We start from the raw sequence: 121,384 nt of genomic DNA, 5'->3' as shown, positions 1-121,384 counted from the left end.
AGTATCGCTCTTTAGTGGCCGGCTCATCACCACTTGTTGTTATCACTCTGTGTTTTGTGAATCTGTCTTTACTTCCACAGCTGCAACCTGCCTTTCAGATGGCACTTTGTGTGAATGAATCCAGCCTTTCCCGAGGATCTGCCAGCAATCTGCCTCTGAAAGCCTGAAAATGGATCGCAACTCCTTCCTCTCAAACAACAACTGTACAAATTAATCACACAAAAAAACTATTGTTAAAGCCATTTTAACACTGCAGTCATCATACTTCCCTGTTTACATCTGGTAATCACATTTGGGCCCTGTCTGGTCTCTGGAATCATTACTAAAATGTAGAGTGCCAGCCTAAAATTTTGAGTCTATCAGCACTTTCCTCCCCCTCGCTGTAATGACAACTATTAAGCGAGGATGGATCCAGTCGCGGCCGTGTGTATCATTACTCTGTCTTAATCTTTGTTCCATAAATATTGATAACAAGAGCCCCACGTCATGTGTTACTAGCACCTGCTGTTAAAAATAGAAGGCCCGCTGATAGCAGGTTATCTCTTACTGTCAGATCCCAGTGTATCTCCCCCTCTCTACCTCTTGTATCTACAGGAAGTTGAGCTCTGGGACAAACAAAGAGCAGACAGAAAACAACAAATACTCCGATTACACACCAGTAAATCAAACCACTGTACCTCATGTCGCTTCAGTTTACCCCCAAACAAGGTGTAGGTTGTAAAAAAAAAAACCAAAAAAAAAAACCTTTGAAAGTCTTAAATCATTCACATAAAACATAATTTATTTCAAAAATCCAGTGTAATGAAGGAGGGACAATAGCTTAATCCAGTCACTCTGTTGACAATATGCTTCATGCTGTACATCTGTCATTCTGTCGTGCAGCTTCATAATATTTCTGTAGAGTGTGGAATTAATTATCAGGCTCGATCGGTGACTCAGAGCTCAGGTCTTCAGAAAGTAATGCAGCCCGTAAATAATCGCCCTACTGCCACCATACTTCACACTGATGGCGAGTGCTGCATTTGTGCTAATTTTGCTGTTCTATGTATAGCGTGACGGACAGTGTCAGGATGGATGATATTTGGGTTGCCCCAGTGGCTTTAGCAGGCTGAAATTGAACTGAATGTGTTGGTGTGATATTGAGGGTTTCTATCTGGCTTTGCTGCGTACAGCATCATCCGTCTTCTCCAGACCATCTTTTATCAGTTAAACACCAGGTGACTATGTAAACTCTGTCTTTAGAGCCTGAGGGGAGAAATCTAGAGCTCTGGGTGTGACATATAAGTGCATTGATCTCCTAACTCTGACTAACCTCCGTCTGCTCGACAGCCTGGAGTGGCGGATGCTGCCTGTCTGCCATTAGCTTTATGACTGCCTGGGTGAGATAGGTAATCTGGGCCTGCCACTGGACTGAGAGGATGCCAAACAACAATGGGCAACATGGTGGGTAAACGTCAAAATTTCAATTTTAATTATGTAGAATATCTTAGATAAGTTCCATTACTTGGACAAAAAGGAAAGGGAACACGGATATATGGATCCAGACTTGTCTCAGACCAAATATGGCCTAGGGACAGTGACTTATTCATGACTGAAATGAATGCAATGTATTTTAATTCTGCAGTGTGGCGCACTGAGATGAGATTGTTGTGTGAGTGTTTGTGTAAGCTTGAATGTGTATGGAGTGGTGGGAATTTGAATAGATGTATTTGCATCTTGTTGCTTAGCCAAAGGCATTATTGGTTCCCAGTGGTAGTGACCTGAAATTTTGCATGCACGGCAACTCTGCAAATGGTAGCCCCTTTATGATCAGCCAAATATTGCACAGAAGAAGTATGAGGCACTGACCTTCAATGCGGCACATATATGTAACACACGTTGACCAAGGTGTTTGCATTGCATGATTATGTCTCCTTCCCAGATTTTCTGCTGAACTCTATGAGGGAAAACAGGAGAAACAAAGAAAATGTATTTAAGCCTGTCTGCATTTGCAGTGATGGATTAGATTGATTTGGTGGCTTTGGTCATTAATATTTAGTCCTCTTTAGGCTTACCACCCTGCCTTCGAGTAACTAAGAAGTTAAACACAATGCAATGTAACAATAAAGTGACTGAAAAGACAACCACAACATTAAATACCATGTGTGTGGTTATTTTTATAGCTTGCAGATGTACAAAAGTCATTCCACAGCAATACTGCATGCATACCGAGGAGGTAGGTGGTAGATTGCGACTTTAGATATTCACTTTGTGTGATTCAGTCTGACACCAGTATGTGGACTGAAGCAGCACAGGATGCTGACCTTGTAGGCCTAGCGGATTTTTGAACTGGACACTGAGCCCACAAACATCTTCTTTTACTTTGCATAAGAAAACAGTTTGACAGAATATTTAGTCAGTGTGTACATTTCTAGCATAACCACCAGCCATGGTAAATACCATGCTGTAAAATCTAGTGTAAGCCAACTTATAATATTTAGACAGCCAAGGTCAAAAACCTTGCAAAACTCATATCAGCATTACTAAGGCTTTAAAACAAAACTGTTTTTTCAATGTTTTTATGTAAAAGCCCTATTTTCTGACCCCCATACTAAAATGCCTATGTGACGAATATAATCTTTATCTGCTTAAGCACTTGTGGGCGCCCAGGAATGGACGGGTCAAGAGTTTTAGCTCTTTTACTGGTCGTCTGATATAAAAGACAGCAGCAGGAGCAGCCTGCAGAGGAGGTGGAGGCTCGTGACTTGGAGGCTGGCAGTTCAAATCCCTGGACTGACTGACGAAAGCTGTGTAGGGAAGTAACACTGTGCTCTGCCTCAACAGCAACTGTCAAAGTGCTGTTGCACAGAGTCACCGAAGTCCCAACTGTTCAGTTACAACAGTGTAAACTGTGACAGTTTACTGGGCAAGTCCCAGGTGTGAGCGCGTGAACTTTCTCTTCACCTTGATTTTAATCATGTGGATTTTTGGCACGATGGTCAAAGCTGATAGTTTGCTAAACGAGCATGAAGCATTGTGTGTGCGTTCAGATGAAGATTTTAAACTTAATGAAACATCAACTTAAACACATTGTTATTCTGAAATTAAAACTCCCTATAATTTGATGGTCAAAGTCCAACCCCGACCTTGGAAACAGCAAGTGTGTTAACAATCTCAGCACAAGGTTAATTTAGTCACTGTTCTGGACCTTGTGATTATATCACAGGATCTTCATTGGCTGATGGAGTTTTCCAAGTGCTTAAAGTGTGCAGAAATGATTTTCAAAAGCACCAGCACAGCTGTTGAATTGACCTGTTGGTGACAGATTTTTTTCTCAACCCCCAATTATTTTGTATTTTAGATAATATAAATCAACCTCACTGTCCATCATTTTGGAAAAATAAAACAATCAAATTATTGTCCAATTTCTATTTTCTGACCATAGTGTGTACTTTAAAAGAGGGAGGCCTGATGGAGTCTTCCATTATTTTGATCACGACACAACAAACATCGTGATGGCAGCGCAGTATATTTATTTATATATATTTGTATAGGTGTATATGTCAGCTAATAAATAACAAGAAATTGGACTGAAGAAATGCAGACGTTTGATTGAGTTTTAATTAAAAACTGTCACCATTCTATAGTTTGTCCACAGGTGAGCAGTGACTTTTTTTTTCTTACTGTCAAATGTCCCACTTAAAAACAGAAATATACTGAAGAGGATTTTTGTGTTATTTAAAAGCTGAAAAATGAAATTATTTTGTCAACTATTGTTATGTTTTCGTGATTTTGCCACTCTTGACTGACTAAATGGTATCAGAATGCTATAACCATCTAACTTTGTCACATGGTCGGCTGATGTTTTTTCATATCTGAACTGCATGGCCCCAACTCCCTATCACCCCCCTCCACCCCCCTCCCATACAATAAAGTCAAACAAGATTCCCCATTACAGTTGACAGACAGACAGTAGGCACAAAGTTTAAAATAAAGGTCTTAAAGGGAATAAAAGGTTCGCAGTCAATGGTGAGGGAATTGTTAAGGATAATACAAAGGAGTGGGATTTCTGGTGCATTTGTCTGTGAGGGATATCCCAGCCAAAGTTTCTCTATACATCAAAGGCTTGCTGCAAATAAAAGCACACTTGTCAGGGGCGAACAAACTGCCTCCTTTGTGCCTTGTACCAGCCAAATTCAGACACACAAAGCCTTTGGATGTACAACACTGCAAAGAAGACATACTATTCACATGACATGCTTTGCTCTCTGGTGGTTTGCTGTGTGCTTTTGTCTGCCCTGACCAGAACAGATATATAATATCACTGGATCAAAATCCTTTCAGTCCCTTTTACTCCCTGTTAAAGACTCCCGTTACACTCCCTCCCCCCATACACTCTACTATTCTTTCTTTTCTTAAACAAAGTAAACTTGATGCAGCCAGATAACACTTGCAGCCCTCAGGCCTAATGCCCAAAAATGAGTCTCAGGTTCATTCAGGTTTTTTTTTTTTGTTTAGGAAAGAGCCTCATACAAACTGTGGTCAGACAGACTGGACACATTTCACTGTTGCCTCAGGAAATCTTTGTCTGTTTTGGTTTTCCGTTACTTTAACATCTGTCAGCTGCATCATTTACATGCCTGCGAAATAAATAACTCACTTAGAAAGTTCTTCCAAGCCAAGGAAAACAATAAGGAAAAAACTGTCTTGCCACCCGCGCACACTGACATGACTCACAATTACACACGCATACACACACACACACCTGAATCATATACACCTCTGCTGATTATTTTCTTCAACCAATTCCACCCAAGTACAAACTAAAATTTGAAACATCTCATTAGCTGTGTTTAGAGTGAATTTGAAGTTTGAACTTGTTAACTTTTGAAAAATTAAGCATGTTGCCATTAACTGGTAATACAATGGCAATGTTTGTGCTGCCTGGAGATGAAGACAAAGAAATGCACTTTATGGGAATATCTAGGAAGACACCAGAAACAGCTTCTTCTTCTTCTTCTCTAGAAGCGGAAATGTATGACTTAAATGTTTGCGATGTCAGAACTTAGTCGGAAAAAGTGTTTCCATCTTCCATTAAGTGCTTTAACTGTTTTTTGAAAAACAGACTAAAGGCAACAACCACCGCAAGTGAGAGAAAAAACTTTTTTGCAGAATTCAGGAAGTTTTTTCAAATTATGACGTATTCATCAACCTTTTCTAATGTGATACTTCAAACTGTGCATAAAAACATGCTGATGAAAACGCTATTGACAATGTGCAACATTTGGAAACATTGGGAAATCATTGCAGGTGCTAATCAATTGTTTACTGAGGAAATTCAGTTATTCATGAATCTTGCAAATAATACATTTGCTTTAGTTATTGAGAAATCCTGGTTGAGGAGAAGAAGAAATGCAGGAGAGCATTCACAATTATGGTTTCACTGTACATGCAATTAAAATGCATAACTAATAAAATACAGTTGACATTGACACAGGAGAAGCAAACATTTTTTAATTGTGTGTGTGGCTGCGAAATCATGGTCTGATCTCACTGGATTTTAATGACATTATGTGCTATTTTTGCTTGATTTTTTTAAAGGCAAGGCACACCTGAGCTCACTCAGAGACACCATGGTGCACCATGGCCACTGCTTTGCTCTGCCTTAAGAGATTTCAGTGTGTTGAATAAAGCAAGTCTCTGAGTGAATGCAATGACTCATCACCAGGGTCATTTGCCTTTCACTGCAAATGAGTGTGGGTGTCTGACTAACTTGCAGTTATAAGCTGGATATTGTTTTTTAATCATGGAGAGAGAGAGTAAGGGTGAGAGAGAGAGACCCAGTGTTTGTGTGTACAGTACGCATGAAAGGAAAAAGTGTGAGAGCATGTGTGTGTGTGTGAGTGTAGCTGTGCTACAGTTTACGCCAGAGAGACAAAGACTGAGGGCCACATTTTGAAGTTTGAGACGCATTGTATGCCCGGAGCCACGGGTGTTATTTATCAAACTGGTACTTGGCCTGGAAGTGCTGTTTCCTGTCATCTGACAGAGAAGCCCTCTGTGTGTCAGCAGTGAAGCATGCCTTGCTCCCACATGCATTTGAGGGAGAAGCGCACACAAAGTGGGAGGAGATATAAGTGTGGTTATTTGTGCATTCTGACTGATTTCTTAAAGTTCACACACTTTGAGAAGGTTGGTTTTACCTGGAAAATTTTTCATCCATAGAAAGCAGGTGCAGTTTTTTGCAGGTTAAAAGCTACGGTAGGCAGGAGGAAAATTTAATTAAGCTCCATCTGCAGAAATCCAGCCCACATATAGCTACTATAATATCCATGGTAACGCTATTTGAAAGGGTGTGCATGAGGCTGGCATTACACTACCATGAAAACTGACATTATCATTAATTAAACTTCACAGTTGTTAATGATTGTTGTGATTAAGTCATTTAATTGATAATCACCACCACCCAAAGGTGTTGTCAAATGCTTTAAAGGTGCTCTGTGTAAGTTTACTCTGCCGCTGAACGTGGTTTCTTGCTGGAAGCAGGTGGTGGTGATAATGTTTTCTTGCCAAGAGCTTCAGCCGTCGTTGACAAGGCAAGAGGTTACAATATGTCCTCTGAGCAGTGCTACTTCTTCATCCTCTCATGCTGAACTGAGGACAGACTGGATGCCACAGTGACTCTCTATAACAAAGAAGTATTACGAAAGGGAACAGGACAAGGCTAGTTAGTGGTTTTAATGCCGAACTTAATAGGGTTTAATGCTAATGCTGGTTCTGTAGCGATAACAAAAACCTCCCAGACCTCTGTAGCTTAGATATAAATTTAATTGTCCATCGTGAATCCAACAATGCTATAGGAATGCAATGCTAAATCGATTAAGTTTAGAGTTTACGTTAAACGAAAACTAGACTTGTGCAAAAGGGCTACAAATAAAGTGTTATAATTTAATATGCATCTCAACATTGAAGTGGCTTAAGCACTGACAATGTTGCCTTCAACATCATGTGCACAAACAAAACCAACAAAAAGTGATAAATAACTTAAATGGGCTCTAATCCTTTATGAAGTTATCATTTTCACGCACAATGTTATGAATTCCATATCATAGGGTCATTCAGATGGCTCTTCTAGTGAATGAGGCGAAAGTGATCCCACTTGAAGAGAGCATAAAAATAAGCAGGCACACACTTTACTACATCCTACGATACAATAACTTACTGCAAAACCAAACAACCAAAGAAAATCTACCAGCTTCAGCTCTGCCTCAACTGCTATAAAAGCAGCCAATTCTTTGCCTGAGATATCCAGTAAATTGTCTAAACTGTAAAGTGGAGAAGAGGAGAGACGCAAAACTAGTATCATAATGATGTATTGATCCCGAAATGCAATAAAAAAAAAAACTTGACAGTATTAACCATTTCAGCAAGCACAGTAAAACAACACTCGTTTACATTAGAGTGGCAAAGCCCTGTAGTGTCTGCAGTAATTATCTGAAGAGAAAAGGAAGATGTCAGGTGATATTGTGGATAGTTGGGTTAGCAAAACACTGGACATTAAAGCCTTGAAGACTTTACCCCAGTCACGTAGACACGCAGTACTAGTCATACTACAGTTGGTGTCCAACTGTGCATGCATTCAAATTTCCCAATTACACTCCATTCCACTCAGGGATGGTAATGCAACACAATGTTGTTTGTTGACCACTATACAAATCAAGAAGTAGAAGAAAACAAGAGGAAGGCAGAAAGACTAAATATATTGTGCAACAGCTTAAAGTGATAGTTTGGGTTATTTGATGTGGGGTTGTGTGAGGTACTTATCTGTAGTCGGTGTATTACCAGCAGTGAATTCAGATCAGTGTGCCGCCAGTTAAGAAAAGCAGCTAGGAGCACCAGTCAGAAGCTGAGAGATGTGCTGCTGTGAACAAGGCCAGCCACAAGAGGTGTTTTAGCTACTTCAAGAAAATGCAGACAGAAAAAAGCTAATATCATTTGAACTGTACATTTATTTTGAATATTTTCACCGCTTTATCTTGCCGTGAAACAGCCCTTTCCTTTGGTACAAAATATTTTCAACCGTTGAACTACTGTATCACCATGTATAAGTGCACCTACACTTAGCTCTGTCTGACTCAAACAGCTGATCTGCGGAGTAATGCGTTGTGCGCTGTAGTTGCGCTTGTGCGTAAGAATGCGGTAGTTCAATGGTTCACAAACTAGTTCCAAAGGAAAGGACTGTTTGGAAATACTCAAAACATAGCGTACACTTCAACTGATATTGGCTTTTTTTCTGTGGGTATTTTCTACAGTGATTAAAGCCCATCTCCTTGTACAACCTCTCTTCAAAACAAGTCTCCGATCTGTTTTCTGGAGCCATTTGGGTTGAATGTATACGCCTGCATGTGCCCTTGGGGCCATGGGCAGATGACGACATTTAAGTCACGCAGACCGAAGTGGACCTTTTCAGACACAGAAGGTATGGATTGGCCTAACATGGGAGACTGCTGTTAATTTTCTCTTTCCAGCTGCAATACAACATTGTTCTTTTAGAAGCATGATTAGAAACGTTACTGAACCTTGAGCTGTTTTTGTGCTTAAGCCATGCCAAACATTAAATATGCTGTTAGTGATTTGTAAGGCAGGTTTTGTATGGCAGGTGATAGGGTTATCAAATTTAAAAAATGCCTCTATGTGTTGCTCTATAGGGCATGGACAAAAAAAATGTATTTTGTTATTTACTTTGGACGACGTGTTGTTGCATGGAGCATTTTCGTAAGAAACATCCATTCAATGACCTTCAAATTATGTTGCATGAACTGCTAATATCGAGCTGAAGCTAAAGATTATGCTTTGTAGAAACCTGATCAAACTTTCATCAGTTTAAGTCAATTAACGCTGAGATTCTGGGCTAATTTTGGATTAATTTAAAACAACTATGTATTATTCTCCATACCAATGGTGGCTCAGACTCACAGGTGTCATATTTAGAACCATCAGTCATACTAAAGTGAGATGAGGGGCCATGACTCAGGTGATAGAGCAGGTCCTTTGCTGATCTCTGGGTGGCGGTTTGTGGGGATGTAGGTGGTGGTTTGTGAGGATGCACAAACCAGCGCATTTTAAGTACCGGGCCCAATCCTGGATAAATGGAAGGCTTGAGTCAGGAAGGGCATCTGGTGTAAAACCTATGCCAAATCAAATATGTGGCTCATGCAGCAGGATGATCCACTGTGGTAACCTCTAACAGGAGCAGCTGAAAGAGGAAGAAGTCATACTGAAGCAACAGAGAAACAAGTATTTCTCAGAAATGCAGATGAAATAATTTAAAACTGATGGTAGCAACATACACCTATTGATAAATTATCAAGGAGACTTGTGCTTCTGTGTTGAGAAACAAAGAGGGTTTTGTAAAAGAAAATGTGAAATTAATGGTGGGGGAGAATACCAATGGAGCTTCTCTCATGCAGTAACTCTGTTACCTGAGGTGACCAAACTATTTGCACATACTAATAAGGGCCATAAAGGCGTTAAGTTGTACTTCCAAAACAAAACAAACAGGAGAGTGATGCAGATGTGAATCAAGCTCAGTCTGTACACACCCACACAGTCCTAAGAGGTGGTCTTATCAGGCAAAACACGTGAAAACACCTGTGTGGGTGTAACATGGATGAGTTGTGACTCCAACTTTATTTGAAACAGGGCAGACCAGTTGCAGTCCAGTTGTAGAATTAAAAGGATGTCAGGATGGATAAAGGGTTTAAGGTGGTGTATTGAGGTTACACTTTTCCACACAAATCTACTTTCCTTCAACTAATATCCGCTTTTTATTGTAAATTACTGTATAATTTTAGCACTAAATAAAATAATCTGAGAAGGTTTAATCATCCTTTGGTTTCCATGGTCATTACCCTGTAGACATATCCAATCTATGACAAAGGGTTGCAAATGAATGTAACTTTGTTTTAATGAGTCACAAACCAAAAACACCGAAAACACAGCTCCTGCTCATATGATTTGTCCCTGAAGACATGCATGCTGGGTAAAAGGGGTAACGTGCCCACCATTTGCAGACGTACCCTCAAAATTAGGACTTGTTCCCAGTATTTAGAATAGGAGAAATACAAAGGACACATTTTTCCACACGGATGAGTAGTCAAATATAAATTAATGATATTTAGATAAAGCATTGATATAAGCATCACTTAGGCCACATTGTCATGGGATGAGAACCCTGCCGCTTTAATGACAAACTTAAGAATGAAAACAGCAGAAAGATGATAGAACAGCAGGATCCAGCAAACTGAATGAACAGCTCCCAAAAAAAAGAGATAATTTTAATGTCTGCATATTCCCACAACATTCATCCACTCAGTGTGCAGTGTAGCTGGAAAAAAAATACTCCGGTAGTCCTACACAGCCCAGGATCTGATAACAGGAAATAACCAAAAAAGCTCGCACCAAACCATTTCAGCCGATGAGCAACAGCATCTGTATGTGTGCAGAGGCTAAATCTGGCAGATGCTAACGGATAGTGCCAGTTTAAGGAATACCGGGGGAAGGAGAAGGAGTATTCTGCCCTTCTGTTGCTGTCAGACCGTGTTGAGTTTTGAATGGGACTGATTGGGAGACTGCAGAGACAGGAGGTGAAGGCGAAGAAGAACTTGGAAGGCATGGAAGAAATGTTTACAGGTGGTGGTGTGATAGCAGAATATACTCCACAACATGATTGCATTGTCAAGATGGAGAGATGGCCAAACAGCCAAAGAGGAGAAGGGTCAGAAGAGTAAAGATTTGAAAAAGAAGTGCTGTGATCAGGCAAGAGGGAAGAACTGTGTAAACATTGGTGAGGCTTTCCAGTGGTGGAGACTGCATGGTTGGACTGGAAAGAAATTCAGACCTGGACTTCTCTGCTGTGACTGGCCTGCACCCCAATTGACAGGCGCACAAAGATGTCTGGAACAGGGTCTGGTGGGACTGGTAAAAAGTTGTGTATGGCCAGTCCAACTTTGATGGAAAGACCTCCGAGAGACGAAAGGCATGAAGACAGATGCGCAGTTTGTTCTCGTTTCTGCTTGACAGGTGGGTAACATTAGCTTTGTCAAAAGGTCAGTATGATTTTGTCTTGTTTTCTGTTTGTAGTAGCTAACCCCAACTGGTTCGTTGGCAGGCCGGTCCTGGTGTCATATTTGTGTGTTCCGAAGTGTTGAATTACTTGCACATGGACATTCTGCTTGATTCTTATTTTGCCAATATATGCTGTTGATGTGATGTTGGCTATAGTAGCAGGAAAGTTGCGAGTATTGCTGTTTGCGGCTGGTCTGCTAGCTGTGGGAAACGGTCTCGTCCTCTCTGCATGTTTCATTGTTTGCTCTGTATCATGTTATTTAGCCGTACAATGTGCAAAAAGCTTTACAGTCACGAAGTTGTAAAGACGCAAGTTTGCTAGCACAGTAGATTTATCTGGTTGAATGCATAATTTGAAATGTTATGCCGGGTAATGTTACCTTCCTTGTTAGCTTAGCCAAAAACCTACGGTCCTCTCTTCTGTCTCTGTAGTTTTGAAAGAACGAATCTAAACAAGTAACTCTCTAGTTTTTACTTTTATGGTGCTGTTTGTGTGCATGTTATTTGTTTAATGATTTTTTAAAAAAATATTTTAAGGTTTGTTTTGCTTCATTTCTGGGAAAGAGTATCAACTTCCACACCATATAAGGTGCTCTGGATTCCACCACTGTGCCAGTGCTTTGGCAATGCACGTCCATGATTTTGAGAGGCGGAGCTTCTGAAAGAGCTCTGGAGGGAGGGTGTATTTGTTTTGCTGTTGAGTTCAAATATCAACTGTCTCTCTCCAGCACTGCTTACTCTACCTTTAACCCTGTCTCCATGGCAATTGCTGCAATGATGACAAATTCGCTTTTCAATAAACAAAATGGCTAAAAAAAAATTCTTTAGCCTCAACTGATGTCTCAGTGTTGTGTGTTTTAGTCATGTAGTCATTACATGTGCAACAAACACAGGAGGCTATTTCACACCATGTGTAATATAACATAATAGAATTGGTTTATCAGAGTTTGTGTTTGCTGTCTGTGGGTTCAGACTTTAAGTCAGCACAGGACTTCAGTAGACTCTGCAAATCGTGAAATGTTTATTTGCAAGGCTACCTGCACCGTACAGCTCATTCTCCTGAGGATGAGTCATCCACAGGCTACATACAGTACATTTGAGGTGGGCTTTGGATAAGCTCCTGGAGGAGAGTGTAGAGGGGCAAAGAACACTGCTGAGCCATCACAGCTGTACTGATTTTCTGTCACATTGTTTCACAACAGGAGACATTACCTGGTAAAGGAAACTGTAAATCTCACCCATCCCCCGCTATAACCACTGCACAAGGTCCTGTCAACAGTCAGCTGTGTATTGATAAAGGGAGCCAGGTATTCGCTGCCACATTGTTTCTGAGTTTGCTGAGTAAAATGTAAAGGGAGATTATTAAATGAAATGTATCTGGGGAAAAAAAAGAAAAAACTGCTGGGCAAGAAAAAAAAAAAGAGGATGGCCAACAAACATGTAAACAAACATATCTGAGAAATTTCTGTCGCAAGTATCATGAAAAATAATACACTGTTGGTAATATTCCACTCCACACACACACAAACCATCTGCTTTTCACTTTTTTCTTTCTTCCTTTCTGTATGTGACCGACAGTACACATATGGCGTCCTTGAGAAGTGATGTTTGTTGTTACCTCAGCTCGACCTCAACCAAGTCATCCAAACCACAACCAGGTTTTGACAGACAAAAGTGAGCACTCTTTTACAATATGGCATGTTTGTGTACAGTATCATTTAAGGTTACCAGTGCTTAAACAAAATCTGCACTGCAAATTTCCAACCAACAATTATTTTCAGAGCTGATCAATCTGTTGATCCAGTTTTCACTTAACTGATCAACTATTTAGTCCATAAAAGACTAACAACTGCCCATCACAATCACCTTTGACTCAAGAAGACTAAAGACTCAAATGTCCAGTTTTGTTCAAAAGAAGAAAAATTAGAGAAAAGCAGGAAATGCTCACATTATAGCAGTCATAATCAAGCTTTTCTGCCAGTTAAACAACTAAAATGAATGAATTATCAAACCTGTCGGCAAATTTTCTGATCACTGACTAATCAAATGATCGACTAATCATTTTAGCACTTGTTGAAATCTCTGTAAAGGTATCAATGCTTACCTTATCCAGAATCACTATATTTGACAGCCTCTTGAGCTGAAGTATCTCCCCAAATGTGCTCCAATGTTCTGATTTTATTTTATAGTTATGTGTCTATTCCTTTGCTTCCCACAGTAGGATTCACTGGACACAAATGTATGTGGTGTAAAAAGCAATCTTCTTGGCCCTGCTTTACATGCCAAATCCAGGGTGCATCCCAGGAATTTCCATAACCCCCATTTAAATATTTGCATTAAGCATCACGGGACGGGACAATGAGCAGAAGCAATGCTCTAGTGCTGTGCTTATGATGCTGTTTTTATGACTGAAAAATAAATACTAAATAAATAAATAAAATGTATTTAATTTTTCTACAACCAAATACTAACAGATTTTCCCTTTAGATCTTTCCCATGTTTTGTCTTCATTATCATTGAATTGAACTATCCACAAATGCACATGTCCCCCCCCAAAAAGGAAGTGTGGAGGCTCATAAAATAATGAATACCAAGGCTGTTCTTGACAAATATTTAAAGCACTATCTAAAACTGAAATATTAATCTTCATTTTTTAGTGTGTTCACATCAGCATGAGACACAGTAAGTGTAGCAAGCATTCATACCTATTTTCAGGTGACTTTTACACATCATTTTTAGGCTAACAGAGGTAAAACAAAAGCCAACAAACGACACTATTAGTGGTAAAGGGACAGACAGTGCTGGTTGTCAGCTCTCTACGAGTTATTCCACTGTGACATATTGCTTTAAGATATCAGGTCATCTAATTAGACAGGGGACGAAAAGTTCACAGCTGTGACGTGCTGCCTTGTGGGAGTCAGGAACATTGTAGGAGGGATCATATGCTTACATTTGTATGTGGTAGTCTGTGTCTCTCTCAAAGGCTATTTCCAAACACTGGATTTACCAGAAAAAACTCTGAGTTTCATTTAGAAACACTCAAGGTTTCTTGCATCAAAAAAAAAAAAAAAATCATAACTAATTGAAACAGTGCTGTTTGTGTGTGTGTGTTTTAGTGTGATGGCATCTGGGGGTGTGGCAGGTTAAATGTGGCACACACTGATATTTCATCTACATCTTTGTTTTTAGCAGCCTGTGTGTGTCTATGTTTATTACCACTCATATCACTCTCCAAGTGGTTCAGAAAAGGCTACTTTCCTATACTGCTGTAAATAGGAGCAAAAACATAAAACAATAAAATAAAAATTGCTTTGACATCTACATGTTGTAACATAATGACAAATTGAAAGTGCTCAGTCTTGAGGGTGAAATGCCATTAAAGTCATTGTGATCTTTGTTTAATTATACAAAAATAGAGTTAACAACTTTGTGACGCATTTGCACAGAGGTGTTTTTTTTACTAACAAATCACAACACATAGCATGTAATGTCTCTCATGGAGGCAAGATAAAACAATGGGTCCGACATGATCTGAGATTCTACCTGCAGTTGCTAAGCAACACCCACCTCCAACCTCTCAGTCTGTCCCATTGGTCAGCAGGAAAAACGCACAAGGCGCCCCATTGGCTAAGAGAAAGTTAATAAACTTTAGCCAAGACCTGCCTCCCTGTGTGCGCACACACACTCTCCCCCTCTCCCTCACACACACACAATGAAGAGATTCTTGTGAATGAGAGCATGAGAGGGTGTCAGTGCTTGCGCAGTACAGTGCTGATATATGCATTGAGCTACTGAGCTAAAAATAAAGATCACACCGAATGCTGTGCCACTGAAAGTTGCAAGACTGAATTCAAAGTGACAAGTCTAGTTCCCTCCAGACAGAGCAATGAGGTCCCACCCTCATCACAGACGGATCCAGGAGGTATTTTGTGACATTTGTTTTTAGTATAGAGTTCTAATAAAAGCTTGTTCCCAGCACTTCTGCACATTTGATCAAGCTAAAAATGCAACATAAAGCCTAAAATATCTTTGAAATACAGTTCAAAAATGGTATTTAGCAGTGGTTCCCTGTAACCCCATCAGATAAGCTCAAGTACCCCTCCATCGACAATACAATCATGCTTTTGAATGGATATCAAACTGGATGGTAATTAACAGTTTATTATATAAAAGTGGTTATTGATACATTTTCTCTTACAGTTGAAGTGTCAGTGCTTAGGTTGGTTTGCATTTATTCCACTATAACTTGGTGTGGCACAAGCTGGACAGTTCAATAATTCTTCTTACATTTAAAAAAAAAACAAAAAACATTTCAAATCATTTTTTCTATTACATTTAGCTAACTATTTCCAGAGTCTATCCACTACTTTAAGCCAATTTTATTGTTACACTTAGCTAACTTTTTCAACAATTGATTGATTACTGCTTTGATGAGCAGTTTGATTGATTGCTGCTGTAACACTGAATTTCCCCACTGTGGGACTCAAAGGCTATCTTATTTTATTACTTTACACTACTTATTATAACCATTTATCTGTTTTATCTGCTTTTTGTTAACTGTTTATACATTAATTGTAACTAATTTTACACAAGTATTCTTAGCTAACTATCTAAACATATTTCTGTAATTTGTGACCAACTCTCAAATGTATAGCCATTACTTTACACTAATTCTATTCATTAATCTGTATATTTTCTGCACTCTCAATCATTTCTGCCATCATGTTACAACAGACTCTGGTTCGTGGGAGGTGCATGTACTAGCTTATCATAGCAGGTACCTAACTTGTTATTGTTACTATGAAATATTCTATCTAAATAAGAAAAAATTACCAATAACAAGAAAAAGAAATTAGGAGAGGATATATTCATTTATAGCAGTTTTATTATGAAATTTCTATAACCACTTGCTATTAACTGTACAAAAGAAAAATAGATTAAAAAATTAAAACACAAACAGCTCAGTGTAAAGCAGATTCATTTTTGCAGCCGTTCCTTAATTTGAGATCATGCACTGTCTACCTCTGATAATAGCTGCCCCGGGAAATTTAGTCTAAACAGATGACCAATACAATCAAGTAGAAACTGTCAAGTAAAATTTCTATTTGCAGTGTGAGGCAGAATTAAAAACCATAAGATTACATTTTATCTCACTATATTAGCATTTGTGTTGGACAAACCTAAACAATATACTACTTTTTTTTAGGCTTTGAGAAAAATATTTTAAAAAGATGAATCTGGACGGAAAATGGTAGAGTGTGAAAATATCTACAAATGCAAAATGTCCTGCTGCTTTACATCCGCTTGGTCACTCGTTTGAACTGTTGGGATGTTTTATAGAAAATGGACTTGGATTTCTGAGGTTCGAGGACACTGAGATTTCCTTCAGAAATGCTCCTCACAACTCTCCGAGGCTTGTTCTCTGAACCTGAGTACAGACACCAAACAAGGATTAGTATCAAGAATGAACAAACTTTGACGGTGACATATTATATATATATTATATATATGTGTTATATGATCTATATATTAATGTGGCTTGGGAAAATATACAGACCACTTCTTGTACACTTTGTATTGTAGATTTAAGTTAATAAACCCTCTATCTTTGCTAATCAATCAAAATTCAACAATCCAAAACATGAACAACAATCCAGAAGTGAAAACATGTTTTTGACAATTTTGCAAATTTATGAAAAATCTGAAACTGAAATCCATCATTGACAAAAGCATTGAGACCCTTAATTCAATACTTTGTAGAAGCTTTACACACCAGGATTTGCGGAGTTTGTCCTGTTGTTGTCAGATCCTCTCAAGCTCTGTCAGATTAAAGGGACGCATCTGTAAACTTCTAAACTTTGTCTTCTTCAGGTCTCTCCACAGATGTTTTATGAGACTTGTCTTGAAGCCGCTCCTGCATTAGCTTGGCTATATGCTTCAGGTCATTCTCATGCTGAAAGGTGAATCGTCGTGTACACTCTGGAGCAGGTTTTCTTTCAGGACCCATCTTTCTTTGGCGTCTATCATCTAACCAATCTCCCTGTTCCTGCTGCTGAGAAGCACCCTATAGGTTGATGCTGTGATGACCATGCTCCACTGCAGGGATGATACTAGCCAGGTGATGAGCAGTGCAGGGTGCCCACACGATTAAATTTTGTTTCATTAAACTGGAGAATCTTTTTACTTATGTTGTCTGAGTCCTCTACATGCTGACTGGCAAAATCGAGCGGGCTGTCATATGCCTTTTACTCAAAGTGGTTTCTGTGTAGCCACTCTGCCATAAAGACTTGATTGATGGAGCGCTGCTGAGCTGGTTGTCCTTCTTGCAGGTTCTCCCATCTCTGCTTTCTGAGGACTTCTGAAGCTATGTTAGAGTCAGGGCTCCAGGCCTTTTTTTTTTTTTTGCCAGGAACACTTGTGCTCCTAAGTTGAAAATTTAGGAACACGCAAAGAACTTTAGGGGCTCAATTAAATTTGATCATATAAAGTGTTTTTCCTTAATAGAGGGATATGAGGAGAGATTAAAAAGCAAAATTATTTCTTTAAATACAAAAGGTACACCAACTTTTTACTTATTTTTTTCTGTATTTGTTTATAATAAATATGCAGTCATCATGACGTTGATATTGAACAAATACTGAAGGTGATGGTTCAGAAGTACAAAGTCTATAAGCCTAAATTACTAATTATCAAGTACTAACAGCGACGTGCAGTGAGCACACAAACTGACAACAGCCAACAACTTTAATTTAGGCCTGACATAAAGTTACTGCCTGTATTAATGATAATTAGTGAATAATTAGCTGATAGATGTACCACCACTGATGGTTTGTCATTAACCACCAAAAGTGACGGTCACAGTGATGTTGTCTGTGCTGCTTTGCTGATGATTATTATTGTAGCGTATTATTATAGTAGCTCAGTGAACTTTCTTTCCAACCGCAGTATCTGAACTCAGCCAGTCACCCAATGAATATTTCACTGGCACTTGCCAATTTTTACTGGTTTACGTGGTGGGATACTATTCTTGTAGGCAGGTCGTCTAGCCTGCTTTGAGCTCAGCCAACAGGAGTCAGGACTGCGCTGAGAGTGGATCACCTGATATTTTCAATGGACAACATTGGTTCAGCGCAGTGACTGCGTCATTGTCATTGTTGTTGTTTTATCAACCTAAGAGGGTGCTTGGGCTGAGTTATACTTTTTATTTGCACAGTGTGCTCCTAAATACATTTTACAGTTCTGACACATTTATTTTTAGTTGCATGTGCGATGTGTGTGAAATGCTCGCACTGTAAAGTCCTGAGATGGACTGATGAGTTCTTGGTCACCTCTCTGTCCGAGGCCCTTCTTGCCACGTTACTCAGTTTGCCTGGATGGCCAACTCTAGGATGACTCCCTGGGATTCAGAATCATTCCACAATTAGAGGCCACTGTGCTCCTGGGAACATTAGAAACCCTTACCTTGATCTATGTTTCAAGACAAAATTTAATCTCAGAGGTCTACAGAGAGTTCCTTGGACTTCTGAAATGCCAGGTGTGTGATTTTCTAAATGATGTACAGTCAATTCAGTTTTCCACAGGTAGACTCCAATCGAGTTCTAGAAACACATCTCAAGGATAATTAAAGCAAACAGGATGGGCCTGAGCACAATATGGAGTTCCACTGCAAAAGGTTGTAATACCTCTGTAAATAAGAGCTTTCAGTTTTTGGTTTTTAATAAATCTGCAAAAATTCCTGAAAACATGTTTTCACTTTCTCATTATGGATTATTAAGTGTAGATGAATGGACATTTTTATCTCCTGTACAGCACAAATGATACAACTATTCTTTGAAGATAGTTACTTGTTTTTCAGATTCTTGGGGAAAAAATGTGCCTTCAGAAAAATATATTCGGTGTATGTGTGTACTATTGATGATGATAGTCTGCAGTGTCAAATTTAATGATTGTGTAGGTATTTTGTCATTATTCCACACTCACCAGCAAACCGATGCACTCTGAGTGGTCTCTGGGCCACTGAGGGGTCTTTCTTTATACGCTTTGGCGCAGAGAGACCCTGTGTTAACTCTTCCCTGATGCTGCTACAGCGAAATGGAAACAGCGAAACAGACAGGGGAATAGAAAGAGTAATCAAAGATCAAACAATGCAAAACTTCCTCATCAAAGTGTTTAATCTACTGCAAGTATATTAAATGAGATGACTTGAATTGACTTGCATGAATATAAGAAAAAAGTCAGTGGCACATTACCTTTTAAATTTACGCTTTCCTTGTGCAGCCGATGTCATGTCCATGTAGGTTGGGTTGGCTCGCCTCACGTCTTGTAAAGACTGGATCTGTTGTCTACAGAGCAAAGTTCAAAGTTACCATAAAATCTTTGATGTTTTCACATCACATAAGAATTAGGAACATTTCCATTTCTATTCAAAATCAGATGATCAAAAAAGTAAAATGACTTATCACCAACTAATTAACTAACTTATTACTAACATTTTGTTTGTGTTGTATTGCAAAACCAAAGAGTACTTTTTATAATCGATGTTTCATTCCAATGCACATGCATTCAGAAATATATTGTTATGCTAATTTTGTTGCCTCTCAGATAATTTTGAAACCAGCACTTCCTGGCATAAAATGGGTAAATCAATGTTTTAGGGTTGGGTGTTCATGGTTTTGTTTCTCTAAATACACTTACATGTTTTCAGATTTTACCAATCCCAGCTCATGCAAGGATGGATTTAGTATTAAGTTAAATTAGACATCTTTTAAGCCTGTATAATCAGTGTGGAGCTTAAAATCCTCTAGCAGGTCTATACTTGTTGATCTGAGATTTAAATTAACAAGCACATAATTGTGGATAAGTTAAAGCACCAAAGCCAAATCCAAAATGAGCACATATTCCATTGCTTGACACGGCCACATAACACCAACATTTTGGAGACGGACAATATGACTGAGTGAGTCCTCAAAGTTGCAAGTGCCATCTAAAAACACAACATAATGGGTTGTTTAGAAAAGTCTATCTGAGGAAATCGGTATATCCTTTAATGTAATTAACCTAAAATTAGCCACATGTAATTAATCCTCCGAATTTATTACTTAGCCAGGTGTCATTTGTACTTTTTTTTTTCCTTTTTTCATTTCTCCTGGACACAACAGTTTAAATTCTTTCTCTCCCTAGTCTCCCTGTCTGCTACACTCCGCATGAACCCTGCCCAGGGAACTGCCACTGCCTTGCGGTCCCAAAAATGTCTTTTCTACAGTTGCCAGTGTAAAACTAATCCACCAAGTTTCTCGAAGTCATTGAGACTCTTTCTCTAAATTTGCCTAATATAGTCTAATAATAGTCTAAATATTTACAAAAGGTAGTGCTTTTTCTTGCTATCTAAATACAACAGTTTCCCTTTGAGATTTGGCTTGTCCGTTGCAGGCCAACTTAGTTACCAGGTGCTAAGTGCTTCTATAAAGGCTGGATTAGCTTTGAGCTTTACTGTTTGAGGAAAAATAACTCCTGCCTATTCGTGTGGTAGCACAGATGTTTTCAAGCAATTTGATTTGTCTGTGTTGCAATTTCAATGATTTTGAAGTTGGTTAATGACATATTTGTTACACTCAACATAATAATGTGAAAGATCCTCTGCTGGGAGGAGCTTTCTAACAAACCATTTCTGCTGCTATAGGTTGAAATGTTTCCTATTTTGTTGGCCACTTCCAGCTAAAGACACCAAGTCTGTACCAACTTCTCAAGAAACATCAAGAAAAATAAAATGCAGATGTGCCTAATTATTTGCCTAATTAAATTTTTTTTGCTTAATTATATTTCGCCCCAGATTTTCTTTAGATATCGCAATAATATTGTATAGTTCTGCATCTCTTTGATAAGGGAGCAGCTAAAACACTCCCCAACTAACTCTCAATTGTTGAAAAGTGAATGTTGAGATACATTTTTTGATAAACATGAGGCAAGAAAGTTAAACAAATGGTTCTGAAACATTGTGGAAGGTGTTGCCGATTTTCCCTCTGAATTTGACTGATAAAAATGTATGTCTGCAGTGAGTTTACATGAATTTTGGTTTCTAACCTTTTGGTAGATATCTGGTTCCCCTCATTGGCCTTGGGAGGTTGGAGTGGTTGGCTGTGACCCGAGAAGTCTTTGGACTTTGACGCTTGACAGGGACTACCAGTGCTTATTATGATGGTTGCATTACTTGCAGTTTGATCATCATGGTCCAGGACTTCAAAGGTCATGTTAGGATCCATGGCACTGGAGGAACTGGGCTGCAAGGCCTCAACAGTTTTTTGAGCAGGTTCTGGTGTGCACTGGAGTGGGAGTATGCCCTCCTCAAACACTTGGGCCCTGGCGACAGTCTGGGGGCTTTGCGGTGGCAGTGAGGCAGACAGATTTCTTCTGATGGGCATTCTGGGATGTGGTTCCTCTTTTATATCTGTCTGATTTCCTCTACCTGAAAATACAAACCATCAGTAACAGTTAATACAAAGCAGCAATGAAAATTAATTTAACCTAACTGACAATGCTCATTTATAAACTACAATTACTGCCTCGTGGTTGCATGCTTCCACCACTCATTCTAGTTTCAGATTACACCCTTGCTTGTATATAAAATATATAGAAAATAATTTGTGTGAAATTTTGTCATAATTGCTTTGTGAAGTCTTGAGTTATGGCTAAAAAGTGTCACAATCAAAGTCACCGTGACCTTGACCTTTGACCACCAAAATCTAATCAGTTTGACCTTGATTCCAGGTGAATGTTTGTACCAAATTTGAGGAAATTCCCTCAAGGCGTTACAGAGATATCATGTTCACAAGAATGGGATGTACAAACATACCTAAAGACTGATAACTCGAAAACATAATGCCTCCTGACCTGGCAATTTCCGGTGTGGAGGCATAAAAAGCCTATAAAGAATGACCGTGCAATTCCTCAATTAGCTTCTTACTATGAGGATGGGTTCATACATGAACATAAATAACATTCTTTCCTTTTTTGTTGTCAATTTACATGAGAGATTTCTGTTTTTGTTTTTTTTGTGCCTAGCACTGTCAATAATTAGTGAATAATTAGCTAATATGACGTACCACTACTGATGTTTGTCATTTAACCACCAAAAGCAACGGTCACGGTGATGTTGTCTGTACCGCTTTGTTGATTATTATTATTGTAGCTTATTATAGTATCTTAGTGAACCTGTGTGTCTTTCCAAATGCAGTATCTGAACTCAGTCAGTCACCCAATGAATATTTCACTGGCACTTGCCAATTTTCACTGGTTTATATAGTGGGATGCTACTTTTGTAGGCAGGTCGTCTGGCCCGCTTTGAGCTCAGGCAACAGTAGTCAGGACTGCACTACAACTGAATCACCTGATATTTTCAACTGAATAGCTTTAGATGACCTCTGGAAGTCATTTTCCAGTCATGCATACTGTAGTTAAGTAGCAGACGAATATCAACTAATGTATCAAGTGGTGACAGACAGCTAACGCTCGCAGATAGTAAAGAAATCGAAAATATATACGGCTTGGTCTAACTTACATTCGTTAGAGGTAACTATTTCAAGAAAGCTAATTCCTAAAAGGATTGATGTTTGATTTTTCTAAGACAGTTGTAATGCAAAGCCAAATTTGCACAGACAAGTGCTTGCATTTGGATGAATGTTGAAATTACACACACACACACACACACACACACTGAATAATATGTGAAATTTTATCCAGTAATTGTTTTTGTCAGTGGCTTTTCCTGCACAGGTATAGTGGGGTTATGGAGCTAGCTAAAAAGGAAAAATGCCAGCACATAAAGGACATTGAGAACACTATATATAAAAGTGAATGACTGATTTAACCATTACCCTAAATATCCAAATGCAATATTTAGAAAATGTGAGTCAGACTTCAGACAGCACATCGAGTGAGGAGATGGTGATAAATAGCCCTTTTCTGTGGCAGAGGAGTTGTCCCCAGCAATAAATGGCAGCAGAGTTCCTTCAATCACATATTTTTGGCTTGTAGGGGATTAATACATGCATGAGTTGCTATTTCTGGTAGAGGCTGCACTGAATTAGGGTCGCCTGGTTGCTGCTGCCTGTTTTTTATAGTGCGCCTTTTCTGGTTGGTGGAGCAGGGGAGTTTACGTCTGTTGACGTTTTTTCCTGCCCTGCTGTGGATCTGCATTTTCATGAATGAAGCTCAGGAGGGATTGGGAGGGTTAGATGCTAGACACAGAGAAAAACATTTGAGGATAGGAGGGAAAGAAAAGTAGAATGGAGGAAAAAACCAGACTAACAGACATTTGAAGTAAAAAAAGGACAGCAAAAATCCAGGGAGGAAAAAATAGAGAAGAGAGAAGTGAGGGGTGGAAGATCGAACAGGAATATAAAAAGAACAGCACAGAGGAGGCGGTGGGAGAAAGCTGAATGAAAAATCGTGAAGCTATTTATAAATGCATGTGTGGCCATGTTATAATCAATGCTGAGTTGTAGAATGGAGAAATGTTCCTTCAAAAGAGATTACCTTTGTGTGATCTGTTATTATTAAGCAGTGCACAAAGAGTTAATGCACTTTCAAAACCCCAACCCTTTCTAAAACCAATGAAATTTGATTGGCTTTGCAAGCTGCAGGGTGGAGCTATTTCTCATAACATGCTGCAGTGACTACCATTAAGAGCTGAGAAAGCAGTAAGGGACTGAAACAGTGCTACAAACCGCATCAGGATAAGATCAGAGCAGTTTGTCTGAATGCTAAATAAAAGCCTTATTAATTTAAACATCTGTGATATTTCAGCTCTATATGATTTAGAATTTGTCAGTAATTGACCACTCATTTAGCATAGCCAGTAGTGCTGCTCAACATGTACAAAGATGCACCTAAGACAGTAGCTCTAGACTGAAATTAAGATGGACAGGGTGGTTTTAAAAGGATGCAGGTGTGAGTCAGTGAAAGCTTACTGGAGAGAATGCACAGAGTTATTATTTTATTAGAGAGCTCTAACTGTGGCTGCATGTTCACAGTAATGGAAAAATAGTGATGCAAAGACAATTAAAGGCTGAATAAATTACACTGATCATCACTATATGGTAATTCAGTGTGAAGCTATTGTTAAGGCTCTGAAAGTCTTGCATGTATGGTGTACGGAAATGGGATGTTGTAAGCCTGGACAATTAATTATTTGATAAGGTGCTGCTGCAGGATGAGCTACGAAGATTTAACAATCACACTGCATTTTTATGTCAATATTATGGACATAATGTTTACATAAATCTTTTTGTATCAGGCACACTAAGATTCTTAGTTTAAGGAAGATTGTGGATTATTATAATATTTTTATGCCCTTGATTAATTTTGTTGTTAATAACAGGGATTAATATAAGTACTAGTCTGTTAGTGGAAGAAATTATTCATTTGCATTTTTCAAATACCAAATCCACCCAAAGTTTTATTTTGGGTATATCAAATGCTGCATTCAATTGAAAGGGAGGCATAGTCTGCCCATTAAAGTGTTTTTCTTTTTTTGTTTTTGTGTTAATATATAAACTTCACCATAGTATTACAGTTAGAGTGTGTGCAGGTGTTGGCATTTGTGGATACTTGACCATATATATATGTATTAGCAAAGAAAAGCACAGTCATGACTGAATAACAATAAATGACCATATGGGGAAAAAAAACTATAAAAACAATTGTAGGATATAAAGATGGGTCGGACGGACAGACCATACAGAAAGTAGGGCTTTTCATATCAGAAAAACTTACTAGAAGCTCACTTACTACAATAAGTTACTGGGAAATTTAATAGCAGTGGTGACAAACTCCCTGGTGCTTTCATATTTAATTTCCATTCAAGGAGCTCTGGTCATCTGGAACAAGTATTTTCTTCAAAAGTTAAATTTCCCACAATATGTTGCAATGGACTATACACCACCTGCAGTAAATATCATTACAGCCAATTTGAACTGTAATATTTCACGAAGGTTTTTGTGTTACATTTCCCCAAAGGTTCCTCATGTACAGTTTTCCCTCTATAAAACTGGTTGCAAGTATTCACGTCATTTCATTATTCAAGTTTTGGCTGGGATAGAATGTCTGCAGCACAACTATAAATCTAATTATATTACATGTCTGATTTTTATTGTGTATTTTACTACTCTGAACAAGCTCTTTCTCGCTAAAATGCTACAAACATGTTCAGCAAATAAAAAGCAACACAGCAAAGTGAAATTTTAGGCTTACACAGAACAATTTAAAATTTATATGGCACATCAAAAACAAATTTATGGCCTGTGTGTTCTGCTTCAATAAAACATAGCACTGTCTCTTGAAGTGTGTTTGCGTAAGTGTGATGGATTGAGTGAAAGGTGACAAGGAAAGAGCAAAAAAGGTGAATAACTGAGGGGTGGGAGGGATTATCAGGTATGCAGGGGTTTTAGATTAATGACTACAGTATGTCAGCAAGACGGGAGAGAGAGGAGAGCAGATTTACCTTTTGGTGATGGAACAGCTTTGCACAATGATGTTCTTTTTGTGTGTTTTTCTGCACCTGAGAATTAAAAAATTATTAAGACATTCAAGGAGAAGCAATATCAACACATTATCACAACACAACACAAAGCTAGAAAAGCTGCAGCCCTTATGTGGTTTCTTTCATTGTAAATTGTACATTATCACTAAATGTCTGAAAGTTGCTAGCTTACTTGTTTTGTTTTTTTCTTGTTGGATTGGAGATTTAAAGTCATTCAACAGTAGTTTTTGTAAAATGTTCAAGAAAATGAAATCTCAAGCAAAAGCCAAAGCATGATGCAAGGTGGCAGAGACATGAAGTCAGAAGAAACAGTTCACAGTTTCATTCATAATGAATTCCCCAAACACTTAGTCAGCCTGGGGTGTTTTGGTTCTTATAAAAACATCTTGCAATCTCTTGAACTTTGACCTGCAGGAGGCTGACACTAATATCTGCATTCTGGGGTCATCAATTTTTTTGTAACACTGACAATGAATTTAATTGAAATTCAACAAAAAACCCTTTCAAAGAACTACTAATTGACGTATAATTCGAAACAAAACAGCTGTGTAAGGGAGGGACGGTTCAAGTTTACTGACAAATGACAGACACCATCATAGTAAATGAGTATTGCTGGCCAGCTTTAGTTTATGCTCCACTGTCTGTCATGGCTTACATGTCATGAGGGACTGGTGCTGCTAGGTCATGCAGAGATGACAGTTAAAAATCAACTGTGCAATCTCGTGGGTCCCACAATACATACCAAACCTGGAGTAATGTCAAATACACTGGGCCTTCATAAACTACTTGACTAACACTTTTCAAACTATTGTAAAATTTATTTTACATTCAGGTGTGACATCCGTATACTTGTCTTTAATGTCACATGTTAACCTGCCACAATACAGAACAATGGAATGAAAGAAATATGGAAAGCCTAATCTAAATTGTAACAAAATTACACACTCGCACACCTTTTATAATTTTAGATGCTGTAAGGGTGTCATTTTCATTTTACATATGTCAAAAACATTTGAGTCCCAAAGAAATCATCTAAATGTATGCTAAATAAACAACAACAGAAGAATAAATAGGATGATAAGAGTATGATGACTTACTGCAGGGGCTACTCTGGTGATATAGTAAATGTGAGAAAGACAGGACAGGTGCCAACTCGCTGTGGAGCTCAATGTTTCCTTGTTCATTTGTCTTCTGTGATTCCACATTAGTCCCATCACCTTTCAGCTGCTGCCCCACCTCCTCCTGGTCTGCCCAGACCACGCCTCTCTCCCTCAACACAAGGTGCTCTAGTTCATGGTTCTCCATCTCATCAGCTGCTGTGACCAGCCCAGCCCCACACAATGCTGCGTAATGCCGACTATATGCTGGCAACAAGATATTCACCATTCTGAAAGGTAACAGAAGAATAATTTTGAGATATTTCTCTGGGTTAGAGTGAGGTGAAGTGCAGTTTCTTCAGCTGCAATGAGTAATAATTTACTTAATTCAATAAGAATCAATCTAGGTATTGTCAACCTACTTCTGCATGCGCTTGTTCTCCTGATCCTGCAGTGTAGTAAGCTTGACCATCTGATTAATGTGTTGTTGGAGATCATTCACCTGCAGCTCCAGTCTGTGGCAATATAGGTTCTTCTCTAACACCTGAACAAGTGGGAGAAGTAAGGTCAGAAACCAGAAATGACTGCCTTTAACATATCAGCATATTAAATTAGCACTGCGGTGGGCAGAATTCAAGAAACAAAAGGTGGTTAGGGGTCAGGATAGTAGAGATGCAAAGTTCTGTTTTCATCACTGTTTCATCAGACAAGCAGTCTGCTCAGGGTAAGGGAGGGGAGAAAAAAAAAAAAACACTCTGACGTAAAGAAACTATGAAACAACAGCAGAGAGAACATTTGACCGGTGGGTGCGTCATAGTTCTGGGTCAGTTCCTGGAAGAAAGGATAAAGAAGAAAAAAATAACATGGACATGGTTTTAGGTAACTGGCTGCTGTGTGAGGGATGAGTAAAGGGTATTGATTTATTCTCTTCACTGATCCACGAGTGAGCTGGAGAAATAAAATGAGCACGGTTCTAATTACTGGGAGAACAGATGGGAAGAAAACAAAGACAGTCACGACACCAGTAGAGGCACAGCCTACCTTCCAAAATAAACAAACAAACAAAATAAATAAATTTAAAAAATATAAAGTTTTTCTCTACATCTAATAATACGCATTTGTCTTCTTACATGAACTCTGTGAAGATGCTACAACAATTTCAATTAGGTAAAATCATAAGCAATTACAATAGAATTTGACATAACTTCTACGTGCAATTGTTAAAAGTTGAAAAGTTTAAAAATTCTATGTACTTAACGGAAATTTGTCACAACAAAAATGCTTAATTTTCAGTCAATTATGCTGTTTTTTTGCACTGATGAATGTGAAAGGGTCAGTAAGTTCTACTTACCTCTGAACTCTGATCATTTGACTTCAGCAGCTTCATCTCATTCTCAACACGATGAAGCCAGCCGTCATTGTCCAGGAAACGTGTTTCTGCCTCCTTCAGACGTTTGCAAATGTGTTGCTGCTGAGTGCGTAAGCTGGCGATCTTCCGCTCATGCTTACAAGTAGCCTATTGTAAGCAATAACAACAAAAGGTCATTTAGGTGATATTATTAATCATCTGTTGTATGCATACTATTACCCATGTATGTACTCTAAATAACAATTACAGACACAAGAAGAAATATAACATCCAGTCTAGCAATACAGACCAATTTAAAATTGTTTGTTGTTTTAAAAAAAGTGTTTGTTAAGAATTCATTGTTGGGGAGGATTTCAAATATACATTTAATATACATTTTATTTGATTTTATATTATTATTTAACACCACTCTCAGGAAAATAACTCCCACAATGTTGTTTGTTTTGGGTAGGAGTGGACTGTTCTGCAAAGTTTGGTTCCAAAATTCTTGATAATTCACTTTTATACTTTAAATTGTATTGGGACTAACACTGAAATAGCAGAGAAGAGCCAGGAACTGGGGAGCAGTGACCCTGTCCTTTAGTGGCGTAAATGAGAGGCTAAGACAACTATGGAGAACAGAGAGGTGAAACGATGACTCAGCAGCTATTTTTCTGCGGGGATGGTGGAATCTGTGGATAGCAGTGCAAGCATCAGCTACCTTCTCAGTCTTTTCTTTGGCACAGAAATATCGGATCTGCAGGTTGTCCTCCTCACTGTAGCGCTGGCGCAGCTCATTCTCCTTCAGTTGTCTCTCCAGATCCAGCTGTTCTCTCCTGATTTGGGCCCGACTCGAAAAGATTCGCTGCAGAGCTTCTGATACCCTAAAAAGAGAGATAGATATAGAGAGGGAGGAAAAGAGTGATGTTTCAAATATTTGCATTAAATGGGCTGCTTAGGAAATTTGAAATTGAAACAGAACGGAATTAATGTCAAACTTTTCAAGTAATGTAAATGTAAAAATCACTCTGGCCATTTCACTTCATAAAATCAAAGAACAGGTTATTGCAGTTCCAACTATTTTTTTGTTTGTTTTATAATTAAAGCAATGTGGGAAAAACTGTTACAAATAAATATATATAAACAATGATAATATAATTATAAATTATAACTATAAACAAATATATTTGTATTTCTTAGTTAAAACTATAGATTAACAAGGCAGTCATTCATTTCTGGTTTTTGAATTTTTGAAGCTGTAGGTGTTTTGTATTGGACAGTATTATATTGAAAGGTTGTTTTTTTCATGTCCTCTCTGATTCACATACATGAGGGGGACAGAATATTAGAAACACCTCTTAGTATAATGCAATCCAATAAACATCACCATCACCACAGGGATTCAAGCCAGATGTGATTAGAAGCTCCTGTGCCACATGTAAGGAGCAAATTTAATTTATTGCTGTGCCAAGAGCTCTTAGAACCCACTTGTTCAAGTTCAAGTATTTAACACATCCTAAAAAGATCATGAAATATTCAGTAGTTTTATCAACACATTCAAAGCAGTTTACAACTAATTATGATAATGTATACCTATTAATTACATCAAATGTTTGCATGACTAATATTATTTACCAAAATGAATTCATGATGCTTTTAGGCATGAATTGATCTTTAAATCAGGATGTTAATATAATTTATAGCTTCCACAAGATGCCTTCTCTATTTCAACTGAGCTAGAAAGATATTCTCAGCTATATGATGCATACATGTATTCCTGGGACACAGTTGAGTTGATATCCCGATTGAATGCAAGTGGCTGTCTGGCTGAGGTAAAGGAGGAGGAGAGACAGGAGAGCCATGCAGGTAAATAAGACTGGAGAGCTGTCGCTGAGATGTGACTGCACTCTTCAATGTAACTCCAGTGACGTAGGAGACGTCGTGGCCTTGCTAGACTGCTGAATTTTTAATAGTGTGAGAAGCGTGCAGCCTCTATTCAGAGCCTCTCACTGTGCGAGTTGTGAATTCTGATGCCAGTGAATGAAATGTGTGGGAGTGAGACTCATTCAGCTTTTCTGTGTCCCCTGCCCCCAACCCAAATACCCGACAGATGCCACTGTATGCCTTCAAGATGACTAGATGGGATGTGATTGATCTAATTTATGTAAAAGAAATAAATGTGTGTTTATCATTTGAATTAAAATAAATGCACTATACAGCTGTCATTATCAACATGTAAACTCCACATTTAAATAAAATCAGATAGTTAAGATAATTTGCATTACATCAGTTCAAACAGTAGTATACCTTTATACAGAGATACCTACTGTGTATTTGTGGCAGATAAAAAATGAAAATGGGGATGTTCTAATTTTAATTATCATTTTTTTCCCCTCTAATCACAAAACTGCCAACAGCAGCAGCTTTCAAGCCTAATCCTTGGGCCTCAAAGCACATCTGGTTTTTAATCCAAGAAGTATAACAGCCCCTGATTAGATAGCTAGATTGAAAAATAGCAGTGCTCAGCCCTGAGCATGGTTTGGAGTGTATCATCCTTTTTCAATTAAAGACAAATAAAATGTATGCATAGACTAGGACTGGATAAATAAAAAGATTTTCCGATTAATCACAATTTCTATTTGAATGATTTAATTTCGATTCTTAAAATTCAGAGAAGGATCTTTTATTTTGTGGAAATCACAAAATGCAAATAATGCAAATAATAGTTAAGCTAATCAGAATTTAGATGATAGCTGGCCACCTTGAGTCATGACAGTCTCATGAATTGTGACGTGTCTAATTAGTCTATGAACTGCCGCAGAGTATGGGACTCTAGAGATCCAGACATGGCATCTAAGACAGGGATAGACTGATAGCCGGGTAGCTAATACTATAGCTAACCAGCTGTCTGCGGATATCAGGCGGATGTGTTGTCAACACAAACAGTGCAGATGAAGTAGTGGGCAGACTTTCAGTTTCTGTTCTGTCTGTCCTCAAAGTGATAATTAAAGCGGATGTGTTGTACTTAGTTGAAGCATCTGATACTGACAGTCCATGTGTAGCTGTACAAGATATGCAGAATGACGCCGCCTTTGTGTTGCAGTTTTATGCAATTTTATGCAGTTTTATTTAAAAAAAAATATTGCACCATGTTTTAGTCATTTTACAGTTTCTTTTTTATTACTGGGAAATGTGTTTGCAATTTAATCTATCATGTTCACTTTCTGCAATTTCCATTCAAGGAAACAACTGTTTTGCACAATTGTTGAATGTAGAAGAATTGTGAGTTCCCAGGATAAATTCTGAGAAGTGTTTCTTGCAACAATGGCATTTATCTGATTTAACTGAATCAAGTATTGAACCAAATCTAAATGAATGAACTTTGTGAATCAAAAATCGTATGAGGCGATCAGAGGCAATACCCAGCCCTAGCATGGTGACTTATTTTTAGTTTAAAACTAGAACACTACTGCAATATTTTCCATATCTGGCTGCTCTGTATAGGCCCATTGACTCCAGTACCTGTCAGGAGCAAATGCAGAAGAAAAAAAGCCCACAAAGTCTTCTAGTTTAAAAATCTTGGTGTGGTGCAGAGTTTAAATACTTACTTAGATGCTGGCACGATTTTGCAGTTTCAATTCCAAAACAATTAAGACCACATCACACAAAAAAATAAATAATACAAAAAAAACCCTTCTCTCTCTTTGAAGTTCCTATGAAACATTAGTTTCTTCATCTGATGCAAATACTCTGATCCTTTTGAAAGAAAATTTACAGCAGGAAATTAGACTGACACAGATCATCTTTAGTGAAAAACCAATGGGCTATGAGTTATGGAGAGAAAGGCAGCTTAACTTAGACAGAAATAGAAAGATAGAAATATTCAATAACAACTGTGATGAGTTTTTTGGGCTAGTGCTGCATGAGGTCATCACTGGAGACACATGGTTTTCCAGGAAGTAACAGTTTTCCAGGAGGTTCAAGTGCCCATTTCACGGGATAGCATTTCATGGGAGTAACACAAACAAGTTGGTTAGAAAGTATAAAATATCAGGTAAAATAGGGATGTGATGATGTGAGCTGATCTACATAAGGTATGGGAACACTTTACTTCCAGTAAACTCTGGGTAGGTCGCTTTTCACTGCCTTACATAGCTCCATATTTATGACAGAACACATTGTAGGTCGCTGTTTAAAAAAAAAAAAAAAAAATCAGACAGACTCATTTTTAGGTGCAGTCTAGGGATAGAGCACATCTAGTTTGGTGACCTAAGAATTGCATAACTGCATTTCACCAATGATGTAGTTCTGCTAGCTTCACTGAACTGTCAGACTGGTGAGGGCCTGTAGCCAAGTGTTAGGCACCTCCAAGTCTTATGACTCTACTGAGTTGCTGCCATAAGTGAAAGAGGTCAAATATTTTTGGTTCTTGCTCATGAGTGAGGTGAGTCTTGAGCACCACACAGGTGGATTGGTATGTCATAGGACAACACAGGTGTTGGACCAGACTGAGATCATGGGTAAAAAGAGCAAAAATGTGTATTCTTCACAGGGTTGTTAGGCCCCTTAGGGACAGAGTGAGGGGTTCAAACATCCAGAAAGACACTAGAGTAGAATGACTCCTCTTTCACATTGAAATGAGCCAGTTTAGGAGGTTGTGGTGTCTGATTAGGATTTGACATGGATGCCTCCCTGTGGAGGCATTTTAGGCACATCCAGCTGGAAAGAGACCCAGAGGCAGACATGGAGCACACTGGATATGTCCTATTTGGCCTGGGAATGCCTTGGGAACCCCCAGGAAGAGATGGAGGAGGTGGGCATGGAGAGGAGTTTCCAAGAGCTAAAGCTTCTACAACAATTACCTACACTAGGACAAGTGTCAGACAATGGACTGATAGTTGAATGATAGGTCATGATATAAAAACAAACTACATAAAACTACATAGCTGTCAGCTGACTTTTGGACCCCACTGTATATGTATATGTGTGTGGTGAATTGCACAAACCAATGTCTACACAAAATGGCATGTTTATGCCACTCACCTCATATTACTCTATTAAGGCATATGATTAACACAAACACTAAATTAAGCCATATAAACACTGAATTAAACTCAAAGACTACTACTCAATGTAATCTAAAAGTGATGCAGTTCTGCTGAGCCAACTGAGAATCAACACCTCAGACTCCAGCTCTACTTATTTTTCAGTAGTTTTAATTAAATGATTTGGCTCACACTGGTTGATTCACAACAGCTCTCTCAAACATGCCATATAAAAGTCCTGACTGTCACTGTCAGCACTTAGGCTACATCCTCACTACTACATTTTCATTTTAAAATGCATCTCTTTACTATATTTTCGTCACTCATCTATACTACTCCGGAGTTTTCAGGCCCTGAAAACAGAGCGTTTTGGAAACACTACACTGGGGAACACAATTTTTGTTGAGTTAGGTCTGACAGCTGTTTTTAACAAATTTTTGGGTGCGGAATCCAAAACTGATCTCAGTTTTTCTCTATCACGTCAAGTTTTTGAACTATAGGATCCCCGTTTTCTTAAAACATATGAAAAATACTGTACTAAGATGGAATAGTTACAAGCTTTGAAAACTAAAAAAACAGCATAAAACGAGATAAAACTTACAACGGTATGCCCATGGTTACAAGGTTAAGAGAAAAGCCAGCACAAATCCTCTTAATTCCTACTATGCTAGCTTTCTGTTTGCAGATATTGATAGTACTGACCAATGTTCCCTCTAAGCTGCGCGCTTGCGCAATCGCGCACTGCTCACACATTCTCAGCGCACAAGAAAATCTATACAGCGCATAAAATAAAATTCAACATAAACTGCAAATTAATTAGAGCAATAACATTTTCTGTAACTTTTTGCAGTGTAATACAGTGAGTGACAGATGTCCAGCCAATGATACGATACGGTTCACTTACGCTACGCAGCCAATCATAGCATTGACATTGCTTGCGTAGGTGCCCTTCCCATACGTGCCGCGGCGCTGTGCAAGTTAGCTAGCTAACAACAGTGCATTTCATTTTAAGTGAGCCAAATTACTTATATTAAAAGTAAACGAATGGAAATTGCTGCTGTAATTTGATTCTTTTAATAAGCCATGTAACTTGCTATGATCCCAGGTGTTGATCAGGTGTGATACTGGTGTGTAGCCACAGTGTGCACATCTGATGTTGCTCACAATGGTCCTCAGTGTGCTCAAGGAGCTTGTGTGTATGCCCAGACACATGAAAAATTGGAGGGAACATTGGTACTGACCTATTGGGAGCTGCACACGCCTCTCACCGCACTGTCTCAATTGTGACTGCACAAACAAGTTGCCACGTAGCTGTTGAGTCCAATCGTAATCAGCTGGCAAGTCTTACTACAGCTAATCAGTGGAATTTTGCTTATCTGGAGTGTAAGCTGTGGAGAAAAAACTTGACATGCTAGAAAAAAACTGACTGCAATTTTGGAATCAGCATGCCAATTTTAGTTTTAATCAGCATAAAAATCTAACTCAACAGATTTTTTTTTTTCAAATTGTTCCCCAGTGCTACTGGCCCTGTTTTAGTTTGAAAACTCTGGGGTTGCATTGCGGTCTGGATGAGCAAAAACGTAAACCTTTGGAAACGATGACGTAGACACACCGGGTCGCTCCCTGATTGGGTTTTATCAGCCTGAATCAACATAAATTACAAGTGTTACCGACCTTGTTGTCTTTACTAGCAGCTAATATTTCATATTAATGCTACAACTGCCTTTGCTTTCCTCGTTCGTAATGTTTTCTGCAACTAATAAGCTGAGCACACCTGAGAGTAGACAATCTGCTTCCTGTTTACACCAACTCGCGCATGCCCAGTGTCTGTACACACGGTCACACGTATTCATTTTCAGGTATGTTAGTGTGGACAGATAATTTCTAATATGGAGCTAAAAAGCTCATCTGGATGGAGATCGTTTTCAATTTAAAACATCGTTAAAACGAAAACATAGTCACATAGATGTAGCCTTAAACTCAAGTGTGCCTTCTTAATAAGAAAGTAGGCAATTATTAACCAACACACTTACTATAGGGACTAGCTGAGCTGATACAGCACACCACAGTTGATAAAGGCTCATTGCTAAGTTGGAATATTTAGTGTCAATAAATAGAAAAATAGACAAAAAGTCATAATTTAAAAAAGTTGTTTTTGAAAATCATTCTTGATTCTACAACCTAGACCAGCATACCTAATTACACCTTACTCTGCTGGAGCCACTTCATTATAAATTATAATGGCTCTAAAGCCACCAGAACCACTTGTAAAACCACAGGTCCCATGAATGTATCATTACTGTATAATATGCTGGCAAATGCGGGCAATATGCTCTGTCTGCCTGCAATCAGTGCCTGTATTCTAATTACAATGTTTACAATTAAAAGGATTTAGGACACATAAAGAGACAACTACTGTACTTATGTCTCAGGATACACTGTGAATCACACTCATGTGCATGCTTACCTTTTGAACTCGGCTTGTGCCTGGGAAGAGTTCTTGTTAGAAGTCCCAAGCACCATGTTCTTCTCCTCATATTCCTTTAGTTTCTGCTTCAGCTGCAGAATCTTTAGAAATGCAATACAACATTGAAATAACTGTCAGCAATTAATTTTAAGTCTGAGAATTTTCCAGGAGATTTTCGGGTTTTTTTTTTTACTCATCACGGTATTGTTGGTTGTTTCATATTACCTCTTGCCGTTGCTTCTCACATATCACTGCATATTGGCCAATGTGACTGTCCAGGCTTACAACATTACTCTTCAGCTGATAGGTAAGGGTAGGGAGAAAAAAAACAATTTAAAAGAAATTCATACATTTATAGTCCAGAAATAACAGCAGATATATTAACAATATGAAAACTTTAATACTAACCGAGGATTTAATCTCCTTGGCCCTGTTGGCATATTTGAGTGTGTTTTGGGTATCATCATATGACTTGGATGAGGGGCTAACGTTGGCAATCATAACCGTCCTGCAGTTGCCTCCCAAAGAATCTTTAAGTAGTCGTGTCAACTTGCTGTCCCTGTATGGTATGTGAGCTTTCTTACTCTGAAATGAATGAGAACAGTTAACATTAACCCAAGAAATATGACCACTCAGGATATCTGGGTTCACTTTGAGTGTACACAAACAAGAAACTCAGAAATATTAAAACTCTTGGGATTCCCTTAGAAAAAGATTCAATAAAAAGAAAAGGAAAGGAACAAATACAGATTCTGGGGATCCAGTACTTCTGTCAAACATGACACAAAATCAAAATTAAAGAAATAAAAAGTTTCTGTTTTATACAGAGGAGAGCACACATGTCAGTTGTGCCTTAATATGCATTCTCCATCTGGACAAGCCCCACAGGTGAAGCTTAGTCATATTACACTATTTGGTGGGGACCAATAAACTGAAAGGAGAACAAAATTAAATATGGAGTGTTCATTTTAGATTTAAAACAGGGATCATCCATCAACAGTACTGGTCTGTAGTCTTTCTGCAGCTGGTTTGTGATAACAGCTCAGACTGTAATAATGGCATCAGATACACTACAGCTGCTTAGACAAGTCACAATCTCATGAGCATTGCGATTGCAGAAAGTAAAATTAAAGTTAAGCAACAAAGGAGTGTAAAACGATCTGTTCTGGGGTGTGCAGCTGTGTCTCTACTTTCCCCCTGGAAAAACCCTAAGCCTAAAGCCTGACTCAGAAACTGTAGTTATAGTTCATGTCAGGTCCAGGGAGTTTCAGGATAGTTTTGCCAATTTGGAAAACCAATTATAATAAGCGCAGGCATTCAAACATGTTCTTTTAGCGAAGTCTGTGTCCAAACGTTAACGGTCATAATTCACCCAACACAAACTCAAATGTTCATTTTGACTCCATCATTCACTGGTGTGAATGAGAGGTGTTAAGCAGTCATAATAAAAACTGAGGGCTGGGTTCAAAAGGAATGAAGACATGTCCACTAATGTAGACAAAATTTAATTCCACCCTTTTACAGCAATTGGGCAACATTGGGAGCAAAAGAAGTTCTACCGTAACTTATGTAACCCAACCCTTTTTGTCACTGCTTCACAAAGCTCCCATGGGCCTACCAATGTAAGGATTTTGCTATGAAGCAGGTACAGGTTTTAGCCTTAGTCAACAAAGTCAATGACAACCACACATCAACATTTTCAAAAAGTTCAGCTTTCTCTGTTCAGCAGCACTATTAAGTAAAATTGGCAATATCAAATGTATTCACTTTTTACAACATTTTCAGAAAGCCCCGTTTTCTTGGGTGGGAAACACTGGCCTTGTGTGGATGGACGGCCAACATAGAGAGAAAGGATGTGTCATAAAATGTATCTGCATTAGCTTGGACATCGCCTAAGGCAAACAACTTACAACAAAAACCTCTGTGCAGCATAGCATGAAGATGACATACTGAACAGCCCAAACAGAAGTAGCAGACATTCTTCTCACTCAAACGAAAGGCATGTCAGCCCAGACACAAGTGGGGACATTCTTTCCTGTAAACAATGGCCACAACATGAATTCCTTGTCTGCCAACAGTGAACACTGGAGCACCAATAACCATGGGGATAGGGTGGAGAAGGAGTGGGGATTAGTGGTGGGCGTTATAGCATGAGCAGATCAAACTATTCTATTTCATGATTGCAACACTCAAGAATGGTGAACAGGGTATAATAGTAACTGGACAGAGTCCATGAAACAACACAGTTTTAACCCAAGAATGAAGTAACCTGTTGAAGAAGGATCACATTTCAACATAGCTGTGGTACATTTGCACAGCACTTCCTAAATGCATGTGGCCTGCTTGTGCCTCATCCCTTGAGACTCGTGTGTAAAATGAGAAGACTGCTTGACAGGTTAATGTATGCAACTGGAATGAAATAATACCCAAATACTCAGTTGACTCTCCACTTCCCAGGCTCTGTTTTATATGGAGTGTTGTGGTTAACTTCATATACCTTAAACCATAATAATCTTAAGAACATGATTCAAAATATCCATATTGACTGTTGATTTGTTGAAAAACAAAAATGCATTAAAACAATACTAGATGAAACCATTTTGTCTGCTAGAAGTTTTTTATGCGTTAGTATCTGCTATGCAGTGTATTAGTGCCTATCTCTGGACACACTAAATGTAAAGCACTTTATAAACATTTTTTGTCAGTTTATCTGTGTATATGTTATTAACATCTGTAGTTGGTGATTGAGTGAAGAGCTAGCAATGCCAGACCCAGGCTTGGGCTGATATTCGTTAAGATTGAATACCACGATATTTCCCACAATATGCAATATTTTTTGAAATTTCTCTCAAAAAAGGAAACAAACTTTTTCTTTTTGCAGTTTTGCAGAATCTGCCCTGCTGCCAAGACTGACCTTCATTTCACAGCTTTGCTTACTGTACATTATACCTTGGCATGGGACAAATAAGACTTTAAACTGCTGTTTGGTGACAGCATCGCCAATACTTACAATAATATAATTTTATATTATAAAAAACATATCTAAAAACAAAAAATACAACAATACAATTATTACTCATTAAAAAAAACAGCTATTGCCCAAGCCTGGCAGACTACAAAGAATCTAAGATTCTATATCTAAACTATATCTGCCAATAGACTGTAGCTTATGTTTTACTGCAATTTTCTTTTTAAGTCTGAGTAATTATTCACTTATTTAATGTTTGTGTGTATTTTATTGCTTTAGTTGGTTTATAATGATGAATCTTGGTTGATTTTATCTAATTTGTATAACATTATTTCAAAAGTTGAGAGAAACATCATTCTAACTTATTTTAGGCAGTGAATTGCAGAGAAGTGTTTGATTTGTAACCAAACTAACCGACCCATTTGTTCACGTTCTTGTTTGACAGATACTGTGGTGTGCAGCTGTCTTTGCTAACCAGAAGGTGTCTTGAGTGCATTCAAAATTCAAGATTCTTAGTGTTACAACAAGCACACAACACCATTTGAATATTAAAGCTTTTGTTAACAGATCCCTAATTTGAATTTCCAGCTGTCATTGACACATGTGGGAGAATGCTCACAGGAAAGAGAAAATGTGAAACCTTTAAATATTTAAAAGGGAAACTAAATTTTCCAATTTCCCTTTTCCAGTGATTTCTCTGTTACTAGAAAAAGAGTCCAAATGTTAAAAAGTTTTCTAGGAACGGGTGGACAACTCGGTACCGGGGCTTAATGGCCTTGGAAAATATAAACGATGTCCTCAACAAAGGCTGGCCCTATAAAATGTCGACATACATCACTTGACTATTGTATGACCAGAGCAATGTCAAAATTACATGGTCATAAAAAACCATTCATGACTTTACTTTACTTCCCTTGTTTTGCATGATGGGGCTTCTTAAGAACATGGAGAGCTTTGCAGCTTCTGCAAAGATTTCATTTCTATCTATAGATTTCTATTTTGAACACTGGTAAGTTTTCAGGTTTATCTAAAAAGTTGTTTTGTTATTTTTTCCAACCCTCTATTTGTTATATACAGTATGTATAGGGTAAACTAAACTCACCTTTGGGTCAGCAAGAGCATTGATAACATTTCCTAGGGCAAGGAGTGAGCGATTGATGTTAGCACCTTCCCGCAAACGTGCCCCTTTGGCGTTGGTAGCGCTGGCTCTCTCTGAGCCTGCTAGATCAATCAGGCTCATTTTGGCAACACAAACGTTAGGATTGAGGCTGGCGGTTTTGTCCTTCTGCCTCAAATATATCTGGAATAAAGAACACAGAACTGTCAATTTAAGACAATTAAGAAGTAAACTGTGATGCATTGTTAGGCGTAAACCAGATATTTTTAATACTTATCTACTTATCTATAAAATGGAGATATTAGTAACTGCATCCTTGAAATTGAGTAGAAACTGTTTACATTTAAGCTTTTGCATTTATGTTTCTTCTTGTTAATTATTGTCTATTTTATATTGTTTTCTTATCTTAAGTTATGACATCATGTTACAGCCTAATTGTCCTTTGGGATTTATATAAACCTCGACTGAAAGACCTGAAATACAGCGTGGGACCGGGAAGAGGTGGCATTCATATCAGTTGGGTGTTGTGTCCTGTTTCGATTGCCAAAATCCAAAGCCTCAAGAATGTGCTCTGCAGATTTGGGCTGTATGGAAAGAGAGAGAGAAAAACAAAAAGACAACATCGATGGTGCATGAGACAGTAAAAGGACCACCACGGAGCACTTGAACTCAAAAACAACGAGGGACAACAGGCTACACTTAAGCTGTCTAATTGATGACAGCACAAAGCTTAAGTTTCAGTTCAAAATGTACACACAACCTTCATTTATTAAGAGAAAGAAAGTTGCTAGAGAAAACAGTTTTCCTGAACTGTAACCGTAAACACTTTTTTGCTAATGTATTAACACAGGAAATGCATTTTTAAATATCAGTGCTTGCAGGGGAGCACATTTCTTGTGATTTATTCTTGTACAACCCCTACAGACTTGAAAAATATGATTTTCTACTTAAAAACATTACATTGTGTACTGCAAAAACAACTGAGAGACTCAATGTAATACATTGACTTTGGAGTGACACCAGTATTTACCTTTAAAAAGCTCTATGATCCTAGGGGTGTGTATGATACATGTTACTACTAACCTGATGCAGTGTGAGGCCCTGAACAACAACTCCTTTAGAACTGTCTTCTCTCACTGCAAGAGGGCCTGCATTAGCCAACAAATCTCTGATCTGTTCATTGTAAACCTGCAAACAAACAACAAATATAACAGCAAACAACGGCAAATCCATTAAAACCACCCAAAGAGATCAGTCAAGACAATAATGTATGGTCAGGTTAAGGCTCTGTATGGGATACAAGTAAACAGTGAAATGTTTTAAAGCTATTAAAGCAGTTTGTAATTGCTGCAGTTCCTTTAGGCAAAAGCAGTGTGGTTCAATCTTCTCAGAATATTACAACTGAAACCCTTCAAAGTCTGAGAATCACTTAAATCCAAAAAATGAACAGGTTATAAACTAATACAGATAACAAAGAGAAGAAAACAAACAGAAAAGCAATAAAAACTGAAATATTCACCTCAAGATATGAGAATTCAACAGCAAATTCTTTCTCCTCCTTGGCATCATCCATGCGTTTGAACAGCTCTTTCATGGTACGATACATGACCCCTGGGTCATCTTGTGAGCCTAACATGGTATGTGTCTTGCCTGCTCCAGTAGCACCGTAGGCAAACACTGTAAATCAAAAACAATTCAATTAAAGACAAGTGAATGACATCTCTATACAAATAAAACACATGTACTGTATAATATAAATGCTTAACGCAACATTAAACTTGCTTTAGATAATGCATAACCACAAACTGGAATATGAAATCTTGGAACATAAGAAATTAAAGCATCAAATATATTATATTTCATAATGGGACCCAAAAAAGGCATGGTTATTGTGAAAAGTTTGGCTTAATTAAGCTTAACTGATTTGAATTATGTTCTGAACAACAACACCTAAATGACAAGCTTAAAACTCACACCACTGAAACAAATACAATTCAAAAAGTTTTGGTCACATAGCACAATTCAATCAAGATAAACTGGGTGCTAAACATTCTTTATTAGAGAGCTAAAGCTAATGCAGACTAATACGACATTTCTGCAATAAATTCTACCTTAAGGAAGGTCTATTTTTAAATCAATGATAGTAGGCTAAGCTGCAGCGAGATAGAGAGCTAGCAGAGCTGCAAAGCTAGTTAACCTAGCTTTCTACACTGTCTTATTAAAACTAGCTGCTGCTGAGGCTGATTCTGACTAGAGCTGTGATCATGACCATAGCCATGGGATGATATAGCTTTGGCTGTTGACAATAGACAGTACATGCAGAAAGTAAAGTGTCACATCATCTCTCCTTTCTGTCATATGTGCAAAGCATTTCCCAAAATTGTTCCTATAGCAAACATGTTTAATGTGAAGTAATTTAAAACCTAATTTGAGGTGAAGCAAACATTATTGCAAGGTAGCACAAAATATTTTTTGCAAGATAATCCAAAAGTACTGCAAGGTAATGTAAAAGTATTGAGAGGGATTGCTAAAGTAGTTCAGAAAGAAAATCCCACCATGACCCTTTTGGGGCTCCATAACTAACAAGACATTAACAAAAACCATGTAAGGTGAGGCGTGATACATGCAACTTTATCTTAATGCAGAGTCATTCAGGTGTTACCTTTATTTACAACCCTGTTTCCAAAAAAGTTGGGACACTGTGTAAAATGGAAATGAAAGTGATTTGCAAATCATGTAAACCCATATTTAATTGAAAGAGAACAAAGACACCTTTCAAAGAAGTTGGGACAGGGGCAATAGAAGACTGGAAAAGTTGTGTAATGCTTAAAACAAACAAAACATGGTTGAATATCTCACAACTAATTAGGTTAATTAGCAACAGGTCAGTTCACCACCTTGTGAAAGACTGTATTGCACATCTGGGAAGGCACCATTAATGCTGAATGGTATATACAGGTTTTGGAGCAGCATATGCTGCCATCCAGACGTCTTTTTCAGAGAAGACCTGGCATTTTTCAACAAGACAATGCCAAACTGCATTCTGTAAGTATTACAACAGCATGGCTCCGTAGTAGAAGAGTCTGGACACTAAACTGGCCTGCCTGCAGTCCAGACCTGTCACCCATAGAAAACATTTGGCATATCATGAAACTAAAAATATGACAAAGGAGACCCTGAACTGTTGAGCAGTTGAAATCCTATATCAGACAAGAATTGGAAAACATTTCCCTTTCAAAATGCCAAAAAAACTGATCTCCTCAGTTCCCAAACATTTACAGAATGTTGTTAAAAGAAGAGGTGATGCAACACAGCGGTAAACTGTCCCAACTTTTTTGAAACCTGTTGCTGGCATCAATTTAAATTGAGCATATATTTTTCATAAAACGTTCCCAGTTTCAATGTTTGATATGTTGTCTTTGTTCTATTTTCCATTAAATAGGGGCTTGCATGATTGGCACATCATTGGATTCTGTTTTTATTTACATTTAACAAAGTCCCAACTTTTTTGGAAATGGGGTTGTAAATTGGTGCACTAACTTTAATGCAAGCCTACATTACACACACACACAAAAACACACAGCTGTATTATTAAATAGCGGAAACAAGTTCTGAATTCGACCTATCATCACTTTTAATATACAAAATGGTAGATATGGTGAACTTTTAGGCAAATAGTGGTTGGCAAACAGTATTCCAGCATGTTTGGCAGCCTGGTGTAGCTTTTGACACACAGCTTGTATTTTTTCATCTGTTACCTGTGCAGTTAAATCCATTCATCACACCATCCAAAACTGCTTTAGTGGTATTCTCAAAGACGTCAACTTGAGTAGAGTTCTCGTTGAAGACATGGTCAAAAACAAACTTGAGGTCTTTGTTAGCCCTCTTGTTGATATTTCTGTTCCGCAATCTTTGTGACCCAAAACACGATAAGTCCTCTTCTTTGGGGTCAAATATGAGCATGTGGTTGTCAACAACCTGGACCACATTTCGACAGTTTTCACGCTTCTCACTGTCATTGGCTGGCCTCACCCGAACAACCACCTTTACATGGCTGCACACACTATTTGCCATTGTGGTCAGTCTGCATCAACTGAAGTGTGTCTGCAAAACAAAGACAATGAATTAACTACATTTACATTATAAATTGATTGATAATTATAAATGTAACTCACCAATGTAATGTTTAATAATATCCTTATTAAATCACACAAACCAAGAGAAAACTGTGAAAAATGGACAGGTGTATTAAAAGTGACTTAAGTTACCTACAAGGTTCTTTGGGCTCCCTGAAAGGATTGTCTCAGCATCTCCTTGATTACATTACTATAAACTATGAATGTCCTTTAAAAGGGCTAGGAGATGCATTTAATACAACAGTCCTGCAATAAATCCAAGTACAATGTTGATTATATTGGGTTGTATGCTATAGTCTTAAAATATTTTGTCTTTGGTATAAATAGGGTTTGCATATTATCATTAAAGTAACCACGTGTACACATTTACAAAATAACACTTATGTTAAGACTTGGTTGGCGAGGTTTATGTTTTTCCTCCCCATCACTGCATAGATAACAACTATGATTCCCATGCTTTATTTCTACTCATTACAGTGAAATTAATGGACCAATGTTTCTATTCTATTTAAATCCAAGACATAAAGATACCAGTACATTACAACAATGAGGCTTAATGCATGAATTATACATCTGGCCTAGCAGTTAAAGACTAGTAACTTTCAAGTCGTGAAAAGTCATGAGAGATATTGTTATACTGTTAGTTAAGGGTCATTAAATATATCTACATACGGTAAAAATCTGAATTCAAGCATATGTTGCAATATGACGCTTTTAAAGGCGAAACGATTAGCTATGAAGCCAACCCAGCCGGTGTGTCAATCATAAAAACTCATGCTATGCAAACCAGGCTGTGTTTTGGTGAAAAGCTAACAATACAGGAAATTGAATTTAGCATAGGAATTAAAACGGTGTCTGGTGTTTGAATATGTCTCTGTTTATGGACGTTATAGCGCTTCATTGAAGACCTAGACAAAGATGAATTATAGAAACTTGTCAATTCTTAATAAAGAATAGAAAATATATATATATTTATATTTTTTTTTTACAACATTAAAGCTTCTTGATGGAAAATGTGAGGGGGTTAACTTGGCTGGGTTGGCTAACGCCTGCTAGCTAGCTCTCACAACTTCCAACGGTAAATTAGTGTCCCCCAATGTCGGTTACACGGTGAGGGGATTGTTGTTTTGCCTTACCTTTTAGCCAGCAACCGTCTTCTTTCGTTTCATCACCACGGTAACGTTTTCCGACAAGAAACAAGCAGTCCGTGTTCTTAAAAATGAATTCGCTAGCAAAGCTTCTAGACGGCCATAGCTAGCACGACAAGCGCCAATAATTTCAAAAACAAGCCCTCTTCCTCCGTCGCAGCAGATTGGGTGTGAGCCGCTGGTCATGGGGCGGTGCCGACGTGACGCGGCGGGCATGCTGCTGTCGAAGGTGGAGCCACTCCGCTGAGTACTACGGTAAGCAACAGTTAACTTGCCTGAGGTGTAAACACAATTCACCCGGGAGAAATATCTTTAAATGTATCTGAGTGTACTGTTGCGTCCCTGTTGGTGTATTCGTTGATATTTTTTGAAGCTAACTGCGCCGGTGGGCATCCAACGTACCAGGTGTAAGCCACTGCTCATCTACATACCGTCACAGCTACTACACACTTTTATGTTGAAGGGCAACACATTTATCGTTAAAGGCCGAGCTTAGCCACACACCTCTGTAACACACTATAGTTAAGATTAGTGTCTTCATTTGTAACTCCATGTCTGTAACTCACAACCACTCACGCAAGCTTGCTCCATGCTAGCTTTCGCATTCTTAGCAAGGTAGGTTAGCTAAGCTGCCTCACACCAAAACAGTCTTGTTCCAGACCAGCAGCACACCATTACACGATGACAGGCGTTTGGTTAAATGAAATGATCTTTTAACAGCTACCACCAACCCAGAGCAGTAATCGTATGCTTTTGTGAACTCCTTTCTGCTCGTAGCTGTAAGGCTAGCAGCTAAGTAGCCATGGAAATACAGAAAGTATAACGGGCCCTTGAAAAAATACCTCTTCCTTGAATGATATAATAATGCCCCAGTTATCCTTGAATGGTTCCCCACCTTTCCCCAACCTTATTGCACAGTGTAGACAGGTTGTTTAAAAGACTTGTATGTTTTGAGACAAAATCACTTAAGTTGTGATAATATACACTTATGAGAATTGGAGGCAATAACATAGATACAAATAATTACAGAATGGTTCATAAGTGATAATAAATTTACAGTAAAGTTGATTCCTGCACTGCAGGTATGGCCCACAATCTGACTACAATGATGCATTATGACTGAGTATTTGTATTTCAGGTACTGTGTAGCCTATTTGCTGCCATTGAACATTTCTATTGCGTTTAGCAATGCCATGTACAAACATGTTAAATGCCTTCAGCTCCTGAACATGTTTCTGTTTTACATCTCAAACTGAGCTCTTAATTTTCAAGACATCTTGTTGCCAGGAAACACCTCAATACCTTTTTTAACCATGTAGCTCACTTTGGTGCCTGGTGCGGGCAGTATTATTCATGTAAAATGCCAAAATGTTAAACCAATCAGCCAAAGATTATATTCTTATTGTGGGTGTGGTGTTAATGCTGTACTTGGACCACAGATAGGTGCTGTTTGAAGGGTTCAGCCCTTCAGAGTGCTTTCAGCTGGCTTGAAATGTTAAGAAAGTGATTGTTTTGGCTGGGTATACCCATAGACTGTATACCAGGCTGGAAATCAGCTACTTAAGCCATTTAAAAGTTATATGCATTGTACATAGTTGTTACACTGCATTGCTGTATGTAACCATTTGGTATATATTCTAGGCTATTCCAAAAAGCATAGTAACTACATAAACACTTACAGTCGCCTATTTTAAAATGAGTAATCACCTGTCACTTGCAGTCCATTACCACTTACTTCAGTTTTCAATATACACACTAATATTCAACTGTATTACAAACCCTGCTCTTTTTAATTGGCTTAAACACTTAATAGCTTTGCTCTTATTTTCTACATAGATCATTTAAAGGATCATGATTTTCCACACGTCTCTGCGCTCCAACCCAATGTTAAGGAAAACCAGTCTGGCTGTGTGGAGAGCGTGGAAGTCATGGAAGTTAAGCCTGCACACTTCTACAGTTGATGCATCCTCTGGTCCTGGTCCCTGGGAAAGATCTGAAAAACTGTCTTCTGTTTCAACTGAAAAGCCTCCTCACACGCCTGTCATGCTCAAAGAGGTGCTTCATTACTTAGACATCCAACCTGGTCAGGTATGTTTACATCTTTACTATTATAAATATGTCAAAGATTAATTCACACCAAATGAGTGCCATGTGAAAATATTCAAACGAGCAATTATGTAATTTTACCTTCTTTTATTACCATTATTACAAAAGAACACATTAAGTTCCTAGAATAGGTTCACATAGGCAAATCTGATGTGTGACTAAAATGAATTTCTGGGACTGTCCACACTGATATTTACTGGTGATTAGGTCGTATTTGTATTTTCAGGCATTGTCATCCAGTCTGCCTTGGTTGCTATGGTAATGGCATAGGCATGTAAACTCACACTAAGAGGTGTTTCTTATATTCTGTCCCTCTAATGTGTGTCAGTGTTTGAAACACCTATCCGTGTCGTACATTTCGTTACAGCATCACCACTAACTACAGTCCCAAAAAATACAGCACCTCCTGACAGCATCAACAGCAGTTCATATCATAAGCTTCTTAAAGATAAGATGTATTGCAGAGCTTTTATATTAGTTTTGTAACAAATATATTAAATGGTTTTGAATTTGAAAAAAATGCAATAACACCAGTGTTAAGAACTAGTTTTCCTAATTTGTGCATTATAACACCTCAGTAGTATCTTAATGCAATCTAAAGATAACTGTTAGAAATTACCTCTTCACTGATACTTATTCTCTTAACTGAGATGTTTCTAAGGTAAAGATTCTGTTCACACACTATATGACAACTTGTTATAAAGACATGCATGAATTGGTTAGAGTGCTGGTATCTTGGCTTTCATTTAATGTATGTACTACCAGGACAGATGGGCATGAGTCAAAAGCCTTCTGGTGTGGCAAGCAGCATAGGAGGGGAAGTGATGCCCCCCCTATATAATGCATGGTCAAGGCAGGTGGGGGCCATGGGTCAACAACTTAGTCAGGAATTGCGCCACTGTAAGGCTGTTGGCAGGACACAGGGTGCTGCGTCGCTCCTGCCTGAACTTTAGCACCTCTAAACTCCTCCGCTGCCCGCCCATTTGCCAACTGTCCCAAGACAGCTTGCCAATCAGATGCTATTAAAAACAGTTTGATAGATTTTGTTTTTTTGTACAGTACATGCTGTAGATCTCACATAGTGTGACGTTCTGTGGAAATGTTGCATAGTTACATTCAGAAGTCATGTTTTAAATGTTGCTTCACTGCAGATGTCTTTTATTTATTTATGTGATGACACGTAGGTAATATTGCAGTTCCATGGGTTATGTTTGAACCACAGCAACATTACAAACTTACTAGGGTGCTTACACATTGTTATAGTACATTTACATAGCAAATTCTTAACTGAAGTGTCATTTAAGCAATCACATTTGTGGTGGTTAAGTAATGATGCTACTAACAGATCAGTTGCTGTAAAAAAAACAAAAAAAAAACTCCCTTATTATCAGGCAAATTCCCACTGAAGTCACTGAGGGCAGTGAGATTAATAATATGAATGGTTATTGTAAAATAATCACCAATATGTAATTGCTCTTGTCAGCTGAAGCAGAGTATGTATGAATAGCGTACTTAAGCAATGATGGGTGTTAGAGCAAATACTGCAGTTAAACCAAAGTGTGTAAATGAAGCCTTTCAGTGCCCTGCTGCCTCCCACACAGGACATCTGGCTGTAAATGTGTATGCAGGTAGCTAATTTCCACTGGTAGCCCACACGATATTTTCACAGTTTTACAAATGGCCATTGTGCTTGTTTGATCTGATTTCATAGTTTGTCATATTTCTTCACTGAAAGCATGCATTCACTTAACAAAGAACTATGCAGCTCACCACTAACTCCCATGCAATGGTTTTCTGGCACACTGGAACACAACTTAATATGTAAGGTGGGGAATGATTTTTAGCCACATTACCTGCAGTGTTCAAGGAATGGTAATGTTATTCAGTTTGTCCACTACTATGGCCCAGGCTAAAATATGAAAATGACTGTCAGATGGATTGACATAAAATATTTTGCAGACATTCATCTTCCCCTCAGGACAAATCCTAATGGCTTTGATTATCACCTGCCTCTAGCACCACGGATGCTTATCCTGTCAAATATCTAAACATCTACTTGATTGATAGAACAAAGGTTTGTGCAGACTCTGCTTGCGCCTCCATGAGGTCACATTTGCAGATTTGAGTGAATTTTAGTCCCATTTTTGTCATGCATTTATTATTTTTATGTCTTACTGGGATTTTGAGGCTATGCCTGTCGCCATCTTTGCTGTGTATAGTTCTCATGATCTGTTGCAATGTTAGTTGAAAAGGTACTGTTCACAGACACATTGTCCACGCCACTCTGCTTCGCAGTAATGCAAAAGACTCAGTCTCTTCAGTAAATCCATTTGTCATTTCCAATCAAGAGCTTGGTTACAGTGTGTTGTTCTGCAGATGAATGCAGGTTGTTGAATCAAGTTTTGCATGAAAACAGCAATTAGTTAATTTGTCCTTTCATACGTCTGTCACAATATTATCTGGTTCTTATTGATGTTTGTCATTGAAAATGTTATTATTAACATTGTTACTATTTTTATCATAGTTTTCATTGGCAAAATTTACACTGGTAACTCAACTATCAAACCAAGACAGTGAGCTGAAAGCTGTATAGAGCTGCACAGTGTGGTGTTGATGCTCAGTGGAACTGGCAGTACCTGCCACCCTTGTACAGTACAGTAAATGACTGAATTCAATTTTAATGTTTAAAAAATACAGCATAAATGTGTGTTGTTTTTTTTTTCAAACTTTTCTGCAACATGTTTTCTTTCTTTTTTTCTTTCTACTTCTTTTTTGATATTATACTTTCATGTGAAGCCATCTCTTTAACACAATAATATTTATAGTTGAGTTAAACAATTGTGCTGGAAAGACAAAGCATGAGGAGTCCTCCACTGGCGCAGACTGCTTGCGTAGGGGACCTCCTCTAGAACAGATTAATGAGCCATCAGCTGAGAGTCCAGGGGAGAAACCCTGTGCTGCTGTAGGAGAAACGAGCTGCCTACTCTTTTATTTCAGTCTCAACACGCTCCCCCTTGTGGATTTAATAAGGCCATAAGTGTGAAACCTACTTTTTTGGATCAATATCAGAGTCTTTCAACATCAACAAATTTTTGAGCAGTTTTAGACAAATAACAAATATTGGTTGGGCAGTTACGTATTATTATTGATCATACTCAAACTATACTATTGATCTCAGTCAATGCATAAAGGTATATCTTTATGCATTGACTGATGCAAAAGGAGATTTATTAGAGATGTATTATTCTTAACAATTAAATATAGTCTTGAAGATATGTTAGTGTTGATGTTGAATGAATGACATACTTTTATAATTCAAATTAGACTGTTATAATTAGATTCAGAAATGTGAGCATCACCAATGGTATCGGGCCATGCTTAGAAATTTCCACATACACATTTCATCTTGTTCACAGTCAGTATTGGTGAGCAAAGGCAACAACAGTAGAACAATAAAGAACTCACAAAAGTGTAAACTGTTCTTGGGACTACCAAAGCACTATAATTTTAAGTCTGGGGTCATCATGAAAGTAACAGAAGCATTAATGCCAGCTCATGTAGAAAGCAGATGGTTGCCAACGTGGAGCTTGCACACCATAAATAGCATGAACCAGGCTAGACTCATGATGACAATGGAAATCTAGCACAAAAATACAGCAAAACAGGCAAACCACAAATCACAGGTGTTGTATCTTGTTAAGACCCTGAACCACAGCAGACTAAATTGAGTGCTGCATTTTTCACTTCCCCAGTTATTTGGGTTATTTGGCTGGCTGTAATTTGGACACATGAAGAGGCACTCTGCTCAATGGATAGATGACCACAAAACACTCCACCAGCTGCTACTTCTCAATGTTTTTTTTTCTTTTTTGCATTTTTAGATGCAAGATAGAACATAGAGTAGGAGAAGTAGTGTGCAGTATTCTCACCTAAAGTAGTTAAGCAGTTACCATCTGTTTTAACATTTTTACATTAAATGTGGTTTTGTGCAGTGGAGAGCACAGGTGTTTTTTGTGGAACATACAGTTGTTGAGGTTGTCAGGAAGGAGAAATGCATCAGTGTCAACGAATACCATGTGATTGCAGGATCTTTTTTTTTTTTTTTTTTTACCAGGTACTGAGTGTACCAGCTTGTGAAGAAGGGCATAGATAGGGTTAATATGATGTTGTCTTGTCAAAGAGCAAAGTCTTACATTGAATCTTGGGCCAGCTGATGTTAGAAATGACTCTCTAGGTCCACAGTACAAAGAATGTCTTGTACTTTTGTGCAAGACTGTTTAGAAAATTGATATACTATTAATTAATATAATTAATATGCAATTTATAAAACCTTATTATAAAACAGGCATGCAGCAATTTGGAATTTTAATATGTGACACATTTTCTCTTAATGGTCTTTGTCAGTACATGGGCTGCAGCATTAGAAATGTACACAATTTCAGATAAAAGGTTCTTTTTTGTGACTTAGTTTGTGTTTCCTTACTTATATTCCCAGCATCAGCCAGCTGAAGTGCTGTTGTGAATACAAGCAAAGGGGTAACATGAGCTTGTATCTTCAAATTAGTTAAAAGCCTTGTAGTTGCTGTTAGGGACATGCAGCTGAAGTCAAGAAATGGCTTTAGGAGCAAATATATGAAGTACAGGGAGCCATAGTAGTTGCATGCTTAAAATGTTAAAGAACGTTGAAACACTGTTAAGATAAGCAATTAATAAATTAAGTTTTATTTACTTTGATTTTAGATTTGTAGTGAACATATATTTGATGGCTACTCCAGATATTTGCTTTTATTTACTATTTTCAGTTTCTCTAATAATTAAGTCTAATAACAGTTTGTATGTACTAAATGTGATTGTAATTGTTGAAAGTTAAATGCTTTGAAATGACCTTTTTTCATATTGAGGTGACAGTACCCGTTGAAGTAGTTTTATAGTTATACTTAAAAAATCTAGACATACTCATCTGTTAAACACCATGCACAGAATAAACATTATCCATATTATCTGGAACAGCCAACTTACTGTTTTCCCTGTACTAAATTTTCCACCACAACTTCTTCATGGTCTTGCCAATGTTTTTTCTTTTTTTTCTTTACACTCCTTTTTTGGGAGCACTGAGTAGTGAAAGAGGAGGCTGGTAAATAATTGATCCTTGTAATTAAACACTCCAGCCAGGGATGCTGGGGCTGATTGACGGCCAGATATTAGGCCCTTGTCTCGTAAGGTTGCAAGTTTAGTCTGAGGTTATCAGTGGCCAGAAGAGTCTTTCTCCCTCCCTGCCTCATTACTTTCATGAGTAGAACATTTCATAGTGGAGCTGTGGGTGGGGGTGTGGTGTGAAGACAGTCTGGGACTTCATTAGCCAAATGGGGTGCCTCAGTCTACAGAGCGCCAAATTGTTCAGCCTTGCTGAGCAGACAACCCCTTTGTGGGTGCTTCACCATGCTGTCCTGTAGAGTTGCTTTGGCCCTTTCATCTTACACATTCTTCAGCTTTAGGTTCACTTGAACAACAACTTAAACAAATAATGCTAGTATTCCTGAGCACCTACCAATACAGATGGTGTCTACCATAGTTTAGATAAAGTAAAACTCCCTCCCACCCTCCAAACTATATTTGCTCACCATTCAGTTTTGCTATATTGCTTACAAGCTGCATCTTACACCTTACAGTACAGTATTTTAAGCATAAATGCTCTTCTCAAAGTAAATAATTTACAAAATGTTGCACTCTCTTAATGTTTGTTTGACTATGCCATAACAATATTAACTGTGTGTGTGTGTGTGTGTGTGTGTGTGTGTGTGTGTGTGTGTGTGTGTGTGTGTGAGTGTGTGAGAGAGAGAGAGAGAGAGGTCCCTCTCTTTAAAGCCGATGCATCCACATAACATCAAATAACAGTGCATGGAGAAGAGTGTGCTGGTACAACATCAATTACTGAGAGTTATATTTGCATGTAGATTTAATAACAATTATTGAAATTGTATTACTCTATGCTCACATGCATCCAATATTGCTAGACGTAGTAAAAACAAACTGGAACCTATCCTCGATGCTGAATTGATACTATTACAGCAGGTTTTATTGCAATATTTACATTTGTTCCTGGTGTGTGAGTGGGTATGCTAATCAGATACAGCTGGATTGAGATGACTCATTCCTGCAACACATCTTCAATTGATGTTTGCGTGAGGTCCAACTGAATTATCTCGGTGGTGTTTCTTTTAAATATATTCAGGATAATTATATAACAAAATATTTATCTATTATTAAGATTTAGGTAGCATTTAGATTTACTGACTGATTTAATTTAATGGTAAGTATTTTTCTTATTGACAATGGTTTTTATCAAATGGTCCCACATCTTGTCATACCATGAGACTATGAAAATGAGCTGAAAGCAAAAAACCCCTTTATTTTCAGTTGATTTACACTTGTGATTTATTTTAAATGCTCAGATATTTTGGTGTTCTTTTTTGACAAATAGCAAAAGAGAAGAAAATAATTATTTTGCCATGCACAATATGAATATTTTACATTTGTCTCTGAGTTTTATGCCTTAGCATCAACTGGGACATTTTTGTACCTTGCTGCAGTAAATGGTTTGTCATGTGAGACATGCTTCCTCTCTTGCATGAAATTGTGTTTTAACAGCAATGTCATTTTGCTGTATCACTACTCTCTGCTGTGAGGCCTAGCCACACTTACGAGTGTGACCAACTCGTAAGTGTCATATTGTAAACACTCTCATGTGTGGTGATGGGATGATAGAGATGAAATAGTATTGTAAACCTAGATCTTGTGGCCAATTTAGACTGAAGGTAATTTAAAACAGGTGTGATGTATACTCTCTTACTGATCTAGCTCAGTATGTGTTCCTGCATCTAAATGATCTTTATTAAACTGCTGTTGGACCATTTCTGATAAAAGTCAGTTGCACTGACCTTATCTGTGTAACCAACATTATCTATATTCCCAATAGCATCCAGATGAAGTTCTGTGGTTCTCAGCTGGGGTGCTCCCACTCCTTGCCTACTCTGTTTCCTGACTAATTTGGCAGGGAAGAGCGTGTCCGCTTGACACTACATGACACTACTGACCTAAACAAGTAACAGAGGTTTCCTCGCTTCCAGCTCATTGTTCCTACACTATGTCTACCTCCACAGTTTAACCAAAATGACCCTGCTCAGTCTTGTTGATTTTGTATAAACTTCCTCAGCATGTGCAAACACCTTGCTTAAAATGGATCTCCTAAATATCTTAGTTTCCCTTGAATACAGTGATGGGTACAATCTTCTCCCATCTAAAGCATTTGTGGGAAAGTCTTTCTGGGGACCACTGCATCAGTTCACTTTAAGACCTTTGAGACTTGCCTCATCCTCTTGCCAGTACACCACCCTTAGACTTAATGCCTCAAAGGCCAGATGTGCTTTGGCTCATACAACAGCTTCACCTTTTACTGATGTGAGTACCTGAAGAAAATATATACACACTGACAACAGTTCTAGATGTAGTAAATTTCATCTCCACTGCATCAGCAACATGATGCTGGCATACAGCCCTCACACACAAACCTACGTACCCTCCAGGTATCTAGAGGGTCCTGAGACTGATCACTACTCCCCAAAGGCTAAAAACACTGATGTCAGAGATTGAAAACCCAGAGCTAGCTGATGGTCATTTGTCTGAGTGGCACCTCAAAGTCTGACCTTTGGTCATTTCCACCTTTACAAAGTACTGTCTCTATTCTAGCAACTTAAGTTTAAGGTTAGACAATGTTACCATATAGAGTGTGAGACAATTGACATTTGTCAACCATTGAATGTTAATACTGTCATAGATCTCTCAATTGTTGCCCGCATCTCTAATTTGTAGGAGTGACTGGGAACATCATCTTCCTGTACCAGAGTTAGTAAGACAGTCATATAAAAATTCCCACAAAAATAACACAAAGTGTTTTTAATTGACATTTGTTCAATCCACAAGACATTTGGTATCTGTTCCCAGCAACCCAACCACAGCTCCTGTATTGACTGAAAGTGACATCAATCACTTCAGGGCAAAATAATTCTCCCTCACAAACAGAAAACTGCTAACATGATCACAGTGTCAGAAGGGATAATGAAGTGAAACGAAATGGCAATTCTGCCTGATTAATAGGCTAATACTATGAGTATAGCCACCCATTGACACTGAGGCAACAAATAAGGAAAATAGAAAACAATACAGTATGTACTGATATACCTACAGTATGTCTAGTCGTTTTTGTAGCTTTAACTGCACTGACATGTGCTGCACTTTGTGGCCTTTACAGTAACTCCACATCTTTTTAACAGGTACTGTAAGTACAAAACATTGATGGACTGATGATAGTGCCAGTCATGGAAAGGCCCAGGGCATCTTAATCAAAAATTAGCACATAACACTGCACTATAACTCTTCCCTTCAAGCCTACCCCCTCCCCCAAGACGTCTCCATTGCCCCCACCCCATTCCCTAGTTCCTTTTATTTTATATTGTATTGTCAACCCAGTCTTCAAACTACTGGGAGCATCTTTTTAAATGCCTCTAGATGTCTCTTCCCTATTACCATGCCTTCTACCACGAGGCCTTCATTTAGGTTGACTCCTCTTTGCACTCCCTAATGGACTTGGCCCTGTTCTTCTTTTGTCTTCCTTTAGTACCATGAAATTCACCTTCAGGAGGGAAAGCCATCTTTCCTGATGCTTCTTTACATTTTGTGAATATAGTTAGATGATTCCACCCCCTCTTTTCACATCTGTTTTCTCTTGGGCTTTATATAGTTTGCATTGTTTCCTTGTGGCACTGTATTGACAGTAACATAACACTTAAGAGAAATCTTTCAGAGCAGGCACCAATGAAGCATGTAATCATTATGAATAGATCCACTGCATCATATTTGACCTATTTCTTGTTTCCTGTTAAAACAAAGAAATAGCCTTTTGGCATTTCTGTTACACTTTGTGGTGTTTCCTATCCACTGAAATTTAGCAGGTTGTGTATTTTATTTAACAATGACAATTTGTAAGCATGTCAAAATAAGTTTGGTTGTCTGACCTCACATGTTGTTATATATATATATATATATATATATATATATATTATTTATTTACAGTGTAGCATCTTGACCTATCATGTGTCTTCACTGTCAAGTCAAGGTACAAACTGGTATGTGCCCATCCAGGGAGCAAAGGTTATACAGTCTTTGCTTTTCTGAATAGTTGATGGGTGTTGATGCTGGGAAATGGGATAGTGGCGTATCCCAATACGCATCTGCCTGTGATAGTGTACATCGACAAGAATGGATAGTGCAAGCAGTTTACTGACCAGTATCAAGCGAAATATATTTGTGATTTGTGGGAGTGAGTTGTTGTAAAGATCCCCTGCAGACATGTTTTAAGACACAAAAATTACTATACTTCGAATAATAATTTTGCATTAGCCACAAGTAAAGATACTTTTTTAAAAATTCTTAAAATTACATCTACACCTTCTCAGACACTGAAAAGCCCAGAATCTATACTTATGCAAATATTTTGCATTTCACAGCTGGACTCAAGATGTGTACTACACTGAAAAGTTAGTCAGTCTGTGTGGACTGGAGGATTCGTGTTTTCACATCACACTTATTGTAAACTGAACACTGAACCACACTTGGCTTTCAAACCAGTTGTGAGATCACAAAATTGTGCTTGTATGTACACATGTTAAACTCAGATATAAGGTGGGCACAGAGAAACGTTCTCCCTTCAACCAATAAATGTGAAAACAGCCATCTACTATCAGATTCTGCACATACATCATTCTGCACAGTGAAGGTCAGACATCCGAGTAAAATAACAATAAGCAAAACACAGTTTTTAGTGGATGGGAACTTTAATATTTTAGCAGTAATCTAGCTAAAGCTTTTCTTTGGCTCATAATTAAGTGTGGGATATCTGAGTTTTTTTTTGTTTGTTTGTTTGTTTTTACAAAATGTCAAATAATGCAGAATTATACTCCTCTTGAATGTTTATATACCAGCTCAGTTGTGACAATTACGATTTGACTAGACTAATCAAAGTAATGAGGAGGATTTCACACATAGCAACCTATTTCCCCTATTTTCAACCCTAAACTAGCTAGACTGTGAGAAACATTAATTTGATTATCATGAATGGCTGTCTCCCACAGCCACAGAGCACAGAATTGAGGCTGTAGCCTTTGCTAATGTAAGGATGCTTATCTTGGAGCCACTATGCTGAGTATTCAGAGGCAGTTGTAAGGTAGTTGTCATTTTTTAAAAATGTTTAGGTGTTAAATCCGTAGTTAGTTTATAGTTTAAGCCAGGCATATTAGTATGGTAACATGTCTAAATTGTATCTTAGTGCAACTAGGTTTCGGCAGATTCAGCACTCTACTGATGTATGAGAATATTATATTACGCATTAAACACTGACGTTGTTATAATTAAACACATAAGATTATATTTAAGATATCTTGTACTAGCTGTAAAGTCATCTTTAACAGTCATTGTACCTTTTTTTTGCATTCTTCATCTTGCAAATTTTACTCATGATGTTACTCACTATAATTTGCTTGTTACAGTCTGCTTGTTATGGTCTGCATTTTATGCAAAAATGAATCTTTCTAGCAGAGAAAATGTGGCTCAGTAAATCTCCAACCTGCAAGACAAAAACAGACAGTTTGGCTAGGGGGGGGGTGGGGGTGGAGAGTGATGACTCATGCACACAGTAGAGGTCCCTCCCTTTCCATTCCTTCCAGTGTCCAATCAGTTCTTTCCCAGCTGTCACTCATTGCCTCCAAATCAGATCCCCACAATGCTTTACTCTCCCCTGTAAATCACTTTATTTGGAAAGGTTTAGAACACACAAGGTAAATAAAAATGTCATTAACATTATTTTGGCACACAGACTGATGCTTGATAATGTGATTACTTTGCAGTGCAGATGATAATCCCCTGCATCCATGATGTTTTGGTCATGCTTTGGCCCCAATTTCAATTTAAACATACATGAACAAATTTTCTAATGTTTCAGAATTAACTTTAAGTTGCTACTTTAAGTACATTAAGCTACATTTTAATTTCGACAGAAAATAAGTCTAATCCTTCATCAAAACAGCTGTCTCTGTAGCTAAATTAATTTTTTTAAGTCCAGTTACTTTTAGATTACTTTCTCACAATGCAAGCAGCCTATAGACTGTGGTAGAAAGACTAATCGTTGTCTTGGATTGCCCACGTATAGTAAATATTGAGTTATTGGCTCATAGTTTTCAGAGAGGATACAAGTGCCTGCTATCCCCGTTTCTCCAGGGATCTCCTCAGCACCACTGTGGTGCAAGAGCCAGTCTCAGGAAACCTTGGAGTGGGTGGATGCTTGACATGGACTTTATGAGCTTTATGTAGAGGAGGACAGGGTCTGGGGTTTTCCTCTTTGCAGTCAGATATTTATTGAAAAACATAGCAAATGTAACCATAGAACAAGGCAGAGCTGGTATGAATTATGTGAAAGTGGTGGTGAGGGAAAAAGACTATAGGAAGGAAGGAAGGAAGGAAGAAAGGAAAAGGACGAATGTGAGGGGGTTGAGATGTTGGGGTATTTGATTTGAGGTGAGTATAGTGAGGAGGGATTACATTGCAGTATCACAAGACGCTTCATAATATATCAGCATCTGTACATGAAGCATTTAAGATCAGTCCAAAACTGAGCAACACATCATGTAAAGGAAGGACCTCAGGAGGGACTGTTGTTTTTAATGGCATTTGTAGCATCTAGGAAGAACTGGAGGGGCATAGTATATCTTCATGTCCTCCTCCATGTTACAGGGTGAGTAAAAGAAATAGTTTTAAATGCAGTCATTCTACTAAGACAAACAACCACCCAACCATCCATTAAATATGGAGGTATTAGGTCTTCTAGCTTGGCATCCTACTTCAGTGTCTGTGACCCTAACTAGTGCCTCTTTACTGATTGCGCCGCTATGCCACTAACATTTTACTTGTTGACACTCAGGGCTGGGCAATAAAACAATGATGATAATTATCATGATATTAATGTCTACAATGACGACGACTCCAAACGACAAATGTATTTAGAAAGACAAAAATTCAATTCCAGTAGGATTTTTGTCAGGTCAAAATGTTTTAAAATGCTTTTGTCACCCATATATGACCAATAGGCTGATAGGCCTAAACATCAAAACCTGCTCAAGGTGACATTTCTCCAGTAGGCTTGCACCTGCATGTGATGTGCATATAATTGCACTCACATAGTAGCTAATACACGCTGTACAGTCTAAAGCAATCCAGTAATTATGTTTTAACATTGGACCTCAATGTTAGCGGTGGTGTTGTACTACATCATATGCAGAGATGTTTCTGATACTCTGTCCCCTTCTCGTATGCAAATGGCAAGGACAAAAAAATTAGAAACAGTTTGCAGTGTAATCTAGTATTAAACAGTATTATTGAAATGCAGTATATATAGTACCTAATAAAGCGGCTACTGAGTGTATGTATGTATTCATTCAAAATATTGGCAGTAGTATTAGAGGTTTTGTAAAATTAGTTTTGTGTTGTTGTATTTAACCTTGAGTTCACCCACAACATGAAAAAAATATATATTTCTTGTAGTCGTACGTAGTCATAGTTTGATGTTCATATTTAAATTTTTGTTGCTATGTGTCTCTTGAGATTTCTGCTGCAACCCCAGTACAGCGTTACTGTTTTGTTGTTCATCCCCAAAGGGCCCCACATGTTTCAATTACGCAAAATGATATATTCACACCTATAGGGAAAAAAAATTGTCACCAGTTTGCCCAATCTGAGGAACAATGTTGATGTTGTTGAGTCTGGCAGCTCCCACATCCCTTCCTGTCCCAGGATCAGCACCTTGGACAGCGATCATTGCACATTTACAGTATGTACAAAATGTTAAAAATGATCCACCTGAGCTGAAAGCTGGAGGAACTATTGATAGTCTTGAGCCATTGCCACAGATGATCATATTATTATTTCCGATTAGTTATATTTCCAAGCTAGTTGGAGCATCCTGGAGCATCCAGACAGATAATGTCATGTCAACATGCCCCTATTGGGAAAAATAGAAGCACTAATTGTAAAAATTATTTGTTTTGGTCTCAATGAGAAGTATAGGTTCAATTTTCCAACTACTCAAGTATGTAGCCTTCTCCCTTTGAGAGCTAGCTTTGTTTACATACCATTAAAATACATCTTTTCTTTTTTTTTTGTATTTGCAAGATGTTTAAAGGAGTAGATTTGGTATTTCTTGCCTTTTGTTCAAGCTTTTACTGCTGCAACCTGGTCAATTTAAATTCAGTTTATGGTAGTTTCAGCTCCTGGTTATTTTTCCCTCTCCCCGGGACCAGCAAATGTGCCCCATAATCATGTAGTGCAATCATACTCAAGTAAAACATTCATGATCATAGAGCCATTATAGTAAATAAAGCGACAATGTGTTTGTGTTTATTAAAGTTAAACTGTGGGATGGCCCATGAATTTACATTTGACGTGTAGGTAGTTAGAAGAAGTGTCTTACTGAAGTATCTTCACTTCTGTGTTCTTTCTTTCCTGGATTTCCTGGACTTCTAGTTGCACAGATCAGTGTTCTTTATCACTTTCTCATCAGACCCCCAGCTACACTTTCCTCTACACCAACACAGCCTTTATTCTGTACTGTTAGAAATTTTAGACTCAGTGGAGGAAATGTCGCCATTCTTTCTCTTTGCCCCCTTAATGTTATATAAAGACATACTACTGTATTTTACGCTTTCAGTAGTGTATTGTCCTGTTTGATATCCATCATACAGGTGTTTATAATTGCACTGTACATTTGGAAGGACCTTGTCTTATAACCAAGTAGGGACTGTAAAAAAAACAGTTGGTACAACTTATTAGCCTTTTTCTCTGAAATCTTAAGATCCAGATGTCCGATGACTAAAATCCTTCAGCCAGTTAAAAATGACAGTATAAAAAGTGTGCCCTAAAATTGTGGCTCAAAACAGGATAAAAAGTCAATTTTGACTGATTCTGGCAATCATAATGCAGATGCATACACATAGGGGATATGTCAGGTGACCAAATGAAACGGACCTTTACCATGATTACAATTATGAATTTTTCTAGGTTTGAAAATTGCTGGAAACATTTGGAATCATGTAAGTACACTACTCCAAAAAATAGATAACATAGGTAAAGTCATTTGTTGACATTTTAATATGGAAAAGCTACATATTATACATTTAAAACAAGGCTGACACCAAAAGGAAAATAAAAACACTTAACCATGCATATGTGTTTCATAACAGCCCAGATTGTGCCTGAAATTTGCTATATATGGTGTGGGGACACACCATGACAAACAGACTGTCCAGCTTCCTGAAATTGTTTAGATAGTTTTCCAGTATGTCCTCTGCCTTGTGCTACACTGAGAATTACACACGCTTGTAGGCCAAAAGCCTATGTTCTCTTGCAGCCAATCCAAAAAAGGGATGTCTCTAGAAAAATGACAAAGCACTGGCTAAGTATACCCAACAATGGTTAGTCAGTATTTGTGACTGTAATAACAAATTTACCAACAAAGAAAGCCAGTGAAGAAACAGCATTTAACAGCTCAAGATGGTTTTCTTAGAAGTTATGTACATCAAAACTTTAATACTGGGCATAACTCAGTGATCCTGTTTTTCGCAGCATATACACTGTGTCTCTATGGATATGTCTGTGCAGTAAACAATACACATTTACTCTTCTCTGTCTCTGACTCTTCAGTCACATTTTCCTCAGGGGAAGATGTTCAACTTGCAGTCGAAGCTTGCCATTGCTTCCTTTACAAAATCATGACAACAGTGTTTTGTGAGTGATCAGATCATTATTAACGCTGATAAATCAAAAATGAAATGTTGAAACCTGTGATGGCCTCAAATGTGAATTTTGTTTTTTTTTTATTATTATTACTGTGGCATTTCATTCTAAGCTGAATACTTTTTTATAAATTGGCCCAGACAAAATAAGCAATTTGAAGAGATCCCTTTGAATCTGGTACATGGACTGTAAAGAAAGATGGACATAGCCTCCCTGACCTCACTATTAGGTTTCTGAAGAGCAGTTTTGAAGCTCAGAGTGAGCTGCTCCGCCATCACCATCTTGCCAGTGCTTGGCTCTGCCTAACTTCCAGCTAATACAAAAATGGGCAAAGCGTTCAGGCGCGTGTGGAGCCGAGACTTGCTGGTGCGTGCTGGTTTGTGGCAAGCATACGCTCACCCACCTGTCACTAAACGGGTGAGCTATATAGGAATCCAATCCCTGTTCAGTTGTCATAAAGGGGGAAATTAGCTATAAAGACCAAAACCGATTTTTGTAGCAGGCTGTAAGCATGTTTATTTCTGTTGTAATATTGGGCATTTTAGCATGGGGGCAAATGGGAATTGACTTGCCTTTTGGAGCCAGCCTCAAGTGGCCATTTGAAGAGCTGCAGTTTTTAGCACTTAAGTGTTGGCTTCATTTTTCAAGCCGCAAGGTTGCTGCTTGGTCTGGTATCTTCTTGTGAGCATGAAGTGTTGAGTGAATAATTAATTAGACTTCTAGTTAAGTGTGGACTTCTAAGAAACGCATGTGAACAGGACAGATTTATACAATACCCCTGTATGTAGTCTAATCATGCCCCAATTAGATTTTGTTTGATCTCCTTTGGTGTTGTCAGCCTTGTTATACCTGTTCGTACATGTTACCAGGTGTGTGAGCATTTCTAGCAAAGCAAATAGTGTGACTCAGTCAGTGCAGGTAACAGTGCAGTGGGTACAGCTAACTAATTAACTTTTACGATTGTGGTGGTCAGAGGAGCAGCATGGTGCAGTCTTTAAAAAGGGGCTCGACATCATTTGTAGGATGACTTAAGTCAGTCTTCAATAACATTTAATCAGATCATTTTCCCTCAACCCCTTGAAATGCGGCAGGTCGTTTCTTAAGAGCCATGAGGAGAATCCATTTCTGTAGTGATGTGATTCACATTTGTGAAGTGTGACAAATTATATTTGTATTATAGCCTTTTATGTGTAGCCATGGGTATATTCAAATACATAAATAAATAATCCTAACCTCAACCCTACTTCAAAACAATTGAGGAAATGAATTACAAAAAAAACAAACATTTATTTTACTCTCATATTTATCTTTGACCAGCTCTTTTGATGTTCCAACTCACTTTCTTATTTGCGTAGCACCAGCACACGTCATCTGCAAATAGCATGATAACATTTACCAAATTAGAATTTATAATTTAGAGAGCATGAATATCGGCCCCAAATTTCATGGCATTAATCCATTCATTAGTGTTCATGGCAAACTAGGGGCCAAAGTGTTGGACCAACAGGAGGACGGAGGGAACTGGCTGATAGACTAGAATGCACATTGCATAGGTATAGCCACATGCTTTGCATAGGTATAAATAAAACCCAATGCCATATGTTTTCTCACAACTTATCACATATGCATTTACCTGAAATCATGAAACGCATTTCAAAAACATACCTGTCCTACGCCCTCATAACTAAACAAACCCATCCCCTTACCGGAGGGAAGTGAGCCGTTTGAGAGCCTTCAGCTATGGTTGGAGTTTTTAGTCTCATTATGCAGTTTTTAAGCCCCAAATCCTAAAACCAAGTCTAAGTGGGGAAAAAAAAACCTTTCCTGATTGGTGCACATTCATCTGCTAGGATAAGTAAATAACATCATTTTGGAAATGACCTACATCAGACATACCTTACGTGGGTGTTTTTGGAGGCAAATAAGCGAATGCTGTTGTTACGCGTGTAGACGTGTCTTGTCCTACCTAGCTCAAATACCTCTTCAGGTGCCTTTATTTAAACTTGCGCCAAAAGAGTGCAAACAGTACTGAATAGATGAGGAATGAAAGTATTTGTCGTAACTCTGCAGCATTCCTTTGACAAAAGAGAGATTAGCTTAACATACAGAGAGGCATTTGGAAGGTGCCCTCTGGCAGAGAGTTTTGTCAACATTTTTGTGCTCCTGTATCACTTTTTTTACTCACTCACTTATTCACTCACTCTCTCTTGCTCTCAGACACACAGGTAGTATGTTTAGTACACTTTAAATTTAGGCTGCATGCATCTCAGACATCACTGATCGCCATCAACATAACCTCTTGACAGAGTAATTGCAGGAAGCTTTCATGCCTTTTGAGTTTGTCTGCTCTCACTGGCCATCTGCTTTGTGCACCCCCACCTCCACCTTCTATCTGCAAGACCAATGCATACACCCATTACATTTGTTTAAATAAGGTAGAGACAGGAAAAACTTATTTACACCCTTTTAAAGTAAAGTTAAAATCAACTTGTGGCGTTAAGCTGTAGAGAAACTGACTGAAGATGTAACAAGATGATTCAGGCATAAGCGTGTTGTTAAAAAGTAAATTAATTGTAAAATAATCTTCATATAATTTGAGCATAGCAGCAGTTTTAGGTGTGAGATTTATATCCACAGTCAAGTCCAAACAGACAATGGCCAGGTATGTACACACTTCACCACTCTCTGCAGTTAATAAAACCGCTGTCATTCTCATAATCACAACCTCCACCTTCATCTGTCCATACCATGCTCTCATGGCGTACACCTGACAAATTTGTGCGCATTTGTATCTCGCCATGAACTTTGTGTGACAGAGAAAGAAATGCAAACCGGTTACCTCCACTCTTGCCATGGCAACGGACGCGACAAGAAAAGCGATCCTGTACCTGTGTATCTGTCTCCCTAATGGTCTGTGTGTTAGTGTAACAAGATCTGTAAAAACTCCCCTCAATGACATTTTAGATCCCCCACTGTAACTGACCTGGGCTGGGGAGTCACAAGTAGGATTTAGGTGAGTACTCAGACTTCTCTCAGGTTCCTGTTCCCCTTTTCCTAATAAATTCAACCATAAAAAGACTTGAGATGATGCCCCTTTTTACATATGGCCAGGATATTATTTACTGTTATATGAGATGTATTATGTTTGCAAAATCTCATTAATGCAAAAATTCTTAATTTTACCACGTCATATGTTTGTAAAATCTTTATAAACAGATGCTCTTACCCATGTTTTTGATGTAGCCTACCAAATGAGATTCTATAATGTGTTTACCTTTTCCTTTTGGGAAAAAAAGTTCTCATTAAGAATGCTGTGGGGTGGTTGCTGAAGTGTCCTGCATTATAGCACCTTGCAGCTTCACTGTTGGACTGCACCACTTGGGCCACTCCTAACTCTCCTATTCCCTCTGCTGGGAAAGGCAGATATTACACACTCAAAGCAGAGTACAAAACATAGACTACAGTAATTACTTTTATTTTAAGTATCATCCCTGCATTTAGAGACTGAGATGACCCATGTTGTGTTCTGGCTTAATTCCAGTCTGCTGCTTTCTCTGGGAAGGCCTGGTCTAGGTGAGAGCCTCGCTGACACCCCTCTGTATGAAATATCAATGTGAATGACTCACTCCCAAGTTTGGTGTCAATCATCATTGCAAATGCCAAACCCATTATCACAAAATCTTTTCAAGAAGTTGTTTTGTCCATCTGGTGGCAGAAGTAGCAGGTTTTTTGAAAAAAAAGAGGGAAGATTTTCACAGCAGCATTCAGAGCTTTTGAAGAAGCTTGTTCTCCCTGAGGGTGAAAGAACTAGATTTTCAATTTACCTTATAAATGACCTTGTAAACACAAACACCAATGCTCAATTTTAGGTTGCATGCACTTAATTTTTAGCTTAGTGTATTTGGTGTGTGTATGTGTGTGAGTGAGTGAAGGGTGTGGAACTTGTTTTAAACCTCATAAAGATGGATAGTGAGTGTGCTCAGTGCAGCAGTGATACAAATGTGAATAAATATACAGTATTTATATTTCTAACCAACCACCTCTAAGAATATGGAGCATCTGCCGGCAGTCTGTGCTGTCACCAGAGCAATAAATAGGCTTTACCTTTGTTCTTTTAGCCAAAGCTTCCTCAAGATGTGACAAAAGATTGTTGTGACAAGTGTCGCACACTCCAGTAGAGGACCAGTTTGTCTCCTGGTTGCTTGTGTCGACTGTTTCAATAAAAGCCAGCCTACTTTGTTGTTTGTGTTTCTGTTTTCGTTTTCCTTTTTTGTATTGAATAGCACAACAGGCAAGTTCATTATGCGTGTGACTCATCCCACTAGCCCACACCCCCTCCCCATCTGCTGCTGTGCGCTGGAAAGAAGAGGGAACCGCCATTGATCACTTCTTCCCTCACACATGCACGCACACACCCCACCTTCAACGTCACTATCGATCGACAGGTTTAATGTTTTTGTAGGGAATAGCTGGCATTTCCTTTTGTGTCATTTTACATCTGTTCCCTACCATTTGCTGACATTATAATACATCATAGTGCAGAACTGTAAAAAATAAAAAGTAAAACATAATCCAGCCAGTTATTCAAACAATCTCAGACTGTTCAGCCAATGCAGGGCTGGGATTTTTTTTCCTTTTTTTCTGTAGCAGTGGCAGTCAAAAAATATAAAAGGAAATATGCCTGGACAAGAGATGTTTTCTGCTTTGCAAGCCATGGATACAGCTGAGTTAACAGCTACCTGACTAGCAGCAAAGATGCTGCAGAATGGTTGGCAGGTATTGGACATTTCCTTGATAAAACATTTTCTTCTCCCTGCTCCTCATGACAATATTATTAAATTGTATTTCACAGTTTCATGCTTATAATACACTGTAACACTGACATAAACATATGACAATATCCTGAATTAGATAATTACACATTTTCAACATGTTTGATTTAAACACTACTGTCAACCTGAACACTTATATGTCAGAGTTCTCTAGTGATTGTGTTCTCATGCATATTCTTTTGGGCAAATGAGTGGTTACTTAAGGAGATATCCAGTGGTATTTCTCCATTTGGAGGATAGGATAAGGAATATTTTTTTTTCATTACAGAGGAGAGAGCTAATATTGTCCAGTTTCAGAATTACCTTTTAATTTCCGTTTTGAAAATTATGACGTTTACAGTGCTTATCCAAACATTCACCACCAAAACCATAACACGTAAAAGGAGCAGCAATGCTCCTTTCTATTCTACACTATTATTTTTCATATGGGAATTCATTCTCATGGATTCACTGTTTTTATTTTTCTGACCTAACAGCTCTCCTGTGGCTGCCTTATGTTTCATTCTTAATTTTTTAGACTGAGAGGAGGGGTTATTGGCACAGTAAGTTGTACCATTGCTATCACAGTGTCACGGAGTGTTATAGTTGTATTTTTAGAGGACTACAAGACAAGACAGGACTTTTTAATAGTAAAATAAGGTGATCTGGCGCATTTTCATACACTGCTTGTCCAATAGTTGTGTTTCTGGCAGATAATATTATTGAATAAATACCTAGCTAGCAATGTAGTGATATATGAAGCATTTCTTGGCATTTTTAGGTGAAAGTGAGTGTGTCCCTCGGAAAGCATAAGAGTTGGTAGATAGTGCGTGCATCGATTCACAATTAAATTGAATATGAGATGAGACTTATTGAGATCTGTGGATTAAGTTTAGCAGATGATCGATTGATCAATCACATAATTACCACTTTGACATAATTAATCAGAGCAACACATATCAGGACAAAAGTTTTTATTGGTAGGAACCAATAAAAACTTTACTTACACATAGTTATTTGGTTCACTGGTTATATAAATATATTGATTAGAACAGCTTCAATTGAGTTGAAAATATTGATTCTGAAATAATAAAGTATTTAATTTTTGTGAAGGTCTTTATTTTTATGATGTTTTTGGTGACTGAACGGGTGAATAAATAATGGTTTAATTGACTTACATGAACACTGCTGTGGGACCTAAAAATAAATCAAAGGAAATAATCGACATTTGCCAGAACTCACAAGAAATCATAGGTCATTTAAAGAATGATTAAACAATTGCCCTGTGATGTTTATCTTGTGTCAGTGGGTTTTTCTAGATTAAATGTTCCCACAATAAATTTTTAATCTGTCACAGCCTTTTAAAATGCAAAGGGCAGAACAAAATAACAACATAAAAAGAACTTGTAGGGGATTTTTACTGTTTTTGCACAGGATGTGAGGCTATTAAGCAGAACATTGTCATGTGTTGATTTAAATTTTATTTATATATATATATATATATATAGATATATATATATATAATATTTCATAGTAAGAAACAATTGGCACGAAACAGGAAGGAAAAAATAAATAAAATTGGGAGGAAAACTTAAATCTTGGAATATTTACATTTGAATTATGAGCATTACACTTCCATTTTTCAAGTAAAGAGACAACCTTCTTTCAAAGACGAAGTCTACCTTAAACTTACAGGCCAATCTGTAGTCACTACAGTCACCACTGTGAATTAAACACTCAAAAAAGAACTAACATAAGATGATGATGATGAATCATGTATAGTTCTGTTGTGAGACGAACGTGTTGTTTTCTTGCTTTCTCGCATGTAGGTGGTCCTGGACATGACATTTGGAGGTGGTGGTCATACCAAAGCAATACTGAATATGGTTCCTGACGTTACAGTCCTGGCCTTAGACCGAGATCCTACAGCAATTTCTCTGGCCCAGCAGTTAGCCAAGGAACACTCGTAAGTGATTTATTAACAAAGATCAGCTAAACCAAAACACAAGTTAAAGCTACAAGCTGTCTAGACCAGTGTTTACTCTATATCATGGTTAATGTTTTACCATAAGTTTTTAGTGTCATAGTTGACAGCTTGACCATTTTGAGCAGTGTTGGTTTGTGGTCATGATTTCTTAAAACATACTGAAGGTGTGATATAGTATTGTACTCCTCCCTGCATTTCTCACTTCTTGTCTGAGCCCGATCAAATACTGCTTGCCAAGATACAGCCCCTGAGTTTCACCATCCAATCAAATCCATTCCTCCTTCTTAACTTAAAGCTTCTCTCCCCCCACGCAAAGCTGGTGGGCTCAGCATGTCATTTGTCAGAGTAAGGGCCCACGCCTGCAGTATGAGGGAGATGCTGCCTCCCACGGAGGATCTATAAGATATGAGGGGGGGGCGGGAAGTAGAGAGAAGCCCAGAGAAGTTAAAAAGTGGAGAGAGAGAAAGAGAGAAAAAAAAAGAAAATGAAAACATGAGCGTGAGAGAACAGGGAGACACGAGGACACAATGCCAGGGTGAGAGGGAGTATGTGTGTGCATGAGCAAGGCGCAGGAGGATGAAAATGAGATGTTCCTAAGACCATGGCGTGGGAAGGAATCCTTTTACGTAGATTCTGGGGAAACCTCTCTCAGGGGAATCTGCCAGAGAAATGTGCCTGTGAGCAGGGAATGACAATTAAGAGAGAGAGAGAATGAGAACACTGTATTCTGTCAGCAGCAATATACCCCTGCTGTAAACTCTTCCACGCCTACTCGTGATGCAAGTTGAGAGAAGCTAGAGAAATCTAGCAATTAACCAATATTATTGGAAGCCTGAGTAAAAGACCCTGGCATCCTACGCAGTGCATCCACACAACAGGGTTAGAGGATTTTCTCTCTCCTCTGTACTCCCATGTCTGGAGGAAAGTATAACCTGAGTGCAAACTGTTGAGTTTTGTTGTGAATCTCAATCCAATGTAGTTAGATTTTAGTGTCCATTATTTTTAAAAGCATTAGCTTATGACAGTAACTCTGCGTTCCCTGAATGATATTCACTCACGTCTTCAATGGGATTTGTCTCCTGCATGTTGAGCCTTGCTATTCTCTGCTTTTCACCATTCTTGTTGTTGCTATGACTTCCCTGCGCTTGCAGCACTGCAGCAGTTGTGCCCACAATAAATGTTATAAATCTGAAAAGGCACCAAGCATTATTGAAAAGCAGAGTCAGGTATGGATTTACATGTGTGGATATGCGGATCACACACACTGATATGAGATAAAATAGTAACTGCTTGTATGCACCAAGTACTTTGTTGATTTTACATCAAGTAACATTATGGGTATAATATCAGAATAGTAGCATATGAAAACTTTGGCACATAAAGTCGAGTTCTAATTTACCTCTACATATTTGTTGTCTTTATTTGGCTCATTTCAAAATGTTTAAATAAAGTAGTTTGTCTATCCTAAGGCTTTGTAATACTCACAGACAGGATTTTATAACTTTTGTAACAACAAAAGTGAGGTAAACAGTAGAAATACAAAATTCATATTACAAAGTAATCCACCTGCTGTTGCATGTATGTGATTTGTCAACATAGTGCCTTGCCAAATAACACTGCATTGCAGTGAACCATGATTCTACTTTTTTGCAGGACAACCCTGCATTGTTTAGGGTCTATTCAAATGACTTAGAGGCCTTCATTTTTTCATGCAGGACTGAAGTTGAAAGGAATGCAGCCTTAAACCCGCTGTTTTGTCATATAGGGGTGACCAAGGCACAACATAAGAGTAACTCCATCTTCCCTAAATCCTAAGTAGCCACTGAAATACAATGGTGCTAGTTACTGACTGGTATTTATTTACAGTGTGTTTTAAAGAACAGAGAGTAAGATTCTTTTCTCAGGGTGGACACAGGCCAAAACAACAAACAAACAAATCTATCTGAAAATAAAACACCAACGTAACCTGTTCAAATACAGCTCTAAGGTCTGATTAGTTGACTGTGTGACCACAAAGTACCCCATGAAAAAAATCTGTGTGGCTAAAGCTGTTAGGGCAAAACTTGGGTGATGACACTGAGCAGTAAAAGTGCAAGAGGAGTCCACCGTTAGCTGCATCAGCACAACTACTGTGAAGGGCCAAACAATGTCTGTTTTTCACTGTATGCATGTATGGCATATGGCATGTCACTGCTAAATCACAATTCCATTAAAAAAAAAAACTCACACATTGCAAGCTCACTAGCCAGTGAGCTTTGTATTCAGTCCTGGCTAAATTGCACATTGCATGCAGTAAAAATATCCTTGCTATTATTACTACTACTTACTACTGTTGTTCAGTACAACACATAAGACAGCCAGTCTGTCAGTTCTAACCATCTGATTAATAACCTCAATCAATCAATCACATATCATAGACAACATCCAGGGAAGTGTCGATTTCCATATTTAGAAACGTTCTTCACCTGTGGCACAACATTTCCTAACTGTTCCAAAACAAGCTTTTGCTCCAGGAAATTAAGATAAAACAGCAGGGAAACATTTAACAGTTATTGATGACTTTTCTAGGTGGCAAGGCCACCAACGAGATACCAGCCATTTAGTTACAAATTCACAATCTTCCTGTAGCTTTATTAGTAAGTAAATAAATAAGTCACAGGGAGTTTTTTTTAGAACCTTTCTAAGGTCAACTGAGGTAGCACAAATTTAAATTTTGAACAAAATGCATTATAACTGACTAGCCTGTGTGTGTTTGTTCTGTTTGTAGCTTCTGTCTTTTTTTTTTTCTTCACTCAACTGTAGATATTTTCATCACTACTCCCCTGCTGAAAGCAATCAATCAGCATCTTGTCTTGGGCTTCAGTGACGCAGGTAAAGGAACTGAGCAGGTCAACACATGGGAATATTTCAGGCCTGATATGTGAAGAGGCAGCATCATGTTGAATGAGCATGCACTCAAACTGAGGCTGCTGTGAAGGTTCTTGATGTCCTCACTGAGTGTACTCTTATTCCAGATGGACAAGAACAAGTGAATGCAAGGACATATTTAGTGAGAGAATAGTTTGTGAGGAAATATTAAGGTGTGGCTGAATATTGTGTTTTTTTGCAAAAATATATGAAAATATTGACAAAATAATCTTATTACTATCTAATCTGATTATGGCTGAAAAGCTCTAAGAAAATCTCCAGTATGGGAGCTCGTGCTAAGACTAAGAATGTTTTGTCAAAATGTCTTTATTTTCTTATTAGGACACTCAAACTGTAAATTAGTGTGTTCATAACACCTTGTAATTTTATCTGTTAAGTGTCTGCTAAGTGCTTTGGCAGGTTCAAAGGAGCCTGTAATCTCAAAAAGACTGTTGTGGGAAATTTTGTGCACCATTGAGTAGCCACAAATTAACAATTGTTGGATATCCTGCCTTTTGCAGGCTATGTAACAATTGTTGACACATTTTTAGCCATCCCTGTGTACTGCGGAACAACAGAGTGTATCATTTTTTTTGTCATAGACAGAACAATAGTGCATAACAGTTCTTCCTGAAAAAGAAAACCTCTATACCAATGAAGTACATGGAGATAGATTTAACACAATATGACAGACATGTCATTTTGTGTGTTTTCTTCATTGATTACTGAAATGTGCTAATTCGTAGGACAAAACATGACAATAGCTTGAACATGATTTAAACGAGACTTAGAGTGTGTTAAGACAGGAATCGGGGAATTCAGAAGCAGCTCAGACTACATACTACATACTACACACTATATACAAACACAAAGTACAGCTGAGGATGATGTAATTTTTGGTGGTACTGGTGATGGTGCTACATGAGAGGTTAAGGTGTCACCAAGGTCCTTATTGTTGATCCTAAGGGGAACATTAATATCTGCGCCAAATTTCATGACAATCCATCAAATAGTTGTTAAGTCATGTTGAATGGTAATAGTTGAATAGTATCAATTAGTTACTCAGTCTGGACAGTGGTGGATCAGTGACCAATATTGCCATTACCACTAGTGTCACTAAAAATGTGTCAAATCTCAGGTGGACTTTATTTCAACTCATAACTTTTTGTTTTACCTGGTGCATGATTTTTTTTTTCACTAAAAGAATAATATATGTATAAGTTCTAAGTGGTTTGCTTGAATATGTCTTGCACTAGTATTATCAGCAGTGGCTCGTAATCTTTGTCACTGGCATTTCAAATTTTCCATAATTCAATCTGCAAAGCAGATGTCTTTGTGTGAGTTTAGGGAAAGTCATATTCAGTGTTAGGTTGAGCCAGTGAGATGCCAGAATAATAAAAATTTGCATGATGTCAATGTTGTGGGGTGCTACAACTATAAATAGTAGTCTTAAGCAATTATGAGCCCACATTTGGACCTCAGCACATACACCACTGAAACTTGTCCTCTTTAATAATATAAGACCTTACATAAGGCATTTATATCTCCAACTCTGTGTCTAAGCCACATAAAGAAGTTAATAATTTAGAAATGTTATGTAACTGTTTTGCATATTTTTAAATCCTTCAGTGGCTTATAAAAACATGTTTTAAAAGAAGGCGCAGTGTGTAGTGGAAGGTATGTCCATCACCTGTGTGAGGGAGGACACAGACTTCAGAATTTTTAGTAATTTGTGTAAAACATTCAGTTATAATTGAAATGCATTTGATTACAAGCTTTCGATTAGCACAATAGAGCTTTCGGTATTGTACAGTATGCTAGGACTTAAGTTCTCTGTCGCTATGACGGTTTTTTGTCAGTTCGATTCCAGATACGCCATGTATGAGATCAACGTGGATAAAAATATGATCTTAACTTTCGAGAACAAAACCTAGAATATCCTTTCTAGAGTGAAACACTGATTGGTCATTTGATTAAAAATATAAATAAAATAATTTTTTTTTGCTCTCAGGTTATTTAGCATCTTGTTCGTCTTGTCTCATCTTATGCCAGTTGTTATGTCAAAAGGTGGCAGTAATTAGCTGTGAAATCACTAGGGATTACAGTTAGTGGGTACTGGTGCAGTTTTGGCTCATAAGGCAAATTACTGCTGAAAAGGAATGACCAACTGCGTTCACTCACTGGTCTTTTTCCAGGTTATAATAATATAAACCTATTCTGAATCAACCTGAAACAGAAAAGTTGTACAACTGTATGATAGGTTTTATGGTTGCAGTTTGTTAAATGATGTTAAAAGGAAATGTAATCGTAAATTGTATATACATTGAGAAATGTAAATCTAACTTACATTAAGCCAGCATTCGGAGTATCAACTTACAAGCTTGTTGTGTTTACTTAGAAGTTAAGTTTCTCTTCTGTGCATTGTGTTTAGAATATGGAGACATCTGCTCATGTCTTCTGGTGTCTCACCCTGGTGAGCGCTTATACCATTGTATATTTGTGCAGAATATCGGCTCATAATAGTGAACACTTTTGAATGTTTTTGAAATGTTTGTAAGCATGGGTCATAGTATGAGAACTTGTAATAAGAGATAAGCAATGCAATATGTGTATGTATTTTTAAGGGTTTATTTGATATTTCCATATAGTGTATATCAAATTTTATTTGACTCTAACCATGAGTAAAAGACATATGAGTCTGAAATTGATAATTTTAAGTGAGAGAACGGGAGCTTAGTGTGTCCCAAGGTGTAATAACCATTTTATGGAAGGCACAAGATGCCTTTGAAGAACTTGTGAAATAAAGCAAATTATTGCTGAAAAGGATCAACCCACTGTGTTCATTCACTGACAAAATATTAGGAGCACTTCTCACTAGAACCCAACACAGTTCAACAGCAGCACAAATTACAGCCTCCAAAATGACCATTAAAATAAATCAGCACCTCTCTCAAACAGATTTAATAAAACACAACACAACTGTGATGTGGAAATTAGATGATGATTAGATGACTAAATAAAATATTTAACTATTAATGACATCACAGACACACTTTGAACTGGCAAAGTGGGTCCTCTTGGGTTTTGGTTCCCATAATAATCTGTAATCTGTATCTCTGACTGCAGGTAGCTGATTGGTGTATCTGGAACACCTGTGGCGCCCGGTGTGTGCCAGGATACATGAGTCTTGGCTGTAAACTAACCACTCTCTCTCTGCTCCTCTCCACAGGCACACCACCTCTTGGGTTTGGTTATGTTGCCTTAGTTTTTTTTATGTTTTCTCGAGGAACTTGCAACACTCACACTCCTCACTCATGCACACATGCACTCCATGCTAAAAAGAATTAATTGGGCACTCTGATTTGGTTCAATAAAATATTCTATACAATTCAACAATGAATATAATAGAAATTCATGGTGTGTTTTGTTGTAGACACTTGAGCCAGGTCATAACAAATGGGGGCTTTTCCATTTAAGTTGTTTTTTTTAGTAAGTCTGCTTGTCCCTTGGGTGGCAGCAGTCGTTTTTTCTGTTTGTCTGTCTGTTTGTTTTTTTGTAGTGTTGTGGTGGCATGATTAGTGTCAGTTGTTTGACGACAACTGTCAGGGGCACATCCGTGTGATTTTGTGAGATTGCCTGATCACTTTCGAGTCTATGGCAGCTATGCTGCTTCTGTTGGTGCTGCACTGGTTGGTGTTGATGTTGTGGCTAATTTATATTTGGTGCCAAAGTTTAATGAGCTAGACCCTGATACTTTTTTCACTCTTTGAACAGGTTGCTGTTGCAAAAAATTGGCCTGATGTAGACAGGGTACTCCTGCTTGAGTGCTTCCTCACTGGGAAAACCCAGGAGGCTTCTTCAGATATATGTGCTGAGGAGGATTTAGAGTATGAGATGGTGAAGATGGCTGTTTTAAAAGCATATGAAATGGTCTCTGAAGTGTATCGCCAGAAGTTTAGGCATCGGGAAAAGAGTGATAAACAAACAAATGTGGAAGTTGTCTGTGATTTGTCATCTCATTTTCACCGTTGGTGCCAAGCTGATAAGTTAATGATTTTGAAAGTCTTTGTGAGTTGATTGTGTTAGATCAGTTTAGGAACGCTATTTCCCAAAATATTATTACTTATTGAGCTACTTAAATAAGAAGGTCAGAGGTCAGAACACTACAAATAAACTAAACTTAAATAAACTATAGAAGAGCAATACCGCAACTTCTTCTTGGAAGCTAGCGACAGGGCTCCGGTCTGCAGCCATTTAATCACATTTTGCAACTAGTTTTACAGACACTGACTAAAGTTCATATCTAGGTGCACCAGTGGCCCTCAGAAATGTGCCCTTTGTTATATAACATGAGGGAGAGATTATCATGAGCAGTAAGTGGCTATTGTGCTCCATCTTAAAATTAACAGGTCCTCTACTCCAGATGGAGGTTCATGTGTTGAGAGAAGTGACTCAATCTATGTGCACAGGTTGCTTTAAAAATTGGTGAGACATCAGATTTAATGACGCATTTGAAAGCGCCTTGAATACATTCAGGAGCAGAGACTCTTCATTTTCACTGGAAGAAGACCATCGGATCAACATAGTCAGGCAGTGCTAACTAATTTTAAAGCTAAAAGAAATCGAGACAGTGTTGCTTACTGAAGCTATGTGCACCATTGATAAAATAGAAAATATTAGTAAAAAAATATTTTGCTGTATTGCAAATGCAGTTGGCTCTGGCTTAAAATTTTTAAGTTATTTGTGCTTGTTGATGATTTAGTTGAAGCTGTGGTGACTACAGAGCACACTAGTGCTGTTGCTTTTGTGCTTATAGTACTTAACCTCTTTGAGTTTTATTGAAGTGCATGTTAAACTATATGCATTAGACCCTACACCATAAATTGGTGTTTCAAGAAGTAGATGGAGCCAGTCTAACAAAGGCTATGATGTTGCATCTGATAACAACTGTTCCCCTGACATGATGTCAACATGCTTGCTGAGAAACACTGTAAATTTATAACATGTAATCCAAATATTTCCATTTAATCACATTCTGATTACACATTGTCCTGAGTGCTGGATAAGGAGGGTGTAGTCAACTTAAGCTGCCTTTGCACTGCTTTTGCAGTGGGTCAGTAACATACAAAATGATATGTTTTGCTATGTTTATTTGAAGAACAATCACTAGAAACATATTTTCATATTTGGGAACTAATTGTCTAGAGAGGGCTGCTGAAGACCTTTTACTCATAATGTATAGATGCTAACTCCTGTTGCTTTCTCCTGCCATCATCTTTGTTCACACAATGTTAAAAGGTCACATGAAAAATGCATGAATGTGGCTGGAGGATCTCACCACTCGTGCATAAGGAGGTGACTGAGTACACAGCTCTGTCAGAGACAAGGAAGGATCTCAATTGGCTAACTAAGACGTTTAGTTGGATTCCAAGAAAATATCTCATTGGTTTTAAAATGGTGACTGAAAATCTGCTCAAGCCATTGCGGGTTTCCACTGTGCTTAATATCTGGTCTCCCCATGAACATTTCTGCTTAGAATTGCCCTGACTTGTCAGATGGTGAGTGTGGGTGTTGTTTCTCAACAATGTATGTATGATGCTGTAAATATGGAAAACAGTCAGTATTTCCCTGCATTGAAGAGAGGATTTTACTTACCATTCCCATACAGTCGCAACTGTGACCTAAAGATTAAAGAACGTGAAAGAGTACTGCTTCTGGCTTCCTCATTACTTTAGTCTCATAGCACAAACTAAGGTGCCCTTGAGAACAGCACAGAACCCCCAAACTGCTATAGCGGAAATCAGACTGTGGTTGTACCAGGCAGCTTACATGTGTATATGTGTTTGCCAGCTCCCTTTTTTTTTTTCTCTAAAACTTTATTTAGAATGTGTCACACAGAACAGACCAAAATTAGACATGCATATCATTGTTAGTAACATTGGTAAAGGGTACAGTAGTTAAACATTGAGTTAAGACATGGATGTTAATAAGAAAAATATTAAGTCATACAAATAGAAGAAAATGAATAAATAATAATTACTTAATTAATTATAGTAATAATGATAATCATCATCATCATCATGATAAAGTTATGGCAATTAATAAAATATTAACTACAGAAACACAAGTCCTGATGCAGATTAATTGAATGGACACATTTCAGAGATTTAGAAAATCTGGAATTTGGAATTTAGAAAATTAACAATGAGTTTTATTTTGTTGTTATTGTTTTCACAATATAAAATAATAACCTTGGCTTCCAGTTTAACTGTATGGTTTCAGTTCTTAAATTTTGTCCATTGTACTGTTAATTATCAGAATTCATTCTGATATATAACAGAATTCATTCATTTTTTTATTGTGTCATTGTCAACCTTACGTAACAAGATATAGGTGTACCTCAGGGAAGCATACTTGGTCCACTACTCTTCTTCCTTTACATTAATGACTTACCAGCTGTATGTTAACTATTTTTTTGTCTTGTTTGTGCTGGTGACAATCTACTAGCCTGGCCTAAGTGTTGTTGTGATTAACTATGTACTGTCTTTTGTCTTTTCCTATCACAAGACATATTGAACCAGTCAGTAAAAACTCTACAATTTAGTGTATAATATTTTGAAACTCTCTCCTTGGACTGACTGCTGTTTAATTTTGTCACAGTATTATCAAGTCATTATCATGTAACATTTACAAAGGCATTTTTTGCTTCATTATTTAACCCTTTCATCTGTATGTTTTTATTCAACCAGTTGCCTCTGTTTTCTGTTTATTATTTCATCACTGTGTAATTTTATTCTTCCCATGTCTTCTTTAATATTGCTTACTGTTTTTGAATAAAAAAAAAAAGAAGAAAGAAAAAGCGAGCAACCAGTTTATTATTTATATTAAATTGTAACTTAGTCACCTGATTTAGTAATAGAACAAATATAAATCATCTAGTTTGCACTAACACATTGAAGTGATGTATTTTTCTTTTTTTTTTAATTAATTAATTTATTTTTATTTAATCTTTTTATTATAAGTTTCAAACCTTATTCTTCCCACCTCCTGAAGGTATTGTTGTCAGTGAGCTCAATGACAATGAAATTTTACTATTCTTTTGAAAAACTGGATGTCAGCTAAATAATTAAGCATTTCTCTCCCAATTCCATCAATCTAAGGCTAGTATTATAATAGCAGTTGTGCCATATGCACTGATACATACAAATGTCTAATTGTGCTGTCCTTTTCACCAATCCTTTTTCCAGTGGTCATGTGAAACCATTGCTTGGCCGATTCAGCGAGCTTGAGGCCCTGCTGTCTAGCATGAACATGCAGCCAGGCAGCATTGATGCTGTCCTGTTGGATGCTGGCTGCTCCTCCATGCAGATGGATCAGGCGGAGAGAGGCTTCTCCCTTAGCAAAGATGGGCCCTTGGATATGCGAATGGATGGAGAGAGGTAAGAGATGTGCAACATACAATAGGTCTGCAAAGGCTGATGGATCTCAATCTAACATAAAAAAAATGCCCATTGGAGCAGGAATGTCAATGTACAGCAATAAAAAAGGAGAGTAACCCTAATGGGTTGCCAACAACATGGGACAGAATGGGCCTCACAGACTATTTTAATTTTCTTCTTTTTTGTAGATTATGGTTTTATTGACTTGAAAAGCTAAAGGACCAATGAGATATTTGATTAAAGAAACACTGTGTAGGATTTAGTAACATCTTATGGGGAGGTTGGAGGTTGCAACCAACTAAAAAACTCAAGAAAATCTACAATGGCCTTCAGATTACAAAAAAAGTAAAAAGCGATCCCTAGAGCCAGTGTTTTGATTTGTCATTCTCAGCTACTGCAGAAACATTGCTGTGCAACACGGTGTGTTTCACGGCAGAGGTCCCACCCCCTACATATATATATAAAGGGCTCATTCTGAGCTAACAAAAGCACAACTCTTTATTTCAGGGGATTTTACACTAAAGAAATAATAATTGTGAATATTATATTCAGTTCTTGCCAATAGATCCCCCTAAATTAATTTTGAATTTTAGCAGGGTAAATGCATGACCACAAATAATTGTATTATAATGCAACTTTCCATTTGTTCTTCCTGTGTAACAAAACAAACAAAACTGTGTTATAATTTTCTTATTATATCATGACTTGCGGAATTTACAGTGATAAACTGCTCTTTCAGAATTTGTTTTTGGTAAAGTATGATTGGGTTTGTGTCATTGTTTGACAATTAAATGGTAAAATGAACTTTGGAGTAGAGACTGACTGTTAAATTGGCCAATTATCTTAATCACAATTCTTTAATAACCAAATTTTATGTTACCTCATCAAGTTATGTTTTTTGTAAATATTTCAGTATTGTCTGATATATCAGTATCACATTTTGTTTTGCTGTCAGTGTTGCTTCAAAATCCGGTCACAGTGGAGCTATACTTTTTTACTTTTTATTGCACTATTTGAATTGTAATATTGGCTACAAGTGCAGTCATAAGAAGATATAAAAATGCAGTTGCTAATTTAAAAAAATATATATTTTTTTGGCAGCATTGTAACTCCATATCACTGAAGTTTGATGCTTAATTCTTCAAGAATGCATCAGTGTAATCTAAAACCCCGTTAAAGACATGTTAAGCAGTGTCATGGCTGCCTTTCTAAAGCCTAAATATGTGTGTGTGTGTGTGTGTGTGTGTGTGTGTGTGTGTGTGTGTGTGTGTGTGTGTGTGTGTGCATCTGAGTGTGTGTGTATACTCTATGTATCTATTCCAATTAAATGCTTCAGAAATGTATATGCATTATTTTACAATGTCAGCAGAAGAAACCAGCTAAAATAACCCCCTATTGCAAAAGGTGCTTTTCTCTTTTTTATTCCCTCACAATCAGTCTATTCATAAGTGTCAGCCATAGAGGCTTTCAGCTGTATCTCAGAGTTGTCAGGATTCGCCACTGTCAGCAAGGACATGACGTCAAGCAGCTTAATTGGGCTTCTCTTTGTGCGTAGGTACCTCGACATGCCCTGCGCTGCTGACGTTGTGAATACCTTAGATCAACAGGCTCTTGCATCCATCCTCACTGCATATGGGGAAGAAAGACACGCCAGGAAAATAGCTTCAGCCATTGTGGAGGCACGCCGTGTCAACCCCATCACCCGGACACAGCAGCTGGCCAGCGTGGTGGCAGGTAGCGAGACACTATCCTGATTAATTCCCTGCAGCATTCTGGAGGCTGTAAGGGAAAATAAAATACGAGTGGAGTTATTAAGGCTGACTCGCGATGTGACGTATTTGATTTCAGTCATCATCCTCTTCTCTGCCTCTGTTTTGGGTGCCTGTCTTCCACATCTTCCTTTGAGGGATAAAGATGAGACAAAGAGAGAGCTAAGGGTAGCTGTAACAGAATGTGGCTAATGCCTTGAAAACAAACAGTATCTCACACACAATAGCCCATCTCTCTCTCCCTCCACATTACATATTTGATTTCCTTGTTCCCCTCTTTTTCCCCCATTTCTCTGCTTACAAATATGCACACACACCTGACACAAATAAAAACACCCACATATGCTCACACACGACACACTTGTGCATAAACCCGAGATTACATTGTTTGTCTTCAATGATTGTTTTTTGTTTTTGTTTTTTTTGCCGTATGCCTCCAGATTTGAGCTTCTGAACGAGTGAGATGTCATTTTAATAGTTATTGCACAGAGCAGTATGTGCGTCAGTGTCACCCTGGGAGAACAGGTGTGAGTAAGAGCAGCTGTTTGATCTCTTTTGAAGAGCAAAGCAAGTCACCACTGATGTTTATTTGGAGCAACCCAAGAGGTCTTGATTTAAGAAAGTTCCAGGTGTGGCTCTGTGACCAATTGTGACAGTGATGCTGACAGGGAAAATGTACAGTCACAGGAGAAATCATGACGAAGAGAGGGTGGGGGGGGGGGTACTTAAGGGACTTGCTGTTATTGAGACATCATATAAGATCTAAGGTCTATTGGTCATGCTTTTTTTTTTCTTTCGCGTACGGTAATAATGTTACACATTGCACAGCAGTAAATATTTATTTATCAAAATGCAGCATTTTTCTAGAGGAAAATAACTAGTGCAGCAAACTAGGTGTTGTATTTTCACTTTTTGTACTATTTTATTTAGACTATTTATATTATAACTATTCATGCAGTACTTTTGATATGAGCCATAATGTTTTGTTTTATTTCAAACCTTCCTCTGTCTGTAGTCTTTCAAGAACCCCTATTGTCACGTTCTGTCTTCAGCTGGGATTTATGTATATTTGGCAGAGCTGTTCTACAACTGTTTATCCAATATATTGTACCAGCCCAGTATCCCAAGGATGTCCGTTGATATTGGATGATTCTGCAGCACACAATTTGCGTCCAGTGCCAATGTTTATTGCCAACACTGAAGACTGACTTTTGATCATGTTGTGCTGCAGGGGAAGGTTAGCTATAGTGAATTATCTTTGTGCACTTAGGTTTCCCGTGTTTATGTTCTTTTTATGTTATACTTTAATGTGTGGCACTTTTTAAAGTCGGTCTGTATCTTTATAAATCAGACGTGCTTAATAGTGCATGTACACATACGGCCTATTTCATAACTGGTTGAGATTCTTAAAACAGAACCATGGCATTGCCTTACAAATCAGACATATCAGACTGTCTAGCCTCTGGGCTTTAGGTGCGTTTTCCTGTTATGTGATAATGGAATGAAAAAAGGCCACAATAAGAATAAATAAACATATAACATAAAAACACCTTTGTATGGCATAGTAAGCCATGCAAATGTGTCTACAGCCTACAGTCATGAAGTGTTACAAAATACAGCCAAGCAGCTTTGCCAAATCCAACTCAACATGTAACTGAATGGAAAGTGTGTTTATTTGCTGAAGGCCAACAGAGCAAGAATCAAGTGCAAAAAAATCAGGTTATGCCAAATTACACCACCAAATACATTCAGCACAACAACTTAGTAAATTGCATAATCACCCTGCATAGTATTTAACTGTGTGTGTGTGTGTGTGTGTGTGTGTGTTTATGTAGCCAGAGTGTAGCCAGAGGGAAAGACATGGATGCATTGATTTAGAGGCACCATGAACTGTGAATGTCCACCCAGAGCAACAACTGTAACTGTAAAATACGTGTGATGATCCTCTTGAGTTAATTAAACATTAGCAAAGAGGCTATCACTGCCAATTTAAAATGTATTTTGAAAAACTCAACCTGTAGCAGAGTTCCACAAAATTGCAACAAAATAACCCTGTTTACAAAGATTTACAAACAGCTAATTTCATATAAATCCCTGTCTGAAATATTTGCTAATAAGCTAATATTGGCCAATTGATCAGTGGAAAATCCACACTAAGCTGTGATGTGTTCAATAGTACAAATACTAGGTTGCTCACTGGCAGCTAACTAGCCTGCTATGCTGTTATGGCTGGCTAGCACTAGCATGCTCCCAGTGACATTGCATGTTTCCACTTGTACAGTATAGTAGTTAGCCCCGCAATTAGTTGTTATATCACCAAGATATAACAACTAATATATATATATATATATATATATATATATATATATTTATATATCACTATTTCATGAGGACAAAGGACTTTAATTTGATAAATTCCTCATTTGAGATGATGCCACTTCTTTCTCAACCGTCTTATATCGCTCAAATTGAAACATTTCCGCTTGAGCAAATACATCATTTCATTTGTTGTGCTATTGAAAAACAAAGTTATGGCCATTTTTTACAGCTCCATTTATTCTAACAAACTCATGCTTTTTGTTCAGCCAGTAACACCAAAGCATCAAACACTGTTGTTATCCTAATAGCCTCTTGTGGAATGTAGTCGTGTTCGTGCCTTTGTAGATGCATGCTACAAACATCAAATATACACTGTAAGATAAGACATGTCACAAAGTTAGAATACAACAAGAGCTTTGTGATGTAAATTCTGTGTGTTGCCCTATGTAATACAATCAGAAAGTCATTGTTCCTTCTTAACTACCTCATTTCCCCTTTATGTACACATCTTAATATCTTCTTTTCTCCATGGAACTCTATGTTGGACCTTTGAAAGATGAATTAGAGAAAGAGCACATGGCTTGGTGAGGCCAGACCATTGCTGGTCCTTGCTGTGCAGGCCTTGTATTGATTGCAGTGTGAGTCACACCTTGGGCTGTTTAGTGCAGGAGGAGAGAAATGCCACATCACTCACTTCTCTATTTATTCCAGTTTCTCTTTAGGTCTATATAAGTGCCTTAATTGTTAATTTTGTCTTCTTAGTGGTTGTTAGGAATTGGTCAAACTGGACCCTGCATGTGTTAATACAAGTCTCCTAAAGTCGTTTCCTCAACTTTAGTGTACAGCAAATTTTTAATCAGCTGTTATTTAGTGTTTTGGCCCTAACCGCTAATGTCCACTTTAATTGACCTTTTTGTGCCTAAATTCTGATGCATTCTGCACCCTGCATGTTATTTATCAAAAAGATGCTCAAGCCTGTAAGTGCAGTTTTCCTGGCATCTGAAGCGTTCTCTGCATGTTTGTAGTTAGTAATACATGTCTCCTTATTGTACATGCATTTTGAGAGAGAACTGCTCAAATAACTAGAGGGGATATAAAAAGTTTTTCATAGAAATTTCTCTGCCCCTAAAAGACGGCAGGTGCAAATAGCTCAGGAGTACTAAAAAGAAAGGTTGGGATGGGGGAGAGAAACATAAATCACCCTTTATTTTACAGAAAGCAGGTCAAGACTGAGTGTACCAGTGGAAGTACAATAACAACAGCAACAAAAAAAAACAATATTTTGGTATTTCGTTTTACAGTAATCAGAGCATGGGGAGTAGTCATTTTGTGCTCAGTAAGATTTAACTTGAACTTGGCATTCAGAGAACTGACAGATCATGAGAGGCATTTACCTCTTTATTTCAGTGACACATCAGTCATATCAACACCATCTTCACCCTCCATCTGCTCCGCACAGAGCTTCTGATGGACTTGCCACTGAGTCCTGCTGCAGCTCACTCTTCACTGCTTATAGAGTATATTTTTAATAGGCTGTGCTTTTTTGCTCCATCTTGCTATGTCAGTTCATCTTCTTTTTTTTTTTCTTTGAACTTCATTTAATATCCCCTCTTGCATTAATAATATAAACCAGCCTACTATGTCTGATGATTCTCAGTCAACCAGAAGCATACCTTTAAGTACTATGTCAAAGGCCACAAGTCAGTGTTTTCATTCAGGAGTCTTCTTTTATTCTCCTGACCAGGAGGAGGTTGCATAAAAGTCTTTAGGTAACAAGGTATGGTTTCAAGGTATGCATTGGTGGTGTGGTTGCTGATAAGTTGTGTTACAGGCCCTACTTCATTTGCACATGGTTGGTTGGTGGCCAATGGACAATGATCTCAGAGTGATTGCAGACACCTTATGCCTTTGCCAATGTCAAGACAATATTTGGCTTGTTTTCCCATGAATGTTTTAACTTATTATTATGATTATTATTTGTAGTATTAAAATATTTAATAAAATTTTCTGTGCCTTAGTTTCACATTGGCACCCGCATATAACTGATGGTGTCAACACTGACGCACGCGTACACACACACTCTGACCAGCTCACTGTCACTGAAGCGCTGCTTGTTGTGTGTAGGCGTGAGGAGATCGATAGCCAGACAGAACATGTCGCTTAGTTAGGTTTCTTAGCCTTGTTGTTTTTCGTGGTTGTAAATAGAACTCTCGGCCCTAACAGGAAAGTGAAGGGACAGTCAACAAGTGAGAGAAAGAGAGAGAGAACTGCAGTATCCGTAAACTCCCCCTGCTGATTTTGAGTGAATATTGTGAATGTACTGACTATTAAATGTGAATAATTAATGCCTTGTTTGTGACGACAGTTTTGTTTTAACATAGCCCTAAAATGTATTTGTCATCCTACTATTATCAGGCAAGGTATCCAAGAAAGAGGGAGTAAGAGATGCTGAGCAAAACTCTTGCTCGGTGTTAGGTTGCTCTTCTCTCATGCTCATAGGGTAAAGTTCAAAAAAGCCAACATTAACTGTTGCTGTAATTCCAGTGTGGATGTAATTCCCATGGGTCAAGGTTTATGGTTTTTGACATCTCATTTCCTGAATGGAAAGTTTTGGGATTTCATCATTTTAATATGAAAAAAAAACAATAGTAAAAGTACTTCAACAAAAAAATTTAGCGCATTAGACTTACGTCCAGTTTTTACAAGTTCTACTCACTCTGATAATTTCTTTGTCTCTAGGATCACTTCCTGCTGCTGTTGCCTATGCACGAAAAGACCGACTCCACCGACCTGCACATGTGGCCACTAAAACTTTCCAAGCTTTGCGTATATTTGTGAATGATGAGCTAAATGAACTACATGCAGGCCTGTGTGCTGCCCAGGCAGTACTGAGATCTGGAGGACGTCTCTGCGTAATCACTTTTCACTCGCTAGAAGACAGACTGGTCAAACATTTTCTCCGGGGAGAAGACTTGTCTAATCTGGATCATTATCACTTCAGCCCGAGGAAGCAAGGCAAAAAGAAGGAAAAACTGGCGGCTGAAAAAAGAGATGGTGGAAGGGTTTATTGGCTTCCACTGCGAAGAAAAGTGATCACCCCAGAAAAGGACGATGTCAAAGAAAATCCTCGAGGACGCTCCTCTAAACTCAGGGCAGCACTCAGACTTTAATTATGAGAAACTTTTTACAATTAATACCTAACGCAAGTTCAGCAAAGGGCTTTTTTTAATCTTCACTGTAAATGTAATTTTTATTTTGCACTTGGGTACACAAAAAAAATCAGATGTTTATAATCTAACTTAAGCCCACTACAGCAGAGACCCAGTGTTAAATCCTGGTAGCAGTATAGTTCAATTGTTTGTTCCAGTGAACACAGCTGGTTTCTGAAATATTCTAAACTCAAATGTCCAGTAGCTAGCATTAGCACTCGCATCTCATTGTTATCATTCAGTGAAATTAACTGGTTCAAGCGTTAGTCCGGGCCTGTGTGTTGAACCTTGGTCATGTAATGTAGCATTTTTCCTCATGTATGTTGCCTATATTCACTGAATGAAGACCATCAGATGCAGTTGAGAGCCCTGAAAACTGGTAAGATTATTTTGCTACATACACTGTTCCAAAAGGTCAAAAATTAACTTCCATACTTAAAAAAGTATGTACACTTTAAATTATGAATTGTGCGAAGACACAGTAGTAATTAGAGGAAGCAGATTGTGTTGCAACTCAATATAAATACTCACAATTTTTTATTGAGTTAAGAGGTTGACATGTCCAAATCCCAGTCTTAGTGAAGAGTAGTCTTTAGTTTCTGCCTTAGCACTGAAAAACCTGTTCAAACTTAAGTGATGGCCACAACTGTGAACACAAAGTTATTTGAAAGCTGGTCTGAGGTGTTGCATTAAAATATAAATGTAGTAAAAAGTTTTTATACCCAAATAAAAGTATGTGACTGCTTTTGTATTTTTTGCCTTTGTGTTATTGGCCTTTTGTATTACAGAATACACAGAAAACAAGTTTACACAAGTTTTTTCCACTCAAATTTTACATTAGAAACACCTTTGATTTGATCCAGCATTGTAATGACCCTGTATAATGTGTTTAAAGTGACACTGACAGATTTCAATGAGGAAAAGACTTTCCTACACTGAAGCATTTTAACAAATTTCTTTGTGCTATTCTGATATATTTCATTTTTTTGCATTGGTAAAGTTGGACAGCATCTTAGGTGGTTATTGCAGCAAAATAGCTCAACATATCAAACAAAAAAAAACACCTTTCTCCATTGACGTCTGTATTTCCCCTGAACCTCCCTTGATGAGTAGCTCAAGTGAAACCTCTACTGTACCATGTGAATCAGTAATGCCAGTAAATATTGAATGACGCAAGTGTCAGAAGTGGTGCTGAATGAGCTGGGTGGTTGTTCTTGAGCATTCTCTCACCTTCAACTGTAAGCAGATGAGGTGTTTTGATCTTTACTATTTGACTTTGACTAATTGTAATTGCTCCATCAAGATTATTAACACCTTTTTTCTTCTGTCTCATTTTAGTGCACTCTAAATATACCCTTCTCGTTACCTTGGAAACTAAATGGCGCAAGTAACATTTAACTGTCTAAAATTACATGCTGTTTTAATCTAACATGAGCTGATGCCATATTGTTTGAACGTCCCTCCCTTTTGACATCAGTGGTTGTCAGTTAATGAAAATGATTGTCTCTGTTGACGAAATATGTCATGACATTCGATCTTTTGGATATGTTGTTTCTATTTTATTGCCATAAGATCTTTACTGAATCACACTGTTTACCGTTTATCAGGAGGTGAACGTGGGTAAGGAAATGAATAAAATGTTACTTACGATATCACGGCACGCATGACAGTGTCCATATAAACATAAAATCATAAAGAAACATGGGATGTAACTAAGTACATTTACTCAGGTACTGTAATCTAAAGGGAACTCCACTAATTTTACATAAGAAAGTGTGTTTACAGGTCTTGGAAAGTAAAAGTATATACAATACAATATATAAAAACCTTTTTTCAAAACCACTTTTTTTCCGGTAAATGGGCTCAAGTGATGTCACTTTAGGCATTTCAAAGGCAAATGTACTTTTATTCTGAATGTGTGTGTATATATGTATATATATAAACCTTGAAATAGTGTCTCAGGTACATCTCTGAAAAGGATCATACCCATCATATTAAAAATCAACATTTTCTCAGTCACTGTTGATTTACTTAATTGTTTATTTGTGGCGAGAGACAGACTCAATTGTAAGGCAATTGTATATCCAGTGTAACCTGTGTCAGACGGATGATGATGTGTTGCAGAAAACACTCTTTAAAGTTGTCTTTCTTTTTTTAAAATCTTATTTATTTATTTATTTATTTGACTATTTATTCTGTGTTCTCGGTACAAAACTTGTTTTTGTAGCTCATTGCAGGAAAAGATGATAAGACAGGGACATCAGTGATTATAAATTATTATCTACGACTGCAAATTCTCAATCACCATGGAAACAGTAACCTCAGATAACAGTAAATATACTGTAAGACGGATGCTATTATTGTAGACTTGGATCAATCCATAAATTGACTACCAGATACATAACTAATAGCTACTGTAGTTGAATCACGTTTCTGAAATTGCAGGCAGACACACTGAGGATCGTCTAACCTGGTGCTAACAAACCTGAAGACACAGGATGAATGGCTTCACTTGATACAGGAACAAACATACAAAACCAAATCTTTATTTCACTGTTAGGTTTCATAGTTTCATGTCAACAAAAGAATACACAACTATGGGACCTTAGATTTTTTTTAAGATATCTGCACTGCACATGAGAATGGAGAAAGTTTGATGTCACTCATGACAAATGACACTTGATGACACTTCACTCAAATCTTTTTGAGTGAAGGCCTATCCTTTTTTATTGAGATTTTAATCAGTCTTTTTTTTTTTTTAAATCACATATGCTAATTATTGCCTTAATATAAGAGCCAGTCTCTGACATAAGAGGTTCACCTCAAACAGTACAGGACCAGATACCTTGCAATTCAACAAAGTTTGTAGTTATAACATAACAATTGACTGGAGTCACTGTTTCTGAATGCTTGGCAAATTCGGTAATGCAGGAAGTACTCATATTGCTAAAAGTAGCAATGCTGTACTACAGTGTAAAAGTACTCCATTACAAGTAAAATTCCTGAACTGAAAGTGTTACTCAAGTAAAATAATGTAAGCAAAGCAAAATGTATTTGCGAAATAATGGCTCCTGCGAGTGTTACACTATTATACATTATATTTTTAGATCATTAATAATCTAATAGGTACAATAATGTGTAAATAGCATTTTAATTTTGGCAAGGTTGTGCAAATTTTAATTGTTTCATATATTTCACTACAATAATCCATCATATTTTATAATCATCATATCATATGTTTTGTATGTTAAAAGGACATGAGAAGCCTTGAAATGAGACAGTGATGTCTGTCGTATCAGGAAAAAAGATTCACACTATATAAAAAAAAAAAAAAATGTATTAGTTTGTTTATATATTTGTCTTATATTTACCTGATACAGTTTAAAATCATCTCCACCTGTGAAAATATGCTGGAGAAAATGGATCCACCTCTAAATGTCTTCAATCATCAGAAATAAGGAAACAGGCCTTCACATCCTGCCCTCATTAATTATCTTCATGTAGGAGGATTTACATGAGGTATAGTGGTCACTACTGAACATTTCAACATTATGTATTTTCCTAGCCCTACGTGAACAGCAAAGCATGTTGCAAAGCAAGACCTTGACTTGCTAACAGAATATGTATAAAGAGGAAGCGATCCATTGATAGAAATAAAACAATTTTTGATAATTGATTAGTTGTACTGTAAGCAACAACCAAGAAAATAAATAAATAAATTTAAAAAATCTCAAATAATCACTGGTTCCAGCTTCTCACATGAGAGGATTTGCCGCTTGGATTTAAACCATAAATCACTGTCAACTTGGTTTTGGACTTTTGGTCAAACAAAGCCAGATGTTTTAAGATATCACCTTGGACTCTGAGGTTTTTATATTGCCGTTATGAAGGACAAAAAAATTACATAAGTAAAAATACATCAATTAATTAATACAGTTTGCTAATGAAAAATGTTATTTAGGTATTTTAACATTTATTTATTTATTTAGTTAGTATGTTTGTTCGTTATTTAAAGGTAGGTGGTTCTACCTCAGTCTAAAGCTGGATTGGTTAGAGCAGTGTAATCCATTGTGCGATTGTACTGCTACTGCCTACACAGACAGGAGCTTATGTCATTTTTTGTCCTCCATATTTTTTGACATCTCACAGACTAAACAATTTAAAGATGTAAACTTAAACTTCAAATAAGTCAGAAGTTTACACACACTTAGGTTGAAGTCATTAAAGCTAATTTTTAACCATTTTTCCAACAATTCTTTACTGACAGATTGTTTTGTACCACGTTCACCTGAACAAACAAGAGTATACAAGTATAAACACTATAGGACCATGCAGGTGTCATACCACTCGTGAAGGTGACGTGTTCTGTCTCCTGATCTTACTTTGTTGCAAAAAGTGCAAATCAATCCTAGAACAACAGCAAAGGACCTTGTGAAGATGTTGGAAGAATCAGGTACAAAAGTATCCATAATAAATCCAATAATCCATAATAAAACAAGCCCTATATTTGACAGATAGGCTGCTCAGCAAAGAAGAGCCCACTGCTAAAAAGCGGCCATAAAAAAAGCCAGACTACAGTCTGCAGACGGGGACAAAGATCTTACTTTGTCCTAATTGTCCTGTGGTCTGATGAAACAAAAATTTGTTTGGTCGTAATAACCATTGTATGTTTGGAGGAAAAAGGGTGAGGCTTGCAACTGGGAAGCATGAGGGTGGCAGCATTGTGTTGTGGCAGTACTTTGCTACAGGAGGGACTGGTGCACTTCACAAAACATGGCATTATCAGGAAGGAAAATTATGTGGATATATTGAAGCAACATCTCAGGACATCAGCCAGGAAGTTAAAGCTTGGTCACAATAAGGTCCTCCAAACCGACAATGGCTCCAAGCATACTCCAAAAATTGGAGTTACCGCCATAAAGCTCTGAGTTAAATCCAACTGAAACTTTGTGCACAGAGCTGAAAAGGAATTTGCTATTATTCTGACATTCATATACATTCGTATTCTTAAAATGAAGTAGTGATCCTAACCTATCTAAGACAGTTTATTTGGATTAAATATCAGGAGTTGTGCAAAACTGAGTTTAAATGTATTTTTTAAATGTATGTAAACTTTTGACTTCAACTGTACTGTACATACCAATAGCACTTTGCAATTCCATTATATGGAACTTCATTTGTAAATGACTTGAAATGAACCTTTAATTGTAACACAAAAAAGAAAAAAATAGCTGAAGGAGTGAATACTATAGGGCAGTGGTTCTCAAAGTGGGGTCTGGGACCCCCTGGGGTCCTTGAGGGCGTTCCTTTGGGTCCCCAGAAAGATGGTTAATAATTTATTTTCACTATGTTTACATCCATAACTCACGCAATGACAGAATGTATGACTATTTTGGTCATGGGTTTCAAACACTTCAAAACATCTAAAAGCTAAAATTTTATCAGATGGGGGATTGCGTGGTCTCATTTGTGTCAGTTTAGGGGTCCTTGATGTGAAACATTTTGAGAACCGCTGCTCTAGGTAACTATGGGCTATTATTATTATTATTATTATTATTATTTATCCATGTGTGAAAATAAATTCTGTATTTTGAAGAGCAGCATGTAAAACAACATTCAAAACAAAACAAAACACAAAAAACTGAAGCATATACAACAAAAGTAAGACGAAAATTATCACAGCTGAAAGAAGAAATATGTGCTGTAGTGTAAAGTATGAAGCAATAAGTTGATTTCTTTCTCCCAACAAAATGAATGACTATGCACTACCATGATATTAATCTGCCCCTGACTGTAGCTTTTTGTTATTTCTCCATTTCTGTTGGAGAGATGTGAGGCAGGTGCTGTGGCCATAAACTCTCTCTGTGAGGAGAGAGACATGCGTCAGCCTGTGGCTCCCCCTCTGACAGACTGAAGAATGTATGAGTTTCACAGTGTTAGAAAAAAGATTGAGGCAGCTACAAAAAGCTCATTCTATCCACATCTTTACTCCCTCCCTCCTACTCTCACTCCCCGCCCATCTCTGCTGCTCCGCCTGCTATAAAAAGAATCCTCACTGAAAAACACTGAGGTCAAAGCTGTTTTGAATAATTTTTGTGATTGACGCAGGGCCCGCAGGTCTCATGGGAAGAAGATCCAACTGTGAAAGGAGACAGCCATGTTGGATAACAGTGCGACTGCACAGCCAGCCACAGCTACTACTATGTTTTGCTGACTTTCAATTTGAAACTTAGTTCAATGGATTAAAATTAGACATTGAAAACATTAATTACAAGAGCCACCATCTTCAGAGGTTACTCAAATGCATCACCTTTGAGCTGCCAAAGATAATTCAAAGGTGTTATTACAACCTTAGTGTTGTGTGTGTGTACGTGTTTTCCTCTCCTGTGTCTCAGGTCCCACCCTCCCCCTCCCTACTCTGCTGCAGGTGGTGATTCACACCTATGCTGAAATTGGTTATCAAGGACCGGAGCTCAAAAGTCGGAGGAAACATACCGACTGGGTATCCCGGTGCACTGGCTTGTGTGCCTGTGCACCGGGATCAGTAGGGTGCTCCCCTTGAAGTGAAGGTGAGGATCGTTGTCCAACTTCGGTCTAACTTGGGATAACTTGAGTTAACTTTATTTATTGTATCTGTTGTAGGTTCTGGCTTCCCCCTTTTGGAAAAGGAAGGTGATTGGGAGTTGTTGCTCCACATTTATTCTGTTTGGTTATACTGTAAATAAATACTTTATTTTGTGAAAACAGTTTCTCCTTTCTTCCTATCTCTCGGACTCATTTTTATGTTATCTTATCCACGGGACATTTTTTAGGGACGTAACACATTTGGGGGCTTGTCTGGGATTGAACCAATTGGAAAATTGAATTATTGTTTTGGTTTTGGTGTATTATCTCTGGTGGTGGTCACAGTGTGTATTGGTGTCTGGGTGTCCACTGTCTAGGCTTCATTACACATTATAACAGCTTCCTCGGGAAGACAGGTGAGTGTTCAGCTGGGCTGTATTACTCTTTCCATTAAACATTCATTTATTGTAAACCCTTAGCAGAGGTAGGTGTTTCAGGGCACCACACACTTATGTTTCAGCCTTTCAAGTCGCTTGAGTCCAGCACGCTCCAGAAGATAGGTAGGTAAATTTCGTGGTTAGGCAGGGTCTTGGAAGTTAGGCAGGTCTTCAGATCTTCACAGATTCAAGGCTAGGCTGAGTATTTGACACATCGTATGTGTGGTATCTGGCATCAGTGTTATTGTGATGCCAGATACCATCACAAGGTAAATACAGTCAATGTGGATCTTAGTTGTACGGGTGAGTTGTAGTGGTGGGGCTGTTGTGTTAGCCTAGCTTAGCCTAGCCTAGTTTAGCTAGGTGAATACGGTGAGGTTGCATGGTAAGGTGGTGGTGATATTGTTTTGTTTGCTTCACAATGAGTATGGCAACATTTAACTTAGAAGTGTTTGTAGCCAATCTGACTTTGAGTCAGTTTGCACACTGTAAGTTTTACGTTTTATGGTCTTCCTGTCTTTAGCTCCCTTGCTAAGAGACCTGAAGGCTTCTCTCTTTAAACAGGTTGGTTGAGAGGGGAGTTTTGACCTTACAAGCTTCAGAGGAATCTCTGTGTGCTATGGCAGCAGTATCTTCAGGTGAGGGCCACACTGATCCTCAGTGACCAAGTGACCACTTGGTGATTTTACTCCCGATATAAAGAGCAATGTAAGTGAAGTGAGGAAAAGCCATTCGCACTGCTATGGTTTGGGGTCACAAATCTCCTGGCTCCATAGGTTAGATGCTCTGTTAAAACTGTGGTTAGCTCATTTTCATCTGGACAGTCAGGTAAAGGGAGAGGAGTGTGAGTTTCAGCTCCAGAGGGAGTTGGAGTGCATCCTGTGTGCATCCTGGAGCTTAAGCTGATCATAGCCTCTTCACATTATGTCTCACCCATCATCAGAGTACCACTTGCTGTGTCAGGTGGTGTACAGGGTGACCTGATGTCAGCTAACTTACTGGAGAGTCTCAAGCTGAAGGAAACAACACAAGCTTTCTTTCCTTCGATAACAACCATTTGGATTTTTGCACCGGCTTATTTCTATCTAGATATATAACAAACCCCACTGTCCCAGCCTTCCTTCAGGACAAGAGGGAGTGAGGGAGTCCCATATATGTAAAAAAAAAAAAAAAGAAGATATTTTTCTACTACCAAATTATAATCTATTTCTCTCCTCATATCCTAGATTTAAAAAAATATGCTCCTAATCAGCAGCTCAAGCTTTTTGAGGGTTTCCAAACATCTACATTGACAGTTTGGTCGAAATGTATGATCCACATTTCTACGTTACAGTGAGACATCAGAGTATCAGTTAGAGTGTTTAACATGACATATTTATGAGTAATAATAATATGAGTTAAATAAGTTAAGACAGAGTTGTCAAATTGCTCTCAGATTTGATTTGATTGAGTAGATTGAGTGACTCTGCGAGGATGGCGGTGCAGAGGACTGTTTGCCTCCACCCACACCTTCGCTAACTATGTTGTCAATTCAGAAAAGCTGCGGACAAGGGAGAAATTCATAAATTTGCTTTTGAAAATGTACACGGTGTTTCTACCAAATGACATTCAAACAGTCATGTCTGACCAATGACGTCGCACTGCTAGCTACTGCAGTTTTAAATGATGGGATGGGTCAGCTAGAAGCTGACTGGATAATTTAATCACCCTATTTACACCCGGTATTAACATGCATTCAGCATCTGGATATATATCAAGGTAAAAAAAATACATGTTGGTGCAAACAACAGAAAATTATTTGCTAATTAACGTGTGTTGTCATTCAGTACAGTATTAGGAAGTGGGTGCACTGAGGGTAAATAGAAGAGGGCCAGTCATAACTAGAAAATCATGTTGAAAATGTGTTGGAAATATGGTATTTATGTTTGTTTTATGTATTATTTTAAGGAATGTTCATCAAATCAGACTTCACAGATCCAATGTTTTCATCTGCTGCCATTTTTCATCTCAAATTTCAGAAGACATTTACGTCACATGGTTCATTTACTTAATGTTGACGTGTATATAGAGACAAGTATCACATCAAACAATGCCACATAACACTGCATTTATAGGCTAAGCTAGCCTGCAATGCCTGTCCCTTAAAATGCATATAAAAATAGGTGGATAGAAACATACTTCCTGTTTATCTTCTGTCAGGATATGTAGAATAAATCATTGACATCAATGGTACATTAAAAATATTTTTGCTATTATACAGGAAGACAAAATAGAATGATTTTGCTTTACATTTTTTTTTTAACATATACATAGAAATAGCAGAAAAAATAGCCAGAAAACAAGATAAGATTGTGATTTTTGTATTTCACTGTGATCCCATATTACTCCACATAATAGATAATTCTTCTCTTTCTTTCTTTTTCATGATAAAGATCTTAATCAATGTGTATAAAATATTTCCAGCTTTATATTTTTATTCAGAGAGTCCACTAGAGTAGCTTTGCATGATTCACAGTTTAAAAAAAAAAGTCTTCATTCAAATAAAAATTAAGCCTCTGACTGAAACAGGCAATATAAGCTCAGGCTGCTTTGAGAGGCCTCTTTAAAAGCCCACTTTGTTCTGATTGGCACCCAGTGCTCGTGAGCACTGTTTCATCGTAGGTGGGTCTGAAAACAAACTGTAAAATTAATTAGTAAGTAACTAAAACAATGTAGCATAACGTGATTAATTTGACTTGGCAACTTCTCATATACATCTGTACATGTTCGAGCCCGAATCTGATCTGGAATATGAAATCAGACAACAACATTCGTGTCACAAAGATTACAGAAGGTCTCCGTTTGGTAAATATTACACCCATTACCTGCTTATTGTGTGACATAGCAGTATATTTAGTCTTTCGATCACAATCCGTATATATATTTATATATATGCTTCTGTTAATAGGTGTATGTGTGGAAAAAGTGCTAAAATGCCAACTGAAATAAGGAAAATCTCATTCTGCTATTGCCAAAAGACTTTGTAGTAAACAAGTACCGTCAGTTATTTGTAAACAAAGGGTATTTGTGTTTACTCTGAAAAAACTGTCTTGGCATAGCCACAGGCTAAAACTTACAAAACGCCTCCCAGACTCTGCTCTAACTGGTTTTGTTTGAGGGCATTCCACACTAGCTGGTAGGTGACCATTACTCGAATGTGTTACATTGTGACTTAGTTAAGTTTTGGAAGAAGAGCCTGGAATACAAATGAGGCATTTCAGGAGCAGTGTCTTCTGCGGGAGATACCAAATCCCTTTGCTGTGCTACTTTGGGCTTTGTGTCTGAGCAGAACTTTTACATGCACAAAATAGCTATATGACCCAGTGAAAGAAAGAGAAAACACCAAAATGCACAATATGGGGAGTTAGGTAGGTAGGAACTTGAGCAAAGGCTTGAATCACTAATGCCATCATGATATTCTTTATTAACCTCCTCATTTAAAAATGGAAGCTTGTGATTTGTGGTTCACTTTGTATCTTTTTAAATTTAGTTCAAGATGGGTGACCAAAATGTGTATTTAATGTCATGGCTGTTCTTTACCAGGAAAATAACTGGCATTTTTCCTATATCTTGGTCAAATAACAAAATAAGAGAGAGAGATAAAATAACACTGGAGGATAAAAAAAAACCCAAAAACACTGCCTTCAAATCAGGTTGTAGGAGGTGACATGGCAAAACCTGGAAACCAGGAGATGTCTGTAATCACACCAATGAGGCGATATATTGGATGGTGGCAGCAGAATAAAATCACCACCCTTCAAGTAGGTGTACAGTATATGACTAAATCTTACCACCCCCCACTTACTGCCATTATCCCACCATAGGGAAAATTGCCTGTCTGGGAGCAAGCCTGCAATATTCCCAGCAGTCGTCCATTTGGCTCTTACAGGAGCACCACTCTCTAGAATGACAGTGAAACTGAGGTCGCACGCCTGGGGTTAAAATGATAGAGTTTGTGCAAGTATAAATGACTCTATGACACAGAACACCTTCACTCCATCCTTTAATGGATACCTTTCCAGTCTTGTTTTATGGTTATCTTATCAGCGTGAGTCCTGTTGGCTTGTGGAATTTGCTCCGACAATATAAACACAGGACCTTGTTAACTCACTGCACATTGGAAATCTTGATCCATTCTGATATTTTTGGTAATTTTCTGACCTAGCAACTCACAATTTTGTAAATATGTTCTGTAGTAAAACAGATTTTACGCCATTCCCTATTTCAGGCCAGTTTTCATTTCATCAGCTTCAGCGTGAAGTAAATTTTTCAATTTTTGAACTACTGTTATCCTCAGAAATAGTAGTTTGACAAAAGAAAATTGACTTCATGTCCGCGTAATTACGTAACTAACTGTTTTTTAAATTTATTTTGTTTTGTTTTTCTTTTTGACAAAATTAATCAACAACACTTGTTTGAGTTAATGAAAAAATTAACACATTCTACATTGACTAGGTACATTTCTTTCAACTGAACTCTATGTTTAAGGTTTGGTTAGGTTTAGAAAAAAATATCTTGGTTAGGTTTAGAGAAAGATCGGGGTTTGGGTTAAACCTTTGCTTCTGGTTTAGAAATGACTACTATATTAAGGACCTTCATTGTTACACTTATAGTAATAACCATGTGGTTAAGGTCCAGGTAATGAGCGCCGTCAACCTTCTCCCGATGTTTCATCGACCATCCAGCCACCCAGACCCTTTGCATATTTTATCACTTTGTAACAATGTCCCCTTCCTTCCTCCTTTGCCTCCATCATTTGCTCCCTTCTTGGGGATCTTAGAGAATTTCTTGATGCATTGGTATGTATTAGTAAGTATGAGACTTTGAGGCAGAGTAAAACTTAATTTTGTGCAATGACAAAACAATCAACATTTTTAAGACAGATAATGATTTCTGCTTTTGCACTGTAATGTCTACACTAATGCAGTACATTATTTACTTGATTTAGTCTGAGGCTTTAGTTCAGATCAGGGTAAAAATGCTGCTGCTCCTCTTTTAATAAAATCAATTATTCTGCAGGTCTGATATTGTGTGTGATACTGTGTCAACAGTATCATGGCATAGTCCAAGCTTTAAGGATTTTGTTTGTTCCTTGTGGCTGTTTTGAAATCACCTTACTTACAAGGATTATCTTTTGTGCACTTTTCAAGCATTTATAAAAGTGGTCGCCAAGCAGCTGGTGGAAATAGCTGAAGAGGACATTATTTTTCTGACAAATTTCAATCACAAAATCATCCTATTGTGTTTATGGTCTCACGTCTACCCCTGTGACATGTAAGGTGTGGTCCAGCAAAGGATAATACTTTATTTGATTTAATTTAGTTAGTATACAGTCCACCTTGTTCACACTGGCTTTTTAAATGGTCTACTCCTGTTATGCTGATGACACCCATCTGTATATTTTTATTAAACTGAAACTTGCTTTGCTGCAATAAAATCTGAATGGCTTTTAACTCCTTACAAAATAAATATTAATCACTTGTTCAGTCATGTGTCTTCATGTTTATTTCATGTCTTCAATAACTCAGAAATACTGCCAAAATAAGATCAGAGTAGATCCTCATCTCCTATCATGTTGATAACCACGGCTCTTTATTTACCTGTCTTTATGCTTTGGTAAAACATGTCTAGTGCAGAATGCAGCACAAGGCTTCTGACCTATTTAAACTCCAGTCGTGGCTCCATTAGCTTTAAACTTTAAATTACATTTAAAGCTCCAAACGGATTGGCTCCTGTATATATCTAATTATTCATTTAGATGTTGGTATACTATATCATGACGGTGTCTGCATGAGATATTTGAAAGACGTTGGATGCTTAAAACAACTTAAAACCAACAAAATATCTGTTGTCAGTAATTTATATCAAATTGACATCGGCGTTGGATGTTGAATTTTAGTCACTCAGCGTCACATGTAATACCCGCTGTGTGCTTGTTGGGTTGTCATTAGCCCGGTTAAGGTGCATGCAGCTGAGTCTTGACACATAACTCTATGAAGGTTTAAACGCAGATGACACTGCCCATAGTGTTATTAACGATGCATAATAATAATACAGTATCAAATGTGATGTTCCGAAAAACCATATCGGTGTGAAGATCACACAGGTTTCTTTTTTTCATGTTCAGACACACTGTTATTTATTTTGGTGCCAGACTAAATGATACAGACTAGTAGAATAGACAGAAAAGAATCTCACTCGTTACAACAACGGCAAGGAATTCTTTGCCTCTTTTTTGTCCTTAAGTCCAGAATCATTACAATTCTGTCATCTCTTGGTCATGGGGATGTTCCCTGTTGAAAAAAACAAAAACACAAACAAACAAACAAACAAACATAGAAAAAATGTGACATATAAGTACTGTGATAAAAGCATATTTACACTGAAAACAGTAGAGATTCCGAATGATACCTCAGCAGCTCTTGCCTCTACAAAAAGGTTTTCTCTTCAGCTGCAGGATTTATACCTCTCTGTCGTCATCAGAAATAAATTTAGGACCACTTTAATAACCTGCCAGAGCTATGCAACATTCCTCTGTACATTTGAGAGGTGAAAGCAGATCTGAGCAAGGTGTGCTACATGCTACAGCCACCCCTCATGTAGAAGTCTTCATGATTTTTCTCTTGCTCCTTCAATTTACAAGGAATAAAAGCATAATATATACTGTATTTTTGAAATTACCTTATGTTTTCTTTTTACACACCCAAAACCTCAATGAATGTTGTTAGTGGTTATATTTTCACCTGCCCCACCTAACTGTACACACAGCATTGGTTTTGTGTTCAGAGAAAAATGAATGCTGAAAAAGAGAGGTAATGTTTGTCCAAGGTCTAGTCATTAGAAATTTGTCAGATATTTTAACATTGTGAAAATGATAGTTCAGTATTGATAATGTACAGCGTGTTATTCACTTGAATGCCTTGGTTTAAGTACAATAAGCCTCATCTTTCATCTTCAACCCTGGTAGTTAGACAAAGAACTGCACAAGAGACAAAGCTCTAGAAGTGATAGATAGATAGATAGATAGATAGATAGATAGATAGATAGATAGATAGATAGATACTGTAAACATAGACAAATACACATAGACAAGACAAATGCACATTTTCAGTCTCTCAGATGTGAGAATCAAGTGTGGCTGCTGCTCACAAAGAAGTTGAAGCAGAGAAATGCCACAGCGCACGCTGAGTGACGTCAACCAGGAGGCCCCGTGGGGATGAGGTGAGTCAGAGCCAGGGCCGCGGCCTCGCCAGCTCTCCGCAGCCATGAGCGCGTCATCACCAGTCTCACTGACACCCTCTCACATTTCTCTGCATCTGCTTCAATGTGCCTCTGCCTCCCTCCATCCCTCCGCCTCCTCAAGAGGATCTCTTCACATCCATGGCATACGCCAGTCCTAGCAATGCCTGTCTGTCTTTGTCTCTCTCCACACTTTTGGGTGGGTACTCATCAAGCATGAAATGTTTTATATCTAATGATTTTGAAAGCTTTCTTTCTCTTTGTATGTAGTTGAAGAAGGATAGTGGTAAAAAAAAAACTAAACAAAAATTAACATGCAAGAGAAGTTTGAAGGTTTTTCATTATGTATTGGGTAAAAAGGATTTTTTTTTTAGATATCCTGACATGTTGAAGATGATAGTTTTGTGTTGATAACGTACTACAGCACAGTTTGGTGGTGCAAGCGCAGTGAGTCACACCTTTGATCGACACTGTTAAGAGCAACACAACAGACCAACATCCTCTAATATCTTCCAGAGCAAACCATGTACAGGTTAAAAGAGCAAATGCCTCTGTATCTCAGCAGTGTAGGTTTAAGCTGATAAGGAGCTCATTAAAGCAGGGTATACTGTTAGTGATGGATCTGGGCTGGCAGATCTGAGCTGTGATGATTCATCCATCACTAGCAGAACAACACTTAAAACATTTTTGAGGAATCGCTCAGATACAGAATGCCCTGTAAACCTTCATCACTTATCGCACCCCAGGGCCACTCCAAACAGTTGTTGTCTTTCCAGCACTGATTGGTAATAATTTATCAAAAAAGAAAAAAAAAAAAGAAAAATAGATCCAAATAATCTGATCACAATCATTAATGTTTCTAAAGTTAACTGATTGACACCAGTTATTTAAGCTTTTATCAGTCTTTGGCATTAGGCATTTTAGTGTAAGACAACCCTTTTATGTATTTTCAATGCAAATGTTCCCAATGAAAAAAGTCTTTGTATTGGAGTAGACATGACATCTTCAAAAGGTTATTTTTATTGCATTTCACTAATTGTCAAACATGAATGCAGACAGGTTCCAGGTTGCAGTAGTGTGATTATTCCATTAATCGTTTAGTCAGTTGCATTACATTACATTATATTAATTTATTTCCAGCATTTTTGTGTGTGTGAATTTGATGCCTTTACTATAGCTGTCATATATTATCGTAAGTTAAATATCTTTGGGTTTTGGACTGTTGGTTAGACAGAATGAGACATTTGAAGACGTCATCTTGGGCTCTGGGTGGCAACTTTTCATTGATTTTGGATGTTTACTTTATATGCCAAATAATTAAATGATTAAAGGTTCTGTAAACAATCGTCCCTGCCACTAGATGTCACACTATACTACCAGCATGGCGTTGGCAGTAAGCCAACTAGCAATAGCAACATTTGACAAATACGTTCATAATATGGGAAACAGCAAGTTAGCTAACGTTAATTGCTGCAGTTTGTAGGTCTCTCCATCTCAGTAAAGCTAGACCAGTATTGGCTCCGCGGGCGAACTGAGAAAGAAATGTGGCCGTGGCCAGTCTGCCTGTGGTCTGGTTTTATCTACTTCTTTGTCATAGGCCTTTTTTAGATGAAAAAGTGGTTTCTTCAGTGGAGGAAATTCTGAAAGGTTGCTTTCACCTGAATGCTGCGTGCTGCACTGTGTCATCTCACGTGTAGGCGGTTCTTGTGTGTTCATAAATGTGGGGAGAGACTCACATGCACTAACACTCACATGTACATGGACTGGCTAGTGTGACTGTTCCCTGGTCAGGACGCTATTACTCCAGTATATCTTTACATATAAAGTAGTGTTTACTGTTATATTATTGTTTAAAATTTACAGAACATTTACAGAAACTTTAATAAAAAAATAATCAACACATTAACTGATAATGAAAATAGGTGTTAGTTGCAGCCCTAATCTGATAATGAATTTTTATGGTAAATGTTCAAAATAACCAAAATGTACACAAATAAAACACTTGCTGTAAATTAGTGTGAAGAGTGGACATGCGGTTGCTTTTACTGAACTAACTAACTAAACTTGAACCTCAGTGGATGTCAAGTTTCAACATCTAATTTGCGTTCTTCCCTTTACAGCTTTTTCTACATCTAATGCTATAGAGCAGAACAAAATCAATACCACAATTTTTCTTTTTTTTTATGGATAAAAACCAGACAAGTTAATGCATTTTTGCATGCTTTGCTAAAGGAGAACACATTGTGAAATGGGCCAGAGATTTTAATCTCAGCAAAATCAACAACTGTCAGAATCTGGCTTGTCAGAATTTCTGTAAAGTCTTTCACACATGCTCTGCAACCCTGAACTTACCTACAGTATACATCACCTGGAGGAGCTGTATGTGAGAACGCAAATCAGTTGGACTGGACATTAAACAGACTTTTCCCTGCTGGCTCCTTAATACAATGTCCATGTAATGTCCAATTGAGCCAATGTGTAAATAGAGTGTCTCATTGTACGGAGAATTCACAGTGAACGTGTGCAGTGTTGATGACATTTGTATAACGTGACTGGTATGAAACGGGAAAAATACAAAAATCCTTTGGTGAAGAAGAAGGGTCCTTTACACGAAGACACCAACAAGAATGTCTAACTGGAGAGATGATGAGCAAAATCATCAGATCATATTCACTGTGCTGTAAACACTGTGATTTCCACACCATACTTTTACTGTCATGTCCTGTCTCCTGCATGCTCAGGTGCCACTCCTTGCCTAAACTGAACAGAGTATTTCCACTCATGTCTGACACTGAAACAGACCTGATTATCTCGATGTTGGGCAGAGTTCATGAGAGAAAGCAGATTGTGAACTGCTAGTGCAATAGACAATAGCTAGACAATAACTTTCACTATATCTTTTCAAAACTGAGTATTAAACCCAGTACTCCATGATTTTACACACTCCCAGCTCTTAAGATGAAATTTACTACAGATACCAGTTGCTCCATATAGTGGCAGTCTTCCAGTAGCATGGTACAGACAAGCCTCTAGTGGGGAGGATTGCAGTATGCAAGGGAGCGGTAGCAGATACAGAAAAACAGACTTCATTTTTGTAATAACCATCTTCCAATTGGATGACGCCTGTCTGCAAGCTGCCTACAACATGTTTGAGTTTCATTCATGCCAGGTAGAGGCATCAGCTAGGGGGAGCATGAGGGTGTCTGCTGGGGGAGGGGTGGTGGCGGCAGCTGTTGGGTTGAGAGCAGGGTGGGGGAAGTAGCTTGCCCGGAGAAAGAGGTCTGCACCACATACAACATTCAAGCGGACATCTGACGTCAGTACATCAATAATTAAAGCATTTTATTCATAGCCTGGGAGAAAAAGAATCAATTGACAAATCACATATTCACTTTGAGTTACTTCAAACGGTGAAACAATTAAAATGCACAACATGTCTGTGTTGTGTGTCTGTGTGATGCCATTTACACATTTTTCTATTTATAGCCTATGTTATTGAGGATGCATTCTGCAATATATGGCAAAGACAGGCATAGAAATCGTGACTCACTTTTTTTTTTCTACTTGTCTACCCATGCTTTCTGATTGGTTATAAGGTGCATCCAGCCATTGTATTTATCCCATCTATCATGCTTTAGCATGGCAACTTCTTCATTTGTGTTTCATTTATTCTTATTCCTTCTTTCTAAGAATATTCACATTTAAGTTATATTTTTAGTTTTTGAGGGTATGTGGTTCATTGTAAAATATTAAGTTGAAAAATGTTATAAGGTTATAGCCATATTAGGTAACACTGCATTTGTACAGGTGTTCTTGAAATATGAAGTCAAACAAGAAGACGAGTTTTAGACAGTTATTTATGCTAAATAAGTTTCTGAAATCCCTCTCAGAGGAACTTATGGTAATGCTGTCATTAATAACATATTTATTCTTATTTATTTATTTTAAAGATGTTTTTTTGGGCATTTTGCCTTTATTGGATAGGACCGTAGAGAGTGACAGGAAAGGGGCAGAGAGACATGCAGGAAAGAGTGGGGCCGGTCAGGAGTCGAACCAGAGACTTGCCTGCTAAGAGCATCTGCGCTCACGTGGTACGAGCCCTAACCACTCAGCTATCGGGTCGCCACCATGTTTATTCTTATTAACCAGAAAACCAAACATTTTAAAAATTCTGGAAACAATGTTCTTAAAGTTATATTGTTTACATGAACAATGGAGCAAACTGTTTCCAGTCTTCATTCTAAGCAAAGCTATCCTTTTGCTGGCAGTATTTTCATATAGACCGTGGTCTCAATCTTCTCATCTTTGACGAGAAAGCAAATAATCGTATCTCCCAAAATGTCAAACTATTTCTTGAATATAGCTTTTATGAATCTAAGATGCCTCAAATGCTACAAACATTGTCTCCAGTCTTGTACTACTTGCAACTGTGCTTAGCCAGCAATCATAGGAATAAAAGAAAACTGCTTACATGTGTATACATACAGTATCAACATATATCATATAACAAGAGCAACCACAGCTTTCACTTGGGCAAAGATGAAAGATTTCAGTGATGTTATAGTGAGCCATCAAACCAATATGAATGTTGACTTTATTAACTTGCCATGCATGTCCCCTGTGTTCCCTTTCTGACTGCCTGGCCTGCCCCTGACCTAAGTTGACCTCAACTCTGTCTTTGCCAGTTGCTGCATCCTGGCCTTTGCCCTTTGAACCTCCCAAGACACCTTTGGGTAGTCTTTCTGTGGATTGAATCTATGTTATTATTATGGTCAAAATCTGGTAGTAAGCTTTATTTAAAAGAGAACATCACTGTAACCTCCAAGCTGAATCACAGAAGGAGAAAAACAAGAAGCAAACAGATGCCTACAGAGTTCTAGGCAACAATATAAAATCACAAACACGTATCAGTGAAGTATTTCTTTGACAAACTCTACAGTACTTTGAGGCACAAACAGCTCAGTGAAACAAATTCTATGTCTCTTAAATGTACCATGAACTGCAGAAATCAAGATTTTACACTCTGTATTAGGGCTGTCACTATAGCAGATTTTAGGTACGCAATTATCGTGGAAAAAAAGAAAAAAAGAAAAATGTGCTAAAAATACTATCAGGATATGAATTTGAAAATAAAAACAACAACAAAAAAACCCCCAAAAAACTATTAGCTATTAGTAAGATTCAATTTTATCATTATTAATTGTGTATATTGTCTCTTTTTTGCAAATGAATTAGACTCAAATATGAGTATAAGGAGGTGGCAAGAAAGTCTGTAATCATAACTGTAAAAACACAAAAAGAACAATTGCACTTGATGGATAATGAAAAGGCTACCAGACAACTGATCCACAAAGGTCTAACATCTGCTATCCGCTAAAAACATGAATTATTTTTTTAGTTTTAATGAGTGGATATTGTATTTTAAGAGTGAATACTGTAGGTGAAAAAATGCTGTCAATTTCAATGTCTTGCACATACATCCAGTATCAACCTGGTAGATATTAAAAATGTTTACTAATTACAAAGACAAAAGAATGATTTAGGTGGCATTATATTTCTCTTAAAAGGTGTTTACTGTTTAAGATTGGCAGTATGTAAATTTTGTTATGAGGAGACAGGGTTGAGTTTTGCCTTCATACAGTAGCTTGTATTCCTCCCTATTTTGATTGACACATGTGCTATGACTGAATTTATCTCTGCGCTGCCCTGTCCACTTCTCTTTGATTATTATCTCTGAGTTTATCTGAAAAATTCACTGTGAGCCCACTCTCGAAAGGAAATATTTACATACTATTACAACTCCAATCTTAATCAATGATCTACATAATGTGACAACATCGTAATTCACAACAGAGTCAAAGTGACACTAAGACACAGAGACGGAAGACTGAATGAAAAATGTGTAAGGTCTGTGACCGGTAGTTTGATTCTCAGGACTGACTGGAAGAATCATAACTAACATCACTCACCTGTCCTTCAAATCTTTCCTGAAGGCTGTGACTGTAGACCGTGGCAGCTTCGACACTGTGTTTGCAAATAACAAATCAGTTTTACAGTCATGGTAGGTTCTGAAAGTTTGTTCAATCTATGACTTAGGCTTCTTAAGACAAACATATATTCACAAAATTTGGACAGTGAAATTAAGTCCAGGCTGTATCTTTGACTCTGTGTGAGGCTGGCCATGCCACTCAAGTCAATGTGCCATTCTCTGACTCATGGTGTTGCCTACAATGGGGGAGGGAAACTCAGAAGGCAGAGAGTGAGAGAGAAGACCAAGAGCTCAGCTATTGAGAGTGGTTTTTTCTCCCCCTACTGTCTGAAAGGCTCTCTGGTATTTTCTGTTGGATTTTCATACATAATTTTCTTACATAGATGCACATACATTCAAAGACCCACATACATTCTTTTTTTTTTTTTTAAGTGTTTAGTTTTTGCCCTTTCCACAACATGTAATACTTTTAATGAATTGTAGTCTTGACAAATTATTTTTTTTGTTTTTTAGATGTTTTGTTTTTATAGCTGTCATAATTTTCTTCATTTTGAAAAAATAAAATTCAACAAAATATGAAAAGAGAAATGGTAAAAATGTTTTTTTAAATAGAGTTACAAATATGAAACATCACACATATAAATGAAAGTTACAGGTAAGCAATAATGCACAACTTACTGAGAACTTTATTAGAAACAGAATAATAACGCTGGGTATGGCCCAGTCCTTTTGCACTCAGAACAGTTGTTAATTCAAAAAAACAGAGCAGATTTGAGGTGAATGCTTTCGTATAAATGACTTGAAAAAACTTAATGATTTGTAAGGGATCAAGCTGGAAGGTATGAGGAGTCACAGGTGGATTTTGAAAATAAGGGTATCCAAATACCAAACTTATGCTTCTTGAAATACAAAAAATATTGAAACCAAAGAGCCATCCTGATGACCCCAGTAGTGGCAGCAAGCAACCCTCCAGCACCGATAAAAAAGAAAAGAGAATTAGAACAACTTACGATAAATTAGAATGATTTTGAATATAAAAAGATAACTGTGTGTATATGAACTATGATAAGTGTGTAGTATTAATGTACTTCCAATAGACACCAAATAAGCCATATGTTGTATGAAATGAAGAATTATGTGTCATCATTTATATGTTTGTGTGTCTAAAGTGTAAGATAATTTAGGTTTGTCAGCCCAGAGGGGTTAATGACTTCTATTGTGGCTGTGTGGCTGCAGGTGTGTCCATCACAAGGTCCAAATGAAATGTGTAATGAGAATCATTTTTTGGCTGAGATGGCAGAAACTACAGTTTTCAGTGGAAGCCTAGTATTCACAAGATGCAGCTAGAGATTGAAAATGAAATGGGTGGCTTAAAATATGAAATGATGATTGAATATCTGACCTATAAGAATAACAGGTGTAGCCTACTTATTTTTGCACATCTTATTTTTACGAGCTACTTGCTCCAAGTACAGGAGGTACGCAAAAATAGTTTTAAAACTGGGACAGTTTCAAAAGTCAAATTCTTTTTATTTCATTGTACCTCACTCAACACAAGAATAGTGAATGGAATTTCAATTTAATTACCTTTTATATTGGCGGTCCCGGGCTTCCATACAGGAAACAAACCCATGCAACATTTCACCAGCTCTTTCATTCAACTCGGATACAATTTAACTCTTAATTCTGTATAAAAGTTGACTGATAATGAAATTTCAATATTTAAAAATCATTCTTTTATTTAAAATCAGATCAATAATTTCAATGTATACAGTTAATTTGAGACACTGTTGTTGTTATTGTCGCAGTTTGAAGATAAACCCAGAAAGACATGCTTTTTGTTTAAATGTAAATTAATACAAAGGGAAAAACTTTGGGTCATTCTTTGTCATTTTAAAACAGGCCAGATTTCTGAAAGTTTTCATAGATTTCTTATGATTTGTTGGCCACTGTTCTTGTGATAAATTATGTGATCTCTAATTGCAAAAAAGTACAACAGAATACTAAGTAATAATAATAAATTTTTTCCATTTAATTTTCATTTTTTTGTTTTACATTTTAATGTTTCCAACTTCCATCTAACCATTGGCTGATTTCATTTCACCCTCTGTGTGTAGAGCTGCACATTGTTTGAAAAATTTCAATGCTAGTTCCAGCATGAATACTGATACCAAACAATACATTCTTTTGGCACTTTACTTTGAGAAATACTGATGTTTTTCTACAAAACCCATTTTCCCCCTCAACAAAGACCAAACTTGTCATATGGTAATTTGTTTCCAAACAGAAGAAGCCATAAAAAAACATTGTCTACATAAAATACAGTCCAATATTTTAGATAACGCCAAATATCCATCCTACCTGTATGTTGAATATTTTGCCTATTGACTGTGTTTTGCTATAGTTTTGTATTTATGTCTACTCTCTGAAGCATGATGCATTGGTATTGAAAAGTTCTATACAAATAAATGCGTTTAATATTAGACAGACTAAAAAAATGTCCATTCTGTCTTATGTATTTCACTCTGACCACACCTTTTCCCAAATAAATTTGTGCATCTTGCAGCTGCACACATATGCACACATTGTCAGTGACAAACCAGGAGTCAACGGGATAATCCCAGTTAATACTTTCACCCACTGTGGGGATATTACAGATGAGAGGCAAAAACATATTTGAGAAACATCCATGTCTGATGTAATTCAAAATTTGTTCCTATTATAAGTCTTATAGTGTTTCAGTATGGCTTATGCACATATATAGTAACCCTTTGGAGTCAGTACTTACTAGTACATGTGCTCATCAGTAGGTGTGAATATGCAATTTTCTGGCATGAGGAAAAAAGCTCTCATCTGATCACACACACACACACAGACACACACACACACACACACACACACACACACACACACACACACTGTTGTGTTGTCTGCTTGCGTGCACATGGGTGCATCAGTGTATGTTATGTGTTTGTATTTTGATTCTAACATGAAAAGGCACTTCCACACCCATATATTACCTTCTAAAAATAAAGTCATGACGTCAAACAACAGTTATTTCAGTTGGTCAGCTAGCATTCCCCCTCCCTTCTCAAAACGCACTCAATAACTTTCAGGCTTAAAGAATCAAAGTATGAAATTGTTTCTTAGTAAACAACTAACACACAGGGTAAATATGTGACATTTTATCTTATATTATTGGTCATAAAATGCAATCAATTATGTGAATGTACAATTTTAAGACTGTTCTCTTTCTGAATCAATAACATCAATAAGATCTAAATGGATATTCAGACAGCAATTCCAGAAAAGAGTTACCTTTTTTGTGCAAGTAGATACCTTTTTTTTCCATTCTATTCACAATATCTAGATCCTTTATTTCTGTTGTCATGGTGTAATGCAGCACCATGCACACTTGTTATACATATTAAAAGCAAACATAATGTGTTCATGTCCCACTGATTTAGAAAACTCATAAAAGATTGACATGTTTCTGTGAGGCTAAAGTGTAGAAACAACTTTAGGACTGTTGACTTGATAAGTATTCACATCACATATAACTCTCTGCAGTGAGGCTTAGATATGAGTCATAGTCTAGAATGGTAGGAGGGCACATTAACAGACTGCCTTTTTATTACCACTCAGCCAAAACAAATATCTTCAATGAGTAGTTGAATGACTGTGGACCAACAATTAGGAACTGCCTAATTAAAGAAAATATTACTTACTTATATACATATCATACATACCATGTATGATATGTATATGTGTGTATAAATTAAACTGTAAGTGGTGCTGGAAAAGTGTCCCGACAAGTCAGTGAAAGTACTGACTTACAAACAAAACGTGTTCAATAAATAGTTTTAAAAATCATGTGATCAGCATTATCATCATTGTTTACATGAAATTATTTTTTTTATTACGGAGGCTAAAATATGCCAGTATGATAATTGCTAATTTTACTAAAGCTGTACATCCAAAATATAAGTTATATTTCCATTAGAAAATAATAATAATTTCAAATAATGAATTTGTAAATATGTTTGGAATTCTACATTTTGTCTCTCAATTTAATGACTTTTTATTCCTGCTGCTTTAAAATTCACATTAAATTTCACATTTTCATTTCATCCAGTCTTTAAATACGCCTTTGTTTGGTGGAAAGACACACAAATAACCATATAAAATTAAATATAAGAGGAGGTGCAACCCCCAGAGAAATATCAGGGGCTCAACCATCATTTTCATCAACAGTCCCAGATTTCATAAATACCGTAAATTCTCAAGTAGTTTGTTTATCTCAGTGGCAGAGAGAATTAGGCCTTTATTTGGAATAGGGTTGTATAAGAAAAGCCTTGAGACAGACCTTGATTTCTGCCCGTTTATTATTGTTACCCTGATGATGAAGGTCCACTATGCCTACCATTGTTATGCTGCTCTGGATTGTAGCCAGGGGGACACGCAGTCTATGGTCATCAACCCTTTATCAACTACCATGAATGAAACTTATCACCAGCACCAGAATTTTCAATTTTATAGGCAGGCTTTTAATGTGAAACCCACCTCAGTGTGTTTTTTTAGGTCTTTATCAGTGACTGACCTATTTGTGCTAGCCACACCCAAGAATATTATTTGAGAGAGATTTGAGACTGGTCAAGGTTTTTATACGAGGAAACAACAAGACTGTTTAATCAGAATGACAGCCCTGTGAAAGTATTTGGAAAGGGCACAGGAAGTTTAGTCAACATTTCCAACAAGTCCAACAATACTCCTTCACCATCTAAAACTTTATGTCTGCACCTCATCTCTTCTCTGTTGTTCCTCAGAGGATTCTCTCACTTTGTACCCCCCTAAAGCATGGATGAGGATGTGATCCTCAGACTTTGGACCTGATTCCACTCATGGTCTGATGCCTGTTTTTCGTATTGCAGCTTCAATCTTCGAAGAAACATCTAGTGTGATCATCATGACTTTATGGTGGAAACGTTACTGCCATTGGTGAAAAATCCTGTAAAAAAACAAAAGAGAGGACACATTATTGGAACAAAACACAGTTGGTGAGCAAAACGAATTTGCCCTCAGTTACACATTACTCTCACTTCGGACTTTAGCATTGATGAATGATGCTCACACTCCTCAACAAATGTATGATAAAATTCTAAAATTAATAAAAATAGACTGTATTATTTTTAATACAGGTCTCATTTGGTTTATACACAAATGTTACTATTAAATAGAGTACTTAAGTCAGATAGCTACACTATTGGTCAAAGGTTTTTGAACACCATCATTTTCCTGTTTTTACTGAAGTTTAAGCAATTCAACTCCAGTGAATAACCTTGAAGGGCACAAATAACACAAAGTAAAAAAAAAATTGTTTAGGTCGCAAAATTTCTGACCTTCTTTCTTTTGCCTAATAAACTAGCAAACCGACACCTGTGCAGGGACCAAGAGCATGTGGGTGTCAGTCCCCTGTGTCTTATCTAACTGTCTTATCTCTGACACTACAGCCAACAGGAAAAGAAAAAAGAAAAACTGGTGACACGTGGACATACATGCCAACTCAGAGACACATTTGTTGACTGATGGAACATGGCATCCCGTCTTAACTTAGACATTAGTCAATGAAACAACAGCAAAATGCAGTATGCAACAAAGGGGGCGGAACAACAAGCGCTTAAACAGGGTATTTGTCAAAACTTGTGTCATTTTTGATAACATGTGAGGACTTGCTGGTCCTCGCTGGTGTTGCCCAGAATTCTGTGACCCATCAGATTCTACGACTTGTAGTGGTGCAACAACATCTTATTATATAAAAACGAAATTAGTTTCGTTGATATTTTCTGAGTGATAAACTAGAATTAATATTGTTTCAGTAACACAGCCCTATTGTGAGGAGCAATCGCTAATTTCCCTATAAAATAAGCCAGGACAAGGATAATGAATGTCTTGATTTCAGAATCATTAACTGGGTATTGATTTGATGAAAATGATATACTCCTTGAAATGTGTTTTGAAAAGCAGTATAGAAATAAAGTTTACTTTCTTACAATCCAACCCTATCCCTATTGTTTATATTATTGTTTTGGGTCTGACAGGTGAAGATCCCTCTGGGGAACAGACCATGTTTTTCTGTTTATGACATTTTATAAACTACACAATTAATAATTTCAGTAATCAGTAAAATAATTGACTGATTAATCAGTTCTGATAAAAACCCCAATTTACAGTACAGTAATGTAAAGGCTACAATAAAAAATAACAATAACAGTATGAAGAAGCTATGGCAGAGCAGGTATTCACTTGGCATTGTACCACAATTGCAAGACAGAGCCTGTAAATGCTTCAGATTCCATGGAGAGTCCAAGTGACAGCACTTCAGATATTTTGAGGATGAGGAACTGTTTCCTTTTGAAGAACAAAGCAAGAGCTGCTCTGCTCCATATTCATCCTTCTTTTGTTAAGTCTGCTGCATTTTGATGCCACAGAAAAATGTAAATATTGAAACTTGTCGCGAACTGCTGTGGGAGCAGGAGCCAGAGTCGGCTAGCAAATGGCAGTTTACATATTCTAGTTGTGAGAAACATATTTCTGAATGAGTCTTACATAAATATCTCACACCAGCTGGGTCAAAAAGACACACCACAGCAGCGCATCTTCAGTGGAGTATTTAACTGGCCTCAATAAAGCAGCGAGCCAGACTGGTTTCAGTAAGTCTTGTTAACTTTTTCCGGTAACTTGTTTCACAAGCAAGCCTGAATAAATACACACAACCCTTGTGATACTGGGTGCTTGTCTGTTGTCTGACATCATGTTGTGGCCAACAATTTCTGACTTGTAATTGTTCATACTAAACTAATTATACATGGCATGACTGAGCTGGATTCCAACCATCAGGATCTGAAAGTAACATAGAAAACACACACTGTACAAAGATTCAGTAATACTTTCAGCAATGCTTTTTAAAGAGACTGTGTAATGTTAACAAAGACAGTTTTCTGAATAAAAGTGGGGTTACTAAAATGCCCATAACACAAGAAGCAGCAATGTTCACAAAACTGAACAGTGAAGCAGGAGCAGAGCGACAGCGAGTGGTGCATTAACACTTTTAAAAGACCGCCTCACTGTAAAAAAATGCAATCTTTGCAATGAAGTGGTTCTTCAACACATCTAAGTTGGGGTCAGAGTAATGACGTATGTAGCTGACCACCGCCTGGTGTCTGCCTGAACAGATTGGTTCCATTAATTGCTGAGATAATGTCATACACAGAGATCAAGGAGGTTGTTTAGGCTCAGATCTGTTTGTATAAATTAAAGGGTCGTGTCTGCATCACTAGAAAAATTCTGAGAAAGCTGAGAGCTGAGAAAGCTGAGAAAGTTATCAGGCTGAATGACAGCTTCTACATTGGGAGAAATGTGTAAAATTTCAAATGTATATTTGTGAAACACATGAGCGTGCTTTACTTTGAACTGGATATGGAAAAAGCTTTGTTGTATAAATCTGGGACTCAAGCAATTTAGTGAAGTAATGTTACAAATTATAATACTGTTTTCAAATTTGATAAAAGAAAATATTAGAGGTGGTTTTAGTAGGTTGTGTGTGTGTGTCTTTGTGTATGCAATGAGAGCAGTTGTACCAAGGCTGTGAATGAAACAAGGTGCTTGTAGCTACAGCAGAAGAGGAAGTAATAACTCTTAATGTTGGGCACTTGGGAGATGCACGAGGCCTCATTATCTCCCTTAACGCCTCAGGCTTCCCGATGTTCTCACCTTACACCCACTGCTGACCTATGACTCACCAGCCCCTTTATCCTCATAGTAAACCTTTATTACATTACCTTAATCGCGAAACATCATATTAGAAGGTTGGAGGGCAAACCCCTGGCTCCTCATCATTTATCATCTCTCCCTCTTCTTATAAATGACGTATACATGACCTGGACCATGTCCATCTGGCAAAATACTGTGTATACATTCTTCTAGCATGATGTACAAAAAGAACCAGTTCACTTTTATTTAGATTCACCAGAGTGGTTGTGGTTTTGGCTGAAGTCCCTGCATGACAGAACACAGGGCTGTTTAGAGACTGACGTCACTCCAGTGAGACAGTCAATGGAGTCACTTTTGTCAGAGAACTGGTATGTATGTGCACAGTAATGTTTCATCAACTGTTTGAGATGATATAAATGTAAATTTGCTTTTATCAGTAAATGCTTTGACCCAAAAGAGGCACCAGACCCACAAAACAGCTAGGAAAAAACTTTCAAATCTCAATCTTGGGCTTACAAACTCAAAGTCTACACTCTTGAAGATCCTTGATGAAAAAGATGAGGTCCCTTCATTGATTTCAGTAAAACTTTAACCGTCAGGAGACTAAATACTGTGAATGTAATTATTATTTAGATGTGACCTTTTAGCCCAGTCACTCAATTTTTAGTAATCGACCTTTTGTGATAACCTGATAGAAAATGTACAGATTATGAGATTAAGGTCTCTTAATTGTTACTAAATAGATTACAAGAGCATGTTTGGTTTTTGTCTTTCATGCAAAACATCACTCACAAGGCACATTTGAATGCCAAAAATGAGATGAATTTTCTGCTGCTAAAATTTCTATTTTCTTTTTCCTGTATAGAAGTATCCTGGAGCAAATAGGATAAGGATCGCTCGCACTATATCTCTCAGTTTTTGTGTGTGGACTGTTCTACATGTGGGTGAAACACCACACATGGACAGGAATATTTAATAATTAAGGTACAGTATTCATTTCAACAGTAATGCTCAGTCACAGGGTATCTATCAGAGAAGATCTGTCAAAACACACTTTCTGTAATCTGGTAAAATGCTAAGTTATTTTTGCATGTAACCACAAAAATCTGTGCCTTTAGAGACCCATTTCCTCACATTTTCTCTCACTTGGTAATCACAGAGAAAACCCTAATTGCTTTTTTAAATATTTTATCATTTGCAACAAGGCAAAATGACAAGAAGAATGATAATGGGCTAAAACTTGAGTTTCTATATATGTGTACCAATTTCCAGAGGAGATGGGATTTTATCAAATACGATTACTGCAGCTGGTTTATCTGGCTACCTAGTATGATGAAATAAGATTAAATAATTACATGAACAACAGAGCAGTGAAATAACCCTCTAATATTAGATTGTTATGGCTACATTCGTACTGCGCCTAATAATGTAAAGCTGTGTCCTCCTAAGGTTCTTATTTGTATACTTTTTGCAGAACTTTCATCTTTTGATGCTTTAAGTAATCAAGTGCATGACTCTACACCATCATGATCATCACAACAAGCTTTTGGTAGGCACCGTTGGTATGATGTCTGTAACACTTGTCACGCTGTTACATTACTTTATGCACATCGCACTTCTTTTATCTATTTTCGTAGCACACAAAATATACACAATACTGCAACTCACCCACCAGTGTGACAGAAGCTTCAAGAGAGTCAGAAATGCTTTTTTTTGAATTAAAGTCAATTTCATTTTCATCTTGTTTCCCCTTAGTAGACTTGGCACAATAGAATCCACTATATTGCAGTACTCCTTTTCACCACACAGGCTGACTGATATTTTACAGTCTGCAACAAACCAGAGGGGCACTGTTCTCCTGTTTTGAAAGAACTCTGTAAACTTGGAGGTAGATGGCTATGAAGCTGTAACATGAATAAAGTGTCATCTATGTGACAAATTAAATTACATTTGTATTAGAATGACAATTATAACGTTTTAAAAGTCAGTCCTGACATTTCAGAAAAAATGTCTATGCACTATATATTTCAAAGACAATTCCGCCAAGTGTATATTTTTCTGCCTGTATGTAAGTGTGTTTGGTTGTTGTTTTATATATTTATATATAAGCTACTCTTTTGAGTACCACCACGCACATTTCCACTGGACTTGAAATGAGGTTGGAAAAATCTAGTCTCATCATTGATGGAGAACAGTTGCTATGGTAAGCTTGAGTTCAGTCAAAAGCAAGTTCCAGTGGTGACAAATTTTCACAGCCAGTAGAAGTTACCATTGAGGACACACAGGGCATGTTCTCAGTGTTTTTTACATTGAATGTATGGAGACCTGAAGTACAGGTTTTGGATCATCATGGAGAGACACTCTAGGACACACTGTTTTAAATAAACACAACATAACCAGGTTAATAGAAAATTTTACAGACGCCTTTACTTTACAGTTCTTTTTAATTATCATTATGAGGGACCTATAATGGCTTCAGTATTTTTAAAATTATGTTGGCATTCCTAGTTGTGGTCATATATTTGCAAAATATATCTAGATCATCATCCCAGGGGAAACTCGACTGAAAGTATTGTTAATGGCCATAATTTTACAGACCTCTGAGAATGCAGCTGAGCATATAGATGAACAATGAAAAAGTAAGTGTATTCAGAAATTCTGTATTCGTCTGTTAATTTCACAAAATCTAAAAGACTACGTCCAAAGTATTATAGGGATTGAAATGCTTATTAGTATAGAAAGTCTGTTGGAGCCATGAGGAATTATAACATTATTGATTTATGGTAAATGAAGACAGGCTCACAGACACAACAAGGGATACAGCAATCTTTGTGGGTCACCTTAGTTGTGCAGGAGTGTGCCTGTTACTTAGAACCAGAGGTTTTCATCTCAGCCAGAGGCCACAGTCTCCACATTCCTTATTTCCAAGCCTCACTTCTGCTGATGACTCATCTCCCCTGCCTTATTACAGGGAGCAGCACTCACTCTCCATTGTCGGACTACAGGATTACTTTACTGCTCACACCTTATAATGAAATGAAGAGGTCGATGCAAAAGCTAGTGAGAGTCAACAAACTGATTGTAAAGTGTTTCTGAATATCTGTTTATATGACAGAGGGATTCAGAGGTCATCAAAGAGGTGCATTTACTGAAATTTACAGAAAGGAAAATGTACCCTGCAGCAAAGAAAAATATGCCTTGTAGATCATACAGATGACCTAAGAAATAATGTTTCTAAATCCCACTAAAGCAGATGCTTGAATCAATGTATAGCAGTTGCTATTTTGGGGCAGTTGTTTATGTTACTTTGATGATAATGGAGATTCAAAGCAAAGATGTGAAAAGCCAAGAATCAATGCACTACTCTTGTCTGTGCCGCACACTGGAGACACACCCTCTATGCACATCACATTATTGATTGTTGTTGTTGTTGTTATTATTATTATTATTATTATTATTATTATTATAGGAGTTGAATAATACAAAAATACAAAAATACAGTGTTTTCATGTTTTCATTGTTTTTAAGGTCAATTAAAAGTTAATTTAGTGGATAACCCCATTGTTCAACTTCAGACTCTCCCCTACTAGACCCTTTGTTATGGAATAATAATGGAAATTCCCACCATCTGTTATACTGTGCTTCTCGATGACTCGCCCTTCTCCCAAGCTGCTAAAAAAAACAGACGAATAAAACTGGAAACTAGTTGTTGAAATGAGTTGAACATCTACAAAAATGAAGATCCAGATATTTTTTGCAGGAGCCAATAGAGGCCGAACAAGAATTAAAAGGGGACTGAGCTCATCAGGTGGCCAGAGCCAAGACTGTCCTCCCAAGAACAATGATGGCATCAGTCATTTCAGCAAGTGCACCAAAACAACCTATGTTGACATTTAAGTGACAAAGCCCTTTAATGGGGAAGTCAGATGATTTTGTCATAGAATGACAAAATCCTCATAGGGAGGAAGACATGGACGAGTGGACAAGTGGATGGACAGCTGGCTGGACTTTTCCATGTGAGACCATTGTTTGTTTCCCATTTTCACCTGACAGCCACTATCAATCTTTTTATTTATTTATTTTTTCATTTTTACTATGACCACGATTATTCAGTAATCTTAACCATATACCTATCATTGTCAACATGATGATGAAGATCTTCCAATCTTATTGAACTAGTCATTTTCATCCAAACCTAACCATCTTACAGCTGCAGTAACCGATTTTTGGCAGTGGAAACAATTTGTGAACATGACATTGACATATAGTATCATCACCTATTACATTTATAGGCTATAAAGGAACTTGTTAGCACACAGTTACTTACCTAAATTCATTATCATTCATTTGGAGTTGTGTTTCTGTCCACCTGATGCATGTGAGTCCAGTATTCACTCTCTTTTATCTCTGCTTTTGGTCTCTACCTACCCCTGAGCAAAATATCTGACTCTTTAACTGCAAAAGCACCACTATTTTCATTTACATTCATATGCTGTGTCTGTCTGCTGTCTGATGCTGAGCAGGTAGGGTACAGTTCACTACTTAGCTGCCTGCTGCTAAACAGGCAGCTAAGTAGTGAAACACGACACTATGAGAGCGGTGAAAGTGAACCATAACAGTACATTTGTGAGTCAGACAGCTAAAGCTAAAGGTCTGTAAAGCCAAGGGGAGCTGGAGATTCAGGAGATAATTTGCTGTAGGTTCATCACTCTGAGCATTTCACATTGTCATTTGACAGTTACTATAAAAGTGTTGATTATAGCCTCTTTAACTAAGTTTTGTCACCTGATACAATGGATTTATTTTTCAACTGTCACTTATAACATGTTTGGAAGTCTTGTATCTTGTTGTTTAAATTAGAGGACTTATTGCCGGAAATACAATTCCAATCGGATGACGATGTTGTTGGACCATGTTCTTAAACTTTATAAGGTGATAATATTTCAGAACACGAAAGCATCCATTCGGTTGTTTTAGAGCTCTTCTGCCCTCTAGTGGCCAACAATTTATTATTGCAGCTTTAAGTGTAGAGCTCATCATCTCCATGGTCACTGTTAAAATAACACTGACTCCACATTCTCAGAATTTATAATCTGCTGTGTATATATCTATTACTCATGTTATATACTAACCAGACATGGGACAATTTAGTAGTTTCAAATATGCTTTAAATATACTGTTGACTGCTGCCTGTGCAGGCTTTATCACTCTGTTTACTGTATTTTCTTTATTTATCACTGGCACATGCATAGGGCCCAGTATGTTCAATAACCCTCATCTTCTCTTCCTTTATGATTTAATCAGTGAATGTTGGCAGGAGCCTAATGGCAAGGCCAGTGATGAGTCAGCCAGGCTGCAGTTTTGGGAGCTGGAGGTGAGAATAACACTGAGGCGAGGAGGAAGGCAGGGACAAAGAGAAAACACAAACAGAGAGGAAGATAGGGAATGAGGAATACCATTGTGAATAAAACTGAAGTTAGAGACAGGGTGTATTTTTTCTCTAGTAGTCATACAGCTTAAGAATTGTTGGAATGCAAAAGGACTGCTGCCTCTTGAAACACCCCATTAATTGTCCTCTTTGAAATGTTTAACACAAGGATGACCACAAATCTTTGAAATGAGCAGATTTGTTCCATACATAGGTCACATTCCAGTCAGGATGCCTTTCCTTAATCAGGAATCTTGGTTGGACTCATGTTCATGAGTGTTATTGAATCAGCTCTACTTGGTTAGGACAACATGAAAGTGAATGTTGTTGAAAAAGTTTCTTCCAGAATGCAGCAACCATGTTAGACACACTTATATACCTCCTATCAACCTGATTGATGAGCCTGACTTATAGTACAGGCTGTAGCATTCCTTCCATATCCCACCAAATACCATCATGACAGAAGAGCTTTCCATGTCTGTGTTTAGTCCATGGCCCTTACATTAAATGTAGTGTTAATTATGGAGCCATTTAATAGTTTACTGTATTTTCACTGCCAGAGGCATTTAGTGACAATGTTTGGGTATGACACGCCACAGTTTAGACAGTGTGGTATTTTCATTCATAACACTCCAGCTATTCCTGTTCCTGCCATTGAACCAAAGACACCAAATATGTTAGAAGACATCCTTCAGCTGTTACAGTTTATAAAAGCTTATTTTTATATTTCAGTCTCATCTCAAAGTTATCTGAAATATTCGGAAAATGTTCATATTCGAACACTGATTTGTTAATTTGTACACTGACAACAAAGTGGTACCTTGTAATAACATGGATCTGTGAGAGCTTTGTGTTTGTCTCTTATTCAAAAATGTGAACATGTCAAGGGATTATAGCTGAGGATACAAAGGTAACAGGCCTTTTACACGGAGGGTGGGAAAAACACAGGTGTAAATAAAAATGAATAATGACTGAATTCCACTTTCTCACTTCAGTTGCCTGCGCTTTTCTTATTATGGCAAGTCAGAGTGTCCTGTGATGTTTAGTTCATTAACCAGTTAAACTGAATGTAAATGTGTTTAACACATGAAAATGATATAGACATAGAAAATGTTAGGGTTTCTTTTTTTTTGAAAAGCATGAAAGAAAGCACTGCATGCCTGTATTTGTGAAGATGTGGTCATTTTATGATGCGGGTTTATAACTGAACACAGGTGTTGGCTTGATATAGTTCTATTTGCTATAATAGTTTCATGAACATAAGTTATTTGATTTTGATAAAGTCAGTGCAGTTTTCATTGAGTTTGAAGTGCAGAATCATTATCAGGGCAAAGGCTCCCTTGTTCTTTTGTTCACGGTACAGGTGAGAGCCTGTTTCCTTCTCAGCCTACACATTTCAGGGCAAAAAACTTGTGAAGTGTTCTTGGATTTTTTTTTCCTTTTTCCTTCTCAGTGGCCACCTTATCATCACCCCCATGGGTGATGGTAAGGTGGCCAGATTTCTTGCA

The 121,384-nt window shown here is 37.6% G+C and overlaps 2 protein-coding genes across 4 annotated transcripts; one reads left to right on the top strand and one right to left on the bottom strand.

Moving 5' to 3' along the window:
• Nucleotides 1-15,973: 15,973 nt before the first annotated feature.
• kif18a (kinesin family member 18A) lies at nucleotides 15,974-45,094 on the bottom strand. 2 transcript variants are annotated; one of them, XM_071488696.1, is made up of 18 exons: nucleotides 44,957-45,094; nucleotides 43,443-43,788; nucleotides 41,204-41,361; nucleotides 40,768-40,872; nucleotides 40,158-40,268; nucleotides 39,670-39,867; nucleotides 36,008-36,184; nucleotides 35,825-35,899; nucleotides 35,600-35,700; nucleotides 28,809-28,971; nucleotides 28,091-28,255; nucleotides 27,162-27,283; nucleotides 26,740-27,029; nucleotides 25,604-25,660; nucleotides 21,187-21,568; nucleotides 19,356-19,448; nucleotides 19,087-19,187; nucleotides 15,974-16,534 (listed from the first exon to the last, which is right to left on the bottom strand). In XM_071488696.1, the coding sequence occupies exons 2-18, from the start codon at nucleotides 43,756-43,758 to the stop codon at nucleotides 16,401-16,403; spliced, it is 2,748 nt and encodes a 915-aa protein (XP_071344797.1). In that variant the 5' UTR covers nucleotides 43,759-43,788; nucleotides 44,957-45,094; the 3' UTR covers nucleotides 15,974-16,400. The 2 variants fall into 2 exon arrangements, with proteins under 2 accessions (XP_071344797.1, XP_071344798.1); XM_071488697.1 differs by having other exon boundaries at nucleotides 16,264-16,534; nucleotides 19,087-19,184.
• Nucleotides 45,084-88,065, top strand: mettl15 (methyltransferase 15, mitochondrial 12S rRNA N4-cytidine). 2 transcript variants are annotated; one of them, XM_071488698.1, is made up of 6 exons: nucleotides 45,084-45,223; nucleotides 46,805-47,056; nucleotides 68,610-68,746; nucleotides 78,922-79,113; nucleotides 80,669-80,847; nucleotides 85,941-88,065. In XM_071488698.1, exons 2-6 carry the CDS (start codon nucleotides 46,820-46,822, stop codon nucleotides 86,369-86,371), a joined length of 1,176 nt encoding a protein of 391 aa, XP_071344799.1. In that variant the 5' UTR covers nucleotides 45,084-45,223; nucleotides 46,805-46,819; the 3' UTR covers nucleotides 86,372-88,065. The 2 variants fall into 2 exon arrangements, with proteins under 2 accessions (XP_071344799.1, XP_071344800.1); XM_071488699.1 differs by having other exon boundaries at nucleotides 45,206-45,375; nucleotides 85,941-87,161.
• The last annotated feature ends 33,319 nt before the right edge of the window (nucleotides 88,066-121,384 follow it).

Source organism: Trachinotus anak, unplaced genomic scaffold (genome assembly GCF_046630095.1).
Source record: "Trachinotus anak isolate AG129_WGS33_773 ecotype Australia unplaced genomic scaffold, CSIRO_AGI_Tana_v1 ptg000011l, whole genome shotgun sequence".
Classification (NCBI taxonomy): Eukaryota; Metazoa; Chordata; class Actinopteri; order Carangiformes; family Carangidae; genus Trachinotus; species Trachinotus anak.
The sequence above is the reverse complement of the archived record's forward strand: the minus strand, read 5'-3'. Positions and strand labels throughout refer to the sequence as shown.

What these genes read in the sequence shown, in the direction of transcription:
- mettl15 (XM_071488698.1), top strand. Translation starts at nt 46,820, where the DNA reads ATGATTTTCCACACGTCTCTGCGCTCCAACCCAATGTTAAGGAAAACC. An exon ending in CAGTTAGCCAAGGAACACTC is followed by an intron (nt 68,747 to 78,921) that starts GTAAGTGATTTA and finishes TCCTTTTTCCAG; the next exon opens with TGGTCATGTGAAACCATTGC. An exon ending in GCTGGCCAGCGTGGTGGCAG is followed by an intron (nt 80,848 to 85,940) that starts GTAGCGAGACAC and finishes CTTTGTCTCTAG; the next exon opens with GATCACTTCCTGCTGCTGTT.
- kif18a (XM_071488696.1), bottom strand. Translation starts at nt 43,758, where the DNA reads ATGGCAAATAGTGTGTGCAGCCATGTAAAGGTGGTTGTTCGGGTGAGG. An exon ending in ATGCTCTTGCTGACCCAAAG is followed by an intron (nt 36,185 to 39,669) that starts GTGAGTTTAGTT and finishes CATTCATTTCAG; the next exon opens with AGTAAGAAAGCTCACATACC. An exon ending in AACCAGATATCTACCAAAAG is followed by an intron (nt 19,449 to 21,186) that starts GTTAGAAACCAA and finishes TTTGCTCTGTAG; the next exon opens with ACAACAGATCCAGTCTTTAC.